This window comes from Castor canadensis, chromosome 2 (genome assembly GCF_047511655.1).
Source record: "Castor canadensis chromosome 2, mCasCan1.hap1v2, whole genome shotgun sequence".
In the NCBI taxonomy this organism is placed as follows: Eukaryota; Metazoa; Chordata; class Mammalia; order Rodentia; family Castoridae; genus Castor; species Castor canadensis.
Genome location: NC_133387.1, coordinates 135,716,412 through 135,860,590, shown reverse-complemented (window position 1 = coordinate 135,860,590; position 144,179 = coordinate 135,716,412). Strand labels below are relative to the sequence as shown.

At 40.2% G+C, this 144,179-nt stretch overlaps 2 protein-coding genes and 1 non-coding gene across 4 annotated transcripts; 1 reads left to right on the top strand and 2 right to left on the bottom strand.

Annotated features, from left to right (window-relative positions):
* Nucleotides 1-49,370: 49,370 nt before the first annotated feature.
* Sqor (sulfide quinone oxidoreductase) lies at nucleotides 49,371-109,010 on the bottom strand. 2 transcript variants are annotated; one of them, XM_020153050.2, is made up of 10 exons: nucleotides 108,905-109,010; nucleotides 72,502-72,752; nucleotides 71,083-71,253; nucleotides 65,559-65,612; nucleotides 61,353-61,547; nucleotides 59,907-60,116; nucleotides 53,794-53,977; nucleotides 51,666-51,733; nucleotides 50,957-51,135; nucleotides 49,371-49,664 (listed from the first exon to the last, which is right to left on the bottom strand). In XM_020153050.2, the coding sequence occupies exons 2-10, from the start codon at nucleotides 72,733-72,735 to the stop codon at nucleotides 49,607-49,609; spliced, it is 1,353 nt and encodes a 450-aa protein (XP_020008639.1). In that variant the 5' UTR covers nucleotides 72,736-72,752; nucleotides 108,905-109,010; the 3' UTR covers nucleotides 49,371-49,606. The 2 variants fall into 2 exon arrangements, with proteins under 2 accessions (XP_020008639.1, XP_073921974.1); XM_074065873.1 differs by lacking the exon at nucleotides 108,905-109,010 and adding an exon at nucleotides 98,840-98,998.
* A 13,301-nt stretch (nucleotides 109,011-122,311) lies between these two features.
* Nucleotides 122,312-133,060, bottom strand: Bloc1s6 (biogenesis of lysosomal organelles complex 1 subunit 6). Its single transcript, XM_020153066.2, has 6 exons — nucleotides 132,887-133,060; nucleotides 129,633-129,774; nucleotides 128,536-128,623; nucleotides 125,671-125,757; nucleotides 124,714-124,836; nucleotides 122,312-123,400 (listed from the first exon to the last, which is right to left on the bottom strand). The coding sequence occupies exons 1-5, from the start codon at nucleotides 132,966-132,968 to the stop codon at nucleotides 124,717-124,719; spliced, it is 519 nt and encodes a 172-aa protein (XP_020008655.2). The 5' UTR covers nucleotides 132,969-133,060; the 3' UTR covers nucleotides 122,312-123,400; nucleotides 124,714-124,716.
* On the top strand, nucleotides 127,801-127,904 carry LOC141420992 (U6 spliceosomal RNA). Its single transcript, XR_012445700.1, has one exon. It is a non-coding gene; the product is annotated as a U6 spliceosomal RNA (small nuclear RNA).
* Nucleotides 133,061-144,179: the final 11,119 nt, after the last annotated feature.

The following is a 144,179-nucleotide window of genomic DNA, read 5'->3' as shown; positions in this document are numbered from 1 at the left end:
ATATGACCACTGATCCACCACTACAAAAGATTCTTCAAGGAATTCTGCACACAGAAAGAGAAAGCAAACAAAACCATAAAAGGACAGACAGCACCAAACCACAGGAGAAGAAAAGGCAAGAAAGTAGAGTGACATTGATTCAGCTGCACACAATCAAACCCTTAAACAACAAAGACAACTAAATGACAGGAGTCTCCACATACCTATCAATACTAACACTGAATGTTAACTGACTTAATTGCCCCATCAAAAGACACCATTTGGCAAACTGGATTAAAAAGGAAGATCCAACCATCTGCTGCCTACAGGAGACCCATCTCATCAACAGAAACAAGCACTGGCTTAGGGTGAAAGGCTGAAAGAAGATTAACCAAGCCAATGGCCCCCCAAAACAGGCAGAAGTAGCAATACTTATCTTGGACAAAGCAGACTTCAAACTTACATTATCAAATGAGATAAAGAAGGACACTCCATACTAATAAAAGGGGAAATACACCAAAAGGAAATAGCAATTATCAACCTATATGCACCCAACATCAATGCACCCAATTTTATCAATCATACTCTGAAGGACCTAAAAACATATATAAACTCCAACACAGTGGTAGTGGGAAACTTTAATAACCCCCCAATGCCAACAGATGGATCATCCAAACAAAAAATCAATAAAGAAATTCTAGAACTAAATCACACCATAGATCAAATGGACCTAGCTGATGTCTAAAGAATATTTCATCCAACTTCTACACAATATACATTCTTCTCAGCAGCTCAAGGAACCTTCTCCAAAATTGATCATATCTTGGGGCACAAAGCAAGCCTCAGCAAATATAAGAAAATAGAAATAATCCTATGCATTCTATCTGATCACAATGCATTAAAACTAGAACTCAACAACAAAAACAACAGTAGAAAACATGCAAACAATTGGAAGCTGAACAGCACATTGCTCAATGATCAATGGGTCATTGATGAAATAAAAGAGGAAATTAAAGGGTTCCTGGAAGTTAATGAAAATGAAAACATGAGCTACCAGAACCCATGGGACACAGAAAGGCAATCCTAAGAGGAAAGTTTATAGCCATGAGTGCATATATTAAAAAGACAGAAAGATCTCAAATAATGACCTAAGACTATAAGACTACATCTCAAACTCCTAGAAAAACAAGAATAAGCAAATCCCAAAACAAGCAAAAGGAGAGAAACAATAAAAATAAGGGCTGAAATCAATGAAATAGAAACAAAAAAAAACCATACAAAGAATCAATGAAACAAAAAGCTGGTTCTTTGAAAAAATAAATAAGATTGACAGACCCCTGGCAAACATGACTAAAATGAGGAGAGAAAAAAAGCCAAATCAGTAAAATCAGAAATACAAAAGGAGAGATAACAATAAACACCATGGAAATCCAGGAAATTATCAGAGGCTACTTTGAGAAACTATATCCTAATAAATTTGAAAATCTTGAAGAAATGGACAGATTTCTAGATACTTATGACCATCCAAAACTGAACCAAGAGGATATTAATCATCTGAATAGATCTATAACACAAAATGAAATTGAAGCAGCAATAAAGAGTCTCCTAAAAAAGAAAAGTCCAGGACCTGATGGATTCTCTGCTGAATTCTATCAGACATTTAATGAATAATTAATACCAACCCTCAAACTGTTCCACAAAATAGAAATGGAAGGAACACTGTCTAACTCATTTTATGAAGCCAACATTACTCTCATCCCAAAACCAGACAAAGACTCCTCCAAAAAGGAAAACTATAGACCAACTTCCTTAATGAATATCAATGCAAAAATCCTCAAAAAAATAATGGCAAACCAAATCCAACAACACATCAGCTGACCAGGTCAGCTTCATCCCAGGGATGCAGGAGTGGTTCAACATACCCAAATCTATAAACGTAATACAGCACATTAATAGAAGCAAAGACAAAAACCAATTGATCATCTCAATAGATGCAGAAAAAGCCTTTGATAAGATCCAACACCATTTCATGATAAAAAGCTCTAAGAAAACTAGGAATAGAAGGAATGTACCTCAACTTTGTAAAGGCTATATATGACAAACTTACAGCAAACATCATACTTAATGGTGAAAAACTGAAACCATTTCCCCTAAAATCATGAATGAGACAAGGATGCCCACTATCTCCACTCCTATTCAACATAATACTGGAATTCCTAGCCAGGGCAATTTGGCAAGGAGAAGAAATAAAAGGAATACAAATAGGTAAAGAAACTGTCAAAATATCCCTACTTGCAGATGATATGATCCTATACCTTAAAGACCCAAAAAAATCTACCCAAAAACTCCTAGACACCATCAACAGCTTACAGCAAGGTGGCAGGATACAAAATCAACTTACAAAAATCATTAGCTTTTCTATACACCAATAACAAACAAACTGAGAAGGAATATGTGGAAACAATTCCATTTACAATAGCCTCAAAAAAAAAATCAAATACCTGGGAGTAAACTTAACAAAGGATGTGAATGATCTCTACAAGGAGAACTACAAACCCATGAAGAAAGAAATCAGGAAGACTACAGAAGGTGGAGAGATCTCCCATGCTCATGGATTGGTAAAATCAACATAGTAAAAATGGCTATACTACCAAAAGCAATCTACATGTTATGCAATTCCCATCAAAATTCCAATGACATTCATCACAGAGATTGAAAAATCTACCCTACAGGTCATTTGGAAACACAAGAGACCGTGAATAACTAAGGCAATACTCAGCAAAAAGAGCAAGCCTGGTGGTATCACAATACCCAACTTCAAACTATATTACAAAGCAATAGCAATAAAAACAGCATGATACTAGCACAAAAACAGACATGAAGACAGAATAGAGGACCCAGATATGAATCCACACAACTATACCCACCTTATTTTTTTCAAAGTTGCCAAAAATATATGATTGAGAAAAGACAGCTTCTTCAACAAACGTTGTTGGGAAAAGTGATTATCTGTCTGCAAGGAACAGAAACTAGATCCATGTTTATCACCCTGTACTAGTATCAACTCAAAATGGATCAAGGACCTTAACATCAGACCTGAAACTCTGAAGTTAGTACAGGAAGGAGCAGGAAACACTCTGGAAGTAATAGGTATAGGTAAGGACCTCAACAGAACCCAAGCAGCTCAGCAACTAAGAGAAAGAATGGACAAATGGGACTTCATAAAATTAAAAAGCTTCTGAACAACACAAGAAATGGTCTCTAAATGGAAGAGACCACCCATAGAGTAGGAGAAAATATTTGCCAGCTATATATCAGACAAAGGACTGATAACCAAAATATACAGGGAACTCAAAAAACTAACCTCTCCCAAAATCAATGAACCAATAAAGAAATGTGCAACTGAACTAAACAGAACTTTCTCAAAAGAAGAAATTCAAATGGCCAAAAAACACATGAAAAAATGCTCACCATCTCTAGCCATAAAGGAAATGCAAATCAAAACCACACTAAGATTCCACCTTACCCCTGTTAGAATAGCCATCAATAAAAACACCACTAACAACAGATGTTGGCAAGGATGTGGGGAAAAAGGAAACCTCATACACTGCTTGTGGGAATGCAAACTAGTGCAACCACTGGAAAAAAATATGGAGACTTCTTAAAAATCTAAACATAGTCCTGCCATATGATCCAGCAATCCCACTCCTTGGGATATACACAAAGGAATGCGACTCAGGTTACTCCAGAGGCACCTGCACACCCATGTTTTTTGCAGCATTATTCACAATAGCCAAGTTATGGAAACAATCAAGATGCCCCACTACTGATGAATGGATCAAGAAAATGTGGTACTTGTACACAATGGAATTTTACTCAGCCATGAAGTAAAATGAAATCGTATCATTTGCAGGTAAATGGATGGAACTGGAGAACATCATTCTGAGCAAGGTCATCCAGGCTCAGAAGACCAAGAATCATATGTTCTCTCTCATATGCGGACTTTAGATCTAGGGCAAATACAGCAATGGGGTGGGACTTAGGTTACATGACAAGGGGAGAGCACATACGGGAGGTATGGGGGTAGGTAGAAAACCCAAAACAAGAAAATGTTTGATGTCCCCACTGCAGAGGAGGTAATACAGAAACCTTAAAGCAACAGAGGTCAACATGAGAAGGGGATCAGGAACCAGTGTAAAGATCAGTTAGAGATGAATCAACTTGGGTTGTAACACATTTGTACATGAAAGCAATGCTAGGAATCTCTCTGTATAGCTATCCTTAACTCAACTAGCAAAAACACTTTGTCTTTTGTATTAATGCTTATGTCTTCTCTTCAACAAAATTAGAGATAAGGGCAAAATAGGTTTTGCCTGGAAGCGAGATGAGGGAAGAGAGTAGGGGCAGGGAGCAGAGTGGCAAAATGACCCAAACAATGTATGCACAAGTGAATAAATGAATTTTTAAAAAGAAAAGCAAATTAAACTATTCAAACGAATCAATAAAAACATGGGTTGGTGGGAAGGGCATTCTTTTTTTTTTTTCTTTTTTGGTGGTACTGGGAGTTGAACTCAGGGCCTTGTGCATGCCAGTGAAGGACATTCTTAAAAAAAAAAAAAAAGATCATCTTGGATCTCATGGATTAAGATGAACCCTAAATCTGAGGAGACTGTCCTAATTAGAACCAGAAAAAGGACACACAGAGATTGGAGTGATAATGCTGAGGATTCCCAGCTGCCTTGGGAAGCTAGGAGAGTGTCATGGGACTGTTTGTCCCTCCAAGAACAACACTGACAATTTTGAACCTCCTCAACCACAGGAGAACAAACTCATGGTATGAGTTGGGAATGGCCATTAGCAAACCCCTAACCCTCTACAAAGAATCAGACAGAACTGAAGGCTCGATCTTTCAGCTAAGGGAAGGTCGCAATTAAACAGCCATAACAGTGGTCATAAGATAATGCTGCTTCAGGGTGTACCCAGGTTTAGAGGAAAACATTTCCCCTTTTCCTTTATAATTTCTAGATTGCCAACCTAGAGTAGGAGGAGTCCTTCCCAAAGTGCATCGGACCAGGTGTCCAGAGGGAAATTCCACAGTCCTGATGTGATAGTTAGACTGCCAGAAGAATCCCAGTTGTTCTTTGTACCCTGCCACACCTGTAGACAGACAATTTTAGGAATGCTTAAAAGCAGGTCTTCAAGGGTATATAGCTATTCTCCCCACACACAACACCTTCTACAGCAGAAGACTAGGTAGCTACAAGATTTTCTGTTCCCTAATAACACAATCAATCTCACATGGAAAGAGTAAAATGAGATTTAGTCTACATGAGAAAACAGTGTAGAAGGTAGAAAGCAATGCACATTTTTTGAGTCTTTGTAGGGAAGTTTGCACATGAGCCAGCACAGTGTCTAGCATAGAGTAGGAAATTTTTAGCAAAAGAATCATTGTAAAGGAGACATACTGATAGACCAGGGATGGAGGGGAGGTTGGGAGGCAGAGGATGAGGAGCAGGAAGTCATGGGATTGTATGTGGAGGGAAAAAGATAGAATCACCACAATGAGACAATAGAACAGTAATGCAGGTGGTAAATGAAGATGATGGAGACAAAAGTCAGAAACCCAGAAGCCTATGTCTGCAATACTATAGGATGTCTGGTCCACATTCATTCAATGAGAACTTGAACGGTTAAATGTTCATCAATAACAAAAATCAAAATCTTCCACTCTTCTGAAAATAAAAGTCTGCCTCTTGATTTAATGATTTAAAGAGCAACTCCACAGGGAGCCAGTTTCCTGACACCCATCTGCACAGTCCACAGGGACAGGTGCCATTTATCTGGTGGAGCAAGGCACAGGGAATGACTGGCTCTGATTCATAGTGTGGGAGGCAAAGTCGAGTCCATGGGGGTTCACAGCCTTTTCCTGATGATTTCTTCTGTAAATCTCCTCTACCCAAAAGAACAGTATGTTTTGGCAGTATTTTTGATACCAAGCTACATTTGTTAGACGATTGGCTACTTGTTTCTCCAATTTTTCTATTAATCGTTGCTAAACATTGGAACTATACACAGCATGTGATCGTGCTAATAATTGTTCACACAACCGAGCAATATAACTTTTGACAAAGGCAAAAAAGAGAAATGTGTGTTCTTACTGGTCCATACAGTCCATTATGCATTTCCCTCTGAGCTTTATAGATTCAGAAAATTATTCATGAAGTCCCAAGACCATTTTCATTGAGCTCTAGTGTCAAAGCATCCAAGACTGGAAGCCATTGATTAGCTATGGCCTTGTCTGGGATGTGGTTGACCCAGTAAACTTGTGGGTGTCCTACCAACCCCTGGTGTCTACAGATTTTTCTGTTTTGTCATCTTCCCTCCAAACCTCCTCCTGCTATCTAATATCTTCCCCCACCATGTCAGAACTTTGATCAACTTATTTTTTTCCTTTTTCATAAAACTTTTATACAAATAATACTATCATATAAGAGATACTGAAATTTTTATTAGTATATATTGATATACAAAGAGATTTTATTATGAAAAAATACATGCATGTAATATACTTTGATCAAATTCACTCCCTTTATTACTCTTTCTTATCCATCTTTTTTAAAACAATTTTAGCAGGCTTCATTATTCTGTTTTCCGTGTGCATATGAAGTACTTCAATCACCTTCCCCTTTGGCCTTCCCACTGGTTTCCCCTTCAAAATAGTTCCCATTTTGTACTCATGTCAATCTTTTTTTTTTTAGGTTTAGATTCTGCATATGAAAGAGAACATACAATATTTGTCTTTCTGAGTCTGGGTTTTTTCACCTAACATGATATAAACTCCAATTACATCCATTTTCCTTCAAATGACATAATTTCATTCTTCTTTATGGCTGAACAGCACTCCATTGGAAACACTCAAATTCTTAAAATCTCTACTTAAATTTTTTCTATGTCATTATCATTTCTTAGCTGTAATAATTCTAGATAGTGCCTCAATCTTAAGAAGCAAGGAATGTCACATTTGTTTTTCTCAAGATTGATCCAAGCCCAGGGCTACTATCTAGGACCCCGTTCTCCTTGGATGGTTCAAGATCTCTAGGAACTTAGAAGGTAACACACACGCACAGGAAATCAATGTGAGTCAACTCCCTGTATAGCTATCCTTATCTCAACCAGCAAAAAACCTTGCTCCTTCCTATTATTGCTTATACTCTCTCTTCAACAAAATTAGAGATAAGGGCAAAATAGTTTCTGCTAGGTATTGAGGGGGTAGGGGGGAGAAGAAGGGGGTGGAGTGGGTGGTAAGGAAGGGGGTGGGAGCAGGAGGGAGAAATGACCCAAGCTTTGTATGCACATATGAATAATAAAACAATTAAAAAAAAGTAAAGAAAAAAAAAAAGATCTCTAGGAACTTACATTATACAGAAAGAAAGTCCGTTAGGCTTCATTTCTGGGCAGGGAGCAGCCCTGATGTCTGTTTGGCAGCCTTCATGCCCTGGCCTACTTCTGCCTCATAGTGATGCTGTAGCGCCTTCTTCAGGCATAGCTGGTCCTTGAAACTTTGCAGAATCCAGCTCCACTTGCTCCATGATAAGCTCTCTGGGTGCTAAACACCAACACAACCAATTCAGAGCCCTCTTCGTCATTCTCTAAGACCCTGCTGCCTAGGAGGCATTCTGCCAATGTGAGTCTGAACAACAATTTGGCCATCCTTGTGGAACTTGCAACTGTACCTCCTCTCCCAGTGGTATCTTCTTGCCATCCTACTCCAAAATCAAAGTGCCCCAATATCACCTTAACAAGAATGTAGTAACTGAGATATCTGTTTATGCCTGTGAAGATCCAGGGATGGAAAGAGAAAGAGGAGGGTGGTAGACAAGAAGAGAATTCCTTCTACCTCTATCTATGGAGGTATCGATAAACAGGAGAATTTTTTCTGCTACAGCAAGGAAAGCAAAATCAGAATTAAGTTTTTTGCAGGTGACATACACACAAAAGATGTGCTACTGCCCTAACCTTACAACATTTCAAGTGAAATTATTAATACAATTGCCAGTTGTAAAATATATATTCAGTGCAAGAATTTAGAATGCAGAGGAAATTTAAATAGCCTTTTATGACTCTATAGAACTAATCAGATAAGGAAATACACATTAGTATAAAGAAGATCAAACTGAGATTTTCCACTGAAGCCATGTTGAGAAGATTTCCACCTGGACAGCAGCAGAACTGTGGTTTATATATAGATTTGTAATCCCACATCCATAATTCCAACATCCAAAAATCTCTGAAAACTAGAAGTTCTCTATAATTCGTTTGGCATCAAAACCTGACCTGAACTAACATGTGGTGGCCTACGATTTTTATTTATCTCACTTAGGATGAGTATCCCTATCTTGCTACAGAAGTTTTGTTATATTGGATTATGAGGTGCAGCTCCAGGCTGTACTGGAGGTAAAATACACATTACATTTCCAAAACTCAAACAATTCTGAGTTCTGAAACTTGCCAGCCCCAAGAGTGGGGGATAGGAGATCATGAACCTATAATATCACTCCCAGTCTTTGAGGGACAACCTCTGCCAGGAAGACGTAAGGCTGAGAATACTCATTTCTTCAAGAACTTAAAGAGGATATTTTCTGTTAACCTAGGGATATTCCACAAGGCCTAAACTTAAGCCATTAAAACACAAGTCTTTTCATCACCAAGATTTGCACATTACAGACATTCTTATCTCATCTCTGAACTCCTCGTACCTCTGAGGAGCCTTGGGGAGAAAGTGGGATTCAGGGATAGGAGAATAATAGAAGATTGAAAGTCAGGGATAGAGTGAAGGTTAAGGGCATCACTTGACTTTTCTTTAAGTTCAATAGTTATTTTTATGGTCACAAAATATATATGAATATCGCTACAGCAACCAAATGACTACATCAAAATGTCATGAGCCCCAGGAGAGAAGAAGGGAATCTTTATAGCTACTAAAGGAGAAATTATAACTGTTCCTGGGAGGTCTAAGACCCCCTGAGAGAAAGATAAATGGCATCCAGGACTTCTGGCCAATGAAACACCTTAAGTCCATAGGTGAGAGCTGAAAACCCATGGGCTTGCTTTGTTTGAACAGCACTCACCCAAACTCACAAACTTTGTTGTGTTTTGTTTAATATGAATAGCTTGCCACCATTAAAACTTGGACATTTTCACATAAATACCTATTATCTGGCTTCTCTTGAGAAATTTAAAATCTGGGAACACTTGGCCACATTTATATATGGCAGTAAAATTGTCCAGAGCCAAGGACAAGCAGCTGCACAATTTCAACAGTGATGGCTTCCCCATTTTGGATAATTGCCACACCATCCATATTCTCCTGTGACTTCCATGGGGTCCTTACAGGCATTTGTTCATCCCAGGACCTCTGAGTTACATGCCATGGATTCTGGGATGTATTGGTGTTATCCATGATTATGAATAAGGTAGAGACAGGGCCCTTCTCTGCAGGGGGGTGGGAATTGACAGCCTTATTCCAAAGCACACATTTGAGTGGTAGTAATTAGAGAAATGGTCCAGAGAAAAGATAAAGGGAAACACAGAGCATTGCTGAGAAGTCAGTGAAGATTTTTGCAGCAGAAAAGTAGCAGGTTGGGAAGCAGTAGATGCAAGGACTCAGCTGAAAACAACCTTAGGGAACAACCAATATTATTATTTTCACTGAGAAATCCATTGCTTTTTTTCCCCACTAGATACAAACATCCTTAATATTTATGGTTTGTCTGCTAACTACAGGTGTTTTACATACTTCATTTACTCTTTACATCATCCCTGTGAGGCAGATAAGACTGTGTCCATTTTAGAAATAAAGAAACTGAAGTCAGGTGCAGTGGCTCACACATGTAGTCCTAGTTACTCAGAAGGCAGAGATCAGGAGGATCACGGGACATGTCAACCTAGGCAAAATGACAAGACCCCATCTCATCTAATTAAACCTGGGTGTGGTGGCATGTGCCTGTCGTCCCAGGTATGAGGGAAGTGTAAATAGGAGGATTGTGGTACAGGCTAGCGTGCGAATAAACACAAGACCCTATTCAAAAAATAACTAAAGTAAAAAGGGCTAGGGGTGGGGCTCAAGCAGTAGAGCACCTGTCCAGCAAGCATGAGGCCCTCAGTTCAATCCCCCAGTACGGAGGGTGGGGTGGGGCGGGGCGGGGCGAGGGAGGGAGCAGGAAGACCCTGAAGATTTTAAGGAATTTACTCAAGGACACCAGCTTTTAACTACCACATAACTGTTGTAACCAGGATACAAATCTAGGTTTTTATGACTCCCCACCTCAAAAAATTGATTCACTTTTCATCATACCACTAGAACCTTCGAAAACAAAGGTTAACTTTGCCTACCGAGAAAGTAAATACTCAACTAACCAAGGCATTCTAACTATATCCTTTCCCCTCTTAAAGAGAAAACTTTTCTTAAACTCTGACCCTGGCCAGTTGTACTTTAGCATGAATTTAAGTCATTTTGGAGCCTTAATAGAGACCTGTAGCATTTTGCACCCAAATGAAAAGACAGAAGTACTCTGGAGCAGAAGGGTTCTTCCTGTGTCCTAGCATGACAATGGCCTTCTTTAATCACACTCTGCTAAACTTCCCAACATGATCTGAGAGCATTGCTCAGGGGTCATATGCTCCAGATTTCTCTATTGAACCCTAACTGGTGTGGTCACAACCTCCTGTAAGGAGAAAATCTGGAGGAAGACAAAGCATTGATTTTTCAGGCAGTGCAAATATCTCTGGCATCCCAGTACCTACTGTATGATCTTGGAGAACTCAATTGTTATTATGAGTATATGAACATCATTTTGTTGTGATTAGATTTCACTTTAATTTAAATTTTGTCAAAGCCACAAGGGAGTGAAGAAGCAGTCTAGTGAAATAAATGAGTCAGTCTCAGTTTTATTTTTCATGTTTGCAAGCCAGGATTATCGGCAAATCTTATCAGTCAGGCGGCAAATTACTAAGAACTGCATTAAAAATGTGTATAGTCTTTTTCATTTTTGAAAGATTCAAGACTATAAATAATTAAATGCATTAGACATCTGTTATTTATGAGCTGAAATGACAGTTTTAATTTAGTTCTTCATTTTGCTGAGCCTGACGTATTGTGACTCTGAAGGAAAACACAGGAAATATCTAAAAATGACATCTTTTGGAGCCTGCAGTGACCATAGGTGCAAATCAAAGCCTGATTATTTTCATTTCCCTTCAAGGCCTGTCAAGACACAATCTTCATTTGTGACCTTGTGTTGTCCGGCCTTCTGGAATTCTGATTGGCTGACAGATCAGCCCTACATCTGCTAGTTTCACAGTGTAAATCAGGCAGCTTAGTAGGAGCTGTGAACACACTGCAAATTAATTATTCATGTGGAACTCAGTCACTAGATTGTATCTAAGGATCACTTCCGAGAAATGCCAAGGAATTCAAACCATCCTGCCTGCTCCTTTTTATTGGGTTTCTGAAAGATTTGCAAAAACTTCAAGGAAGATGCAAGAAACAGACTTGGAGTCCAAGGAGCAATATATGAATAAGATGTACTGCAGTCTCTAACTATCATCAAAAAGTAAAGGAATAATTTTCAAATCACACAGTCCCACAAAGCTTCATGCATCAGCTGTGTGCCCTGCGATGAGGAATCTTTGGGGTCCTGCCTCAGAGGAAGTACAATCTTCTGCAGCTTGGTGCATTCTGGAACCTTAGTGAATTCTCAAGTGACCTTAACTTTTTGGTGGTGGGGAAACACATGATCTTGACCTCTGCTAGAGTTTCTGGAGGTATGAAAGATAACATTGCCTATGCTTGGCCTACTGAGGAGATTGGCCTTGATTGAGCATGTCAAGGTTGGCCACAGACTATAGTTTGGAAATTACTGCAGTATTTAATCTTTGCCAACTGGTTCCAACATGCAAATTTGCTTATTTGCAATTGGCTGATTTTAAATTTTTTTCCTGAGCTTTTGTTTGTACTAGGAGTCCTAAGGAAACAAAGATCAGTGTACATTGAGATGAATCTGATTTCCTAGAATTGCTTCAAATGGATGTACGTTTCAGGATCATTTGCATCCACATTCTGTTTGGGAAAGGAGAGCTGATATGTTTTTCACACATACAAAGAATAAATCTAGGAGCAAATCCAGCAGAAATGGTACATATAAAGTGACTTTCACTCCTATGTCTTTCCAAACCCCCAGCTAGGGCCTGTTTATCCACTTTCATGGCCTGGAGCTAATCCATGGTCAGAGAATTCAAAGGGACACATCTTTTGGGTCTGGAGGTGCTCCTTCACCAACCTAGATCCCAGATCTACTGCCATGATTCCTTCCTGCCTTGTTTCTTACAACAAAAACTTGCTTTGTCTACCAGTCTCCATGTTGTCCCTTGTCTTCACGTCCTCTAGTCCTCTGGGAGCTAGAATCAACCTTGCTTTGCTTACTATTCGAGTTCCCCAGGAACATACACCCTAGCCTTTAAACTTACTGCCAATAATGAGATCAGACTCCGTGATGTGGCCAGCCTGGATGCCTGCCATGATGGTCCTGCGGCTTATCCCACCAACCAGGACAGCTACTGGTGGTCTCTGCTAAAACTCCACAGGGCTGTTTTCTGTCCTGCTCTTCCCTATTGCATTCCCTTCTCTCCTGACGTACCCTATTGCTGGACCTCCCAGCATCCAGAGCTGGCATCCCAGATCCAATAACTAGACATTTGGCTTTTCCCTCTGCTCCATCCAACAAGTCTGATTGACAGCTTTTCAGGGATTTCTGACTTCCCCAGCTGCTAATCCTGCTTCTCTCCCAGCTCTCTATTCCCCTGCTCTAATTAATGTACACAGGAGTTGATTCTGCTTCTAATGTGAGGTTAATTACAGAAGTGATAACAGTTCTAAATAAAAATAAGCTCCTCAATTTTCAAAATCTAAATTAAAATAAAACCAGGAAGAAATTATTCTTGGTTACAAACCACAGCTCTAGTTCCCAACTCTTGTCATCTCAACAGGACCAGCTTGGTGGATGTATAGCCAACTCAGTCACACAGGGCACTGTCCTCAAAAGACCCCTGCATTGGTTTGAAGCTCTGCTGTTCCTATCTAGAAATTTTTATTATGTCTTTGAACTCGTGTCTTGTGAGAGAAGTCTAATGTAGCTTCAAATGGGCAGAAGCAATATGCACACTATTCCCCATTCATACAGAGCATTCTCAATGCCCCATGACACAGAATTCTGGTGGGTCATGAAGCATCAGTGAGATTCCAAATGAGGACAAAATGAGCATGTATGTCTGCCATTGAGTATGCAAGGGGCTAACGTTCCCTTCAAAGAACTTGCTTTAAACACAGAAAAAAAAGATAACAGTGTTTTAAGAAACACAGATGATCAAGGAACCCTATCATATCCTTGTGGTATCTAATTATGTTACTGACAGTTACTTCCAACTACTTGAACTGAACGTGATGACGTTTCCATTCGTCCTTACACCAAGAAAGGCAAAAGTGGACAGCCTCCATAGAATGTGAACATATAAAGAAATGAGTTCCTGCCAGGTGCTGGAGGCTCATGCCTGTAATCCTAGCTACTCGGGATGCCAAGATCAGGAAGATCATGGTTCAAAGCCAGGCCAGGCAAATAGTTTGGGGAAACCCTGTCTCAAAAATACCAACACAAAACAAGGTTGGCATTATTCACAATAACTAAGCTATGGAAACAACCAAGATGCCCTACAACTGATGAATGGATTAAGAAAATGTGGTGTTTATACACAATGGAAATTTACTCAGCCACAAAGAAGAATGAAATTTTGTCATTTGCAGGTAAATGGATGGAACTAGAGAACATCATTTTAAGCAAAGTTAGTCAGGTTCAGAAAGCCAAAGGCTGCATGTTTTCTCTGATATGTGGAATATTGGCCCAATACAAATGCAAGTAATATTATGAAAAACAGCTCATGTTAAGGGGAGGTCACTAACAGGAGAGGGAGAGTAAAACAAGGAAGTTAAGAAGGTGAATATGGTTGATGTACTTTTTTACACAAGAATGAATGTAGAATTTTTAAACCTATTGAAATCACCATAAGAAGGGGGCTAAGATAGAAAGGAAAAAATGGAAGGGATGAACCAATTCGGGTTATAACACACATATACATGGAAATGTCACAATGAAACTCTTTATATAGCTATCTTATACAAACAAAAATGTCCTTTTCAAAAACAGAGAACAGGAAGATAAAACATGTCCTGTCTGGGTTGGCACCAGTGGGAGGGGAAAGGATGTAGGGAAAGCATATAGGAGGGTGAATATGGTAGAAATATTATGTATTCAAGTATAAAAATGGAAAAATGAGACCTGTTGAAACTGTTCCAGAAATGGGGGGGAGATAAAGGAGAATGATGGAGGGGTGAGTTGAGCTATGCTATATTGTAAGAACTTTGGTAAATGTCACAATGTACCCCCAGCACAACAATACAAAAAAATTTTTAAAAAATAGGGCTGGCAAAGTAACTCAGGTGATAGAGTACCTACCTAGCTAAGCCTAGCAAGTGTAAGGCTCTGAGTTTAAACCCCAGTAAAGAAAGAAATAAGTTCTTTTTTTGCAGTATTTCTACTGTTCTGGTAAGAACAGTATACATATGCATACATGAGCTATGAAATATGAGTTGTGTAATTTCAGTGATTCTGCATATGGGGTGAATGCTCTTCTATTTGCATTTAAAGCTGGCATTGCACAATATAAAGTTGAACAATAAAATTCATGATAGTTATTTAAAAGTTCAATTTTTCTTTACTTAGAAACAACAATAAATACCAAATAAAAATCACCATGACAATTTGTAAGAGAACTATGGAAGAAAGGAAAAAGCTTTATATTTTACTAACTTTGAACATCCTTTTTCCATGCTTTTTGAATAAGAGACCTGGTATTTTCATTTTGCTCTAAGCCCCACAAAATTCTATAGTTGAGAACAGGCCAGTTGGGCAAGCAGGGAGTAGACTCTTTGTGCAGCTCATACAGGCAGTGGCAGGCCAAGGGCAGCCTGCTATCTCAAGCTTGTGTCTGCATCTCCCTCTGGGACCCCAGTGTGCCGCCCCCCAGGCTCCCAACACTGACCTGATAGGTTATACTTGGGTCCTCACAAGGCTGACTCTTGTGTGGCACAATTTTAGTCACTGAGTCCTAACCCTCGAGTCTCTGATGCTCGACACCCATGCCATCTTCTCTAACTCTACTTCCCAGGTTATTTCTGCTCACCCCCTTAACTCTCTCTTCTTCCACACTTTATACCCTGCCAACCTCACTCTAGAATCATCCCCTCCCAACAGCTGTCTTATCACTAGGGTCCAAGCAGCAGAACCTGTTCTTAGCCACATGAAGCTCTCTATTGACTCAATTCCTGTCTTGAGTCCCTGCATCCAAGGATATGCCACTTGGTACTGCCTAGTTTCCTATCAAACTGCTAAGCCCTGTGGATGATTAAGGGTAGAAGACAGTACTGGTTGGGACCAGTCACCATGACTGAGAGATGTCATCCTGCCTCATGAAAACATCATCATACCACCCCCCCACCCCAACCATTACCTGGTTGTCTTTGATGGAACAAACCAAAGTTCAATCATTTCAGACAGCTTACATCAAGAGGTCTCCACCTCAGTTCACTGGAACACCGGGGGGGCTTTTAAATAAACTTGATTTTTGGGTCCTACCTCATAGTTCTGGTGGAATTGGCCTGGTCACAACATAAAGAGCTGGGTTGCAGCTGAGAAGCAGAACTAAGAATGGAAGACAGGACCTTCATGGCCATCCCAAGATCACCACCTGGCTTCTCCTCATCCATGGCTCTGGGTAAGTCACCAGGGTCACTGAGTCTCAGTGTAGATAATTATATTTAATTATAATTTAATAATTATATTTATATAATTATTATATACATAATATATTATAACATGTAATATATAATGATTATATTTAAGACTTATATTTAATTTTGCCATCTATGCTATAAAATAAGGGTAAAACAACAATACATCCCTCACTCTTGCCTAGTAATTTACAGTTCCTACCACTCTCTGACAGCTATGGGCCTGAAGATAATCAGGGTGCATTTGGGAGACATGGGTGGGGAGATGGGGACGAGCAAACTTAGATGGCCTGCCTAGTGTCCTGAGCACATCTGGCTGGTGGACTTGGCTCCATCTCTGAGATATTCTCCAGCAAGACAAATATTTTGATAAATGCATGTGTTACTAAAACACAAACCCAAATTTATTAGCAACACTCTCAATGATTCCTGTTTCCTATTTTAGGTATTCTTTTATTTGTTTGCAGAGAGATGCTTTTGACAAAGATAATAGCTTCTTTGCCAAGTGAACTGCCAATCTGGCTCTTTTTCAGTGAATATTAACTGCACAAAATAATGATTGTCATTACAACATTTTCATACCTGCATATAACACACTTTGAGCACAGTCACACACACACATTACCAATCTGGCTCGTTAATTTAAGTCACCGTGGTCAAGAACTATGAGGCTCGTTGTGAACATGTGTATCTTCTATCTTGTTACTGGGTCCTCGCTGTTTCTCTCTGTTTTCCTTTTCCTCTTCTTTCCTCCCTTTCTTTTCTTTCACTTCATCTTTTATCATCTCTCAGTGATACATATGGAAGGGATGTTTCTAAAGGTATCCAGTCCAATTCCTCAGCTCATTCCACTATCAAGCAACTAAAAGTGCTGAGTTGGCCATCTTGAGAGGCTATCACTCAGTCTCATCCTCAGTCTCATTCTAAGGAACCTCAAACTGTACAAAACAAAACTTCCCTGCAGTACTATTATTTCTGCTTCTCTTCAAAATAATTGGCTTCCAGCCTACTTACAATATCCCACTTGATATCTGGAGGAAGTTTCCCTGTTTCCTCTTGTCCCTTTTATTGCTGCCTAAACCTTGTGTCTTCACAAGATAGGCAATTTTCTTCAAGGTCCTCATATGTCATTTGCCTATGGCTGGCTGTCATAGCCCAAGAAAGGCCACCCCACATACATGGCTGAGAGTCTTGGCTTTCCTGGCCCTTACCCAGCATTTGTTGTCTGGAGCTGGCCTAATTTCTGATTAACTTTGAAGCTGGTGACAGGTGGAACTAGTTAGCCAGCCTGGAGATTGAAGACAAGGACAAGGAGTGGGCCTCTGGGGAGGCTTCCACCCACCTAGCAGCTTATGGGGTCAGGAAGAGTCCTTTGCCTTCAGAGGCAGTGAATCTGCAGTCAGCCCAGACCACCCTTAGGGCAGGAATCAAAGAGCAACTCATTCCCTTTATGCCTCCAGTTGAAAATGCAAAATGTCATTAGCCAGAAACAGCCACAAGAAGAGTAGATTTTTTTTCTTGCTATTCCTTTCCACAAATTCAAACACACACACACACTCACTATCTTTCTCTCTCTCGCTCTCTCCAACCCTAAACACTCTATATATCTAAAATTTCATCTTTTCAACTTCATCTCTTCCTTTTCCTTCCCATCTCCCTCCTTCCTTTAGAATGACTACTGATTTTTATAGAACTGAAGTATACACTCTTCATTTTTAAAGTGGTGAAATACCTTAAGATAATGAATTGTGGTCACTGAAAACAATAAAAACACCTCTAACAAGATACATTCCCTTTTTACCTGATTTTAATTTTACTTATTTTTAAAGCATTATTAATTTAATAGCAAAATTAAGTGGAAAGTTTAGAGATTTCCTATATACTATTTTTCCCCCTTCCCATGCATAGCCCCTGGCATCATCAACACCCCCCTACACACAGTGGTATGTTTGTTACAGTTGATGAACCTACACTGATACACCATAATCTTCCAATGTCCACAATTTGCATAGGGTTCACGACTGGTGTTGAACATTCTATAGGTTTGAACAAGTGTATAAACAATGATGTGTATTCATCATTATAGAATCATTCAGAGTAGTTTCGCTGCCCTAAATAACCACTGTGCTCCACCTATTCATCCCCTCCCCTCTCTCACTCCTGACAACCATACTAATCTTTTTGTCTCAGTCTCATTTTCTTCCAGAATTTCATACAGTTGAAATCATATAGTGTGTACCCTTTTCCAATTGGCTTTTTCACTCAGGAATATGCATTTAAGGTTCATCCATGTCTTCCATGGGCACAGGTTTACCTGTGGTGAGAGATTGCTCTGTCCAAGTACTAAGAGTTCTAGACATTTGACTTTTCCTAGGAAATGCTTTATGAATAAGCAAATATGGTCTCTGGAGCCACAGATGATCATAGCCCCCAGTTTTCACATCTATAAAATGGGGGAGGAGAAGAAGGAAGAATACAATAATAAATTTTTCATAGTTTGTTATAAAAGTTAAGTAAAATAAAGTAGGTAAAGTAACTAATATAACATGGTACTTAGAAAGTACTCAGAAAATGATGGTGAAGTTTCTCCCTAACATTAATTAGTTATTAATTATGAAGCAGTAAATAGTAATTTAGTGGGAAAACCTGGTAAACACCATCCTAACCAATTGATCAACATTAATATCATAACCAATAACAAGACACTCTCACATCAAGTACTTCCCCGTGTGATACACATTTATTCCAGCCAAAAATATCTGAATCTAGTTATAAAATATATATATATAAACCCAAAGTGAGGGACATTCTACAAAATACCTGGTCTGTACTCTCCAAAAATATCAGTCTCATAAAAGACAAAGAAAGGCTAAGCAATGTATTCCCCCTGTACAACTATCATATGTAAATTTTTAAAGTAAATAATAAAAAAGAACTGGAGACATGACAACTAAATACAATACAGGATCACAGATCAATCCTGGACACAGAAAATGGTAGCTATAAGAGACATTATTGGGACAACGGTTTAAATTTGAACATTGAGAGTATATTAGAAAATAGTATTATTGCAATCTAATTTTTCTGACTTTAATCATAACTATGTAAGAGAATATCCTTATTCTTAGGAAATCCATGTTTAAGTGTTTAGAGATAAAGGGGCATCATGTCTACAGCTTACTGTCAAATAGTTCAGAAAAAAAATTAGTAGTTTTGTATTTAAGAGAGCTAAAAAAAAAAAAAAGAAAAAGAAGAAAGAAAGAAAGAAAGAAAGCTAAAGCCAGTGGGACAAGATACAAACTGTGAATCTGGATGAAGCATATGTACAGGACTCTGTGCGATTGTTGAAACTTTCTATATGTTTCTATATGTTTGTAATATCATTCTCGCTATTCTCCTGTCGTCAGTCTTTTCTGTCTCCAAAGTATCAGTAAGATATAAATTCAATCACATCATTCACTTGCTTAAAGACCTTCCATGCTCCCCAAATGCTGAAGTCGCTTCTCCGTACTTTCCTCAAGCCGTTCCCATCACGCAACATCTGCATGTGGACAATTTCTCCTGGAAGAATGGGGAGGGCATTGTGTAGTATTGCAGCAAACCTTTTAAAATTAAAAGTTAGATGCTGCTGCTACTGTGCCCCATTCCTGCCACCAACCATTTTTTTTAATTGGCCTCTTTCTCCCTTTGTAATAATCAACTCTCACCTTATCCTATTCCTACCCAGAACCACCACCAGTTACCAAGAAAAAAATTATCATTTAGTTTCTCTTGAAGCAGAATAATTCTACTCTTTTTTCCTGATCTAGACCTAGTTGGAACACCCAAAAGGCAACCACTGTCTTCCATGCAGTGTTTGTCACCCCGGATTCAAAACTGAAATACTTAAGGGGCTGGAATCATACCCCAAACCAGAGTTGGCATCAGAATGTCCACAGATGGGACTGACATTGATCCTGGTATACATTAAGCTCCACCCAAGTGGTGCTAATGCTGCGCCTGCTAAAAGGGAGGGCTCAGAGCCACAGTACGGCTGGAGGCACACAGAGCTTTGATAAAGTGAAGAACTATCACTTCCAATCACCAGACAGGTCTCCATCTACCTTCCTGTGTCCCCTTGTCCAGCTACCACCTTCCACTTCCACACACCCAACTAGTTCCTATAAGTGCAAATAAATCAACAAAAATGTCCATCCTCCTCCAGAGTAAGCACCCAAGGGCCATGACAGTTTTATTTATTTCCCTTAGGGCCTATTAGCAGCTTGAGAACCAAGGTTCTGTGTTATCAGTCTTTGTCAGATACCATGCTAGACCTTAGAACATTCATAGCAGAATTTCAACATTAAGAATTACTCTTTTGGATGTGAAGGTGATCTGGATGCAACATTGTCACCCCATTGATCACCGCTCCCCGTGTGTCCCTCCTGAAGCTGCATGCTTGGTTCAAAAGGATGACCATCCCCAATAGAGGAGAACCATTCTTTTGTCAAGGTTGTAGGAGTAGCTGTGCTTCCCTGCTAGAACCTCCAAACAAGCCCTCAAGAATTACTCTTTTTAAAGTAGCACTCATAGATCAAGCATTTTATATATTTTACCTGATTACCCAAGTCATAGTCATCCTTTGAATTAGATATCACCTTGCATACATGATGAAATTGTCCACTGTGTGCGCACACACACACACACACACACACACAAAGGCTCAGGAAAGTAAGTGAAGTGCCCCAGGTCACATGCCAGCAAGTACTGATGTCAAAATTTGAACTCAGATTGATCTAACTACTAAAGGTTGGATTTTCCACTACCCCTTCCCATGTCTCATGTTCACTTAGCAGATTGACTCAAACAAGGTAACATCTTTGACAACTCATTTGTTACACACTTCTCAACACTTGTTGACAATTAACAAGTTCTGGTGGCAGCTTGTATATTCCCTTAGAACTCACATCAGAGACAAAACTTGAATGTGGTCACTAGTAGCATCACTTTAACCATCAAGACTGCGTGTCACAGGGCATCATTCTTGTCTAAGCCTGCTCTTCACATGACTAAGCAGAGGAAAGTCCGGGATAGATTGCTTCTGAATGCCTAAATGGATGATCTCAAATAAAAGGGGATGTTGAGTGTGCTAAAATACCCAGGGCATGTGAAAATTCATGAGCTATCGTACAGAACTCATGTGATCCAAGTCTTAACTATGAGTTGCAAAATAAACGAGCTATGCTTGATGGTAAAGGTAATCGATTAATGTCGGTAGCTTTTATGATAACATTCATAATTCTCAATGTGCTTCAGATGCTTGTCTTTAACATTTTATCACCTCAGAACTCAAGGGACACAAGCCCATGGTTGAGGCAATGAAGGTTGTTGGAGATCAGAATCTCACGAATACTAAATATAAAAGAGTAAAACTATCCAAAGATGATTTCACACCTGTGACAAAAATATCCTTACACTCGGTAATAGTTTATAGTACTAAAAACATTAACTTAGAGAGGAAGGCTGGAGCCTTCCACTCTGCTAAAGTCTTACACTAATTGATCTTCAGTGAAGATGCTATCTATTGCTGCATAACAAATGACCCAAAAGTTAGCAGTTTAAAAAAATACACATTTATCTTCTCACCATTACTGAGGGTCAGGAATCCAGGAGCAGCTTGGCTGGGTCTTCTGGCTCAGGGTCTCTCTCCAAGCCGCCATCATCTCAAAGCTCAGCAAAAGGAAGATCTACTTCCAAGCTCATTCATGTGTTTGTTGGCAGAATTCTGCTTCTTGAGGGTCGTTGGACTAATGGCTTCAGTTCCTCCCTAACTGCTGACCCAAGGCCTCCCTCAGTTATTTACTATGTGGGTCTCTGCATTAGGGCAGCTCACAACATGGCAGCTGTTTTCCCTTGGAGTAAAAGAGCAAGAAGGTAAGAAAGGGAAACCAAGACAGTGAGTCATGACACCTCATCACTCTTCCATATTTTATTAATTAGGAGCAAGTCACTCAAGAGGAAAGGATTACACAAAGGCATGAATGCCCCGGGTTGAAGCTGACTGGAGCCATCTTAGAAGTTGTCCACCATGTCAGAGGACTTCACACCACAGAACCATTCAGATCAGCAGCACTGGGTCTTAACGGTGACCCTTCCTTCCTCTCCCCATAAACAGCAGCTCCACGCTCAGGCCTGGGTGATGCATTGGTACACTCACGGGGCCTATTCCAGAAGAGGTAGGCTTTTGTTTCTGTGGGGTTCATTCCACTTTGAAATATTCCCTGATAAATTTCTGACTCATCCTAACAGAGTAATGCTACCAAAAAAAAATATGTTTTTACTCCACACACGGACATGCACACACATGTGGACTGAGCAGACACAAAGAGAAAATTTCCAGACCAAAAATTTTACAGACTAGATTATGTAATATCCTTGAAGAATGAACCTCACAAAAGCAGAAAGAAAGGGAAGAATACCACTTAAATATGAGACTTGAATGCTGGGCATGCAGGTAGTATATTCTGTAATTCCAGCATTTGGGAGGTGGAGGCAGGAGGATCTCAAGTTCAAACCAACCTGGACTATGTAGTGAAACCCTTTGTAAAAGAGGGGAAGGGAAGGGTTGAGTACAAGTGTTGCCTAAAACAGATACTAATTGTATGGCCTTTTTAAACATTTTTACTATCATGTACTAGTTGTACAGGGGTTCATTGTAACATTTCTATATATGCTTATAATGTACCTTTGATTAGGTTCATCCGCCATCATTCTCCCTTATCTCCCCCACACACACTACTTAAAACAATTTCAACAGGTTTCATCGTTCTATTTTCATACAAGAGTTTATAAAGTATATCCAATATATTCACCCTCCTTTACCCTCTCCATTCACCTCCTTCCATCCCACTAGTTACCAAGCTATGGAAACTGCCAAGATGCCCTACAACTATTGCATGAATTAAGAAAATATGGTATACATACACAATGGAGTATTGTTCAGCTATAAAGAAGAATGAAATTATGTTGCTGGTTGGATGGAACTGGAGATCATGTTAAGCAAAGGAAACCAAGTTCAGAAAGACAAAAATCACACGTGTTTCTCTCATATGTGAAAGACAGATCCAAAGGATAAATGTATATACAAACACAAACATGACCATATATACATACACCTATATAAATATGTACATAACATGTTTACAATAGTGGGACTATTTGAGGGGACTAGAGGGAGGAGAGAGAGGAAAAGAGAATGATAGTGAATAATATCGGAATACATTGCATCGGTGTAGAAAGAAGGCATAACGAAACACAATGAAAACTGTTGAATAATAGTACCAGGGAAAGAATAAAGGAAAATCATAGAAGGGGTTAATCTGACTAAATTACAATATATTCACTGATGAAATATCATGGTGAAACCCATTTGAACAATGAATATACACTTTTTAAAAATGAACAGGAATGTAAAACTAATTGTATGACCTTTAACATACTTAGTTTCTTTATCCACCAAAAAAAAAAAAAAAAAGAAGGTAAGAAGAGGCAATCTAACCCAACTATCTCTAAGGCCTCCTCCAGTTACTTCCCAAGGAAAAGGAGTTTTCAGACTTGGTCCTTTAAGAACCCAAGGTCAAAAGAGGTCATTTACCCTTTTTTTTTTTTTTTTTTTTTTTTTTTTTTGCACAACTCCAGAGCATCCAGGCACCTTGGCCAGTCAGTCATCTCTGTGATGCATTCATTTAAATTCCCATAGTAGCCAAAGGCTTTTTTGTTTGAGCCAGGACAATGCATTTACCAGGACATTTCAAGGCATTTAATTGGTATTCAAATTGATGGTCCAGATTCTTCCTCCCCCCCCCGCCCCCCCCCCCCCCCCCCCGATAGAAATGGATGCTGGATGATGCATAAGATGCTGAGCTATTCCTGTGGAGGTTATGCTTTGAAAAAGCTCTTGCAATCTCATCTCTCCCAGCAGCAACACACATAAAATGTTTGATAGCTGACAATTGAACACATCCAACCAGAAACAAATCATCATCGTTAAGCATCACTGATAGGCCATCCACTAAGCAGATGTGTAAGAATTGGTGTTATAATTACCTACAGAAGAGTTGCCAGCAGTTATTGCCCCAGAACATTTTTTCAGGCACCCAGGAGTATTTTATATCTATTGTCTAATATGCCAGGAGTCAAAGCTACCCAGACAGTAGTATTAACAATTCAACTCTCTGTAATAACCTTTTGGGTGTCCTGAGTCTCAAACCAATACTCTTTCTAATTACTCATAAGTCCTAAATATTCACCACTCATCTTTGGTTGCAAATGTATTTGTAAACATTGAGACTTGGGAGTGGGTATTAAATGGCCCACCTCCTGCCCTCTTCTGGTGGTATCCCTACACCCCAATACACCACAGTAAAAGTTCTTCCCTTTGATTTCTACTATATGCAGTGTGTGTAGAATTTTTTATGCCAATGTCAAAACCTTAGACTAGGATAAGTCACACTAAATTGTTCAATGGTGCTTCAGGAAAACCCAGTATATGAGAACTGGCCACCAAAAACGGCAGAAGATATCAAGAGACCAAGAGACCAAATAAAGGTGGATTGAGCAAAGTGCAATTTTTAGAGACTTATCAATAGAAGAATGTCTTGAGGTACAAGACAGGAGAATCTCTCCATCTCAAAGCAGGAAAAGGGGGATTCTGTGCTAAGCTATGTGACCCATAGCCAACTAGCATATACCTGAACTTTCTCAGAAAAAAATATTAAGAAGTCAAATGTTAGTTAAGAAACAGTCTGGGCATAGGGGCTAAGCAAGAAATGCGCTGCTGACTCTCTTAACAAGTCTGTTTATCCCATAGGGTTTAGAATGCATGCCATAGTCACCTGCAGGCAAGATGGCAGGTATGATCAAGGTATGATGATAAGCTGGATCCCTACAAATGGAGATCTAACAAATGCCTCTTGACACTCCCCACACTTCTATTCATCTTCCAATGCAATCAGGATCTGCCTTTTTGTCTCGGTGACCCACAATTACTATCCTAGATTCAAATAACTGCAGTCTTTTCAAATTCTTTCAGTTCTATTCCACTCTAGTCTTCCCTTCCCCAGGCTTAATCAAGCCTTCTCTTCTCTTCTACCATGCACATATCTGAAGAAATACTTTTTTGGTCCATTTTCCTCTCTTTCTCTACCTCCTCTCCCCTTCCACTTTATCTCCTTAACTAAAACCTACCCTCCTCCATCACCATGCTTCCCAAGAAAACCCACAGCCTGTGCTCTCTCAAATTCCAGGACCCAGGGGAAGGATCCATATATTCCTACTTCCTTAGTCTATCTAACCACCTCCATTCATAACCTATGAATCAATTTATTCTACCTTTTCTCCTTTCCCATCACTGCTGTTCACTAACCTGCAGAATGCTCTACTATCTTCTTCAAGGACTTTCCAACCTTGTCCCATCATACTCAAAGATGTAAATATCATCCTTGGAGCTTAAACACTCCACAAACCTTCTCATTCTTTTCAAATACCGTCATATGCTGTGTGAGCATGGATCTGTTTTACCTCCCAAACATTGCTCTGAAACTCCCATCTGACTACTATCGGAGTCAGACAGGCCCAGTCCCTTTCCTCAGAGCCTTCTCTCTGACCCTCATACAAACATTCAGTCCCATTCTTCATTCACCCAGACTTCTCTGATTTGGCTGGTCCCCAAGATCAATCATTTGAAATCCAGCACCACTTAACTCGGCCTCTACTAATTCTCCAGAATTCGTTCTGCTGATGACCATCTGCCCACTGAGACCCCATACTATTAGAGAATCAGCATTGAAGTGTGATGTTTCCTGCAGCATTTGACAAAAACAGGCAGCCCAGCTGCAGCTGGGTTGAAGTGTTGGGTTCAGGGCTTTTCCCCACCCCTCAGTTACACCCAATCATGTTCACTCTACTCATCCTTAGTCCTACCCTCTTGCTCTCTGAAGATGATCCCAGCCCCCATTTTACTGAAAAGAGCTACTTTTAATTCCTCCCTCCTGTACCCCATCTTTCTCCACCACTACCCCTGCCCAATCTCCCAGCCATCTTTCCATTCCATCTCTGGGGAACAAATTACTTTCCCAAGTGGCTCTGATCTGAGGAGTTTGCATAGTGTGGACTGGCTACTGCTTGTGCCCCAACTGGCTGAGTTATAGAGCAACTGCCATTTCACTACTGATAAAGAAAATTCTAGAAGCCAAGAGGGCAAGCTTCTAGGCAAAAAGTAAAGGACATTTCACAACATGTCCAGCCTTCTTTATTCTGCCATAAATATCCCTGCTGCTACCACAGGATGCTCCAGTGTGACAACTCAGACCCACAATTGGGGGTTTATAAATGTTGTTTTTGTGATTGTGGAGTATTGTTTACCCAGGAAATGTGAGCTTTCTGCATAGCTTTTTTATTTAGTTGCTGTTATTGTTAATGAGAATTCTGTTGTCTTGATTTGTGCTCATTTAAATTTTCCTTCCTGATATTTTTTATTATCTATTCCTCTAGATTGAAGCCTCTTTTATTTTCTTTTTAAAGTATTTTTCTCCTAATCCTCTTTGTCAAAGTATTAACACTCAAAAGAGCATTCATAATTCCTTAATCTTGTACTCCAGCTTCAAACCCATCTACTGCTATGTTTTTAACATTTTTTTCTCTGTGGGTTTAGTCTGTTATCCTCTTAATCTTTTATCTCTTTCACTTTGATGTATTTAACCTTTTACCTTGTTAGTTTATATTATTTTATCTTTTACCTTAAATCTTATCTATTTATTATATTATTATTACTTTTAATTCTGGATTTTTATTTTGCTTTTAAACTTTATTCATAGCTTCCTAGTTTCATTTTTTTTAACTTTAATCTGATTTTTTACTGTAGTTTTGCTACCCCTCCCACTTTCTTTTAGTAATTCCATTCTTCTGCTTCCTTTACCTTAAACCTCATTTATTTATCACTATGATTTTACACTTTGCTGTGTTGGGCTTTTACTTTCTTATTGTAATATTTATTCTGCTCGTTTTCTTTTAACTTTCTCTTACCACATCTCAATGTTTTGTTTTTAATATTCTTTTAAGGTTCTACTATGCTTTTGTAATTTTATTTAAGTTTCCTCTCCTTCCTTTTCTTATATTTTTTAAGACTTAGTTTAAAGATCACTACCAAGACAAGTAAGGAGAGAAAAGTTCCATTTTCCTTAGGCAGAGACAGGGAATCTTCTCAGAGTGTTCTCCCTATAGCCTCTCTGACCCCATCCCTCATAGGCTGGTGGGCTCCCTCCCCCCTTTTAAGGAGGCTAGCGAGATCTTCATGCCCAGGACTAACTTCCTCTTAGTGGTGCTGGTGGGGCACGTGCACAAAGGGTTTACTAAAGGGAATTGCTTCCCAATACACCATCTCACCCTGTGGGCAGATTTTTAAACTCACATTTAGGGAATTACTTTTGGATTTGGGGCTGCCCTAAGCCTCAGCCTATGTTGAAGCATACTAAAAGGAAAAGCCCAATGAAGCCAAACAATAAGGGTTGATAAAGATGGGGCTTGTCACATTTTTTTCAAGACCCATGAAAAGTGAGCTAGCCAGACTATGATTTTAGTATCACTACTGCATTTCTGCATCACTGTACATTGTTAGTATCTTCTACAGATCCTCTTTTAAAACGTAAGTTAAAGGGCTGAGGGTGTGGCTCAACTGGTAGAGTGCCTGCCTAGCTAGTGCAAGGCCCTGAGTTCAACCCCCGACTGCTGCAAAAAAAAAAGAAAAGAAAAAAAAGTTAATATATGAAGACCTACAATGACTCTTTCACTTTGGGCAAATTTATTTCCATGAGTCAGAGATTTTCCTTCATGTCACTTGGAAGATCAAGGAACTGAACTAAACTGGAGCTTATGACCCAAACCCATCAATACAGAGGTCTGGTGAATCAAACTGGACTTCATGCTCCAAGGCTTTCATATACTCATAAAATCTGTGTTTCTTTGACTACAGAAAGCTAGCGTGCCTTTTAAACTTTCTTTAGCAACAGAACTCTTCGTTTAAATTAAACTGTACACAAAACCCTACACATGTAAAAACAGAACTTAAAAGAGAGAAAATCTGGAGGCCCACCTTCCTTTGGCCTCCACCTCAAACATCTTAGCAGATCTTTGAGACCTGGGGAGCTCAGTTTGAGCACTAAAAGGAAACATCTTATATCCATGGGGGCCCAATGTAATTGCAGCAGTATAATGTCATCAATTAACCAACTCTTCACCTCCAGGATCCCAGCTATGCTGTGAGCCAATCCAATGTGTGTGTCCAAGTGTGAGGCCTCTATTGTCTACGGGAAGATTCATCCCATGGAACTGCAGAACCAAATGGTTAGATACTTAGCTTTTTTGCTTTCAAAAGGCAAGGTCCAGGTTGAATTAGTCTGCTTGATTAGGTTCAGACCATACTACAACAAAAAATTGAATAGGAAATATCAGCAGCTTGGCATAGGAAAAGTTATTTCAGAGCTGAGTGTGGTGCTGCATGTCTGTAATATCAGCTACGTGGGAGGCATAGGTAGGAAGATTGTAGTCCAAGTCCATCCCAAGAAAAAAAGCATAAGATCCTATCTGAAAAATAACTAATGGGCTGGAGGAGTGGCCCAAGTGGTAGGTGGCTTGCCTAGCAAGTGCCAGGCTCTGAATTCAAACTCTAGTACCACCAAAAAAAAATTCTCAGCTTGTATACCAGTCTACTAGGGCTATCAAATAAAATACTGAAGACTGAGTCACTCAAACAACAGAAATCTATTACAGTTCTGAAGGCTAGAAGTGCAACATCAAGCTATGGCCAGATTTGATTTCTCCTGAGGCTTCTTCTCCTTGGCTTGCAGAAGGCCTTACATCTTTAAAGGCCTTACATCTTTAAAGGCCTTGTCTCCAAATATAGTCATATTGGGGTTACGGCTTCAATTTGGCTGGGAGGAGCGCAATTCAGTCCATAACCACTAGAGTCAAGAAGAAAGGGAAGTGATGAGTGAAATTGACAAAGAGCTCTCATTTGAAGGGACCATGCAGAGAGAAGCACAGGAGGCAGCATCCAGAGCTATGCCCCACACCACACCTGCATTTGAGCATTAACCCCCAGCAAGTGGAAGCTGCATCAGCTGTGGAGTACCAGATTCCACCTCACTGGAGTAGGTACTCCACACCACCAGCAATGAGGAGCCACACTAGCCACTCTTCCCTCTGTTTTCTGGTAAGGATCTATTACCAACAATGGCCAGCTCACTCCCCGCTGATCATCCCAAAGCACTGATGCCCATGAAGGCCCCAAACTTAGTCATTATCCAATTACTGGGCAACCCACTCACATACACTCACATGCAACTTAAGGCTCTCAGTGACCCAGAGGTTGGAGGGTAGGAATAGTGAGGATGTAGGAGAAAAAGAACCTCCATTAGCCTTTCTTGTGAGACTAAATGCAACAGCTCAAGATTTTCTCACTAGCCAGGGCAAAAGTGAATTAACTTCATAAATTAAGAGACCAAAGTAACTTGTGTCAACTCAAGGAAAGGCACAGAGCCATCTACTGGTCATGAATGAGAAAAAAAGAGAGAGAAAAATATGAAGGGAGGGAGGGAGAGAACGAGAGCTCAAGATGAAGGGAGGGAGACAGATCACCTGAAAACAATAAACAGGAAAAAATGAATTCAACTTTAATAACTTCATTATTGAAATGTGGTTGAAGTATCATCTCATTCTCTTCAATGAAGGAAAATATAAGAGACTCAAAGTCAGGCATGCCTTCGGTAAATGTGTTTAGGGAATTTGAATTGTAATACACTGAAAGGTCATCTAGTCCACGGTTCTGAGGGGCTCTTCAATTCTCTCCATCTTACATGTTCAAATTCTGTACAAATAAAAGACGAATTCATTTTATGAAACCTGAAACTTGCAAGCTTAATTAAGGAATTTGAGATCCTGCAGCTTGGCTGACAAATGACAGACTCAGCACCCAATTTTCTGCTGTTAGAGGACCTGCTATACACAATCACAGAGCCTCTGTAACTGGTAAGTTCCATTTTCCTCAATGGTAGTAATGGTTTCTAACAAAGAAAGAGTTCCAACGACTTGGGGACAGTATGGGATGCAGCAAAGGCCTCATTCAAGTAGGCACCCACTTTAAAGGGCAATATTGGATTTGGAAATTAAGCTATATTAATCTAAAACACCAAGCAGCATGTAGCTGACAAGGAAGCTGAGTTACGTTCAACACAAATCCCACACCCTCCACGAGCGGGGAATGTGAACCTAATGTAGTTTCTGTTTTCAGGTACAAAACCCAGAAATGACTTCCAGGCAAAGGCTCAGAAGAAACACCTTGCGGTCATTTTCACCGCCTATGGGCATAATTCCAAAGCTCAGCCTGGGACATGATCCAGCCTACGGTGAAATGCTACATTTGAGCACGGAACGGCTGACCTTCCGTTTAGGGTCAGAAATCGGCTAATCTGTTTCTCAGACTTGCTCCACAGAAGCTGAGCACATAGATCAAGTTTAACTGAAAAGATGCCAGACTGCATCTCTTCTCCAAAGAGAAATGGTAAAAGACATGAGCGCCACTGTGCACCAAGTACACAGCGCCACCTACAGCACGGTAAGTGCAACTCATCGCAGCCCTCCTCAAAGGCTGCCCAGAATCCCAGAAACACAGAACTTTCTGCTACCTGGGCAGGGCAGAAAGCGTCTGACCTAGTAATTAAACTTGGCAGGTATCGTGTTTACTTGGGGGTAGGGAAAAAATCATAATAACAAGGAGGAGGCTTCACTGGTTGGTTATGTGCGTGCCAGTTTGGGGTTGGGGTGTTTTGTTTTGTTTTGTTTTGCGTTTTACCTGGCTTGTTTTAGGTTAACAGAACTGATTTCTAACACAGTGATATTTTTCCCGCAAGACCTGTTTCAAAAATTCACCAGAGTAAAATCAGTCAGAAAAAACGTGAAGGGCATTTGACACTGAAATCTGATGTGTAACAATCAGTCAATCATCTGCCATCTCTAAAATTTATCGAATTTAAGCCTCAAACTTCCAGAGGCAGGAGTTGGGTGTGATCCCAGCCAAGTGCTCTGGAAAGGTCTGGACAATCGCCTCACTAACTCTGCAAAGCTGCCCTCTTCCCCTCTCTCTCAAGCCCGACTTCATAGGCCTCTTTATTTTTTTTAGTCAAGTTGACAGAGTATCTATTATGAGATACAGAGAGAGAAGACTGAAAGAGAGAAAACATGGAATTAGCTCTGGCCCTTGAAGCCCTGTACCATTGATATGCTAAGCATTCTATTTTGTCACTTCAACATTATATGCTGTAATATATAGACCCAGTTTTCTATTGAGCTTTATCTGTTTGGAGAAGGAAAAGATTTGAGGAAAGGAAGATTTCATGAGAACAGGAAAATCATACTTCAAGTTCAAGCTCAAATGTCAATGGGAAACAGCATGGTAATAGAAGGAATGGTCTGCACAACGTCATAGAGGTAGAAAAATAATAATATGCCTTAGTACAACTGCACTCACCCATCCTCGCATACCCTAGGCAGACAGACAGACACATGGTCAATCACACACCATTCCACTCTACCCCTTTAATCTGTTTTGCTGTTTCTCATAACATTATTACCTGATTTATATGTATTTGTGTGCTTACTTTCTCTGTCCAGGACAAGAACTATGACAGCAGGCCCATCACTTCATTCACTGCTATGTTCTCAGTACCTGGTTCAGTGCCTGGCAAATTGTAATTTCTAGATAAATATGGAAGGAAGGAAGGAAGGGAAGAAGGAAGAGAGAGTAGGAGTAGGGAAAGTGCTCAGAAATCTACTGAGAAACACATGATAGTCTTATGAAATTAGAGGGCCAAGGAGAACAGGGAGGAAACTTGGGATTATTCTTGCTTCTTCAAAGCTGCCAGTTTGGTCAAAAAATAATGACAGTTGCTACCCCAACATTTTTAGAAGATTAATCTGGTGTAGTATGGAATGAATATGAGTTTCTGGCCAAACTTGGAAAATTTGAACTTTAAAGTAAATAATGATAGTGATGGTTTACAACTCATGAGACCTTTAAGATAAAAATAAATAAATAATAAGTAGGTGAGAAGGGAAAGCACTTCCTTCCAGTGAATACCAGTTATTAAATGTAGATGGAGTGATGGAAATAGGAAATCACCATTTGTCAGATGTCATAAAGGAAATCATCAGTAATTGTTAAAGTTGGTGAACAGCGTTTCAATGAGGAACTGGATATTGGTATAATGCCAGCATGACTCCCTACAAAATACTTTATTAATCACAATGGAAAAATCAGTTATTTTATAGTGGAAAATATGACAGAAACCACCTTGACAAAGTGTTGTGTGAATATCAAAGGAGGAGTTAGCATCAGGTGTTTCCCAGTTTGATGTGTGAAGAACACAGCATCATTTTGGTAGAATTCCTGCTAAAACATATGACTTGAGTCTGGCCATGGGACACCTCAGGCAGCCCATGTCAGCTTCAGAATGAAAGGCCAGTATTCTTTGAGTCTTTCTAGGACAGGGAAATGTTAAGGAAGTATTCCAGATTGAAAGAGGCTAAGGAGACATGACAACTAAATACAAGGTGTGATGTTGGGATGGATCCTAAACCAAGGAGGCAGACATGACATTTACTGTACAGTGGGTCTGTGCATTTGTAGATTGGCTGGCTGGCTAGATCCGTGTTTTCTTTAATTGAGGATTGTATGATAGTTATTTAGAAAAAGGGCCTTTTTCAGGAAATATCCACTGGTGTATTCAAGATTAAAGCCTCATATCTGCAGTTTTCTCTTAAATAGCTCATTAAAAAATAAGAATAATAATGATTACATACAATAGGTATTTAGTTTCAATTACATAAAGTGGCATATGTAAAGCATCTGGCACATGGTCAATCCTCATTTCCAGTCTGTTATCTCCCCCAAAAGAGAAGGGAGCAGTGTTAGGAATGTCTACCATTTTGTCCAGAATGAAGACTGACCTCACATAAACTCTCTTCAACATAAGAGTGTAAAGCCCACATGATGGCCAAGTCAGCTGACCATCCCCCAACATCTGGATAGCAGTGATAGTAGCAGATATTTGGCAATATGCCAGTATAATGATAGTTCTTTTTGGAATGCAAAACACTTTTGAGCTCATTATCTCATGTTATTCCCTTCGTACCCCAGTGTGATAGGCAATTATCATCATTGTTGCTGGTATTTTTGTATTATTGTTACAATTATTATGATGATGAAATGGCAGTCCTGAGACCTCAGAGTAAAGCTAAATAAATAATAATTAAAATAATGGCTTACCTTTTCAGGGAAAGAAGCAAGATTGTACTCATACAGAACCTACATCCTTATATTCTCTGGGCTCAAGAGACATCTCTCAGGTTCAAAGGAAAATGTGTACACAGCCTCAGTATGGAGCTGGACCAGTCTGACCTTCAAAATAGAGCCTCATTTGTCTGGTCTCTACCTCTACAGCTTTCCATGAGTCATTCCTCTTCTGGAACCCTCATTCTATATTTACTCCAGGATGTTAGTTCTTGAGGTTGGAAGACTGAGTCTACAGCAACCAAAGGGTCAAAAATAGAGGAATGAAGAAAATCAAGATAGTTTGAGCAACTCTTCTGTGAGTCACTAAAGTCTCTGAACCCAACACATCTTACTGTGGTTTGTCAGGAGGAAGGATTAAAGAGAAAAGACAAAGGAATTTGCAACTCTGTGAATAACCAGTATTTATGCATGGCTTCACTGATTTATTTACAGCCTGCCATCCTTAAACTAAAACTCGAGGAGAAAAGCACTGCTTTCATGGAGAATCACAGGGTATTCAGACAGGCTTGGATTTTAACTCCAGCTCCCATGCTTTACTGTGGGGCCTTACACAAGTCAGTTGCGTCTCCAAGCTCAGCTCCCTCCTTTATAACATGGATATAATGACAGCAACTTCAGGCTAAAATATAAAGAAGCCAACGCCATCTATTTTATAACCAGTAAATGTCATTGTTCACATATCATACATTTCATCATAGAAGTGTGCAGCTGGCTGTAAACTTAGATCGACATTGCTCTGCTTGGCTTTATTGGCTTGAATTTCTAATTGTGTTTCCACCTGCCCAGTTTTCCATTTGACCAGTTGTGTGGTTTACATGGAGCAACTGACAAAGATTTCCTGACATTTATGGCTTTGTTGACACTTCTGGCTTCTCTGACTTCCCCTCTGGTCACAGGCCAGGAAGTGAGCAAGAGCAGCCCTAGGCTCATCAGCCATCAGTACTCCTGTGATCAGAAGTGGCAGTCCTGCCCAATGGGACCCAAGCCATAAAACATAGCAGCCAAATGCACAACCACAACCATCACAAGGAAAGACCAGATGAATGTAACATGAGAAATGTCCTATTTTTTAAAACAAAAATACAGGGACAGCCAGGCATGGTAGCATACATCTGTACTCCCAGCACTTGGGAGGCTAAAGCAGGAGAATCATGAGTTTGAGGACAGCCTGGGTTACATAGTGAGAACTTATCTCAAAAAAAAATTTTAATAATAAATATATTGAAAATAGAAAAATAGAATGATCCTTCAAAAATGTAAATATTTGGCTGGGAGTATGACTCAAGTGGCAGATCACTTGCCTGGTAAGTGCAAGATCCTGATTTCAAACCCCAGTACCTCCAAGAAAAAAAAAGTCAATGTTATAAAATACAAAGAAACTTATATGCAGACATTAGATCAAGGATAAAGACAACAAGGGGACTGGATTCTGATCACACAGTAAAGTGAGAGTACACAAAGGAGATATGAGGATAGGTAAGACACCCAAAAAACTAGATAGCATTTGTTGGCCTCAACGCAGAGAAACTAAAGCAGATACTTTAAAGCAACTGAGGCCAATAGAAGGGGACCAGGAACTAGAGAAAAGGTGAGATCAAGAAGAATTAACTTAGAAGGTAACACACATGCACAGGAAAGCAATGTGAGTCAACTCCCTGTATAGCTATCCTTATCTCAACTAGCAAAAACCCTTGTTCCTTCCTATTATTGTTTATACTCTCTCTTCAACAAAATTAGAGATAAGGGCAAAATAGTTTCTGCCTGGTAGCGAGGGTGTGGGGGGGAGGGGAGGGACAGAGTGCATGGTAAGGGAGGGGGTGGGGGCAGGGGGGAGAAATGACCCAAGCATTGTATGCACATATGAACAATAAAAAAATAAAAATTTAAAAAAAAAGAATGCTAAAATCAAGGAAATTTACTCAAGGAAAACTATCACACTGTTAAAAAAAAAAAAAAAGAAGGTAACACACATGCACAGGAAATCAATGCGAGTCAGCTCCCTGTATCGCTATCCTTATCTCAACCAGCAAAAACCCTTGGTCCTTCCTATTATTTCTTATACTTTTCACAAAATTAGACATAAGGGCAAAATAGTTTCTGCCTGGAAGCAAGGGGATGGGGGAAGAGAGAGAGGGGGTGAGGTGGTTAAGGGAGGGGGGTGGGGGGAAGTGGGGAGAAAAGACCCAAACATTGTATGCACATATGAATAAAAGAAAAATAAATAAATAAAATAAAAAATACAAAGAAAGGCTGTGGACATTTTTCAACTGAAATGAAGAAAAAGACATAAGACAACTAAATTAACCTGACCATAGGCTGGACTCTGTACTGGGGACTGTCCTTAATCAACTGATCAAATTAGAATATGGACAGTAGCTCAGATAAATATTTCAGTATGACTTTATGACATTGACAACTACACTGTGCTTATGTAAGAGGCTGTCCCTATAGCAGCATTTAATACTTCTAGCATTATTGTTTAATGTTTAGAATAATCTAGTATTGAAGGTTAAAGGCTATGATGCATGTAACTTGCCCTTAAAATATTCTGGAAAACAATGTGTACCCATATAATATATGTATGTGTGCATATATATAAACATACTGTGTTTATATAACTATGTACACATATATGTAATAAATTCATAGAGAAATAGGAAGAAAGATGAACACAAACAATAAAGCAAATGGAAGGAAAATGTTCCAATAGGTAAATCTGAGTAAAGTCTATCTATATTATTTGGCTCTTTATATCATTTTATGTTTGCAACCTTTTTTATGATTTAAATTATTTCCAGGTAAAAAGTAGAAAGAGAGGGCTGCAGCATTGCTCAAGTGGTAGAGTGCCTAGCAAGTGTGAGGTCCTGAGTTCAAACCCCATTACCACCAAAAAAAAAGTAGAAAAGAAAAACAAAGAAATGGCAGTCCTGGCCCTACAGCTCGGTTCTGGGAGAATTCAAGTATGTCTTTGGACTTCTTCAGTTCCTTTTCTATGTCACAACCTTTGCTAATAATAACAATCATTTACATAAAAATAGATAGTCCAACAATTATGGAAATCAGTGTGGAGGTTCCACAAAACACTAAAAGTAGAACTACCCATATGCTCTTCCTATACCACTCCTGGGCATACACCCGAAGTCCAGGTACAGTACTTCATTCACTTTGGAGAGTAAATGAAGAAGATTAAGGTGAGGATATATGGACAATGGGCTTCATATACCTGTATGAAATAGAACAATGAAACCTCCTGCAATTGCTTCAAGTAGGGCAGGGAGGGGTTTGAGGGGGAGAGAGGGTTGGGTGACCTAACCAATGTATAATACAAGCCTAATTGTAATTGTCACTAAGAATCTGTGCCTATATAATGGATACATTCCAACAAAAATTTTTATAATAAAAAAGATTCAAAGTGAACATACATTGGAGATACCTGCAACACCCATCTTTATTACAGCACAATTCACAATAGTCAAGTTATGAAATCAGCCTAGGTGCCCATCAACAGATGAACAGATGAAGAAAAACATGGTAATATATATACAATAGAGTATTATTCAGCTATAAAGTATGAAATTATTTCATTAGCAGGAAATGGCTAGAACTAGAGAGCATCATGGTAAGCAAAATAAACCAGACTCAAAAAGACAAATATATGCAGACTCTAGATTTAAAAAAACACATAAACAAGCAAAAAGACATGGATGTAAAATAGGGACTATTTGGAGGGGACCGGCAGGAAGGGGAAGAGGACAAGAGTGATGAGGGTAAAAAATGATTGAAGTACATTGCATACCTATGTGAAAGTGTCATAATGAAACTCATTATTTTATACAATAAAAAATAACCAATGTTCTATAATGCTTTTGTGCAAATCGTGCATTATTTTATATACACTACATATATTAATTCATTCAATATTGGCTCACACATCGTTTTCCCATTTGATATCTGACCCCAGTTTTATAAATAGGAAAATAATATAAATGAGTAAGTGAGTAGCTCTGAGCCTCACCCCAGCCTGTTGAAGCAGAGAGGTTTCCTCAGACAGGCAGTAGTGCCAGGATTCACATCTGGCTCATCCTGCTCCATGTTGCATCCTCCTTCCACTCCCAGGTGGTTCCCAAGACTGGGAGAGCACCCAAGCTACCTCAAGGGCTGATCTACGTGCTTTGTGCACACTCCTGATGGCTCATCCACATGCATCTTCCTAGACTTCTGGCCTCAGATCCTCCATTTCAGCTCTTCCAGACCCCAGTCATTCATCCCTGCCCAGGATTCAAAGTGAACTACCTCAGGCCTTTTCTCCCTCCCTATGAAACTGGACAAACAAGTGTATGGCTCACAGCTCTACCCAGTGGGAAGATTTCCTCATCATCCTTTAACATGCCAAGTCAATGACAGGTCGTGTCAGGGCAATGGTGTGGCTGCAGTTCGTTTTCAGTCCCTAACAACAGACCCAAGCTTTTCCCCAAGTATCACAGGAAGCCCCTCCCCCATCCCATGAACCCACACTGTGAGTTGCAGTGCAACAGAGGTAAATGTGCCACAGGGCTAGGAGCCACCTACTCATGTCACACAGGTTCAACTTAAACTGAGGTTGACAGAATTCCCAAGTGAAGGTCTGGGAAGCTGCATTTTGAAAACAGCTGATCGATCTGAAGGCATGGGCTCAAGTGGTAGAGTGCTTGCCTAGCAAGTGTGAGGTCCTGAGTTCAAACTCCAGTACCACCGAATAATAAATAAATAAACAGCTGATTGGAATGTACCACAAGTTTGGAAACCACAGATAGGCAGTTATCAATATCAAGACTCAACACTGATACAGAGCTAGACTTCAGCACACAAAGTGTGCTGGTAGGGAGAAGAGATACTAAATTCCTTGGTGAAGCCACCATTTTTAATCGACTGATAATCAGAAACTAGAGTGGTTACTGAAAGATGGGATCATCAGAAAAATCCAATACTGCTCCTCTGGAGAAAAAAGTGAGAGTTTAGACATGAAGTAGTGATGGTGAAATTAACACCAAGAACAGGTACATGCATGGAGGTGAATGAGGCATCAGTACTAAGTAAAATCAGAGCCAGGGAGAATCCACGCAAGCCGGGAGAAGCTCTAGGTAAGTGTATGAGCCCTGTGTAAGTGATCACACACACACACACGCATGCACGCACGCACAACACAGGTCCAAACGAACACAGACACGCACACATACACGACATAGCTTGCCAGAGGCCTCTCATATCTTTAGTTTCATCCTGTACAGTATTGATTACAACATCACAGATCTCACAGGACTTCTAAATGCAAAACTTTTGCTCCCTTTTAGACTGTAAGTAGCATAATTTTCAGTTCCAGAAAAGGTCTCATCGTACCTACCGACCATATTCCCCAGTCCTGCACCATCCTCTGAAATAAACAAACAAGTAAGGAGAAGGAGAGGGAAAAAAGAAGGTATTTATTTGTGTGAGTTTTACACTTGTCGAAAGTGCCCCAGAGGAAAAGCCAGGCCCACAGAACACACAGAAAAGGGAGGAGCGCCCTCGTGTGGCTCTAGCCTGACCTTGTCACTTCCTACCCACATGACCTGAGCAAGTTACTTCCTTTCAGCCTCAGCCCTCTGTAAAACAGAGACAAAGTGCTCCTCCTATGGAGGTCTTAAGGGGTAAATGAGGAATTGGGTGCAAAGTTCCTAACCTGGTGTGCACCTCAAAATGCTCAATCAATTGTAGCTACGAATATTATTTTGATCACAATTGTATTTATGATTATGGCTGAGCAAACTTACCTAACAGGAAATGAGCCCCCAGCACTCACAGAATTTAACCAAAATGACTATATTTAACCTCAAGCTAGTTTTGTTCCCTACCATTGCCCTTATGTATATCAAATCTCACCTGCTGAAAATATAAACCCCATGTCTTATTTATTGACTTGCCCTCCCAAGGGTCGTGTGTTACACTAGAAGAGAAATTAGAAATCAGTGTTAATGAGCTTGTGACTACTTTGTCTGTAAATGCTTTATGATTATATATGAGGATTATATATATGATTATATATGAGGGAATAAAATAATAAAAATCCTGATTTTTTTACATCTGTGTGGTGGTAAGCACTACCCCTTACATTGTCTGTTTTATGCACTCCTTTATATGAGGAGTATTTATTGAGCATCTCCAGGGGTGGGATAGAAGCAAAGCATCTGTTCTCTGGGGCTGGGACCACATGCCATACCACAGCACAGCCCTGTGAGCTGGACTTTAAGGACAATGTCCTGAGGATGCAGAAGAGGACATCTTTTTTGCCTATGGTTAACACTTGCAAGGAATCTTAAAGAATGAATAGGAACTCACTGAAGGGAAAAGGAAGGGCATTCCAGCAGCAGGGAAACTATGTACAAAGGTGAAGGAAAGAGAGCACATGGCACATCTGGAACCTATGGGTCCTTGTGCACTGTGGAGTGTTAGGAAGATGAGCTCCCTGTGACAGAGAGTCTGGCTCTTTTACCTGGCAGCTCACCATGCTGCCAGTTAACTGGGCATAAGTGGTAAACATCCACAGTATGGCATGACTTCTAACTGGTTCAAGAATTTCTAGGCACAGTTTATAAAACAAGGTCTCATTCCTGTGGCAGACAGGTCCTCCAGTTTTCTGGCAGGGGACGTTCACTGCTAGGCCTCCAGCAATGAACCAGGGGCTCTCCCCTTTTCTGTTCCTTCTCTTTGAACCATTACTTCACTGGTTCTGTCACAGAGCCCTCGTGACCATAAAAGGGCTATTGTAAGCAGGTGCTGGCAGGAAGCCAGGTGTGTCAGCAGGCTCCCTGGAGGAGCTGCAATTCCCTGCCTGCACAGAAGGATTCTGCACAAGGTCCAAGGGGTCCCTCCCTGAGAAATCCATTTCCATCAAGGGTGGATCCCATCTTACTCACCTGAGAGAAAACCAGGCCCCCACACAATTCATAATTGTAAAATGAACAAGTAAATCAACACTATAATGGAACATAAAGGACGTATCCAGCTTCTTATCCTTGGAGTAAACCTGGGTTTTTAACCCCAGCATTTCTCTGGAGATCAGCCACTACCACCTCCATTTTTTGTCCAGGAGGCTCCCACAGAGTTGACACAATCCTCTCTCCCAAGGATGGTCCACAATTGGTGCAGGAAAGGTCACATATACCCTGGATCATCAAAGCTAAATAAACAGAAGGTGAGTGGCTATAGTTAAGATGAAATTTATTTTGTTTAGAATAGACTTATAAATCCAGAAAAGGATTGTCATTTATGACTAGGAATACTATGTTAATTGTGGAATCATCTCTCGAGACATTTTTTGCTGTAAAAGAAAACAGACACAGCTGAAAACCTGGTAAGTCTAAGCCTGCCAGGACTGATTTTGTCAATATGTGAAGTGAATTTACCTAAGAAAGCAACCAACACAAAGAGAGACCAAGCTGAATGGTCACAAAAGTAAGACACTGACCTTCTTGATCCAGTCATACTCTGCTCCACACTTCTTAGGTACTTAAGCCAACAAATTACTTATTTTGCTATGTTGCGTTGAGAGGATGTTACAGTTTGGATCTGCAATGTCCCTCAAAAGTGCATGTGTCAAAGGCTTGGTTCTTGCCCATGGCACTATTAGGAAGTGGTGGAACCTTTAAGAAGTAGGACCTAGTGGGAGGTCTTAGGTCTCTGGGGGGCATGCTTTCCAAGGGGATTATGCTACCATAGTCTCTTCCCTTGTCCCTCTTTCAGTTCCAGGACCTGAGGTTTCCACTATCACACCGTGATGTTCTGTACTACTACAGACTCAAAGCAATGAGGCCAGTCAGTTATGCACTGAAACTTCCAAAACTATGAGGCAAAAAAACCTTTCCTCTTTTTAAGTTTATTTGTCTTGGGTATTTTTTAAAGTAATAGGAAGCCAACAAACACAGAGGATTTGGACAAATACATTCCACCCCCACCCCGCCTTTTTTTTTTTTTTACACCTTAAGCAAAAACAGGGCAGTACAGAACTGAAAAAATACTTCCAAAGTGTTCCTGACATGAACAATTTTCCCAAGATACTCTGAGGTTCAAATCCCAGTTCTATTCCCATTTGCCGTGTCACCTTGAAAATGCTTCGGGCCTTTTAGTAATTAACATAGTGCTCCCAGCCATAAATGACAGTCCTTTTCTGGATTTATAAATTTATTCTAAAAACGTTTCATTTGAACCATAGCCATTCACCTTCTGTTTATTTAGCCCAGGACACCATAAAAAAATGCCATAGCCTGGCTCAGGACATAGCTCAAGTGTTAGAGCTATTGCCTATCGGGCACAAGGCCCTGAGGTCAAGCCCCAGTACTGCCAAAAGCCAGACTCAGTGGCTTAATGCTGTGGTTTGTAAGTGTCCCCTCCCACCCCCCCTGCAAAAGGTCCATGTGTTGAAGGCCTAGTCCCCAGACTATGGTACTCTTGGGAGGTGGTGGAAGCATCAGTAGGTGGGGCACAGTGGGAGGAAGATAGGTCACTGGAGGTGTACCCTTGAGAGGGATATTGGAACCCTGGCCCTTTCCTTTCTCTCACTTTGCCAGTAAGAGGTGAGCAGCTTATTCCACCATGTGCTCCTGCCATGATGTGCTGCCTTGCCATAGTCCCAAAGAAATGGGGCCAATTGATCATGGACTGAAGCCTCTGAAACTGTAAGCTAAAATAAATCTTTCCTTCCTAAAGGTTGATTGTCACAGGTATTGTGTCACAGTGGCAGAAAGCTGACTAATAAACAATAGAAACTTGTTTTCTCACAGTTCTGGAGGTTAAAAGTCCAAGATCAAGGCATCAGCATTACTGGATTCTAGTAAGGACCCTTTTTCTGCCTTGCAGACAGCCACCTTCTAACTGCATCCTCACATGGCATAGAGAGAAAAAGAAAAGTCTGGGATCTTTTGTAGTAAGGACACTAATCATTAGATCAGAGTCCTAACCTTACAACCTCACTTAACCTTAATTACTTCTGTAAAGTCCCTATCTCCAAAGGCACCCACATTGAAGTATACAAACTGAGTTGGGGGGGGATAGTACACAAACATTCAGCCCACAGCAATTACTATGCTGATTTTATAGTTATTAATGTTTAAGCACCTGAAATATTGTATTTGCACATAAAAACTACTAAAAGACATCCCTCACTTAGAAGACAACTACTTAGTAACTGAATGCAAGGTGTCATAGTAGTGTGTAAAGATGGATTGTGAGCTGATGTTACCAAATGGGGGAAATCAAGCTGACACATCATCTGTAGAGTGAAAAGTCATACAATTGAGGTCCTTGAGTTTCTTTTCAGATAGGTGTAAAGGGTGGGGGAGAATTTTCTGCCACAGTCTTGTCAAATTTCAGAGCATGGTACCCAGTCAAGAGTAAGGAACCTTCTCTAGGAGGGAAGGGGAGCCCTGACTGACAATAGCAAGGTGGGAATGGAGGCCTAGGGTATCAGTAGATATTGTCCCAATGCCCTTTCCCTACATCCTCCCATTGATCCCACATAGGGATTAAGTGACATGTCACCTTTTTATCAGGCCCATCCCCAGGGCACCCCTTTCTCTCTTCTCCACCCTCTGCTTCCACCACCTTCCCTCCAGTCTGCTCTTCTCACTTTGTTGCTTTGCCTCTGGCCTCTCTCTGCCATCCAAAAGACTGTGCCTGCCAACAGGGCCCCTGAGCCAGAGAGATTGCCAGTATTTTCCAATTCCTGGACGGTGTCCTTTAAACCTGCCGAAGGAAGATTTACAACTGCTTTAGCCTGCAAGCTGGATATTCATCATCCACAGCAAGAGCTGTTAATCCCAGGGCTTGGAATACCAATTTCTTTTTATGTCAAAAGTACTTTATGGTTTTACTCTATGAATAAATCTGAGTAAAACCCCATTGGGGCAGATGGCCATGACTCCACTCCAATGCTGGCAGGGGTTTGGGAATCTAACCTCCCGATAGCCTCCCCTGCAGTACAGAATCTTCTTTTCTTTTCCTCTTCCTTTCCAGAGGTGACACCACAATTTATCACAGCCATCCAAGTCTAGGAGTCATTCCAGCCTCAAAACCACTATCCTCACTAGTCTTCCCAAAGCTCTAGACTTCCCTATCCCTGCCTCTTTTACATTCAGCTCTGTATCAACAGAAATAGCTGGGCAAATATACGCAGTTTCATTTAGAATCAGCTAGTGAGGTGCATTGGTGCCAAACTGGAAAACAAAAGACTAAGATCAGCTCTTCAGTAACCTGCAGTCATCCACTTTAATGTAACCAACAGCCACAATCAGTGATTCCAGGACTTCTGCAGGTTCTGGGGTTTGAACTCAGGGCCTCATGCTTACTAGGCAGGCACTCTACCACTTGAGCCTTATCCCTAGCCCTTGGAAAATCAATAGTTTTTCATATTTCTTGTTCCTAGGGTTCTGGAAGCACATACTTCCCAATATTCCAGTAGTACACAAGCTTTTTCTGTAAAGAGTCAGATAATAAGTATTTCAGGCCTAGCAGACCACATATAGTCTCTCACAACTGCTCAACTCTGTCTTAACATCACATAAATAAATAGGCATGACTGTTCCAATAAAATTTCATTTATAAAAACAGCATTTTTTCATAGATCACAATTCTTCTACAAAAGCTAATTTCTTTCTGGTTAAGCTGTTTATACAGTGGTTTCTGTTTTCCCAACTGATAGTATACCCAAAACTTCTGTAAATTTCTCCCTTCTCTCAGTACCATTGCCTGAGCTCAAGCCCTTAATTACTCATCATCTTGAAGTTAGTTGGCCCTTGCCATACTTAATCCATACCTCACTTATGATCCTACAATCTTTTGTCAGTCCTCTGTACACTCCTTTAGTGATGCTAAATCACTTCTAGGTTGGCTTATGCCAATTGGGGTCCCAAGAAGAAGAAGATGACCAGTTAAATTAGAATAATTCCAAATGGGTTAATTCACCAATGTGGGGCCCAGGTTCATGGGAAACACAGGCAGAGAGCCATTGCTCAAGGTTCACAGCTATGGAACTATTTCCACCCCTAGCTCATCAAAATACAGGAAACTCTTACCAGAACCCAAAAGAATTGTGCGCAGCAGGGCTTCTCCAACAATCTCTACTGAAGGACCAGATCTGGATATTTGTTATTGTTTAGTTTGGATTTTTTTATGAGGCAGGGTCTCACTTTGAAGCTTGAGTTGGCCTGGCACTCACTTTGTAGTCCAGGCTGACCCTAAACTTGTGGTTCTCTTTCTTCAGCCTCCTGAGTGATGGGATTATGGGTTGTACCACCAGGCCCAGCTTTATTTGGATTTCTCAGACTAGTACTTTTTTTTTTTCATTGTTTGCTGGGGGGTACATTTGTAAAAGTTCTCTTTTGTAAAATATAATAAAAAATGATTAGAAAACATGCATATCATAAAAGCTCACATTTTTTATTAGATTCCACAGATTAAAAATCTCTATCAAATTGCTATCAAAGTTAATAAATTTATAGCCTAAAGTATTGTTCTTACCTCATCATGAAAACAAGACAGCCCTATGTGAGGAAGCCAGAGGAATAAGAGGCCAACTTTATTCTCCTCCCTCTCTCCCATCTCCTACCACCTACCCAGATTGGCTAAACCCAATTAAAAACCAGGCAACAAAAGAGACCATTGATTTGGAGCATATCCAGCAGTCTCCTGAGTAAGAGGGCATGCAATTGAGATCCAACAAGAAGCAGAGGACAGAGTGAGAACAGGTGTGGAGAGGGAGCTGAAGGAACCAAAGCAATAGAAAAGATCCAGCCCCAAGGCCTTCAGAAGTCCACTTCCCACCCTGTCTTCATGTAGTCCAGTATTCTATCTATACCTATTACCTGTGACCTCAGCATCTTCTCACCACCACCCTTTATACAAACTGGCCCTCATGTCTGGGAATCTGCCTTTCCTCTACCTGAATAAATCTTGCTATGGTTCCAAGACCACAGAGCTGATAATGCTTTGTGGCTGCTCAGGACATTTTCCCAGCAATCTCTTTTTAATTGCAAGCCCTGTTCCCCTAGATATGGAGTGAGTAATGACCAAAATTTAGCTTGCCAATAAATATTTTTAAGCACTTACTATATACCTTATAGTGTTGTATGTCCTAGCAATACAGTACTAAACAAAAGAAGACAAATACCAGCACTCATTCAGATATGGGAAATACATTTATTTATCAGATAATAAATTATAATCCTCCCTGGGAACTGGCTTATGGATATTTGGATTGCAAAGTTGCCTTTTTTCTCTAGAGAGGCCAATCTGGGAGAACATGTACATAGAACGCTTCCCTGAACACAATAATACCTATTTATAGTGGAAGAGTAGCTCAAATGGGAAAAAATGAGAAATGAAAAGAGAATATCTTGACTATATTATTTGACTCCTGGATTTAGCCAAGCCTGAAGTCTACCCTTGGATTACATGGGCCAATAAATCCCCCCTCTTTTTGCCTAAGCTTATTTGTGTTGGATTTCTATCATAAGAGCATATAGATGAGACATCTATCTTGGGAATTCACATTAGAGACACACAAAGAATCAAACAGAACTTGCTGAGGACAATGACGGATCTGTGACACCAGCAATTTTTCAAGTCTGATTTCCACATACCCTTTGGTTAGCACAAGAATGCTAGAGGGTTCCATACTGGTCCCTTGTCTGCCGGACAGGCAGGAATTTCTAGTCTCATGGGAAACAGTATTTTTGAGGGCTTAGTTAGGTGCCCAGAGTTTACCTCCCCCCCCAAAAAGTAGCTACTGATTGTTTGCCAACCTGCTAATCACTTTAACTCATTCAATCCTCTTTTCAACTCTGTGAAGATATTACGACCAGTCCTACAGATGAAGAAGTAGTGGTGATTAAGACACTTTGGTTGGACACCAACAGGCCCTAGTCAGTGGAAAGCCAGGATCTAAATCCAGTTCTATGGCTCTAAACCTGTTCTGTCAGCTGCCCTTCAAGAAGACCTGAATGCACTGTGCTCAGCACAGGAACAGAGTCCTTGCCTTTGTGCAGTCTCTGCTCCACTGCAGTCTGTGTGTCATCCCACCTTGCACTTGGTGGATGCAATCACAAGAGTTTTACAACATGAAATCTCAGAAAGTTATAACTTAATTTAGAGTTGTTCATAGCATAAAATACAGCAGGGAATTTAGTTTTTACAAATCATTATTGGGGCACAAAATTATCTCACCATCCGTCTTTTTCTCAACTACCTCTCAGGACTTTTCTACCTGTGTCTTGCAGTGTATTAACCTTGACTTCTTCCAGCACATAGACAACCAACTGCCTTAACTTCTTGGCAGTTAACTGAACCAGACAGACCTAGTTTCAGCCCCGAGTTTAAACCCCAATACTGCCAAAAAAACATAAAACAAAAAAAAACCACCATCACAAAAGAGCATGCACAATATGAACCTATGTTTTTTTCAGAAACATCATATATAAAATTATTAGTTTGAAAGAGAAAGAGACTCCAATATATTCTTAGTTGTTATTACCAGATAATAGGTTTGAGAGTAAAAGTTATTCGTTTTATTGCAGTTCTTTACATTTTCTACATGAGAAAAACATTTCAAATGTAAATACCAAAAAAAAAAAAAAAAAAAAAAAGCACTAAATCTCAAATCCTGTATTCCCACAACTGGCTTAAGTCTAGCTTCCTTCCCTATATCCCAGTAGCCTCTGGTATCAGTTCTATACTCTGAAGGCATCTATGTAAGGCTGGACCCCACCACAGGGCAAAATCTCCAATCTCACCACCATCCAGAGGCACCATCATCCAGAGTCACTGCCCTCGGAGCAACGCCCCCCCTCTTACCCTAAACCTGGTCTTACCTCCTCTTCTTGCTGCTTGCTCCTATTTGTAAAAGCAGCCCCAAGGAGAGGCTTCTCCCTTTGCCAACCATACATTTGTGGATAAGATGATATGGTTTCAAAGGCTACAGTTTTCTGGAATTGAGCACCATTTTTATCTTCTCCAGATCAGGGAAGTGAAACTGGGGACCATGGCACCAGCCAGTGCAGTCACTGCCCTCTCCAGCCTTGGCAATAAATTCTGCCCAAAATAACATGATCTCTGAAGAAACTCCCTGGTATTTGAAAGTTTTGTTCAGACTGCATTGTCATAAAAGGCCCAAAAGATGTGAGTTAGGGCTGGGGGGAATGACTGAAGCAGTAACAATGGCTGCCTAGCAAGCCTGAGGCTCTGAGTTCAAACTCCAGTGCAGCCAAAAAAAAAAATCTTAAACCAAGAAACATGAGTTAACTCTGCAAGTGATTTCAAAATCACTCCATCCAGAGTCTCAGCTGTTTCCAGGGATCAGAGCCCCATTCTCTGAAAATGAAGAAACCAGCCTTGCTAGTACTTCTGCCCACATCCAAGGAGAGAGTCCTAACAGAATTATTCCCTGGCCTTCCTGGACCCTGCAGAGGAGGATCACCTGGGTGAACTCACAACCCAGCAAGAGTAAACAGCCCACCAGGAGCAAGACTGCTGGAATCTCAGGAAGGAATTCCATAAAGGCACAAAGTTTCTTTGCTAGAGATTCAGATAACATGGCAAACTAATTCCATCCCTGCTTGGTTCAGGAATGGTGTGAAAGCAAAGGAAGTGGCCTGCCCTGTACAAGCACCATTAGTAGCACTACCTTCCTGTTCTGAGAATGTGCTGGGGGAGGGTCACCATCAGAATGGTTATAATCTATAATCCAAAGAGAGACATCTTAGAGCATAAAAAAAGACTTCCATCAATAGTTTGGCCAGGACAGCAGGTGGTAAGCAGGAATTTCACAGGCAAACCAAGATGTATGGCCACTCTGGAAAGCATCTTCCATCTTTATAACCAGGTAAGGGACCTGTTGCTAGGGTGGCACCCTACTCTTTCCCAGAATGGGTATCACTAAAGGAAGTCTCCTCCCCAAATCAAGCCAAGCCTCACTCAACAAGATCCCTGAAGAAACAGTCATAGGAGCCACAAAAATGTGAGCAGGGCCCTAATCTGCCGGATTCATCATTACATCCCCTGGGCCAAAAATAATACTTAGCAGGCAGTAAGTACTCAGTAAATATTTGTTGAATGAATGAGTAAATATCTGAATATCTAAAGTCATCAGGAGAACTCCAGGAGACTAGAGAGAGTTGGCAATCCTAGTACCACAGAAAAGAGTTTGAACTCTAAAGTGTTATAAAATCTAAGACATTATATACATTGGTATGCCTTTCCCCTTGGGATCATTTATAAATATGAAATGTGCCCAGCCTTAAAATGCCAGATTGACTGAAACTAAATGTCTACAATCAACTGATTGGGAGAAAGTTATTTTGAAGCTGCTGCTGAACTTCAAATAAACTACTTCCTGCAACACTTCCAATGCAAACTCATTCAAGATTTTGTTGGCCCAAATTGGGACTGAATTAAACAAATGCTTGCCACAAAATTTGGATTCCTCTAATCTGACATTATGGTGAGTATGTTCTCTGAGAAATAAGTGCCATGAAAGAATCTAATTTGCAAGAGATTTAGGAGGGGGAATGCCAATGAAGGATAAAGAAGAAGGAACAGAAGGTAGGGTGCCCAATCAGATCATGATGGAGGTTGAACTCCTGGTGAAAAGGAAAGGAAAGAAACACGAATGGGACAGGAAAAGCTCAGATTCAGCTATAAGAGAGTTTCAGCCAGGCTAATGGGGATTCCCGGAGCCAAAATTTCCCAGTACAGGAGTCCCATATCCCAAGGAATGGGTAGGCACTAGTACCCCATGGTGTCAGTCACTGGCCTTGACACAGAGTGGAGGAACCAGAAAGGCAGCTGGACTCTCTCAGTCCACCATGCTGTGATCTGCACAGGTGTTCTAAGCAGCAGTGTTCAGGGCTGCCACTGTGTCTGAAGCAATATTGTCCTTGGGATCATTCTTTTCTATGACTCAAATAGAATTTGTAAAATTACACCAGCTCTACATTGAACATTCATGGTAGATAACAAGTCAGCTATCCCATCAACACCATCTTTGTCTCCTAAGTACTATAACTTTTCATTCCTACTTTTGAAAATAGAATTTTCTCATAGAAATCAATCAATGACAAACTTTTATTTAGAAAACAGAAGTCTATTCTTTCACTTGATTATTTCCAAAGAATCAAGCCCATCCTAGGCTGCCCACATGGTGTCTGTTCAGAGGTATGAAAACGTTGCCATATCCAGCAAATTCCTTACAGGGTTAAGTTCAGATTCCTTCATGCCATTTTGGGAAAGTAGCTATGGTTTGAGCCTAGAAACCATCCAGGAAAGCAAGTGTTGAACCATCCTTAACTCATACCCAGATGAAACAACTTCCGCAAAAAGGCTGGTCCTCCCCAGTAGCCCCTGTAAGAAATAACAGAAAAGTTATTGTAGTCAAAAGAGATGGGGTGTCGTCAGCCAGCAGGATGTTGAAAGGGAAGCCAAGATGCTCATAGAGGACGCTTATCAGCACACAAAGACTTCTCTAGTGAGGTAGAAAGAGCCCATGACTAGGAGAAGACAACCTGCTTTGAGTCCTACCTTTGGCACTGACTTGTTGTGTGATCCCAGACTAGTCAGCAAACCTATATGAAGCCTCTACTACATGCAAGCTAGTTTCTTCTCAGCTTTTACTTGCTCATAAATCAAGTTGAGGTCAGGGGTTCTCAACCTCAGCTCTATTGATATTTTGAACCAGGTACTTCTTTCTTTATTATGAGGCTGTCTTGTGCACTGCAGGAAGTTTAGAAGTATCTCTGGCTTTCACTCACAAAATGCCAGTAGCATATTTCAAGATGTGACAATCAATAATGTCTCCATATATTACCAAGTGTCCCCCTAGGAGGGGGGAAATAATTCTTGGTTGAGAACCACTGGTATAGATATCCTGACTTACCAATTTCATATGAGTTTGGAAAAGTCCAAAGATATCATCGTTGTTTTGGAACAAAGAATTATTCATTTGTATTACTCTACTTAACAGCATGCCAACTATTACCTGTCTCTATATGTGTTATCTCATTAATCTCCTTCTTATCAGGTAGGCAATGTTACTCTCCTTGTGCAGATAGGAAATTAAACAGTTTAGCTTGCCCTAGGATACACATATAGTAAGTGGAATAAGCATGATTCAAACACTTAATTACTTTTATTTTTTCCCAAAACATCATAAATACAAAACTAATGGCAGAGTACCTACCTAGTAAGCATGAGTTCAAACCCCAGTACCACCAAAAAATAAATAAAAATAAGAAATAAGAACAAAACTAAGGTAGCAAATGAGAAAGGACTTGACATGTAAAATGATTATTACTACCACTATTATCGTGATAATTGTTATGATTATCTATCCATAGCAAAGGAGGGCCAGAGCATGAAAGACAGAAGTCTTGGTCACTGTTAACAATAAAGAGAAGAGGTTGTATCCCTGTGAATGGTATATTGTCACAAACCTTTCCTGAGTGTGGCTAAGACTTTAGAATCCTTCAAGGACTGCCATCACTAACCCAAGAGAAATGGCTCAGCAGCTTAGATCCCATTAGCAAGTCCTGCTTTAAGGGGACTCTGGAAGGAACCTTGCAACAATCACCCCTGTACAAATGGTGTAATACACTAACAGGTGCATCCTCTGCACCAGGACCAGGTGAGGTACTCACCTTAGCATCACATTCCAATACAGAAAAGGCATAAGGTCAGCCTTCATGAGGTACATCGAAAGTCGCTCTTTGGCCTGATTGAAGGGGAAGGTTTCCAGTGGTTGAGCTGTGTAGTCAAACTCCGCAAGAATCACACGGTTGTAGCCAGTCACCAGTGGACATGATGTGTACCCATCATACTAAAATGGTAAGTCAGACTGAGCTAGAAAGCAGATTTTGTCGTATTACCTAGACACTTTTAAATTTACTATTTCCTGTGAGTATTCACAATTTTTTTTCTTTTTTGTAATTCCAAATTTTTGTTGGGGAAAAAACATATTATGTAATGAAAAATAGTACTAAAGGCAAAAATCAAAGTGCTCATACTGGCTAAACTAATTAAGAAAGTGGCAAAATTATGGGAGAACACTATCTTCACATAGAATGGAAGGTGATAATTGAGTCCATGATTCCTATAAGGCATATAAACCTTTTTCTTAATTTTTAAATTTTTTTATTTATTTATTTTTTATTTCTCTTATTCATATGTGCATATAATGTTTGGGTCATTTCATTTCTCTCCCTTTCCCCCCCACCCCCTGCCTTTCCCCCCATCCCCTCCTTCTCCCCCCTTACCCCCTTGCTACCAGGCAGAAACTATTTTGCCCTTATCTCTAATTTTGTTGAAGAGAGAGTATAAGCAATAATAGGAAGGAACAAGGGTACAAACCTTTTTCACTGGTGTTTGATTTTTCATAATCAGAGAAATTGTTCTATCAAGTATTCCTGATTGGGCAGCTGTAAGAGAAATAGAAAAGTCAGAAAAATATAAGCATCTAGGTTTGCCACAAAATCTCATTTGCAAATGACTTTAAAATAAACAAGGCAGGAAGATGCCATCTCCCATGCCACCAGAGGGTGAGTAGAACATGACTTTTCTTACTATTTGCACTTCTGACTATCAGAGGGGGTCCTTCCGTTTACCAAAGGCCCACACAGATGCCACTATTGATTTACGATGGAAAAGCCAGCTCTCTCCAACAGGACTACAAGGATGGCAGTACCCCAATACCCCAATCCCCCACCCCTTCTTCTGAGGGTTGGTGACTCTCAATTTGGTCTGTGTGTCCAGTATCCCATGGCCACCTCGCACATCCCTGTATCCTTGTTCACAGTCAGTCTATCCTGGTAGCCCCGGGCATTATCCAATTAGGCAAAGCACAGGCTTCCCTCGCTGCAGTGCTGCCCCGGCTGAAGGTAGACCAGATGATGCAAATCTTCACATCCAGCTGTGTTTGTCTCTCTTTGTATACACACATACATGCAACCTCATTGGCGAGAGTGGGGAGACTGCCTTTTTAATATGGAAATGTTCAAATTCTGTCATTTTTGCTTAATCTATCCTACCACACATGCCACTTTTTCTGGAATATTTTTAGAGCACATCATATCAACTCACCCATAAATATTTCTGGGTGTATCTCTGACATAGGGGGAAACTTTTTTTTTTGAAAGTTTAAAAAGGTTTATGTGAATGTAGAATCATGATTACTAGAGGTTGAGGTGGGGGGCGGGCAGTATCTAGTGGGAGATTGACTAACGTGTATCAAGCACAGTTAAACAGAAGGAACAATATCTAGTGTTCCACAGGGGGGATCTTTTAACACAAGCACAGTAGCATTTTCACACCCCAAAACATGAGTAATTAAATTTCTTGGAAATGATAATGGTCCTATATCATGTTTTTGCTTTGCAACACGGGGGTTTGAACTCAGGACCTCACACTTGCTAGGCAGGTGATTTACTGCTTGAGCCACTCCGCCATCCCTACAGTAGATATGGAAGGAAATGTCCTTTCTCCTAGGAGACACAGGCTGAAGTATTTAAAGTGAAGTATTATGATGTATAAAATTACTTTCAAATGACTCAGCAAAAAAAAGTACACAGAGTAATGAAGCAAATGTTACCTAATTTTAACAATTGTCTTATACCTGAAGGGTATATGAGTATTTATTATACTTTAAAATTTTTTTTCATTGGTTTGAGATTTCTGAAATTAAAAAGTTGGGAGATAATTATCATTAGTAATGAAAAAGATATTCAGTGGGTGTCCTAAAAAGTCTTTATTAATGTTGAAATAGTCCATGAAAGAAACACAGCATGCTCTGCAGATGTCTAATTCACACAAAACACTACCATACCCATCAGCAGCGAGGTCCATGTTTTATAGCAGCCAGAGAAGACAGTTTCTGTCTGTAGAGGGTAGAATCTAAAAGGCAATTCTCCCCATCACTGCTAGTGCAGAACAAAAAGGTGAAGAATTTGGTTTTCCAGGCTGAGGCCTTAATCATGTACAAATCAGGGCATGTTCCACTGTATTTGTCTTAACAGAACAATTTTCTGGTCTGCAAACTTTCATCGACTTGCATGTTTTCTGGGGATACAAATGCTTCCCTAGTTTTTGGTCTTTCAGGCAGAAGAAAAAATAGTCAACCTGCCTAGCAGCAGGGATACCAGGGATATGAGAGTAGCAGTATGAGAAGTAACAGAATTCCAAGGAAATGTAAAAGTGGTGCTTTCTGTTGCTTTTTGGCCTGGAAACAACCCCTTTGATCTACAAAAGGCAGGTAAAATTATGCTATGTGGAGGACAAAGCACTCAAAAGTTACTTTCTTCTTCATATAACACAAGATTCATTGACAATTTGCTTCTGTTGCAGGCAGGTCAAAGTCATTTTTAGGTCACAAAATTTTTTTCCATTATTAATAGAATGTTGTTTGTGCCAAACTTTTATGTTATGATGGTGCCTTGGGGAAATGTCCATTTAAAAGAAGGAAAAACAGAGCTGGTCATCCTACCTACTGCAGCAGCAGTCTTTGACGTAGGAAGATTGGTGCAATCCCCAATCCCAAACACATTTGGGTATTTCTTGTGCTGCAGAGTTTCTTTATCCACATCTACCCAGCCACCAGCATCAGCCACAGGACTCGTCTTTAGGACATCTGGTGGACTCATTGGTGGCGTGACATGAAGCATTTCATACTACACAAAAGAAGAGCAGCCAAAGTCACATCTTTTTAATATTTCTATAGCCCAATAAGCTCTTCCCCCCACCATCTTTACTCCACACACACTGTACTATGGCTGTATGGAGCATTATGCAATTAGTGCTTATACCAATCAACACCCTCTCCAAGATCTTATACAGTCCCATGGAGGATGGTGATAAACTAAACAACTGTTCCCTCTGTTAATGTGATCTCCCCCAACTGAGCCCACATGGTCCCTCAAGCAGAGAACAGACACTGGAGCACCCAATACTTTGTGTTAGAACCCACTAACATTCTGAAGGAATCCACTGATGTTTTTATTATTACTAAAATTAAGGGGAGGGTATAATTTTAGTTCCTCTTTCCCTGCCCCTCAGCTGCCAACATATAATGTCTGGTACTTCTGTTTTCTTCTGGAAGGAAGTGTTGAGAGTCTGAAACCTCTAAATGCTCTGTTAAGAGCTGGTAAGCAAGCAGCATTCCCAACTATGGATCGACTCACAAACACATAAAGAAAATGTCAACTCACCCACTTAAGAAAAAGAAATGACAATAAGAAAATTATCTAGCACTTGGAGAAGTAGAGAGGGTTTGATTCAGTACCAATTTTACTGAGCAGAGGGTAGGAATAGATTTTTTTCCAAACCCCTATATTAAGGTTATCCTTAGTGATAGTACACTATACCACCCTGAAGGCTTTTGATAATTCAACATTTTTGTTTTTATTGGATTTTGGATTTGGCAGGGGGAGAAGGTTGGTGTTTAGTGACATGGTCTGGCTAAGTAGCCCAGTCTGGCCTTGAGCCTCTGAAGTTCTAGGATTTCAAACATGGCCCACCACACTCAGCTCATTTTGCTTTTTGTTTATGTAATATTCTTCCACTTTTTATAGTTCATGCTTTTTATCCCTTTAGTTTTTATGAACCCATCTAGCAACTTCAATCTGCTAGCAGGTTCACTTTAAGACATATTAATTCAAATGTTCACATAACATTTCATCAGGGAAAACCTTTATTATTTTAAGACAATCCCTACTGTGTGATGGTCAAAAACCTCTGGTCTCCATAGGGAAACCCATGCCCTTGTGGGGCTCAGTAATCACTGATGGAAATCAGGAAGCTGAATTATATTTATTCCAATTCTCTGTTAGTTATAAACTCAATTATCTTAAGGAAATAGTATTGAAAACAATTAGTACTCCTCTACTGGGTAACCTTGGGTAGTCTTTGGGTCCCTCAGGCCAGATCTGTTGATAAATGTGGAGAATGAGCACAAGACTGCTGGATAATGAATGAAATGGTCAACTACCATCACTCTCCAAATTATTAAGGCCATGTCTGCATTCCTGTAGTCAACTAGAATTTTTTTGAACTCTATCTGATGGAGTTAATGTGAGATTTAATTTCATAATTGCACATGAATTCCATATACCTTTTCTAGAAAGGAAGCTAAGTATTTTCTCAGAGTCATCATGAAGGCATGGAGTTTTACTTAAGCTAACCCCCTCCAGAAAAGAAATACTAGAGTCTGCTATGTGATTATGAAAAATTAACACTTTCACTTAATTATAGCTTATTCTTTATCCATTATTTATTGTCATAAATTATGCATGATAAATAGCTTGGTTCTCATTCATTAACATAAATAATCCATTCAAAATAGTTTTCAAAATTTAGGGTTTAGACAATGGAATTTTATGCAGCCATGAAGAAGAATGAAATGTTATCATTCGCAGGTAAATGGATGGAACTGGAGAACATTATTCTGAGTGAGGTTAGCCTGGCCCAAAAGACCAAAAATCCTATGTTCTCCCTCATATGCAGACATCAGATCAAGGGCAAATACAACAACGGGATTGGACTTTGATCACATGATAAAGTGAGAACACACAAGGAAGGTATGAGGATAGGTAAGACACCCAAAAAACTAGATAGCATTTGTTGCCCTCAACACAGAGAAACTAAAGCAGATACCTTAAAGTAACAGAGGCCAATAGGAGAAGGGGACCAGGAACTAGAGAAAAGGTTAGTTTGAGAAGAATTAATTTAGAAGGTAACACACATGTACAGGAAATCAATGAGAGTCAACTCCCTGTATAGCTATCCTTATCTCAACTAGCAAAAACCCTTGGTCCTTCCTATTATTGCTTATACTCTCTCTTCAACAAAATTAGAGATAAGGGCGAATAGTTTGTGTCTGGAAACGAGGGGGTGGGGAGGGAGAGGGAGGAGGTGAGGTGGCTAAGGGAGGGGTCGGGGGGAAGAGGGGAGAAAAGACCCAAACATTGTATGTACATATGAATAAAAAATTTTTTAGTGTTTAGAAGCAACATTTCAGAAAATGCAGGTTCCTAGACCCAAGATCTCAATTTAATAGGTCTGGGTAAAGCATAGAAATATGCACCTTAACAAAATCTTCTAGCTATTCTGACACATGAAACCTGTGGATCACAGTCTTAGAAGTTCTGGCTTGAAGAAACAGGTACATTTACAATGAAAAATAAAATGCTATAACTTGGACAAGTCATTTCTCCTGCCAGGTCTTTGATGTGTTTATCCACAGGAAATGCATCAGACTATATAACTCCAAAGTCCCTTCTAATTCTAGGACTCTGTCATAAAACAAGTTTTGGTTTCTTAAAACTTAGGAAATCTGAATCAGTTCAAAAGCTCTCCATTAATGATCCTAAAATTTTTTAAACTTCCCATCCTCAGTTGGCATTCCAGAACAATTCATCAAAATCTCTGTTGGGGAGACTCAAGTACCAACGTCTTAGGGTGATTCCAGCACAGCCAGGGCTAGGAGCCACTATTTTGAAATTCAGATTTTAAATGTGGGAATCAAAAAATATTTGACCTGAAATCCTATCATTCAAAAGAATATCTTCGTTCTTTACAAACTTTGTAGGAAAACAATAACCATTCATTTATCCAAGTCCCTAACTGCAATCTCAACTACCCAAGAGTACACTGAGAACCAAAGTAAAAAAGCCCAAATTACAAAGTTAAGTTCCTTCACTCAAGCTCACACACTTTGCTCACAAAAGTATGCTTTGGACCCCCCCATTCATAGCCCATTCACTTTACATAAAATTCAATAAGGTTGGCTCTCTCATTTTCAGCCAATGGGCGGCAATTTAAAAGAGCTGAAGGTCACAGCTAAAGGTGTCTTTAAAGTCACAACTTACTGACAGCCAGGAAAACTGGAAAATCACAAAAGGACACACAACAGAGACCCTTTGTAAAATGATAGCTAGACTTACATAACCCTGTGAGCATAGCTGCATGAGAGTTATTCAAAATGATGCGCCAGAGCTGGGGCAAGGAGAAGCAGATGAGCTGGGAACATCCTGTGACAGCAGAAAGTAAGAAAGTGTGGAAAAGCACAATAGGTACATGTCACAGGAACTCAGGAGTCAGCTGGAAAGAGCTCCTACTGACCAAATCTGAGACAGCTTGAGCACCAACGTAATTAAGGACATTAATGAATGATGGGAAAAAATTTAAAGTTCATGAGTTCATACCAGCAAGTAATTAACAGAAAAGGAAAGACTCTTACTGACTGACAAAATGTCAAGTACCTGCCAGTTAATGTGGACGGAAACACCATAGTGCAAACACCATAGTGAAAATGAGATTAGGTGAGCAACATCGACAGTTGCTAAATCCAGGAGAAGAGTTTAAAGAGTAGGGTGTTTGCATGATCTGAAAATCTCTCTCCATACAGGTGTCTCATGCCTATAATCCTAGCTACTCAGAAGGCAGAGATCAGGAGGATCACAGTTCAAAGCCAGCCCTGGAAAATAGTTCGCCAGACCCTATCTCAAAAAAACCCATCACACACACACACACAAAAATCTCTCTACAGTCTTTCTTATTAGCAAGGGAGGAGAAGAATAGTAATCATTCAGTGGAAAAATTGGACCAGTGAACATTGCATACTTGCAAATGTCATTCCCTAGAAGAACATGTTACGTACACTATGGTCCAGTCCAGAAACATAACCTAAAACTGATTACAACAAAACAGACAAACTCAAACGAGGAAGATTCTATTTTTTAAAAAAAAAAAAAAAGTGATGAGAGGAGGTTGTATTGTTCCAAAATGTCAGTATCATAGAAGACTAAGAAATGCTGTAGAACTGTCCCAGATTAAAAGACTAAGAAATGCTGTAGAACTGTCCCAGATTAAAAGACTAAGAAATGCTGTAGAACTGTCCCAGATTAAAAGACTAAGAAATGCTGTAGAACTGTCCCAGATTAAAAGAGGCTAAAAAGACATCACAGTTAAATGCAATATTTGGCTATAAACTAGGTCCTGAGGAGGGGAAAATACTGTAAATTGTATTGGGTCAATCAACAAAATTTGATACAAATAGATTAAAAATTATATATGTGCTAAGTGAACTGAGCTGCTATCTACTGTGGTTATATTAAAAAAGATTTCCCTATCTTAAGAAATTTACATGAAAATATTAAGAAGGGAAAAGGGAAAGAATGTTTGATGCATGTGACTTTTCTCTGGGAAACAGACAGCAGATACAGGCAAACAGACATATATAGAGATTAGATCAAAAGGTTAGATCAAAAAGAATTAACCTAGAAGGTAACACCCACGCACAGGAAATCAATGTGAGTCAATGCCCTGTATAGCTATCCTTATCTCAACCAGCAAAACCCCTTGTTCCTTCCTATTATTGCTTATACTCTCTCTACAACAAAATTAGAGATAAGGGCAAAATAGTTTCTGCTGGGTATTGAGGTGGGGGGAGCGGGAGGGGGTGGAGTGGGTGGTAAGGGAGGGGGTGGGGGCAGGGGGGAGAAATGAACAAAGCCTTGTATGCACATATGAATAATAAAAGAAAAAAAAATGATGAAACTAAAGCAAATGGTATAAAATTTGACATGTGAATCTAGGTGAAGGCTATATACAACTTTATTTGTACCATTTTTTATTTTTGCAACTTCTCTGAGATTATTTCCAAATAAAATTTTAAGCATATGGCTCTGAGTCATCAGTGACATTTTAATGATATGCACTGCATTCCATTTAAGAAAGGTACATATGCACAACAGATTTCAGAAAGAGCTTGAGCTAAAAGCTTAAAATTTGAAGTTTCAATGTTTAGATGACTAAACTTCAGCTCACTTCAAAATTCCTTTTTATAGAACCCTTCGTTCATTAACGCTGAGTGAATAAAACATAATTGAGTAATGCTTTCTCATTGCTGACAGCTTTTGCCAGAATGGTGTAAACAATATTCTTCTCCAGATCCCTTGCATCTAGTTCTAAATCCTCATATGCTTCTATAAAAATACTATTCCCACTTCATGGAAGAAGAAACTGAGACACATAAAGGACCAGCCCCTACAACGAAAGCTAGACCTTTCTAAGGAAGGTGACTGCTCTGCCAAATCCTTCAAAAATGACTTTTAAGTGCTGCCTTTTATGCACGGGTAAAAGATAGAGACAGCCTCTTCCACAGGTGAGAGAAATTTCTGTTTTTCTTGACCTACCCACAGTATTACTTCCTGCTAACAAGCAGGGCTGTTTTCCACATGCCACATTTGAGACAATCATCAGTTCTGGATTTTAAGGAAGCTCTCTCACAACTTCTCAACTGAAGTTGTGAAATATGTTTGACTGCTTCAAGTGACTCAGTACCGGGAAAAGGAGTGTCAAAGAAGGGGCCAAAAATGCACTTGGCACCAGTAAGTAAACTCCCACTCTCCTCCCACTGACATGGCCTCTGCCATCTTGCTCTTTCCCATCCCTCTTTGTTCTCCATCTCGCCCTATCACTGCCCTTGGATGCTCCTTGTAACCACCTTCCCCAGCATAAGGTGGTGATAACAATGTCACCTGCATCCAAAGCACTGTGCAGCAGACATTGCTTCACAGGCAGTTTAACCTCGACACTCACTGAAATCACTTGGGTCTCTCCAGGTTTGTCCAGGTTCTCAAAAACAGCCTCTTGTTTGTCAGCTCGAACTTCAATAAGGTTTTGCTTGTAGTTAACAGTGATCATCCTCTCACGGATGATCTCCTGCAGGGCATCTGCATACTTCTTAACCCCAAAAATTGCTCCAAGAGAAGTGTTGAAAATGATATTGGCCTTGGACCGCTTCCCAGTCTAGACAAAAAGGAAAGAAGAAAACAACCAACACCACAGCATTACTCCGGCCACTTTTTTTCCCTTCTTAACCCAGACAAGAATTAAAACCCTCAAAAGAGACTTCATCAACTTTTGCATCACTATACCCTGATGGGGTGATATGTGGATGGACCCAATGCCTCCTTATTTTCTGCCCATGACGTAACAATTTGGTGCACCCTTGAGTTTGGGGATTGAGGTGGGCACTGTTCAACTGAAGTAAAGAGAAACTAAAGCTGAACTGTTTATCACATATTCACGTATGCATTCACTCAGTCAATGAAGAGTTAGTAAAGGCCTAGAGTTGGCCAGGTACTGTTCTAGGACTGGGGGAACAAAAATCCTGAGAGAACCTCCCTCTTAGGCTGCCCAAGGCTTGGGAGAAAAAAAGTTATGCAAAGGAAATTTGTAGGATGAAAGAAACAGCAGCTCCTCAGGCTCCTCTTCCCCACCCTTCTCCCCACTGTCCCTTTGCAGATCCACAGGCTGCTTCAAGCCCTGCCAGTCTCCAGTCAAACCACACCTTGGTAAACCAAATGTCACATGTCAGACAAGGGGCGGAGAGGCCAAGAACAGCTCCCCTTCCAACCTCACGTGTGCTTGAGTTACAGACACAGCTCTTACACACAGGGTGTTTGGGAAGTGCTGAGCAAAACATGTCTGTCCAAAAAAAATTCTCTTTCCACAAAGTTTTGAGGCTCCATCTGAACATTTTTTAAAATTGGCATATTGCCTACTTTATTTGCAAAAATATATATCAAGACCCAGAAAATATTCATAACCTTGAATTTAATTGGGCACAATTGATGATAGTGTCATATGAAAGTGAATAATTTGCAATTACTTGCCCAACTACAGACATAAAAGTATTTTAACAATCTCTAATATATTTTCCCAGTAGATTTTTATACACGTATTAAAAAGTATGTCCCAAAGACTATTTAATAACATGTAATACATTTAAATTTGTATGTACAACATGACTGTAACCGTATTTTTGAAAAATCCTAGAAAGACATGTCAAATTGACAACAGCAGCTTTGTTAGAGCAAATGCATTCTAAGTGACCTCTTTCTTTTTCCTGTTTTCATTCTATGTGTACCTATTTCAAAAATTTAGAAACAAAAATGGTTCTAGACAAGGCTAAGAATAATCACTGCATAGTGCTATCTGACATGCTCACGTGCTTCTTTCTGTCCTGGAGAGGAAATGTACCTTCCGGAAGTATGCTTCTGATAAATACATGATCTTCTGGGGGGCTCCCGCACACTTCACCGGGGTATTAGGGAAGGTAAACACAGCATTTCCCTCCTCGAAGTCCTGCAGAGCTTTCCATGTCTTCTCTACAGTCTTAACTGAATAATTGGACCCTATTTTGGGGTGTTCAAAACCTTCAGGTAGACCTTTAATCTGCAACCAAGCACATGGAAAATTTCTTTTTAAACAACAGCACAAATGCCTTTTGTATCCTTTCTCTTTTCAAATATCCCAGTACTATTATTACCACCCACCTGTAGTCATACACATGGAGCGGGCAGGAGAGTTAGGGTTCTTAGAGCAGAGCTCTGGCACCTGATGTCACCTGTCAAATTGCAGAATGAGCCCAACACAAGGTAACCACCCACCTTCCTGTCCTTGAGACTGTGATTTGAACACAGCTCCTTCCACCTTCAGAGTAAGGGCAGCATTCAGCTATACTTCAATTGAGGAGAATCAGTTGTCCTATTGCGAAAAAGAAGGATAGGCCAACCCAAGAGCTATTCATTTATAGTCGGTAATGCCAAAGACAAATTACTCTCTACCAGGTTATACCAGATCAAACTCGCTAAGTACAGTAAGGTCAGCTGATTAAAAGCATGGACTTTAGAATCCCACAGACCTGGTTTGAGTCCTAGCTTTTCTACATGATAGTAAAGTGACTCTAAAGAAATTACCTATTATTTCTAAGACAGTGGGTCTCAAAGTGTGTCCCCAGACCAACAGCACCAGTACCACCTAGAAACTGGATAAGACAATTTTCAGACCCTATCCTGGACCTACTGAATCAGAAATTCTTGGGGGGGAGGGGTGGCAGAAATTGCCCTCCAGGTGACTCTGATGCACATCAATATCCAATCAGTTATGTTTCAACACCTGTAAAATGGGGCTAAAACTCTGTATCATAGGGTTGTTGGCAGGAGTAAATGAGATTATGCATGTAAAGTGCTTAGGAAAATGACAATGCACACAGTAAGCGCCCCATGTTAGTTCATTACTGCCAGTAAGATTAATGGGATAGTTATCTTAAATGTTAGGTTTGCAGAGTGCAATGGAGATGTCACAGATTGAGCTGTAGAGATTTAAGCACCAGTTCTCAGCAAGAGCAGGTTCAGTTTCAACTATCAACAAACAGTCATCAAAGGCTGGAATGCAGCTCAGTGGTAGAGCTTTGGCTAGCCTGAACAAAGCCCTGGGTTCCATCTCCAGCAAGAAGAAGAGAGGGAGAGAGGGACAGAAGGAAGGAAGGAAGGAGGGAAGGAGGGAAGGAGGGAAGGAGGGAAGGAGGGAAGGAGGGAAGGAAGGAAGGAAGGAAGGAAGGAAGGAAGGAAGGAAGGAAGGAAGGAAGGAAGGAAGGAAGGAAGGAAGGAAGGAAGGAAGGAAGGAGGGAGGGAGGGAAACAAAGAAAGGAGAAAGGGAAAAGGAGAGAGAGAGAGAAACAACAGTCAGCATGATGGGCTTGTGCTTTAGGGCCCCTTCAAGTTATTCTCCAGGCTACTCTTAGAGTCACTCAGCACACCTGCCCCTCAGTCTAAAGGAAACAAAGTCCCTCGTCTGTGGTCTGGATTCATTATTTCATTCATTATTTATCTTTTGTTTTGTTTTGTCTTTTGTTTTGTTTTTTGGTGGAACTGGGGTTTGAACTCAGGGCTTCATGCTTGCACAGCAGATGCTCTACTGCTTGAACCACATCTCCAGTCCATTTTTCTCTGGTTATTTTGGAGATGGGGTCTTAAAAACTATTTGCCTGGGCTGGCCTTGAACTGAGACCCTCCCAATCTCAGACAACGAAACAGCTAGGTTCACAAGTACAGGCCACTCACGCCCAGCTTATATTACATATTTGTCCACATTCAGTGCTCATATTCAAGAGCAGCTATTCCTTTGTTAGTGATCATTCCTGTTACAGTTCAAAAAATAATAATATTAGCAGGCTCAATAATTAGTATGATTATGAAACCACCTTGTGTTTTAATGTTTTCAAAGTTTCATATGTTAACACTGACTATTTTATACACCTCTAGGGGTGGTAGGGAAATTTTATTAGCCCATAAAACAGATGATAAAACTGAAGCACAGCAAGGTTGAGTAACCTACCCAGAATCTTACAGAGCTAAACACCAAATCCTCTGACCACCCACCTAGGGGTTTTCGCACTGAACTACCATACTTTGCAGTTCCCAAAGCAAAACTCACTATCCAAGAGATAAACATACAGCCAATGTCTTATCACCTTATCTTTCTCTAGTCTGAAGAAGTTGTTATTAAGGGAAAATGTGCCATAAAGTTCTAGCAAAGTTCCTTTCAGGAAAACTTATGTCATGAAGAGTGATTTGTGACCCCTCATCCAGTCTAGTTGTTTCCTGGAAACTCTGAAGCAGAAAGAGGCAGAGAGAAGGGGAAGGGGACCAGCGAACATCAGGAAAGAGATGAGATTGTTGTCCTTTGGCTTCACAGTAATAGACTGTGCACAGAGGCACTGAGGATTGTCCTGTCTCATGGGACACAGCAGTGAGCAGGACACCATGCTGCAGAGACCCTGCAATTGGCATGAGAAAGACACAGTGACAGATGGCAGAGACAGGCTGCCTGGGTCCAACAATGGCCAGATTAGAGAGATCCAGCCCTGCCAGAGGCCCATCACATTCCTGCCCTAGAGTTCCACAGACATCTTTGTATTTTCAACAAGTGATGCCCCTCCCCCCTTTTTTGATTCCATTAATCTAAACAATTTCCTCAAACCTGCAATTAAAAAGTTCCAAGTAGCACTCTAGCCATGGTTAAGTTACTTAATTCTCTTAGACTCATTTTCTCGGTCTATTAAGTGAAGATAAAAATACCTTCCTCACAATAAGAATCAATATCCAATTCCCAGCATAGTTCTTGGTACATAGAAAAGATTCCATAATAATAGGTACCTTTAAATATTGTTGTTTCTTGGTTTACAGCAAGAAGGTGCCAAAAACTTTCAGCACAGGCCTCTTTGGTATTCCTCACAGAGACATTGGGTGGAGACAGTGCCATGGAGACAGGCTACCTTTGCTAAGTCAGCAGTACATGGTCTTTTGAAGGAGGCATGGACCTCCCAAAAGTACTTGTAATTGGCACCTTTCTGTATGGCTTGTAGCCATAATGGTCACATTGTGAGACTCATGACCCATGGCACCATGACTCAAAACCATCCTAAAACACTCACACCAATTCATGGCTTCTCTGAACCTTCCCATAACACATCCCAAGATATTTCCACTACCCTTACCCTGGACATGTCACAATTCAAGTTTTTTATGCATAAACATACTCCAAAGACCCTTCCTAGGCCACCTTGGATGAGGCCCTTGCTGGAATCACATTGCTATAGCATGTGACCTGGCTGGCACTATGTTTTACATGCTCCAACTAGTTCCATAGTCCCCAACAAGCTCCTGGAAATCCTAACAATTGCTTAGTCCATTGTGTTTAGAAAAATCAACTTGCAACTCACAGCTGTCAGCATGTGGCTTTCCCAGCTTACTGAAAACAGATCTAAGAAACTTCTAGGGTGGCATTTATATTGTGTTTGGTTACTTCATACCAAAAATTTCAGCATCTACACAACAAAACCCAGATGTCCTGCCAGTGTCTAATGAACTAACTGCTAGTGTAGTCTGCTTAGGAACTCATAATCTGAATCTGACTTATAAAGGAAAACTTAATCTTTAATACAACCAACTCAGTGCCACACAGAAAGAGGTTTCCTGTAAGTGTGGAAACAGTTATTTTGCAAGAATTCCTATTAGACTATGAAAGTGCTGGACTCTGATTAAAGTTTAAAGCTGAAGCACATTGTTACCATTGGCAGGCTGTTAGAGAAGTCTTTCTTTTTTTTTCACATCACAATTTTTTAATTCATTTATTCATATGTGCATACATTGTTGGGGCCATTTCTCCCCCTTGTCCCCCCGCCCCTTCCCTCACCCCCGACCCCCCTCACTTCCAGGCAGAACCTGTTCTGCCCTTTTAAAGAAGTCTTTCTTATGCCACAAAAGGACTGCTGAGAAATAAAACTAGGAGAGAAATTCTTAGAACCTCTTTCTTATCAAAATGAACATAAAGCAACCAAACACAGGGCTTGATCTTGGCATAAACAGACCAATGTAACATAAGAACAACTTAAGACAATACCTTCTCATAGTCCAGTTGGATTCCAAGAGCAATAATAAGATATTTGTAGGAGATCTGCAATACAAAAAGACGTTGTTTTAGACAAGGACTCAAAAAGCAACATCCCAAGGACTAACTCTGGTCCCAGATTGTGATCACCGCCATGTTCGTATTTTTCAATGTGACTGTCTTGGGGTGCTGAGTGCTGGGCGGGGCAGACAGAGAGGGATGAACACTCCAGCTGGCCATCCTGCCCCATTCTCTATGATCTCACATCTCACTACTTCACCTGCCTGACCCCTGAAAGCTTGAGACAGCTATGTTTTTACACTATTGAGAAAAACAAAGAGGTTAAAATTCTTTGTGCAGTACATTTTTTAATACTGAATGGTAGGAGTGACTTCCTAATCTTAAAAGACAGTCAACTAAACAGGTTGTGGTGGCATATGCTATAATTCCAGCACTTTGGGGTGCTGAGGAAGGCGGATCAAGAGCTTGACACCAGACTGGGTTACATAGTGAGAACTGTCTCAAAAAAAAGAATAAAAAGAGTAAAAGACTGTCAACTATTTTACTTAGACCCCTAGATCTTATGTCAGGGTGGTATGTGAATCTAACCTGTCATATGGAGTTCATGTCATAATGGAAACTTTTCTTTATAGGGTCATTGAAAAGGATGTGATTTTGAGTTTAACTATTTATTATTAATTATTAATTATTATTATTATTAATAGTTTAACTATTTATTATTAAATAGTTCTTATTTAATAATCTATATGGAATGAAAAAGTACCCTCTTCAAATATAAGCGTTGTGATTATTCATTATAAAGATAATAAGGAAATGCAGGTTTAGAGTCAGAAGGAAGAGGAAGTCTGATTGAGGCCAGACAGTGTAAGAAAGATTTAGAGATGGGGTGTGGGTCAGGGTCAGAGCACTTGCCTAGCATTCGTGAGGCCCTAGGTTCAATCCTCAGCACCATGGGCGGGAAAGGATATAAAGTACAAGAACACGCCTTAAAAGCTAAAGACTGAGGATGGTTACAGTGCAACTCATGAGCCCAGCAAGAAGAAAATGATCTTATACTAAATGGAGAAGCAGAACCAGCAAGTTGAGCAAATCCCTGTTGAAGAGAGAGGGCTCCAAGACCTGAGAATGTTCCACTCCATCTGAGGAGTGAGGGGAGCAAGTAACGGAGGAGGTCCTGCCTAGAAGCTAGGATACTCAGTGCTATGGTCACCAAAGCTTTTTCCTAGGACTCACTCTCACCACAGGTCCCTCTGAGAGCTGCCTTAGCACAGTGTGCATGGTACTTCATAGCACTTGTATCTTACGTAGGAGGCACGACCTCACCACTACATGGAACATTCCTGGGGAATAAAGGCTTATTCCTTACATTCCTAGACTCTGTCACCATTTTTAGATTAAAGTGAGTTCTTTAATGTTTATTTGAATGAATGGATTGATGGATGGTGACTTTAGCTGCTTATAAAAATACAATTTATCAAAAAGGACAGATAATAAAAGCATCTTTATCTGTACACTTTGCCTATCCATACAGAATTGGTGCCTTGAAATTCTCAGTTCTGTAGGGACCCATGTAGAATTGTTGGGTCATGGGAGGTGAGTCAGCCTGGAGTCTGGGGGTGGTGATCTACAAGTGAAATAGAGAAGCACCATCGATGAAAAAGCTTTAAGTTTGTGCATATCTTGGTGGTTTTACTAGAGTGTAATGTTGATTATTTATAAGGCCTCAGAATGGACAGGCTTAATAATCCAGCAGGAAAAATCATTAAGGGAGAATAAACCCTAGGTAGCAAGAGAACAAAAACAAAGCCTCAAGCATTTTGGATGAGTTCAAGTTTCTAGGCCAGATGACCTAAACTCTAAGGAATTGCAAAAGCTTATAAGACAAGACTTTTGATCAGTTACAGGCAACAGTGCAAACCTGGCCAGAAGGCTGAATATGGGCAAGTACTCTCATGTTACACTGGAGGTAGGGGAAGTAAATCCTGACACTGAGAGCCCAGTAAGTAAGCTGCTAATCCCTTGAGAAATTCTAGGCTCACCATCAAATAAATGTCACATAGTAATTTAGAAAAAGAAAAACAACAACAAGAGAGCAGAGACAATAAGCCTGTTTTCAGTCAGTGATCAAGAACTGTGCTGGCACATGGCACACACTCAATAAATGTTTCCTTGTCTTTTTATGTATTTGAAAAAAATAGTAACATTTCTTGAGCATCCACCTGTGCAAGGCACTAAGTGTGTTATATTTAATGCTCAAAATAAACCAGAGGGCTATGTATTATTATTCCCATTCTATTAAAAAAAAAGAAACTGAGACACAGTTTGCGCTCAAATATTTACAGAGCACCTTCTATGTGCCAGAGATTGTTCTAGGTCTTGAGCATGCCATGATGAACAAGACAGGCACAGTTCCTGCCCTCTAGGATCCCAGTTTAGCAGGGAAGATTTTTAGATAATCACACAGATATTTATAAATCACTGAATGTGGTGATAGCATGACAAGGGGAAACCTGATCAAGTCTGGTAGGTTGAAGAGGGCTTACTTGAAGGAGTCAGTTCTAAATTAAAGATGAGTAGGTGTTACTAGGGGTAGAGGTTGGGACTGGCATGTGCAAATGTCCTGGGGTAAGAAGGAACCAGAAGCATTTGAGGAAATGGAAAGTTCCTGTGGGAGGAGCAGAAAAAAGGGAAAAATGGAACCAGATTAAGTTCAGACACGGAGCAAGGGCCAGTCTATACAAGGTCTATGGGGTGGAACATGTTCCAGACAAACAGACCCTGAGTCGTGGAAGTCAGAGACACTCAGTCCAGGTCTGAGCAGTGTTTTAGCTCCATCTTTCACTTAGTGAATAAGGTAAGAAAGTATGAACTAAAAATGGAATGATTTGGTAAATTAAATAATATTTACTAAAGAATGTTGATTAATTTACGCACTCTAAAAAAACCTATCTAGGAACAAGTTATAGAATTAAAACCTTGAACTTAAGTGAAGCCATCTGCAGATAACAGCTAGGAAAAAATGCTAAGTGGGTGACAAGAATCATAAATCTAAAAGACTCAGACAGGTTGGGAAGATGATCTAAAACCAACAAGATGAAATCTCGCACAAGATGTCATGTGCTGATTTCTGCCATTGCTTAATAAAATCTTGACAGAAGGTCTCACCAGATGGTACCAACTTCTTCCCCAACCTTAAAACAAGATCCTACAACTTTCCTAAGTGTCTGAGCCTTAAGAGTGATAGGTAAGACACAGCAGGGAAACCATCTACTAGTGTCTTCTCAAGAGATGAGACAAGTTTGTGATCCCTAAAACAAGTAAACCCAACCAGGAAGGGTGCTAAGAAACAAGGGGTGAGAGAGTCCTCCTGGCCTGAACAGGAGACTGGCAATGTAAACAAGCCACCAAGCTCAGACGTGTGACCTGAGAATAATCTTGTGCAATTCAGTCTTGTCTCCTAGAAATGCTGCAGGAAATAAGAAAGTTCTGAACCATTAATAGGCAAAAGGCAATGAAATAATTTAATTTAATTTAAATATATAATACTTCTATGTTTATGTACTCCTTCCTACCTTTAGGTAAAATGAGTAACAACTACACCCTCCCAAGATGGGAGGAAAACCTAACTTCATAGTGGGCTATGTAGAAAGGACCCAAAGGTGTGAATTGCCCTTGTGCTCAGCATGAGTCGGCACTGTGGTGATTGTCACTGAAAGCATCCAGTTGTGGGAAACAACAGTCCTGTTCCATCTGGCTGTTCTGTAAAGTTGCCTTCTCTTCTAGGCCCCTCATTCATGGGGCATTAACAAGCCTAATAATGTCCCACGCAAGTTAAAAGGAGATTGGCAATCATGAAAGGCAGGGAGGAGTTGAAGGCCACAGGGACAACAGACAACTCTGAAGAGAAAACTTACACAGAACATAAAGAGCCCTTCAAAGAGCTGAGGAGTTCCTCCACAGAAAAGAGAGAAGATATTTTTATATACACTATAGGCAGAACAAGGAATAAGAAACGTATTAAGGATATTAGGGACAATAATACACTGGGAGCCCAAGAAAGAACAAAAAATGGCTACAGGAAGGTGGAGTCTTACTCAGCAAAGGCAGAACTTTCCTGGAACCTGCCTGTCTAAAAAGAAATGAAGAGGGTTAACTTGTTTTCAGATAACCCTTTGGCTGGGGACTATGTAAACCCATTTTAGGTTAAAGGCCCATAGACTCCAGTCTCCATTACTCAACTCTATTTTTTAAATTAACACACATTACATTCTAACATACTATATAATTGACTTACTTTATCTAATTTATCATATGCCCACCCCCACCCCCACCCCGCTAGAGTATAAAATCCAGGAAACGAAGGATTTTGTCTGTTTCTGTTTACTTGTGTATCCCTAATGCCTAAAACTGTACTCACTTGTAGTGGGTACTTAATATTTGTGGAATGAATGGAGACCAGAGAGCCAAGGATCATGACTACTGTAAGGCAAGTACCCAGGGAATTTCTGAACTTGTTGAAATTGAATGCATAATTTAGTATATGTGTGTTTTTTTCTAGAGATGATTTTTATCAGGTGCTCGAAAGATCTATGGCCCAAGGAAAAGCTTAAGAGTGCCTGTAGCAAAGGCTACTCCAACTAAGCAAGTAGCCTTGCTCAGAGTCAGGGGTTGGACTCACAAAACCTTTCAGATCCCCAACATCTCTCAGTTCTACAATTCTGTGAATCCCCTATCTGAGGGAAAAAGGGGAAGAGAGAGTATGATGGTTTATAATACCTGGGGGGAAGGGGGGAAAGTCCTCAGGATCCTGGAACAAGGCAAGAGCACAGTGGCTGACTGGCTGCCACTATTCTGAGCTTAGCCACAGATGAGGGGACATAAAACTGCAGTTAGATCCTGAGCTTTTGGTTTCACCATCCTGCTCTGCCCCTCAGTCAAATTTGGGGGCAGCAGTTGCTGAAAACCTTTGGCCCCTGTGTGAGCAGTAGGAGAAGACTTCTAGATGGAGCTAAGCAGTTGTGAGCCTCAAGCTCGGACAATAAGAATTCTCCTTAGTCCTGCAGCAAACCTCAGTGACAGAATTCCCCTTCAGCTTTGGCAGAAATCCCCTTAGCGTGATTGAGATGGCTATTTCCCAGCACCCCATTCTTCTGGGAAGCCAGGTGTCAGGTAGAAAAGCTGGCTGCTTGAAAAGAAAAAGAGTGTTCACCATTCAAACATGGAACAATAGCATTTGTTCAATAAATGTTCAGGTGCATGATCCTATACTAATCAATAAGATACACAGCAAATGTTCAACAAATCTTTGCTTTAATTGTTCATTTATTAATTCAACATCACTCAGGCCTTCCTTATTCTTTATTCTTGCTATCTTCTGCCATAGTCAACACATACATACATGCACACACAGGCACGTACGCCTTTCACTATGAAGCTATCCAGTTTGAGCATGGCTATACATTAATACAAGCCCTAAGATTTAAAAAAAAAGAATCCAAAGATCCCTGATGGTTACCTGCTTGCCATTGTCAGTGTGGATGCAATTCCTCTCTGGGTTCAGCTCAACCACACTGGCTTTGATCCACTCTACACCAGATGGAATCACACTTGCTGTGGGACGACCAGATGAGGACAACTGTTTGGCACCAGCTCCCACCAGTGTCCAGATTGGCTGATAGAAATGTCTCTGAGAAACAAAGTATTTGGGAATTTATTTCAATTTGGGCCACATAAAAGGATCCCAGTTAAAGGTATGTGACATAGAGTCTCTCAATGATTCCCTCATGACCCTTACAGCACACACAGAAAAGTCTTCAAAAGATAGGTTCGCCCTGTTGGTGCCTCCTAGTATGTTAAATTCTGAAGAGCAATCACAGAACCCTATATATGGTTCCTCAGAAGTATGTGGGGACAATGGTAAGTGTGGGAAGTTTACTTCTGGGGATCCTCAAAGCTTCACTAGCTTCAAACTGTGTTCCCCAAGTCCTTGGAGAACTGCAGACACTTCTTATTAGCCTCTCTTCCCCTTTTTCAGACCAATAGGTGCCAGATCCTACCCTACAATGCAATGCATGTCCCAACCTTCACTACTTCTGGAATTCACTTACTTCAGATGTCCACTTTTGATCTAAGTTAGTTGTGAAAGTTCTAAGCTCAGGAGCAAAGGGAAGATTGGTTTAGTGGATTCTGAGGATTCACTCATGGGATTCATTCAAGAGCTCTCAATATTACCAAACTGGCTGGCCAGAGTAGCCAAAACTCACAGGGAAGTGAAGAAGGCAGAACAATGATTTGAGTCTCCCTATAACCAATAATGGATCTGATCAGGGAAGGAAGCCAGAGGTCTCCAGCTACAAGAGCTCATGAATTTCAAGTTCATCTTCAACAGGAAGAGTAACAAAAACACAAAAATTAGCTCCAGCAATCACCAAACCAGACACAGCAGGGAAGGTGCCAAAAACCTGAGCACAGGCAGCTTTTTTAAGAGTCCTATCATGTCATTGAAGACATAGAGACACAGACAGCATCATGTAAAGGCAGAGGCAGAGACTGGAGTGATATCACTTCAATGGCCAAGGAGTACCAAGAATTGCCACCAATCACTAGAATTTAGGAGGAAAGTATGGGATGAAGTCCCCCAGCCCACCTTCCCCATCCAGCCTTCAGAGGAAGCATGGGCCTGTGGATAGTTTGGTTTGGGACTCCAACCCTCCAGAACTGCAGCAGAATACATGTTTGCTGCTTTAAAACATTTGTTACAGCAGCCTTAAGAAAGTAAAACAAAAATGCAAAAATCCAAGAGATCTATCCTTACTTTCCCTCACTCCACTTTCTCTCAGGCCCTTCAAATGGGCTATTTCTTAAACACTAACCTATTTCTTAACACTAGCCCCCTACCCTCTAAAACTGTATTCAGTCAAAAGGGCACACTTACCTCACTGGGTTCAACAATAGCCACATTCTCTGCACCCACTTTCCTCTTCATGCGGGTGGCCATGGTGATCCCACCGCTGCCCCCACCCAGCACCAGCACCTCATAGTGGTTTTTGGCTGCGCAGCTGGCCCCTGTGTGCAGCTGGAGAGGTCCAGCCTGCTGAGTGCCTAGCCTGAGGAGGCAGGCAAAGAGCCGAGCACGGGGACTGGACACCACGGCAACCAGTGGGGCCATCGTCAGTCTTGATCAGGCTAGAAAGGAAGAGATGTGGCTATGAGTGTCAAGGAAAGACCACTCTGGAACCAGAAGAAGGAAAGGCTGGTGTCTGACCAACTTCAGCTAGTACCTACCATCTCCTCTCAAGACCACATTCCCATCTAACTGGGGTCCCAACTTCTCCTGAGAGCACTTGACTGATGGCTGGCTAATGGCTAAGCTTTCTATTTCTCCCCTTCTTTCTACTTTCAGGCCATCCAGGACTGGGTTTGAATGAGATCTCCCTCACCCTTTGTGATCTTCCTTATAACTTGTCTCTACCCATCCTGTCGACTATAAAATTTAGAATACCATTTGGTTGTGTTCAGCTGTCTCCCATTCTCCTCTCAGGCATACCCAGCTATTTCTTTGGCTTTGGGGCCATTAAAATGGATGTATATTCCACAAATGAGCCCTGTAATGATCCTTGCCGTAAAGGGCACCTGTGATCTTGCTGAAAGAGCAATAGTCCAGCAAGAGACCTTTCTGAGCATGGTAATCAGGGCTTTGCCCCACATACACATAGAGGTCCCCTGACTCTACTGGTCCAGGGACAAGCAATTTAATCAAATTACTGCGACAGACAGACACACAAGCAAAGGCCTTCCACACCTTGAGCAATTTCAACCAGATGATTAAAGCAAAGCCATAAAAGGAGCCCTACCTGATATCATAAAGTTATATTTTATGTAAAGAATCTGCACATGCTGCTGACCAGCCCTTTATTAATCCAATACAGTAAACAGTTTCTCTGTAATAGTTCCTCCGAGAGGCACACTTTACCTTTAGGAAAAGGTGTTTCTACTCTGAGCAATTGGTGCTTCAGCAGAGAGGAAATTGAGGTTTCTCAGAGGCTGGCCTTTGCTTCCCCATCCATAACCCTGGCCTTATATCGAGGACACTACAGAGGTGTGTGACTTGAGGGCTCATACTCAACACCTCACTCTCTGTGGGCACCATACTGCCTCAAATATTCCTGTCATGTTCAGTTCTGTGGGTTCACACTGCTCCTAGAACCCTTTATTAAAATGCAAATACCCCATCAGGGAGTAATGTTTCTAGCTGCTAAGGTCACTAACTTCTTAACAGACATGACTTAATTATATCATCTTCCCTCCTGGTGGCGATCAGAGAACGCTGAGAAGGAAGGGAGCTATGAAAGGAAGAAAGGCCCTGGAGACAGGAAAAACGATGCTGTGTGAGAAAGAGGAACAAAGAGTGCCAGTTTTAATTAGGATTAACTCTACTCAGAGTTTTGGTGCCCCTGATGTCATGTATTTCAGATCTGAGAAGTGACCCAGAGCTGGAGCAGGGGAGTGAAAAGAGGGGGAGCATTTGGAGGCCGATAGAAAGTGGGGCAGCTCATACATTATACTGCAAAACTAAAATCAATCCGACCCTTCTAGATATATTCAAGTATGATATGACAAAACTGAGGCAGATAACATTTCAGTGACTCTGAAGGTCAAAGTGACCTAAATGTCATAAGTGACAGACTGTGATCTGAACCCAGGCTCTCTGGTATCAAAGCCCCTTCTTTAAACCACTGCACTACACTATTTCTGTGAACTTCAGAGCAATTATGTATCAACAATGTTATCATTTGGATTTTATTTGGATCTCCAGTGGCCCATGTGCTGAATGCTTGGTCCCCAGCCTATGATGATATTAGGAGGTGGTGAAGGCTTTAGGAAGGAAGGCCTTGCTGGAGGAAATTAAGTCACTGAGAATAGATCCTTGAAGGGGATATTAGTACCTGGCCCCTCTGTCTTTGCTTCCCACACACCATGAGGTGAACAGGCCTCCCTTGCCAAGCTCTCCTGCCATGAGGTTCTGCCTCACCACAGGCCCAAAGTGACAGGGCCAAGCAACTTTGGACTGAAACCTCTGATACTGTGAGCCAAAGTAATCCCTTCCTCCTTTAAATTGATTATCTCAGGTATTTTGTCACTGTGATGGAATGCTTGCATGATAATGATAAATGGGAAAGAAAAACTAGAGTATTTTCTACAACTTCTCAGAAAACAAAAACTATTTTTCATGATACTAAATATTAGCAATAGTTGTGAAATAACTATGAATGATTTTCTTCATCTTTGTATTTTATATATACTTTTGTCAAGTGTTCTTTAAATTTTAAAAATTATTCAAATAGATTTTTTTGAAGTGAAGAGAGGAGGGAATCACCAAGAAGCATATTGCTTCATGGTGAATACATCACATCCTGGCTTTCCTTCTCCATGTGCACAGAATGACCGAATCACAGAAAAACTCCTCACTTTACAGAAAGGTGAAACTGTTTTTCAATGGTCCTTTTAGCCCCACGGAAAGAGTTCTGTTTTGTTTGAAACAAAGGCAACCTAGGAGGAGGCCTGGTTTAGTTTCTGGTTTGCAGTCACTCTAGCTACAAATGGAGGTTATTTGACCTCATTCTTTGGAAACTTGCGCAAATATTTCCCTCACTCAGCCAAGAAGACTAGCTCTGTCTTATTTCAGTGGTCACTAGTAGACTGTTTCTGGACTAGTCTTCGTAAACACAAAGTCTTCTGAGCCAGTTTTATCAGCTTTATTTCAACTATAAAGCAGATATCCCAGCCTTCGCAGTCATTTTCACTTTTGAACTATAAACAACTATTTCAAAACCACAAATGCATTAGAGGAAACATCCCAAGTTTCAAAACACCCCAAAATCTCAATAACTCTCCCATTCTAACAGCATAATATCACCTGAAACCAGATCAGAAAACCAAGGACCATAATCTAACATTGTTTGTGGAGAAGGTAGGGCATGAGACAATGGTGAAGATAAGGAGCTGCACAGGGCAATAATGCATAATCACAATTTTTAAACCCCGTATTATAACTACAATATAACAAAACTGCACCTGGTCTTTATTCCCCATTCCTAACACAGAACTCCCTTAAAATTTTCTGGCCTAATGCTATTAAGGTGACTCAGAGTGGGACCCCTGGGGTCAGGATGGGGCTGGTCACCAGAAAAGACAAACCCATGATTGTGAGCAGATGGGGTTGGAACTTTGAACCCCAGCCATGAAGGAAGGGAGCTCTAGACTGAAGTCTATTAAAATTCTGGAATGATGAATGAGTTTTGAAGAGTTGCCAGGTTGGTGAACACACAGAGGTGCTGGACGGTTATCATGTGCAGAGAAAGCAGGGAAGCTCTGTGCCCCCCATACCTTCCATGTGGCCATTTCTGAGTTGTAGCCTTTACAATAAATCATTAAACAGCTGAGCATGCCTGCAGTCCCAGCACTAAGGAGGCTCAGGCAGGAGAATCAGGAGTTTGACACCAATCTGGGCTACATAGTGATACCCTGCCTCAAAACAAAACAAAACAAAAATAAATAAACCGGTAAACACAAGTAAAGTGTTTTTCTGAGTTCTGTGAGTAGTTCTAGATAACTGTCAAACCTGAGGAGGGATCATTGAAAACTGAATTTGTGTGGGCAGAACACAAGTGTGGGTCACCTGGAACACAGCTGTAAGTTGCCTGGGCCTCAGCTGTAAGTTGCCTGGGCCTCATATGTGATAGGCATCTGAAGTGGAGGCAGTCCTATGAGGCAGTCCTTGGACCTGTGAGGTCTCTGCTAACTTATGGTATTAATATCAAAATTGAATTGAATCATCAGGCATCCAGTTTGTATCAAAGAACTGATGATATGGCAGGAAAAAAAAACCAGAAATTCAGTGTTAGAAGTGGTATCAGAAAACATCAACTCAGAACCAACAGGAATATCTGACATTGGCCTAAACTAAGTCTATAGCAACAACCAGAAAACCAGACAACTTATGGAAGCGACAGCCAGGCAATCAAAAGTAGAAGGCAGAAAAGAAAAGAAAAGAAAGGAAGGCAAACTTAATCCTGAAGTCAGCAGAGAAATGGAAACCCTCTGTCAACAAAATAAGGAAGGAGCTTGAATCTAATATAACTTCTTAGTCTCCCCAGAAGACAACCTGAAATGTGTCCACTTGTTAGTTTAAGAAATAAGAATTAAATACCAATGCTACAGAAGTATGCAGCCACTTAATCTCTACACTCTTATAATGTGAAGCACACACTTTAAAAAAAATCAATAAATAAGACAAATTTAACTTTCATTTAACAAGTGGCACATGTAATATATTTTATAATTAAATGATGTCATATTTTTAAATTAGATAAAAAAATCCCTCAGTTAATCCTAAATCAATTGAGTGCCTTCTTCAAAGGATCAGAATGCAAGTGTTTTGCTAAATCCTAGCCTAACTAGAGAAGCAAAATTCCAGCTGGCAGTTGCCTCAGCATCTCTGATTCACATCACTCACTGGCTGGCCCCAGGCCCTGGTCTAGACAAGTCTTAGGGACTCCACACCTTTCCATAGCTGGCCTTTCCTAGATAAGCAGAACAGATTGCCTGTGTCAAAAGCCCCCTAATCTTATGTCATGTGACATGCTACTCTCAGGGTTGTGAGCAGCTAGGACACCTGGCCAAGTTCAAGCAGAGCTGGTGTCTAAGGCTTATCCTCAGCATTAATGAAAGATCCACCAAGCCAGCAAACATCTGGTCAAACCCTTCCGCTACTTTCAGGGGAAAGTTGGGGGCTCATTGTATGGTTCATGGTTGGTTTTTCTCAGCCTACCAGTCTGGGTCCACTTTGCTTTAGGCTTCAATAATTACAAGGTCGACTTTTAGCAGATCATCTTTGTAGAACATGTCCAAAATCAAAGAGGAAAATAGACAACAAACAGCCTCCAGCTCTTGCCACCCACCCTGTCATGTCACAAGATCTAGGCCAAGCTTACTCTGAGCTGTTATGTTCCCACAGTCTGAATCCCTGTGGGTTGCAGTCTCTAAGGCATGAGGAAACCTTGTGTACATAGCACCAGTCATGCTCTCTCACCTAGTATCCATGTGGTGAGACTCTGGAAAACTTCTGAACTAGATGCTCCCACTTGGACCTTCTGGCTTATTTAATTAAACCAGCCCTAAGGCTACCAGTAGTTATTTATACCTATCAACCAAGAATTTAATGTAGAGAGAGTGGAGAGAATCTATAATAAGAATAATAGCTAACATTTGTTGCGTGTTTACTAGTTGAACTTACACTATCTCAGACATTCCTCACAACTTTGGAAGTCATATCCCCATTTTGCAGATGAGAAATCTGAGGCTTGGAGTAGGGTGAGAGAATTTGCTGAAAGTCACTGCCATGGTATAAATGTATCCCTCAAAATTTGACTGTTGGAAGCTTCATCCCAACACAACAGTGTTGAGAGATAGAACCTTTAACTGGTGCTTGGGTCCGCACTGGATCGATGTCATTATCATGGGAGGGGTTTGTTATAGAAGTGACTTTGGCCCTCTCTTGCTCTGTCTCACCATGTGATATCTTCAGCCACGTTATGATGTGGCAAGAAGGTTCAGGACCCTGGGCCTTAGACTTCCCAGCCTCCAGAACGTTAATAAATCTCTGTTCTTTATTTATTACCCAGTCTCAGGCATTCTGTTATAGAAGCACAAAATTGACTAAGATAATCACATTAAGCCACAGGGTTGAATTAAAAGTGATTCTTCAATAGTTCATTATTTTCTTTTCATTCAAATTTAAAATAGCCTGATTGTATCCCAAGGCATGAGGTAAGAGGAACATATGGCATGAAATTTTAGCTAATTAAGTATATTTAAAAGAAGAAAATGCAAATTTTTAGAGGATGAGGGAATTGTAATAACAGTATTAATATTTTAGGAATCCTTATCTTTTAGATTTTTGTAGTACTTGGGATAGAACTCAGAGCTTTGTACTTTCTAGGCAAGCACTCTACCACTGTAGTATCCCCATTTCACAGATAAGGACTCAGTCCTAGAGTCCTTATCTTTTAGAAATATATTCTTAAGGCAGGTGTGGTGGCACACACATGTAACCCCAGTTACTCAGGAGGTAGAATGAGGAGGATCAAGTTATGGAAACTCTAGCTCAGAAACAAAATACAAAAACAAAAAGACTGGGCTGGGGGGTGACTCAAGAAGTAGAGTGCATGAGTGCAAGACCCCGGGCTCAATCCCCAGCACCAGGAAAGAGAGGGAGAAAGGGTGGGGGCAGGGAGGGAAAAGAAATTCGCTTGAAAATATTACAGTGAGTGGAAACTGGTTGGGATATAGATGAAACAAGATGGAGCATGGTTAATAATTTGAAGCCAACTGGTGTGTGTGCATGCATGTGTGTGTGTGTGTGTGTGTGTCTTGTGGGAGCTATTTTTACCCATATTTGAAAATTTCCACAATAAAAAGTTAAAATGAATGAATGAATGGAAAGCAAAAAGCAATAAAAAATAGTACATCACGGTGGACATTGGCTTTGTTCTTTAGTCACTGAAATGCTAATTTTGGGGTATATTTCAAGAAATTGCAATAGCAACACAAGTAATAGCAACACACCTTATAATCATCCATTCTTTCCATGTGAATACAGATTTACAATTAATTCACAGGCTTCAGATCTCAGGAGAGCCTCTCTGCTGGGCTGGGCTGGGCACAAGAGTCTGTGACTCCAAGTTACCCCATACACCTTCTCCCAGAGAGGCAGGTTGCTAGGCAAGGGCAGAGCCAAGTTTTATGGGAATTAAAACCTATACAACTTGAGGGCCTGAAATTAAAATATAAAATTGGATATAATACTTAATATGTATCTTAAATGAGAAAATAAATTGGGGGTGGGGGGGAAAGCCTGGATCTCTAGCAATTCAGGACCCTTTCTCTAGAGAGATTGCTTTGAGGCAGTTTATCAGAAATACATACATAGAAATGCTTCCTGGTTAGAACCTAACTACCCTTCCCCTCCTGGAACCCTGAAGCATATACTTTATTTACTTCTCAGTAAATCTACCTCTAGCACCTCCAGCAGTCATCTAAGACATTCTACCTACTCACGGCTATGGGACTCACTAAGTGAGCTGGTCTTCCTCACACCAGTCTTTGCCAATCCCCTTCCTATCCCTTTCTAGATAACATAGCTACTCTGAATAATCTGATACTTGATCATGAGCCAAACGTAAAACTGGCTTATAACTGCTCTAGACAAGACTCCTTGTGCCAAGCACCATGTTAAGTTTTCAAGTGGGCATCATCCCAATTCTACACCTGGAGAGAGTAAGACAGAAGGAAACCAGTTTGTCCACAAGATCCTCCAGCCAAAAACAGGACAAACCAAGATTCAACTGGAAGAGGTAGAAAGGAATAAGGGAAGGAACCAAAACAAACATCATAACTTTCTCTATTATATAGAGAGCACTTCTGAGAATTGGCTGATATCATTATGGAAACTTATAAATCCCAAGATGTCAGCAAGCTAGAAACAGGAGTCTGTGATGAAGTTCCAGTCCAAAGGCCAGCTCAGGACACAGGAAAAGCCAATGTTTCAGATGAGTCCTAAGGCAGAAAAAGAACAATATTCCAGCTCAAGACATTCTGGTAGCAAGGATTCTCTTATTTGTGGGAGGATCAGCCTTTTTGTTGTACTCAGACCTTCAACTGATTGGGTAAGGTCCACTTACACTGGGGAAGGACATCTGCTCTACTCAGTCTACCAATTAAAATGTTAATAAACACTCTCACAAACATACTCAGAATACCATTTGACCAAATGTCTGAGCACCCCATAACTCACCAACTTGATGTATAAAAATAACCATCACACCCTTTGACTCAAACTATAAAAGGGAAGAGGCCTAAATCTGGAAAAATCTCAGGAAGAAAATTATTACTGTCACTGAGTTAGCCCTACCCGAGTGCCAAGACATGTCAAACACTACCCCATGAATGCTTCACCTTAACCTAAAGTACACGCAGGTAATATATGCAGTAACATTCATGGCACTGCATTAGAGACTTTGTGAAACCAGGAAGACAACTGGCTGTTTCCTCTTCCTGGAAATATTTTGAGTCCTACTGTATTAATCAGATTTATTTTTTCTGTATATCTGATGGTTTGACATTTTGGACCCTTGCTAATCCCAAAGAAATTCTCTTCCAGACCTACATAACTTCCAGAGATGGTAAAGGACTGGCCTATGAGCACACCTTTGATACATAGCTAGTCCAGAGCCCATACTCTGAACTGCCTTCTCTATCTCAATTTTACCCTCTAGGAAGCAACAATTTCCTCTGCCTATTGCCAAGCATCAGACACCAGGGGCAGCCTCTGCACCAAGAACCCAACTAGGCAATCGCAAACCTGCTCAGCCTGCAAAATCCCAAAGCCCCTGCCTACAAAAGCTCCAACACAGGATGTTGCCCACACTTTCCCTTCATTTTTCTGCCCCCTTCCCTGCCTGTGTATAAATAAAAATTTCTTCCTTCATGGCAGTTATCTCTTGATCTGTTGGCCTTTCGGTACTTGATTAAAACGAATCCTGGGTGCATTTTAATACACCTACATTAAAATGCATGTGCCAGCTGTTCAGTCAGATGGAAGATTTTACATGTTTAACAAATTTTTGCTCTGCTCCTTCTCCTTACATATCTGCTGAACTGTCAGGTGGCATTTAAAAAGCAATTTGATTACATACTACTCAAGAACATTGTAATTATGTAGGTGGTTGAGCCAAGTTTTTACAACTAAATAACACTGCCACAGTTTGACTTTTTAATGTAATAATTACTCTAGAAGAATATAGTACCTGGCCTTTCTTTCCTTTGTCACATTCTACTCTGTTGAAACTTAAGATATCTTCCCAACCAAGGAAAATTTCCACATCTCTTTTATCCATTTAACCTTGATATAGAAGTGGCATCACCAGAAATGCTCAGAACAGTGTTTAAAGAATGAATTTTTTGCAAGATCTAAGTTTATGAGCAAATTCAGCTTTATAACGATACTGAAATTGTCTCAATCATGCAGTAGCTAAATTTTCAGAACTGAAAATCAGGAAACATAACCTAAACAATATTTTTACTTACAGAATTTATTTCCTGCACAAAAATATACATATTCAATAATAATAAGCTATGCTAATTGTAAATGTGTGAGAGCATCTTTATGAAAAAAACAGAATTACATGAAATAGGCATGGTCACAATTATGTTGCTTTTTAAGGATGTTCCCAAAGTGTTCATTGAGCATCTACCTAATGACCCATACTGATAGAAATTTACTCACCCCACATCTAACACTAGGTCTATTAGCTTTAAGTGCTAAGGGAAGAACAGCAGAGCTTGCTAGCTGCTCATAACATAGACCAAGAATAAAGTGAGCCAAATATCAGTCAAAAAGTTTTCTTTTTTTAATGTTAGGAGGTCTAATTTAAATTTCTGCATATTAAAAATAAGCCATAAAAATGCTACAAGAAAATTTAAGTGGACTTTTTTGTCATCTCTAAGTAAGATAAAAACTTTCTTAGCATAAATCAGAAAGGAAAAGATCAATGACCTGAACACTTTGATTTTTTTTCTAGTAATTCTCCATATTTCCCTTCTTCCTACATCCATCTTATCCCTTCTTATGCTCAATCCCTGAGAATCTAACTGCATCACTTAGACATCCTTGCTCTCTGGCTTCTGGTTGGATGCAGTTGGTGGAAGGTATTAATAGGAGCTTAGAGGAAGTGGAAAGTGGAGTGGGAGTATCCCATTTAATCTTTGCTTTGAGTCATAATTTGGAATTGGACAGTGGTCAGAGGTTGGAAAAATATTGAGAAGCACATAGAAAAGACATAGGCTGTCTTGAATACACTATATGTGCATAAATGTCAATGATTATGTTAATGAAGATTCAGAAAGAAAAAAACATAGTTCACATTAGAGAATACCTAAATCATCATGAACAGACTATTAGTAGACATATGGATGACACTGCTGATGAAGTCTCAGAATGAGACACTGGAGAAAGGAACAGAATTACAATTACATGAAATTGAACATTTAGGTGAGGAGATTCCCAAGCAAAGTGCTGAGGATGCAACCTGATTTCTTCTTGATGCTTTTTAGTAAAATGTAAAAGGAAAGAGATAAACTGAGGGAATAACTAAACCGAAATGAACTATAAATACTCTTCTGCAAATGCATGTTGCATATTTCATGAAAAAGGACTGATGTCCTAGATGGCATAGCTTAGAACCATAGAGAATTATTTCCAGGTCTTGAATCCTATTAGAACTGGATTTTGAAATTTCTTGGGACTGGTAACTTCTTTTTTCCTCTCATTTTTCTCTTTTTCTAATTAGAATGTCTATAACTTTTAGCCTACACCTATCCTACTTTTGTATTCTGTACACAGATAACTTGTTCCTTTAATTTTATAAGTCCATAGATAACAGGAATTGTGTCCCACGATAGATCATACCCTGAACCTTATCCATACATGATTTCGGTTATTTATATGATGAAATTTGAGACTTTCAGGCTAATGAGACTTAGATTAGAATTTGGACATGAGCTGATGCTATAACAAGGTGTGTCTTTGGGAGAAATTTTGACTGGAATAAATATATTTTGCCTGAATCTTTGGGAAATGGTCTCTAAACTGAAGAGAACACCCACAGAGTGGGAGAAAATATTTGCCAACTATACATCAGACAAAGGACTGATAACCAGAATATACAGGGAACTTAAAAAACTAAATTCTCCCAAAACTAATGAACCAATAAAGAAATGGGCATGTGAACTAAACAGAACTTTCTCAAAAGAAGAAATTCAAATGGCCAGAAAACACATGAAAAAATGCTCACCATCTCTAGCAATAAAGGAAATGCAAATTAAAACCACACTAAGATTCCACCTCACCCCTGTTAGAATAGCCATCATCAGCAACACCACCACCAACAGGTGTTGGCGAGGATGCGGGGAAAAAGGAACCCTCTTACACTGTTGGTGGGAATGTAGACTAGTACAACCACTCTGGAAAAAAATTTGGAGGCTACTTAAAAAGCTGGACATCGATCTACCATTTGATCCAGCAATACCACTCTTGGGGATATACCCAAAAGACTGTGACACAGGTTACTCCAGAGGCACCTGCACACCCATGTTTATTGCAGCACTATTCACAATAGCCACGTTATGGAAACAGCCAAGATGCCCCAGCACTGATGAATGGATTAAGAAAATGTGGTATCTATACACAATGGAATTTTATGCAGCCATGAAGAAGAATGAAATGTTATCATTCGCTGGTAATTGGATGGAATTGGAGAACATCATTCTGAGTGAGGTTAGCCTGGCTCAAAAAACCAAAAATCGTATGTTCTCCCTCATATGTGGACATTAGATCAAGGGCAAACACAACAATGGGATTGGACTTTGAGCACATAATAAAAGCGAGAGCACACAAGGGAGGGGTGAGGATAGGTAAGACACCTAAAAAACTAGCTAGCATTTGTTGCCCTTAACACAGAGAAACTAAAGCAGATACCTTAAAGCAACTGAGGCCAATAGGAAAAGGGGAACAGGTACTAGAGAAAAGGTTAGATCAAAAAGAATTAACCTAGAAGGTAACACCCATGCACAGGAAATCAATGTGAGTCAATGCCCTGTATAGCTATCCTTATCTCAACCATCAAAAACCTTTGTTCCTTCCTATTATTGCTTATACTCTCTCTACAACAAAATTAGAAATAAGGGCAAAATAGTTTCTGCTGGGTATTGGAGGGGGGAGAGGGAGAGGGTGGAGTGGGTGGTAAGGGAGGGGGTGGGGGCAGGGGGGAGAAATGAACCAAGCCTTTTATGCACATATGAATAATAAAAGAAAAATGAAAAAAAAAAAAGGTATAGATTGTGTTAGGTGGAATAACCACCCTCTCAAAGATGTCCTAATTCCCCAGACTTATACATTGTTTTGGTTAAGTTAAGGACCTTAAGATGAAGAGAGTAGCCTGAGTCATCCAGGTTAGCCTAATCGATCACCTGGATCCTTAAAAATGGAGAACCTTCCACAGCTATAGTCAGAGGGAGATATAAACCATGGGAAAATGGTCAGAAAGATGAAATGCTTCTAGCTTTGAAATGGAAGATGAGGACAATGAACCAAAAATGTGGACAGATTCTAGAAAGTCAAGAAAATAAATTCTGCTTTAGAACTTCTAGAAGATACATGGCCCTACCAACACCTTAATTTTAACCTAATGAGTCTTGTGCTGGTCTTCTGAACTATGATACTATAAGATAACACATTTGTATTATGGTAGAATGCTTGTCTAGCATTTACAGGGCCTTGGGTTCAATCCCCAGCACTGCAAAAAAATTGTGATAATTTTTTATACTTGCAATAGGAAATTTATAGATATATATAGATATATATATAGATATAGATATAGATATATCATCTTATTTAATCTTCAAGATAATCCCATGAGGTAGGTACTGTCATGTCCATTTGCAGATACTGATGCTGAGTCTCAAGAAAGTTAAGGGCATCTTAGTTCAAACCCCAGTACCTCCAAAAAAACAGAAGTCCAATGCATTTGCTACAGAAGTCTAATAGAGGATTATCATGTGGGAAATAGTAACTCATGCTTGTAATCCTACCTACTCAGGAGGCAGAGATCAGGAGTGATCATGGTTCAAAGTCAGCTCAGACAAATAGTTTTCAAGACCCTATCTTGAAAAACCCACCACAAAAATGGGCCAGTGTAGTGACTCAAAATGTAAGCCCTTAGTTTAAGCCCCAGTACTGCAAAAAAAAAAGAAAGAAAAGGAAAACAAAGGTAAGGACATGCTGGTTAAATCTAAAAGCTGGATTATAAACATAAATCTTTGGAAGTCAAGCCCAATACTCTTTCCACTAATTTAAAGATGATGTCAGTGTTGGAAAATAAAGGTCCCTCATTTTTTGGCAACTATACCTGAAGAAATAACCCCAAAAGCTCACTGTTATACTGATGGTAGACTGCAAAGGTTTTCTTCCCATACCCCAACTATCTAGATCTCACCAGGAAATGACAAGAAGGGCACAGATATTGCACGATGCCAGTGGTGAGAGAAGACACTGAAGTCAAGAACCAGAATCTGAAACCACAAAGAAGTTTCAGTTCTCTGGGAAAGTAGATGCAACAAAATGTCAACAAAAAACTATGTGACCACAAGAAAGTTCCAAGAAGAACAAAGTAGGTAATAAAACTTGTAAAATGAATATGAGCTGGAAGAGCTAGAGAATGTGGGACTAGGCTGGACTTTGGGCCATAGCTAAGATGAGGAAACAGCAAAGGGCATTTCAAGAGGGCATAATCATTGCAGGATTATTATCAACATAACTTCCATTCCACTACACTGAAAGAGCCTGATGTGACATAGTCACAGCTTTATTTCCAATAACTAGCACAGCACCTGTTTCAATGAAGGATCTCAGAAATATTTGCTAAAAATAATAAATTAACTAATGGATTATTTAATATGTTTATATGCCAGACATATACAAAATGATGAAAGTGGAACTTCATTCAAAAAAATTTATTGAGTTCAGAGGAAAATACAAAGAGCTAGGACACATTCCCACTTAAGCTAGAAGGATGTGCATACATCTAAATACCATTAGCTCCACAAGCAGAGAAGCAAAGTGCCATGTGATCAATATAAACTAAATGCCTTAGTGTCTTAATGAGAGAAGGACTAAAAAGTTTACAGAAAAGGACGAACCTAAGCAGAAGACAAAAGACTAGAAGAAATGCTATATAGGAGGGTGCACCAAGAGAAGGGAGTGAATTAATCAAAGAGATGGTGCTTGCTGTCTCTCCACTCTTCTCCACCCTTCTCCACCCTTCTAAGGGAGCCCTGAGAGCAGACCTGTACTGTGAGCATGAACTGGTCACTGTGTCTTTTGGCTTCCAGTTGGATTCATCCGATGGAAAGCACAAGTAGAAGATTAGAGGATGGAAAGAGAGTGAGATCAAATATTTATTTTCCAGTCTTCTCCCTAATAAGCCTCAGCTAAGCAATGGCTATACTCCTCAGCTGAAGGCTTTGGCTCCTGTGAGGCTATAGCTCTGCTCTAACCACTTCCTCTACTTGCAACTTCACATCCAAACCAATACAATTGCTTCACCATTCTTGGGTGGTTTCTCTTAAGCCTGCCCACACCTTTGCAAATAGCTATTTCATTAAGCCCTCCTTCATAATTGTTTGAGTGCACCATTTCCCAGGGACCCTGACTATTACAATGGGAAGGCCCAAAATGTGTTTGGGCAATGGCAGACCAACCAGATTTGGCTGACATTGAGATGGCTGACAAGAAAGAAGTATCTTAGCGACACCAGGAATCAAGATGGCAGATGGCTGTTGGACCCTGGAACCTCGCCCTGCACTATTTCAAACAATTACTCCAGATTTTTGTGACAGCAAGCATCACATAATACTGCTTTTTCTGCCAGCCAGGATCCCACCAACACAGAGGGGGCACATAATATTTTTTACTACCCTTAAACTAACTTTCTAAAGTGCATAACATCCTGACGCAGGGATAGGCAGCTGCTGCCAGCCCATCTATCTGATCACCAGATGGGAACAGCTGGCAGCCAGGTCAGATAGCCCCTACTGACACGCTGCTTTTTTCTTTCTTTTTTTTTTTTTTTCTCTCTTTCTCTTAATTCCCTCACACCTGGGTCTGAAAAGCTAAAACACAACACAAAGAACAGAGAATGGCAGAGACCTGCAAGCATCTGGGAGTACCTGGACCTGCCATAATACGTGCAGACCCAGAATCTCTGACTGCCACATGCCTGCACAGATCTCTCTCCACCTTAGTGTGTCTGCAACCTCACCAACAATAATGCAACACAGAGAACAGCAGAAAGAGAGCTGCTGCAATCATCTGGGAAGATTGGGACCCACCAAACACAAGCAGACACAAAACCTCTGTCTGTCACCTGCCTGTGCTACCCTGTAGCTGATCCGTGTTCAACCAAGCAAATCTGTTAACCTGCCAAGTGAGTGCAACACACTGTTTGGGAGGGAATCTCAAATCCTAGCATAACTGGAGAATTGATTGCACCTCCTCTGGACAAAACCAGTGGCCAAATACACAGGGGCAGGGGAGGGGGGAACATAGAGCTGAAAAACACCATGTGGGGATAGAGCAACTCAGCAGCCCCTGTGAGGAAAGTCAGGCACTGCACTGCCTTGAGAAACTGGGAGCAAGCTGAAACTGAGTCTCACCAAGAGAAAAGCTCAATTTTAACTTACAGGCTGAACTGCTCATTTACCAACCACTCATGGGACCACTTCTGAGAGACCTCACCCTACTAAGGAAGCCCAGGATAAAACACCCAGAGCTGAACACTCCACCCCAAAGCTGTCTGATAGGGAAGAGCAATACCTATCGTCATGCAACACAACATACCAACCTTAAGAAGGGACAGTCTTGGCCAAAGCCCCTATGTAAAAATAAAAGCATCACCACCTCAACCTGAAATCAGGGGAAAAAGTCCAGAACACTCATTGAACTGTTAATACATATATTTGTATACGTATATCCTTTTTATTTTTATTTTACTTTACTTTTATTCTATTTTAATTTTTTTGTATATTTTTTAATTTTTAATTTTAACTTTTATTTTCTTCATTTTTTTCTTCCATCTTACTGTTACCTAACTCCCTTCTCCATTCTGTCCTGATACCAACTCATTCAGCCCTCTATTGCCCCACTATCTTTTCTGTACCCCAATTTTTTCTTTCTCATCTCTTTCCATCTTCTCCCCCTTCCTTTTCCCCTCCTCATCTTCCTCTCCTTCCCTTCCTTTTCCCCTCCTCATCTTCCTCTCCTTCCCTACCTCTCCCCCAACTACCTCAACCTCCTCAAAGCACATCACCCACTGAATAGTCTATTATACCAACTTTACACATTACCCCATCCTTCTTATCCCTCAGCAATACTGACAATAACATCCTCTTCCACAATGACTGAACTACACCTCAACACACACTAGACACTTAGAACCCTAGAATCCCCACACCTCACACCCTTCCCCCTCTCACCATCTCCCCTTCCTGCCCCTTCCTCCAGTGCCAGCTCTTTTAATACCTGAATATCCACCTCTACCCAAATAACCATTATCCCTCCAATCTCCATGGCTTATAAATAGCATCACCAATGGGCTCACTACATATTGTGTAAGTAACTGGTCTGGCATTGAACCTGTGAATTTGTTGTTGCTAATTTATACCACCTAGGCAGGGAAAAGAAATAGCACATCAACCTAGCTAATGACAAAGCCAATCATAGCACAGTAATTGAGTCAAGGGTATGATAACAGTTGATTAAAATCCCCAATTTGTCACTTAACAACATAGAAGCACAACACATAATAGAAGCATGGGGAGAAGAAAGAGGCCAGGAAATGTTACTCCCAAAAGACAAACAATTCAATAGAGGATTTAGTGGTAAATAAGAAAATGAATACCCAGTTCCTGACCCCAACAAAACAATGATGAATGTCACCAGTGAGCTCAGAGATGCCCACAAAAAATCTCTCAAAGAAGAAATTATGGAAGAGATCACTGAGAAACTCATGGAGAAGCTACAAGACACAGTTAACCAGAAAGTACAAGATGCACACAAGAAATATCAAGACACTACAAATAAAAAACTTGAAAAGACACAGAAACAGCTAAATGAACTCAGAGAAAACTTCAACAAACTCCAAAGTGAAACAAAGGAGACTATATAAAAAAGAGACAGAGAGAGAGAGAGAGACATATGAAATAAAGAAGATCACAAAGGATGTGAAAGAGGAATTTAACACAGATATGGAAAACCTCAGAAAAAATAAACAAACAGAAACCCTGGAAATAAAAGCTTCCTTAACTCAAGTAAAAAATACAGGGGAAAGCCACTCCAGCAGACTAAAACAAGCAGAAGACAGAATCTCAGGACTTGTAGGCAAAATAGATACTGAAGAAAAAACAGAAGAACTCTTAGACAAGAGACTCAAAAGCTGAGAAAGGAATATGCAAGAATTCAGCAACTCCATCAAAAGATCAAACCTGAGAACCATGGGCATCAAAGAAGAAAGTGCAAGCCAAAGGATACATAATATATTCAATAAAATATAGCAGAAAATTCCCCAAATCTCAAGAAAGAGTTGCCCATTCAGGTACAGGAAGCCTCCAGGACACCAAACACACTTGACCAAAATAGAACCTCTCCACACTATATTATCATTAAAACAACTAGCACAGAGAGCAGAGAAAGAATATTGAAGTCTGTAAGAAAAAACAAATAACATATAAGGTAAACCCATCAAAATAACAACAGATTTCTCAACTGAAACTTTAAAAGGAAGAAGGGCATGGAATAATAAATTTTGAGCACTGAATGAAAAAATTTTGGTCCTAGGATTCTCTACCCAGCAAAACTATCATTCAAAATTGATGGAGGAATAAAAGTCTTCCATAATAAACAGAAACTAAAACAATATATGACCACCAAGCCACCACTACAGACAATTCTGAAAGGAATCCTACACAGAAGATGAAAACAAACATAACCACGAAAGGATGGGAAGTAGTAAATCTCATGAGAAGAACAGACAAGCACTAAGAGAATAGCAATGAATCGGCTACACACACTCAAATCTTTAAACAACAAAAACAACTAAATGACAGGAATCACTACATAACTCTCTATACTAACAATGCTAATGAACTCAACTCCCCCATCAAAAGACATCATTCGGCAAACTGGATTAAAAAGGAAGACCCAACAATCTGTTGTTTACAAGAGACCCATCTTATTGGCAGAAACAAACACTGGTTTAGGGTAAAGGCTGGAAGACAATTTACCAAGCTCATGGCCCCCCAAAACAGGCAGGAATAGTAATAGTTATATCAGATAAAGTGGACTGCAAATTTAAATTACCCAAAAGAGATAAAGAAGGTCACTTCATACTAATAAAAGGAGCAATACATCAAGATGAAATAATAACTATCAACTTATGTGCACCCAATGTCAGTGCACCCAACTTGATTAAACATACATTAAAGGACTTAAAACCACATGTAGACCCCAACACAGTGGTAATGGGAGATTTTAATACTCCTCTGTCAACAATAGATAGGGCATCCAGACAAAAAAATCAACAAAGAAATCCTAGAAAAAATGACAACATAGATCTAATGGAACTGACAGATGTCTACAGAGTATTCCATCCTGCAACAGCACAATATACATTCTTCTCAGCAGCCCATGGAACTTTCTCCAAAATAGATCATATCTTAGAATACAAAGCAAGTCTGAACAAACATAAACAAATTGAATTAAATCTTTGCATACTATCTGATCACAATGCAATAAAACTAGAACTCAACAACAAAAGCAGCAGCAAAAAGTACTCAAACAATTGGGGGCTGATCAACACATTGCTCAATGATCAGTGGGTCATAGAAAAAATAAGGGAGGAAATCAAAAACTACCTAGGATTTAATGAAAATGAAAACACGACCTATCAGAATCTATGGGATACAGCAAAGGCAGTCCTAAGAGAACACTTTATAGCCATGAGTGCATATACTAAAACCACAGAAAGATCTCAAATAAAAAACCTAATGCTACATCTCAAACTCCTAGAACACAAGAACAAGCTAAACTCAAAATGAGTAGAAGGAGAGAAATAATGAAAACACGGGCTTAATTTAGTGAAATAGAGACTAAAAAAAAAATAGAAGGAATCAACAAAACAAAAAAGCTGGTTCTTTGAAAGAATATACAAGATTGACAAACCCCTGGCAAATCTGACTAAAGTGAGGATGGTAAAGACACAAATTAGCTAAATCAGAAAAGAAAAAGGGGAGATAACAACTAACACCAAGGAAATCCAAGGAATCACCAGGGACTACTTTGAGGACCTATATGCCAATAAATTGAAAAATCTAGAAGAAATGGACAAATTTATAGATACATATGACCATCCAAAACTGAACCAAGAGGATATAAATCACCTAAACAGATCTATAACACAAAATTAAATTGAAGTAGCAATAGTCTACTTCTACCAGACCTTTAAAGAATTAATACCAACACTCCTTAAACTTCTTCATGAAATAAAAAGGGATCGAACAATGCCTAATTCATTCTATGAAGCCAGTATTGCATTCATCCCAAAACCAGACAAGGACACATCCAAAAAAAAGAACTACAGGCCAATCTCCTTAATGAATATTGATGCCTAAAATTCTCAATAAAATAATGGCAAACTGAATCCAACAACATATCAGAAAGATCATTCACCATGACCAAGTTGGTTTCATCCCAGGGATGTAGGAATGGTTCAACATACACAAATCATTAAATATAATACATCATATTAACAGAAGCAAACACAAAAGAACTGATTATCTCAATAGATGCAGAAAAAGCCTTTGATAAAATTCAACACCATTTTAAGATAAAAGCTCTGATGAAACTAGGAATAGAAAGAATGTACCTCAACATAATAAAGGCTATATATGACAAACCTATAGCCAACATCATACTTAACAGGGAAAAACTGAAACCATTTTCCCTAAAGTCAGGAACTAGGCAAGGGTGCCCACTCTGTACACTTCTATTCGGCATAATCTTAGAATTCCTAGCTAGAGCAATGAGGCAGGAAGAAGAAATAAAAGGAATACAAATAGGTAAAGAAGAAGTCATACTATCCCTTTTCACAAGTGATATGATGTTATACCTAAAAGATCCAAAAACTCCTAAACACCATAAACAGCTTCAGCAAAGTAGCAGTATACAAAATCAACTTACAAAAAATCAGTAGCCTCTCTATACACCAACAATGAACAAGGTGAGAAAGAATATAGGAAGACAATTCTATTTGCAAAAACCTCAAAAAAAAACCCAAATACTTAGGAATAAACTTAACAAAGGATGTGAATGACTTCTATAAGGAAAACTATAAAACATTGAAGAAAGAAATCAAAGATTACAGAAGATGGAAAAATCTTCCATGCTCATGGATTGGCAGAATCAACATAATAAAAATGGCTATCCTACCAAAAGCGATTTACATTTCAATGCAATTCCCATCAAAATCCCAATGATATTCATCACAGAGATTGAAAAATCAACCCTAAAGTTCATATGGAAACACAAAAGATAGCAAATAGCCAAGGCAATACTGAGCAAAAAGAACAACGCTGGAGCTATCACAATACCCGACTTCAAACTAAACTACAGAGCCATAGCAATAAAAACAGAATGCTGTGAGCACGAAAACAGATGTGGAGACCAGTGGAACAGAATAGAGGACCCAGATGTGAATCCATACAGCTACACGCACCTAATTTTTGACAAGGTGACAAAAACATACGATGGAGAAAAGAGAGCCTCTTCAACAAATGTTGCTGGGGAAACTGGATATATGCCTGCAGAAAACTGAAATTAGATCCATGTTTGTTACCCTGCACAAGTATTGTAAGAAAAATGATCTTTTCTATCAAAGTATTTGTTACCCTCTTAGATTACTTAAAAATTCCTCAGGTCATCATCTTAGGTGACTTGCATGTTTAAAGGGTCCTTGCTTCTTCTTCCAGATTCCTGTATGACTCTATTGCCCACTAACTGTATGCCCTAACCCATCTCCTAAGCCTTTTAGCCAATCAAGGGAGACTGTAAACCTTTGACCTGGACAAATCCCAGGTGAGGGGCAGGTACGACTGCATCAGGGATATAAGGAGGAGCCACTGTCAGCCATTTTGTGCTTGTGTGTTTGCTTAATAGGAGTGAGCACATGCTTGCATCCTCTTGATCAAGAGAAAATTGGCTTGTCAAGATTTTCTGTCTCTTGAGTGTCTGTTTTCAGCACTGAAGTGTTATTAATTCCAACAATTTGGGGTTTAATCCGGGATATTACATTTCCATCCAGGAAGGGGGTCCCCCAGCCCTCCCAGGGGAGACACATCCTGCTGCCTGATTGCAGAAGCCCTGAGGTTTGGCTGAGGGTGACGACTTTCTGGATCTGCGAATGAACTTGGACTCCAGAATTTCTTTACAGTGCAGGTAAAAGAGCTCTGAAGACAGGAACCACAGCAACCATGTGAGTTTTGTGCACAAACCAAGACAAGAAACATCATGGGGGGTGACCAAGTAATGTCTTCGTGGTCAGGATATTGGGGCTCTGCTATGTGTGAATGAAACGTGTTGGGTGACACATGACAAAATTGGAGTCCTGATCCATAGTTCTGAGGCGACCTCATACTATTGAAGCAGATTATATTTTTAAATCTAATCCAGGTCAGGAGTTTATACTGACCCGCAGGGTACCAAAAGGTGCCTTAAGCTCCCACAAAGGATGTGAGCAGAGACAGACAAAGTGAAAAAGAATCAGAGTGCAAGAAACCTCCAAGGCAACGGTGGGGGGAAAGGGGAAGGGTGGTGTTGCTCCTGATAGACAGAGCACAGTTGACCAGAAGGTAGAAATGGGAAATAAAGGCAGCAAAGGCCCAGGATAAAATACCCTCTGGGAGCCCCCTAAGGAAGATGTTAAAATATTGGGATGACAGCTCCTGTACTATAGAGAAAAAGAAACAAAGAATGTTTAAATACTGTTGTTTCATCTGGACCCAAGAGCCGATCTTAAAACCTCTGGTTTTTTGGCCAAAATTTGTATCTGACGAGGACTGGGTCTGTCAACTATTAATTGAGCATGTTAATGACAAGAGCTCAGACACTCAAGAAGAGATGGAATATGCCCTCTGTTGGAGACAGAGTCCTGTAGTCCTGTTTCCACTTAAAAGAAAAAAAGACAAAAAGAAAAAAAAACCCAAACCCCTTCTAACTGGGACTTACTCTCCTCCCTTCTCCCCCCAAACCCTCCTGTTCCTCCAGTTCAGGTGCCAGAGTCGGCCCCCACACCACCACCCCAGGCTTCCACCTCTCCACCTCCTCCCCCGCCTCTCCACCTCCACCCCCCTCCAACTCCCTGCCCCCCCACTCCTTACCCAAAACCAGGCCATACTGCAACTCCAAAAGGAGCTAGAGCAATGTCGTCAGGACATTGAGAATCTACCTTTTCCTCAGTCAAAGGGAAAGACCTTACTCCCTCTTTCCTCTCAGAGAAGTCCCCTTTGGAGGGGGTGAAACTGGGTTTGTAAATGCCCCTCTTACCAGCTCTGAGGTCCGAAACTTTAAAAAGGAGTTGCAACCCCTTCTCAAGGATCCCTTCGGGGTTTCAGAACAGGTCAATCAATTTTTGGGACCACACATATATACTTGGGCTGAGCTAATGTCTATTTTGGGAATTCTCTTCTTGGGGGAGGAAACAACCATGATCCATAGAGCAGCAATGGTTATCTGGGAACGTGAACATCCTCCAGGACAGAATGTCCCAGCGACTGATGTTAAGTTTCCTAACCAAGATCCCCAGTGGGATAACAACACCCCAGGACACGGAGAAAATATGAGGGTCTTGAGAGATTTAATAATAAGGGGAATCCAGTAATCAGTGCCAAGGTCACAAAACCTCTCTAAAGCCCTCAATGTCCAACAAGGGAAGGATGAGGAACCTCATCCTTCATGAGCCATCTCAAGGATCAGATGAGAAAGCATGCTGGGCTAGACTTAGAGAACCCTTTAGGACAGGGAATGTTGAAATTTCACTTTGTTACAATCAGCTGGACAGATAGAGCAAGAAAATTACAAAAACTAGAAAACTTGAAAAATAGATCCATAGAGGAATTATTAGGAGAGGCACAAAAGGTATATGTGAGGATAAAGGAAGAAAAACAAAAGGCAAAGATTATGTTACTCATGATCAAGCAGGTTAATAGGGGAAGGTCAAATCAGTACCCTGTTAGACAGCAGGTCAATAGGGAAAGGCCAAACCAATATCCTATTGGACCTCAACTAGCCCAGTCTCCCTCAATGGGATATAAGAGACCAGAAAGTCAGAAGATGAAACAAAGAAGGGAAAATAAGTGCTTTAAGTGTGGGGAAACTGGACACTTTAAGAGAGAATGTCCAGAATGGGAAGGAGAGTATAGGGAAACTGTTCCCTTAATGACCTTTGATGAAGAATAGGGGAGTCAGGGCTCTTTTACTTTGAAGGGTCCCACTCAGAGCCCTTGATAAATTTAGAAGTGGGACCACAATGTGAAGTTGTCACCTTCCTGATTGACTCAGGTGCTTCCAGATCCTCCCTCTGTCTTCTGCCCAGGGGCTTAATCTATTCCCCAGAGAGGGTACTAATTTCTGGGGTAAAGGGAGAAAGCTTTTCAGTTAAAATATTATAAGAAACAGATGTTAATTTCCAAGAAAGGACCACTAAGATACACTTTCTCCTAGTCCCTGAGGCAGGTACCAACCTATTTGGAAGAAACCTAATGACCCAATAAGGAATCAGTTTACATGTAAAAAGGGATAAAATACAAGCATCCCTAAATCTGCTTACTCCATGGGCCGAGAAACAAATTAAGCTAATAGTCTGGGCTAGAGACAGGAACCAGGGTGGACTCCAGGTTACACCTATCAAAGTTCAATTAAAGAATATTGAGGAGGTTTTTAGGAGAAAACAATACCTTATTCCTATGGAGGGGAGGATAGATTTGAAGCCAGTTATTGAGGTACTGATATGAGATGGGCTCCTTGAACCTTGTACATCTCCTTCAATACCCCAATCCTCCCAGGCAAAAAGACAGATGGTTCCTATCAGTTATTCCAAGACCTTAGAGCCATCAATCAAATAGTCCAAGCTAAACACCCAGTAGTCCTGAACCCCTACACTGTTCTCAGCAAAATTCCATATAACCATGAGTGGCTTAGTGTAATAGACTTAAAAGATGCATTCTGGGCCTGCCCATTAGATGCGAGCATTTGGGACATATTTGTCTTTGAATGAGAAGACTCCCACTCAGGACACAAGAAACAGTACAGGTAGACTGTCCTTCCCCAGGGATAAGTCTTAGAAAAGTTCATATTATATCCCCACATGTGCCTCCTCCAATATGTGGACAATTTACTTTTGTCAGGGGATAATCACGAAGAAGTGATCAACATCACCATTAGCTTTATAAATTTCCTGGGAAGCCAGGGACTTTGTATTTCAAAGTATAAGTTACAGTTTGCTGAGACTGAAGTAAAATACCTGGGACATTTAATCAGTAAGGGCCAACAAAGGATTGGTCCAGAAAGAATCGAAGGAATTACTGGTCTCCCTCTCCCAGGAACAAAACAAGAATTGAGAAAGTTCCTTGGCCTAGTGGGATACTGCCGTTTGTGGATAGACTCGTATGCCCTTAAAACTAAATCTCTATATCTCAAATTGACCCAAGAGGGACCACACCCCCTCCTTTGGACCCCAGAGGAGATAGAACAAGTAGATGAGCTAAAACAAGCCCTTATCTCAGCTCTGGTGATAGCCTTGCCCTCTCTAGAACAGCCTTTTCACCTCTTTGTGAATGTAAATAAGGGAGTTGCCCTTGGGGTGTTAACCCAAAAACATGGGGGCCAACAACAACCTGGGGCCTTCTTATCTAGGTTCCTGGATCCTGTCACCTGAGGTTGGCCTGATTGCATTCAGGCAGAAGCAGCTATAGTCCTTCCAACCAAAGAACATAGAAAAATCACCTTTGGGGAAAACCTAATTATTATCGCCCACATCAAGTTAGGACAATCTTAAACTGGAAGGTGGGTAGATGGCTGATGGATTCCAGGATCCTAACGTATGAGGCTATCTTGCTAGAAAAGGATGACCTAATTTTAACTACTGATGTGGCCCTAAATCCAGCCACTTTCTTGGCAGGAAAGCAGGAGGGAGGAGCCCCTGAACATAAATGTTTAGATATTATTGAATATCAAACAAAGGTGAGGCCAGAGCTCAGGAAAACTCCTTTCCAGACTGGGTTCCATTTCTTTGTGGATGGATCCTCTCAGGTAATTGAGGGAAAAAGGCATAATGGATATTTTATAGTAGATGGGGTGGCCATGACTATAATAGAATCAGGCCGACTCCCTAACAATTGGTCAGCACAGATGTGTGAATTGTTTGCCCTAAATCAGGCCTTAAAACATTTAAAGGACAAAGAAGGGACCATATACACTGATTCAAAATATGCATTTGGTGTGTTTCACACCTTTGGAAAAATCTGGATGGAACGGGGCTTAATCAATAGCAAGAGCCAAGACTTGGTACATGGGGAATTAATTCAACAAATATTAGCCTAAAAATATCTGAAGAAATAGCCATAGCCCATGTGCCAAAAGATCACCAAAAGGGGGTAAACTCTGAAGCTCAGGGAAATTCTTTTGCAGATGAGACAGCAAAACAGGCTGCTCTCACCTCTGAGGCCCCAGTCTTTTGTCTCATTCTGTACCTCCCTGCTCCTCACATCACCACTATCTTTACCCCCTCTGAGGAAGAACAACGAAAAAAAACTTAGTGCAGTCAGGACTGAACAGGGAAAATGGGTTCTCCCCGATGGGAGAGAAATGACCTCAAAGCCCCTAATGAGAAAATTCCTTATGTATCTCCATCAGGGGAGCCACTGGGGACCCCAAGACATGTGTGATACAGTTTTGCAAGCCTGTGGGTGTGTAGGGATCTATACACTAGCCAAACACGTATCAGAAAGATGTCTTACTTGTTGAAAGATTAACAAGCAAGCTCTGAGACACAGACCAGCTGGGGGTAGAAACCCTGGGTTGTGACCTTTCCAAAGCATTCAAATAGATGTCACCAAGATGCCCAAACTAGGTCATCTTAAATACCTCTTGGTTATTATAGACCATCTCACTCACTGGGTTGAGGCCATCCCTCTCCCAGGGGCTACTGCTACAAATGTAATTAGGGTATTACTAGAAAACATAGTCCCAAGGTTTGGGGTTATAGAAAAAACAGACTCAGACAATGGGAGTCACTTCACCACCAACATCCTTAAGGGACTTATGAAAGGCCCTAGATGTCAAATGGAAATATCATACTCCCTGGCCTCCACCTTCCTCAGGGAGAGTTGAAAGAATGAATCAGACTCTTAAAAACCAACTCACTAAATTAGTCTTAGAGACCAGATTACCTTGAACTAAATGTCTTCCCATAGCGGTACTCAGAATTAGGACAGCCCCTCAGAAGGACTTTGGCCTCTCCCCCTATGAAATGCTTTATGGGCCTCCTTACCTTAGCTCCGTTACTGATGTACCTTCCTTTGAAACCAAAGACTTTCTTCAAAATTATATATTTAGATTGTCCTCTACCTTACTTTGTCTTAGGTAAAAAGGATTGTTAGCACAGGCTTCTCCACTTGACTTTCCTGTTCACCCACACCAGCCTGGCAATTATGTGCTGGTCAAGACCTGGAAAGAAAATAAGCTTAAGCCAGCTTGGGAAGGACCCTTCCTGGTCCTGCTGACCATGGAAACAGCCATGTGGACCGCAGAGCAGAGATGGGCTCATCACACACGGGTAAAGAAGGCGCCCCAACCCAACCAGAAGGAACAATGGGCTGTGCTTTCACATCCAGGCAACACCAAGTGACTTTAAAAAGACTGTAGTGAAAATATTCTTTCTCTATCATTTGGGAAATGGTATGCTTATTATTAATGCAACTCAGAGTAACTTTCCTTTAATTGTTGAATTCGATGCATGTCAGGTCCTTTCTTGTGGAGACCTTACATCCCAACTTCAACTCCAGGTATACTCCTTGCATGTGTCCCATCCCAGGACCAACAGGGAAGCCTGGTATCTGTCCAGAGTGGATGGATGTGGGGTGGAACACTGGATATAAAGGACACACTTCCCCTTTTTGTGAAAATCCTAAAGGCTGGACTAGACCCCAGAGCACTGAAAAGACTCTGATTTCCACCATATAAAATAATGGACAGTCTTTTAACAGACTGCAGTCAAAATTACAGCTGTTTTGGACACACCTCTCTCCTACTTGTAAAGATAAACAATGTAACCCACTTAGAAAACCCCTGGAGTATGACACGAGAACCATCAATATTTCGTACATATGAGTTGGAGACAGATGTCTCAGGAACAGACCCATTAGGTGCCTTTGAGTTCCATCTAACTCCCAACCCCTCCCAGGTGACACTCAGTTCTACCTCCACTCCAACATTACCTCCATGTTTGTACAACAATCGAACTCAGGTAACCATAGTAGAAGTCAAGGACCTAAGATAAACAGTGGCTATTGAAATCGGGTACAGGGATACAATTGCTTGGATGAAATGGATAAAATATTCTGTCTGCATATTAAATAAGAGTGCTTACTACTGGGAGACCAGAGTCTTAGGTGGTCCCATTTTCATTAGGATGGTCCTAAGATCCTGATGGAATGTATTGTATGTTGGCTGTGTTTCAGGATGCCAAAGCTTAAGGCAATGAATCCTGATGGATGCTATCACTACTGTTCCTGGAGGTCAGAGGTCCTGCAGATCAGCCCCCGAGGACTATTAGGCCACACACCCTATATGTCAATTATATCCCATGTCTCATCAGACGGGGGAACAACTGACAAAGGTGGGAAGCCTGACAGGAATGCAGTGAAAGCCAGTCCTTCAACAGCCTCACAAACCAGTCCACACTCTCAATGGGCAGAGCCAATGTCTGGTAGTACTGCGGAGGACCTTTACTTGAGACTCTCCCAGGTGACTGGACAGGCACCTGTGCTCAGGTGCAGTTGGCAATCCCTTTCACCCTAGCATTTGGATCCCCAGCCCATGCCACAACACCTAGAAAAAGCAGAGACATAGACATGATGTTGACCAAAAAGGGAGGTGTTTGCGTAATGACTGGACTTTTGTGTTGCATTCATATACCGAATAACACAGCCCCTGATGAAACTGTTACTAAGACCCTACAGGGATTAGCTACCCTATCTAATGAGCTAGCTGAAAATTCAGGTATAAATGATCCCTTCACTGACTTAATTGAAAAATGGTTTGGAAGATGGAAGGGCTGGATGACCTCAATCTTAACCTCCTTGGTCGTAGTGTCTGGAGTTTTAATTTTAGTAGGATGCTGCATAATTCCTTGTGTCTGAGGACTAATACATCAGTTAATTGAGACAGCCATCACCAATCACCTCGCCCTACCAAAATAATTTGTTTCTATTAGAAATGCAAGAACATTCTCATGTTTAGGAGCCAATGACTCCTAAATGAGTTTGAAGAAAAGAATTTAAATTAAGAGGGGGGAAATTGTAAGAAAAATGATCTTTTCTATCAAAGCATTTGTTACCCTCTTAGATTACTTAAAAATTCCTCAGGTCATCATCTTAGGTGACTTGCATGTTTAAAGGGTCCTTGCTTCTTCTTCCAGATTCCTGTATAACTCCATTGCCCACCAACTGTATGCCCTAACTCATCCCCCAAGGCTTTTAGCCAATCGAGGGAGACTGTGAACCTTTGACCTGGACAAATCCCAGGTGAGGGGCAGGTACGACTGCATCAGGGATATAAGGAGGAGCCACTGTCAGCCATTTTGTGCTTGCGTGTTTACTTAGCTGGAGTGGGCACATGCTTGCATCCTCTTGATCAAGAGAAAATTGTCTTGTCAAGATTTCCTGTCTCCTGTTTGTCTGTATTCAGCACTGGAGGGTTATTAATTCCAACAGTATCAACCCAAAGCGAATTAAGGGCCTTCATATCAGACCTGAAACTTTGAAGCTAGTACAAGAAAAAGCAAGGAATACACTGGAAGCAATAGTCATAGGCAAGGATTTTCTCAGTAAAACTCAAATGACTCAGCAACTAAGAGAAAGGAATGACAAATGAGACTACATAAAATTAAATAGCTCTGTACAACAAAAGAAGGTCTCTAAATTGAAAAGGCCACCCACAGAATGGGAGAAAATCTTCACTAGCTATACATCAGACAAGGGACTGATAACCAGAGTATGCAGGGGGCTCAAAAAACTAAATTCCCCCAAAATCAAATGACCCAATAAAGACGTGGGCAACTGAACTGAACAGAACTTTTTCAAAGGAAGAAGTACAAATGGCTAAAAAACACATGAAAAAATGCTCACGATCCCTGGCCATAAGGGAAATGCAAATCAAAACCACACTAAGATTCTACCTCACTCCTGTTAGAATGGCTACAAATGTTGGTGAGGATGCAGGAAAAAAGGAACCCTCATACATTGCTGGTTGGAATGTAAGCTAGTACAACCACTAGGGAAAACAGTATGGAGGCTCCTTTAAAAACTAGAAATAGATCTGCCATACGATCCAGCAAAACCACTCCTAGGGACATACCTGAAGGAATGTGAGACAGGTTACAACATAGGCACCTGCATGCCCATGTTTACTGCAGCACTATTCACAATAGCTAAGCCATGGAAACAGCCAAGATGCCCCACTACTGATGAATGGATTAAGAAAATGTGGTATTTATACACAATGGAATTTTACTCAGCCACAAAGAATGAAATTTTGTCATTTGCAGGTAAATGGATGAAATTAAAGAATATCTCCTTAAGTGAAGTTAGCCAGGCTCAGAAGGCCAAAAGCTGCATGTTCTCCCTCATATGTGGATTGTACACCTAACACAAATGTGGCAATATAATGGGACACGGGTCACACTAAGAGGAGGCTGTGCAAGACAGGGATAGGGCAAGGGAAGGAAACGAAAAACGTGAATGAGGTTGATGTGCTCACTGTACAGGAATGAATACAGAAATTTAAACTGGCCAGGGCCACCGTGGGAAGGGGACTAGGGAAGAGTGAAGAGGACTGGAAGAGGTGAATCAACTGGAGCTGTAATATACATGTGCATGGGAACAACACAAGGACATTCACTCCCTGTGTAGTTATCTTCACCTCAAACTAGTAAAATATCATGTTTCTCATTTTATCTTTTATGTTTTTTCTTCTACAAAATTGGAGAAGGGGGAGTTTGGCACTGGTGGGAAGGGGAGAGGGAGGGAAAAGAAATACGAATATGACAAGGTGCAAGCAGTGTGTACACATGCATGTAAATGCAAAAATGAGACCTGTTGAAACTGTTCCAGGAATCAGGGGAGGGGGGATGGGGGAGAGAAGTGGAGGGGGAGGGAATTCAAGTATGATATATTTGATACATTGTAAGAACCTTTGTAAATGCTATGATGTACTCACACCCAGAACAATTTTTAAAAATACAACATACATAAAAGTTAGTTACACTTTCACTTTGAAAAAAAAAAAAGAAAGAAAGAAAGAAGTATCTTAGCCAGATTATAAAGGACCATGCTACTTTACACGGAAAAACAAAATTCTGGGAAGTATTAGAACAAAGGGGGCAGCTTAGAGAAGAAGGTGAATTGGTATAAGCAAATTAATCAGAAGTTAACTAGCTCATAAATTGTATGGTATGTGTGACAAGGGTCTCAATTAGGTACCAATAATAGAAATGCAAATAAAGGTAAAATAGAGTCTGGGAAAAAAGAATGAGTAGGTGGAAAGAACTCCTGGGAGGAAACCAGGCAGATAAAGAAAAAGGAATTACAAGTAAGCAGAAACAAGATGTTAAGGGAAGGGCCTGCTGGGGCTTGTTTGGATGGATGGGTTTGAAGTTTGGGAAACAGAATCACGTAAAATGAGAATCACCTAACTGTGGACAAAAAAGAGGGTAGCCTAGGGCAGGTGTGCACTGGGAAGATGGGAAATAAAACTGGGTAGGCTGGAGTTTAGGTTTGAGAGCTTAATCCTAGACAATTTTAATCCCATCCAGGACTCACAAAGCAGGAACCAGAAGCCCAAACTGCAGACCATACTATGTTTTGTTTGAACTAACATGTTTTCTTAAGTTTCAAATTAGTTGTCAATATTAAAATGTTTGGAGATATCAGCTCCAAATCTCCCTAACATCGGCCTCTCTGAAAATAGCAAGCCCATATTTTCACATGGAAACACTTGGTTGGAGCTGAGATTCCAAACTCATCCCTACCTCATCCAATCTATGTAACTCACATAAGTTATCACCTCAGTTCTTCAGCCCTGGTGTGTGTTTGAGCTTGCAGTCCTTGCCTATGGCAGTGAGACTCCTTAGAAGTTTTTTGTTCTTGGGTTTTTTTGGCAGTACGGGAGCTTTAAACTCAGGGCTTTCCTCTTGTTAGGCAGGTGTTCTATTACTTCAACCATGCCCCTAGCTCTAAAGCTTTATTGTTCCAATAGGGTCTTGTGTTTATAACCTGGCCATCCTGGACTATGATCCCCTTGTTTATGCTTCCCATAGCTGGGTGACAAGTGCAGTAACACTATGTTTACCCAGCTTTTTATTAGTTGAGATGGGGTCTCTGGAACTTCTCATCAACGCTGGCCCCAAACCTCAATCCTCCCAATGTCTGCCTCCATAGTAGCTAGGATTACAGGCTTGAGCCACCAGGTCTGGCTAGAAGTTCTTAATGAAACTAATTTAGGAAGACAACCCCCCCCCTCACCCCAGGAGGGTGGAAGCTGAGAGAATGAACTGGAGCAATTTGATAGGGTTCACTATCTCTTTTGTTTATATAGTACTGGGATTTAAACTCAGGGCTTCACACTTGCAAAGCTGGAAGTCTACCACTTGAGCCATGCCTCCAGTCAAAGTTCACTATTTTTGAATGCTTACTATATGTCAGGTGTTGTACTAGGCATGAGGGAGGCATTGATGAATAGGAAGTGTCTACTTTCACAGGAAAGACCAGGACTATAAAGATCTGTTAAGTGGATTTTTCATAAATGCAGGCACCCACAAGGGTTGGGTCTAGACAACAGGAACAGAAATGAAGGTGAATGTTAAACACATGTTGAAGAAATTTTTGCAGCAATTAGTTATATGAGATAAAAAGAAGGAAAATGTGAACTTTGACATTATAGGCACTCATTCAAGTGGATGTAATGAAGAGAGGGTGTAAGTAACAGCACTGACTTATTCAAAGTGTAGTAAAGGTCCAAAGTATGGTGAGAGAGAAGGAAGCTACACCCCTTGAAAAGTGAGGGGATTATGCAAGCTGCACCCTTCCTCTTGGTTCACCTCCTCTTGAGTAATGGCAGTGCTATTCCTTGCCTGCTCATGTGTTCAGAAACTGGATTGCTGTATTGTTAACAAATAAAGTAAATCAATCAATCTTCACTTAGCCCTGCAAGCCATGATGGAATGCTCCCTCTGGATCTGTTATCTATTCAAACATCTGCTTAAATGTTAAGCTGTTAAGCAAGAGTTTTAGTAGTGGACCAGGACTAAGTCATCCAGAAAATGGGAAAAATTGTGTACCACACTGATAATTCAATGCTTGGAGCCTGACATTAGGGTCTTCAGCTCCCTAACTCTTAAGGGGTAATCCGTAAGAATTCTCTTTAAAGAGTTACTGATTAAGAATTACTAACGAGGACTTTGAAATGAAACAGTTACTCCATTTACTGCTAAGAAATTTCCTACAAGTTTCTCTAGCCTATTGTTGTGGTATTTTATGATCAGAGAAAGCATTATAGTGGAATTATAATTTCACTGAACCATTACAACCACTGAACAGAAAACAAAAGTTAGATTTACATAAGGAAAAGTCTTGCATTCAAGCTTCAAACAAAGGAAAAAATAAATCAGTTCATTGGATTATATGCATTGAAATTCAAGGGTTTCAACCCAATTATATAGAGAAAAACAAGCCTTATTTCCTGCTTACTATTGGAACTTGACTTTCAATGTTGTAGTGCATGCATAATTGAGCTAAGCTCAACTTAGCTCCCCTTCAACTCCATCATGCACAGCTGGCCTCTAGTCAGTGTTGCAGGTTTTCTTCCAACATCTGCATATGCCTATGTGTGCCCATTCACAGACTCATTGGAGAGGAAGCAGTCACACAGCAGGTATCAACTCAGGCCTTGGTTTCCTGAATCTGTTAAATTATCACAGTAAAATTACTCATCAGTCAAAGAAGCATTGGAATTCCTACTCAGAGTCTCACAGGCAAGGAGGCTGTAAAGTGTGGAGTATCTTTGTAAACAGGGACTGGTCAATTACTCATATCATTCCCTGGAATCCACTGTGTGAGGTCTTAATAAGAAAAGACTCTTTAATTACAAAGTGTACATCTGGTGTTTGAACATGGTTAGAGAGACGCTAAATTCAAGCCTTTAATGATTAGGACAGAACGTACACAAGGTAACAGGTGTCTCAGGTCTCCTAACAGCTCACATCTTTCCTTTGTCCAACTAGATGACACAACTACCTGTTCTTAGTGAAACTTTGACTGAGAGTGGATCAGGTGTCAGGAGACCCAGGTTCACATTCCAAGTGGTGCCAGGTAGGACTCATCTTTAACCATGCTTTCTTCATCAATGGGATAAAGAATTGGGCTGGGTGTCATCAAAGGTCACCTTCTCTAAAACTCTGTCCATCTCTCAATGAAAATAAAAAGTATGTGGAGATTCAGAAGCAGATATTCAAATGGGGTATTTGTTCTAACTCCTCACATTGATCATAGCTGTGAATTTTTGTAGCAATGGATGACAAGAGTTGATAATCAGGCCTGCAACATAATCAGAATGGAAACTGTACCTCCCAGTCTCTTTGCCCAAGTCCCACACCTACACCATTATTCCCTATGATTCATTCATGGGGTAGCTTTTATCGGTAGGTCCACAATTCCAGGCATAATAAAAGCATCAGGAATTAAATCATTTGTGAAAGGGTTGCTATGTGCCAGGCACTATATTATGCACTTTACATAATTTCTCATGATAACCAGAGAAATGGGAATTGTTATCCCCATTTCATAAGTAAGAATACAAAGATTATGGGACCATGAGCAAGATAACCATATTTCTCTGAATATAAAACAAGTGGATGTATCCACTTGACTTTAAAGACTCTCTTTACTCTATAATACAAAACATGCTTAGATCTGATCACCTAGACCTTCAAAGTTTCATGATTATCATCCAAACTCAAATAGCCAGAGAATAGTATGACTTCTCACACATCTCACCCATCTCATGTAGGCTCACAGAAGTACAAAACCACTTTTATAAGACCCAGCACTCTCTTGGGGAGGTCCCACAATCTATACTCTAAACCTTGTTTAGATGGCTTCAGGCCTTATCTGGGTGGCTTTTAGCAAACTACTCACCCAGCTCCTATTTACCAGAGAGGAGGTTTGTGGTGGGTAAGGGGCAAGGAAATAGTGAAAAGAGAAGAGGAAGGAGGAATGTACATCTGGGCTCAGAAATGCCTCATCATGAGTCTGTCTCCACTCCTCATAAGACATTTCCTGTGTTACAACACACCAGATTAACAAGCCTGGACACAGGCAAGAAGGGAGAAAAACTTCTTCAAAGAAATCCTGCTTTCCTATCAGCCAGCACTCAATTTTATTCTCTCTGGCAGAGCACCAGCCATACAGACCCACACACAGACTCATGGGCCCTCAATGACATTTCAATCACACCAGTTCCAGGTGTGTTTATGTACTTGTTTAACCAGATTAAGAAAAGAAGAAGCAGCTTAAAATTTAGTCATTTTTCAAACCACCAGCTGTCTCCTTGATGAATTTTGTTTTCAGATGTAGTTGCAAGCATCCTTCTCCAATTCACTTATTCCATAAAGATTCACTGAGTACCTTCCTTGTGCCAGGTATTTCTTGGAGGGGAGACAGGCAACTTCTAATAAATGGTATTCGTTTCACCCCCACTATATCAGGGACAGGGCTGGGTGCCTTAAATACATGGGAAGGTATTTAATACAATAAAGAAGTTGAGGCTGGCTTAAAGAAATTCAAAACTAAGGTCACTATGTTAGCCAATGGAAGGGTCAAGCCCAGAAGTCAAGTTTACCTAACTTCCTGGGAAATGCCCTTTCTTCTGTCAAGGGATCTTAACCTGGGGCCCACAAGCTTGGATGGAAAAAATTTGTATTTTTATTTTCACTATAATTGAAATTTAACATTTTCTCCAATCACATATATTGGCAGCAAGACATAACAGTATTAACAATATATACGACTTTGTCACCATTAGGAATCAGGTATTTTCTTATATTACAGATGTTGCCTGTATCTTGAAACACTGTTTATGTTCTTTGCTATTTCAAAATTATGATTTCTATGAGATGCACTTCTAGATATTATTTAATAATGCATTAGTTTTCTAAGTTTTTAAATCATAGATTCTTTTAATATTTTCACAAGTGTGTTGCAACTAATCAACTGATTTCTTTTCTAATACTCTGCCTTTTATTTTATGCCTTTAAAAGTATTTTGAGGCTGGGTGCAATGACTCCTAGGTTTCAAGAGGCAGAGATGGGGAGGATCTCAGAGAGGGACAAACTGACACTTGTCCCACTAATCCCCCAAATCAACAGAATAGCTGAGCGTGGTAACGCAGGTGGTCATCCCAGCTGCGTGGGAAGTGTAAATAGGAGGATCCCGGGTCCAGGCCTGCTCCAGGCAAGACTCTGTCCAAAAAGGGCTAGGGGGGGCGGGTGGCCGAGCAGTAGAGCACCTGCCTGGCAAGTGCAAGGCCCTGAGTTCATCCCCCAATACCGCTCAAAAAAAGAAAAAAAAAAAAGTCTGAGAAAGTTTCCTCAGCTTTCCCAGACCTGTCAAACGGATACTTGCCACAAAAATGGGTCAGAACTCTGCATTCCAGCAATGGGCAGCCCAGGCAAATCCTGCCTTGGCTTACTGTGTCTTTGAACAAGAAGCTAGATTGAGATTTTGATAAATTTTAAAAGAGACCAAAAGGAGCCCCAGTTCCACCAGGGGAGCCTTTCTCTCCTTCCCCTCCCCCTTTCTGATTTGCCCTAAATACTACACTCTGCGGTGTCCCGTGCACAGTGTTGGTGGGTAACTGTGACAATCCTGTGGTCAGACTGACTGACGTCAATCCCGGCCCTCCCGGGGCTGAGCCCCAGAACAGTGCTTCTTCCCACACACCAAGACCACGAATCTTTCGTGGGTTTTTTGTTTTGTTTTTTCTGTTTCAGCTAAGAATGACTTCTCGGCTTTAAGCCGCCCTTCGCACGTCAGCCTCTCCACGTCCCCAAATTCTGACTCTCCTAGAAAAACCCCAAGAGCCTGGGTCTGGACAAGGGCAGCAAAAGCTTGGGTGTCCAGGGGATGGAGCTGTAGTTGGAACTGCAAAGCAGAGTCTAGAACTCAGGCAAGGAGGCAGAGTTGAGCGGACCACCAGATTCAGGGGTGATCTCCGTCCCCACCCAGTCTCCCTGCCCTGGCGAGGGCCCCACATCGAGATCTGGTCCCCAGAAGCCTCTTACCCAAGGGTTCGTGAAGCCTGGGCCACAGCGTTGGCGCAGCACAAACTGCCGCTCCCTGCCGGGGCACAGCGCTCGACTAGGGCCCCGCCCGCCCGCCCTGCCCTCGGGGAGGAGGCTGGAGGCGGGGAGAGCGAGGCTCCCCCCAGAAAGGAGAGGTCAGGAAAGGTCTCGCCACTACCCAGCCTGGCGCCACAGCCCCGGCATCAGGACAAAGTGCTGATGGACCCAGGTTTTGAGTATGCGCTGGGGTCAGGATCACCTGCTCTGGGGACAGAACCACCCAAGAGGGTACAGTTGGCCCCAGGCGCTGCTAGTGGTGCAGACTCGCCCCAGCCCTGCGCCACTGAGTGCTTCCGGGGCTGGGCACCTGGCCACCTGACGCAACTGCCTCCGGGTGCCAACAGCGTTGCGCAATCCGAACTGGCAAAGGTGGAGGCAGGCGGAGCTCTGGACAGAGACCAGGACAGTTTGCGTTGGGTCCTCCGGTGTGCCCTGCGCGATTCATCACGTTCCCACGGCAGCCAGAACGTTCACCGTGCTCATTTTACAGATACGGCCACCCAGGCTCAGAAGCCCAGTGGTTTCTATTCCAGCGTGCAGGCAGGGGCCAGCTGGCCTTACGCCGCTGGCCACCACACCGAGTTCCGTCCCATGGGCTATTCTTTCTAGACGAGTACAAAGAGTAGGCTGCATAGTATTACTACACAATAGCGTAGTAAGTACAGACTGTCCCAGACTCTTACTGCAATTTTGAAGTACAAGTGCCACAAGCTCTCAAAAGAAAAAAGAAAAAGAGAAAAAAAAAAAAAACTCTTTGGAAGCGTAACTATGTTGCTTTGACATTTGTCTGGTTTTCTGAATTTTAAGTAACTTTTAAATTTTTTGTTTCTGTCAACATTTTCTATCTTCAGTCAGAAGGACTGATTGCAACTCTGGTAAAATCACAGTGAACAACATAGCTACAAAAGCAGATTATAGACTGCAATTCAATTGCACCTGCAGCATTGTTCTGGGTTTTTTGTTTTGGTTTTGGTGATACTAGGGTGACCTCAAGGTATTGTGCTTGTTAGGCAGATGCTTTACCACTAACGCCACGCCCCCAGCCCTACTTCTGTGACATGTTTTTTGCAAGGGTGAATAACTTCTTAAGAAGCTCTAAACAAAATAAAGTATAATCTTCTCCTGAGTGTACTAACAGATCCATTCCTGGAAATTTCAGTACCATACAAAAATGCTTAGTGTTTGTAATTATCTAAACTAAAACTGAATTTATTTCCCCCCCCCCCAAAAAAAGCTTGCATACTTGAATGTTGGGGTCAGGAGTAGGGCATCAGAAAAACTGTGCAGGACTCAAAACAGTTAATTATTGTATGGCACTACCACATAGCACAGGAGGTTGGCATCCCAGCTTGCCACCCTCTAAATGCCAATAAATTATATTCCCAAATTTTGCCAAATAAAAGTGTCACCCCCTATATTTCCAAAATGACTCATCCCATGTCCAGTTCTTTTCCCCATCCATATCCCAGTTAAGAAACAGACAGGAAGATGGATGGATGCAGACAGGAAGAAATCAGGAAACATCTCCTTTCAAGGCTGTTGAAGTTGGTGGTTGTGGAACCATGTTAAGAAACATGTTCTGAGTAGATACCACATGCTGAAGGCTTCACATGTATTCATCTTATCATCTTGCCTGCAAAAGGGAATACTTCAAAGGATAGCAGGGGCTGCCCATCAGACATGGAGGAGAGGGACTGAGAATTTTCTCACTCCGTGGTCATTCTTTCATCTGATGGATGTTCTGAGTCCTTGCCTGCTATGTGTCAAGTAAGCCTTATGCCTACTGTCTGAGCAAACACATGAAAAAAAATCAGACTAATTCCTACCCATATGAAGTTTATAGAGTAGTGAAAGTGCACTTAGGGAGATGGGAAACTAGGAGAAGTGTCGTTACCAGGTGGCAAGAGTACATGATAAGAGGGGATGGCACTAAAAGGAACACATTCCAATTCAAGAACATCCAGGAGAAGGATGTTCTAGATCCCAAAAGGGCTCTAGAAAGATGTGTGAGCTCATGGGAGGAAGGGCTGGCAGCAGAAATGGGTAAGAATAAAGAATGGAACAGGGAAAGAAACTTCTGTATCAAAGAAAAAAACAGTATGGGGAGAAAGACACAGGCAAAGAGGCTGATTCTGCATAGACTGATTCCACCAATTTATCACTTTAAATAGCACCTTCTTTCTGCTCCTTCACCAAGCCCTATCCACATTGCTTCCCTGCTGCAGGTGAGTGGAATATCTAGAGAAGCAGCATATATTCTGGCCCCAGAAAACCCTTCCTGGCTGGTACAGAAGCCCAGACAGAGTGACATCACTCTTGACTAGCTGCATGAGACTTGTGGGGGAGCTGGGGAGGAGTTCCTGCTGCACCAGGACCAAGCAGCACACACTGTTCATCCTACCAGACCACAAGGAAATTTTGGAACTGGGAGAGGGTGGGTAGATGTACAGAGAATAATGACTGTGTTTTATGCCTGGCTTTTAAAAGATAGTCCCAACACCTCCCAAATTGCTGTTTTCCTCATAGTCAAACTGCTTATCAAATAACTAAAATTACTATCAGGCTACAGGGTATTTAGAGTTTCTTCATCCGTATCATAAAAGATCAAGTTGTTTTTCAGACCAGAACCACTTAGGTGTTTCACAGATACAATGTGTTCTATCTAAATCAGCATTCTTTGTTGCAAGTAAGAAACCAGCTATGAATACATTAAGTAAAAAAGGGACAATTAAAATGCTCTCAGGGACTCATAGAACCATCAAAGTGATGGAGTAATGGCAGCAAGAAAAGTGGACAGGAATCAGGACAGCTCTAGAGAACCAAAAAGCAGAAAGCACAATACCATCTTTTAGCAGGAATAGCTTAGCTGCTCTCAGGATACTCCTACTGTCATCACAAATGACTCTAAAGGGAGTGAGAATTGAAGCCCTCAGTGGAAGTGTCCACTTAACCAAATGTATGTTGAAGGCCAGCATTATAGCTGTCAGATCAGGGAGAAACCACTTATAGCTATAAATGCTTACATTAAAAGACAGGAGTAGTCAGGCCAGCTGATCCCAGGGAGCCATCAAATCAACTTGGGCCACTTGCCTCAGTGGCCACCATCATGGCCCATCCATTTCAGGGGACCTGAAGCTGTTGCAGACTGAGGAGCAGGACATCAAGAAGGTGTCCAAGGCTGCAAGAAAAAGAACACAGGTTGAAGCAGTCCAAAGGAGTCCCCTAGCAGGATTCTTGTAACAGTACTACCTGCAGAGACAGAAAGAGTGCACGGCCAAGGAAGGGGCAGCACTGGGATTCCATGGCAGTTGCAACACTGAGACTCTGGAGATGATCACCCCTGAGATCTCCCAGCAGAACAAGGATGGACTCAGTCTTAGATAACCTCTCCACCTTTGTCTGTAACATCTCGCCAGAAATCCATGAAAACTACCACAGACATGAATAAGAGAAAAAGCAAGCACCTACCCCATGGAATGGCATTTTAGATGCCCTCATGGAATATGAAGCTTTAGCAAAGCTTTAGTTACATTCTGATGAAAAGGCCATTAAATTATTTGTGTTATACAGTAGTTCCCTTCACCTTTTGGAGAGTAGAAATCTAGGTTCTTTATACAGACTTAGAACTTATCCAAGGATTTCATCTTTTTATTTCATATTTCTTAGGAATTTAATGAGTATATGTTGTCATTTCCTCTGCCACTTAATTCAAGCAACATGTGTATCAACATTGACTTTTTCTTTCTTAGATCTAGCAGGAAAAATATTTTTGAAGAAAGAAATGAATTAAATAAATTTCTTCCCCTTACATTTTCTTGAAGGTCCAGGACTTTCTCTATGAAAATGTAGTTGTTTGTAATGTGTGTGAAGCAGCAGCCATCAATAAAGTAGTCTATTCTGGCAAAGAGTCAGAGTAATAAATGTTGGTATACTTGTTTGGACTTCTTTTTGTTTCTCTTAATCAAAATTACTATGTGATATGATTCAAGAATTTGTTACATGTTTTTACTTGCTATGCTGGTAATCATTTAAAAGTAGTAAAGATTCTGTCATGAAAAAAATCCAGTTCTCAAATCAACAAGTCAACTTTACAACCTAAGGAACTTAGAAAAAATAACAAACTAAACCCAAGATTAGCAGAAGGAAAGAAATAATAAATTTTACAGTAAAGGTAAACAGAATTTTAAGAGAAATAGAATCAATTAAATCAAAAGTTGGTTCCTTGAAAGAATCGACCAAATTGGCAAACCTTTAGCTAGACAGATATAGAAAAGAGAGAGAGAGCCACAGTGGTATACATTTGTCATCCCAGTTACATGGGAGGCTGAGGCAGAAGAACTCAATGGACCAGCCTGAGCCACTCTGTCTGTCTCAGACAGAGTGGGGAGGGGATGCAAATTACTAAAATAAAAATGAAAGTGGGGCCACTACTACCAATTTTAAAAAAATGCAAAGGATTATAAGAAAATACCATGAACAATTATATGTCAACACATCTGAAAACCTAGATAGAATGGACAAATTCCTACAAACAAAACTTAACAAGACTAAATAAGAAATAAAGAGGTTAAATCAGTAATAAAATCTCCCAGCAAAGAAAATCTCTGGACCTGATGGCGTCCTAGATGATTTCTACCAAACATTTAAATAATTGACTCCAACTTTTCTCAAACTTTACCCAAAAACTAAACAGGAAGGACCACTACTTAACTCATTCCAAGAGGCCAACATTACCCTAACAACAAAGCAAGAAAACTACAAACTAATATCCTTGATGAAAATGCACACAAAATTTCTCAACAAAATACTAGAAAACCTAACTTGGCAGCATATTAAAAGGATTTTATACAAAGTGAGATTTATTCAGGATGCAAGGGTGGTTTAACACACAAAAACTGATCAAAGTAATACACTACATTGACAGAATGAAGAGGGCAGACCACCTGATCACCTCAATTATTCATAAAGATCACTTGACAAAATTCAGCACTTTTAGTGATGAAACCATTCATCAAACTAAATATAGAAGGAAACTACCTCAAAGTAACAAAAATTATTCATGAAAACCCCACAATAAACATCATACTTGATAGTAAAAAACTAAAAGATTTTTCTCTAAGATCAAGAACTAGGCAAAGATGCCTATTTTCACCATTTTTATTCAACATGGTACTGGAAATTATAGTCAAAGTAATTAAGGAAAAAAGGCATCCAAAGTGGAAAGAAAGAAGTAAAATTGTCTTTGTTTGTAGATGATATGATCAAAATGTAGAATATCTCACACAAAAAAATGTTGCAATTAATGAAAAGATTTAGAAATCTAGCAGGATACATAGTCAACACACAAAAATCAGTTGCATTTTTATATACTAAAAACAAATAATCTGAAAATGAAATCACAAAACAGTTCCATTTATAATATCAATGAAAAGAATAAAATACAACTTTCCTTCCATATCCCTGAGTTGTGCTTTTTCATATTAAGCCAACTACAGATAAAAAAATATTTGGGAAAAAGTTGCTTCTGTACTGAACATATACAGAGTTTTTCCTTATTGTTATTTCCTAGGTATTAGGAATTATAAGTACTAGGTATTATAAGTAAACTAGACTATTTAGAGTACACAGGAGGTTGCATATAGATTATTTGCAAATACTGCAGCATTTTATGTAAGGGATTGATCATCCATAGATTCTGGTATCCACAGGAATCTTAGAACCAGTCCCTTGCAGATACTATGAGACAACTGTACTTAGGAATTAAGTAAGGAGATAAAAGACCTGCAAAATGAAAACTATAAAGCATTAGTGAAAGAAACTAAAGAAGACATAAACAAATGCAAAGATATCCCATGTTCATGGATTGGGAGACTTAATAGTATTAAAATACCAATACAATCCAATATAATCTACCAGTTCAATTCTTTGGGGATGATGGTAAGTAGTGAGACCATCCCAGCTTCTCCCACATGGTTTCCAAACATTTGTGTCCTTCCTACCAAGACATAGCACCATATTTGTGTCACTAATTTAATATATGCAGCATGTCCTAAAAGATGGTGCTCCATCCTTTCAGATCCTTTCTCAAAAGTGGCATTTCAACTGTGACTGTAGACGTTCATTCTAATAATCTATAATGGCTAGTTATATCTGGGTGGTGGTACAGTTCATGACAACCTGAGGTTCCCAGGGTCATGATCTGCTCCCACACCTCCTTCATGTGAAGGAGATCCCCTGGATGGATTCTCTACTGTATGGGATTCTGTACCTGTGAATCAGGTGTTCCCTAAGCTCCCAGATAAAAGTACTGGTTGAGGTTGTATGGGCAGGAATAATAGACAAAAATACTTATTGTTTACCTTAGAGTTATGTTAACTCTTCCACCTTCTATAAAATTATAGTATTGGATACTAGGATCTCTTAGACATCCAAAGACACTGATCCTTTACACTGAGGTGACAGCAAGTTGATTGGACAGGACAAGCCAGCGGGGGCTAATATGCTGGATGCCTTGATAGACTGTATGCATTTCAAAGGGTAGGAGATAGACCCTATAAGAGTCCAGAACAGGCCATTTCAGTGATATTTATAGGGTGTCACAATTATAAGGGTGGTTGAGAATATTCTGTAATATCCCCTCCTAAAGTAAAGGCAAATTGCTTTATCTTCTAACCCTGTCATAAAGAAGAAAGATAGTGCCTGGTAGTCCCCTTTGTCTTCTGGAAATAACCCATTCCACCCCTGGGATACTTTTATGGCCTGTATGACAAGTGACACAGAAGGATGCCAGCTTGAACAGGGCTAGAACAAGTGGACAATTAGCGAAGTTCCATTCTCCAGCACCAGGGCATTACTGCTGCACTTAACCGTTTACTAGGGGCAGCCTATAGGAGGCGCCCTTGGCGTTCAAATGGTCTCAAAGCACAGCGTTGGCACCCCGGGACAGTTAGAGTTCCCCTAACAGAGGTTATATGAACCATATTCTCATGGCCACCATGGGACACCAGAACGAAAATAGGGTAGGTGTGGCACAGCCTGCTTTAAATGCTACTCTGCCTTTAACAAGAGTACAAGCTGCTGCTCAGGATGACATGACACCTCGCTGGGGAGGGAAGAGTGAGTCAGTAGAATGAGGACTTCCAGGAGGACTGCAGAGATCAAAATGTCTCATATCTCCCTCGCCTCTTCCCACCTTGCTATCATACTGTCAACTCAAACAGGAAATGAGTATTAGTCTTCGGTCAGAAGCAGTCTTTCCCTGCTCCTCCATTCTGAGAGAGTGATCTCATGGTCCTCAGGATGCATCATCACAGGCCCAGGCTACAAAGTAGTGAAAGGTCAGAAATGACCTCTCTGATGTGAATATGCTGCTACTGCACCACCATTAGGACGGATTGGTGGTCTTATTAAGTAAAGACAGCCCTTCTGCCCGTCTCCTTGAGATCTATAAGCTGTCTCAGGATGGGAATACCTCAAAGAGCCTTAGGGAGCACCTCCTGTTTGCACTTTTACTTCTGATGAAAACTAACTTGCTCCAGTGAGAATACCTGCTGTCTAGTCCGAGCCATGCTCTTCCCCCAGAGTTAAAAGGTGCAACAGAGATGGGGCTGAGTGGTGATCTACAGACCCAGAAATGCAGACTCAGGAAGATAACACTGAAGACAGTGTTCTCCAGGTGGTGGTGGTGAAATGTCTCAAAACACAGGCAGTGATGGAAATCTCCTGGCTGTTCTGGAATTGCTCATTTCCCCTTCCCTCTATTTGCTCTGATATCATTATTGAAAGCAAGGGGAAACCTGAATAAACAACCTAATCTTAGTTTCTGAATAAGACATCTGGAAAACCTGTTTCACCTTTTAGTTCTTGATAAAAACCCTCTAGAGTTCACCTGCTCTTATTTGCTTTTCTAGACTCAACCTGCTTCACCTGCTTTAAGTTGCTTGCTTTTAGATGAATATAGGTAACACCTCTGACACGTGGGTGATGATGGTATTAACTGCTCTTAGTTCCTGAATAAACCCTCTAGACTTAACCCATTTTACCTGCTGTTAGTAAAAACCTCCAATCACATTTCCCCATTCCTCATCCCATAAATAGTCTCAAACCATATCCTCAGGAAGGTGGATTTGAGACTTGCTCTCCTGTCTTCACATGTGGTCATCTCATCAACAATCTCTTTTACAAAACTTGTGGTTTCAGTGATTGGCATGCCACGGGGCAGATAGAACTGGCCAGGTTCATCACATTGTTTCAAGGGAAGGCTCTTGAGCCACATCTCACCCAGTGCCAGTTTCACTGTCACATTTTTTTTTCCTGAGAACTTTGGGGAACTGTCTGGAGTTAAAGAAGCCTTAGAAGAAAATAAAAAAGAATTCTGTGCATCCTTAGCACTCAAAACCCATGCCCCCTTCACTCTGTTCTTCAATATTATCAATTCATGAGACCCTACCTCCAAAATAATGACAGCAAAATGGACTGGAGTTGTGGCTCAAGAGGTAGAGTGCCTGCTTTGCAAGCATGAAGACTTGAGTTCAAAACCAAAAAATAAATCCAGCCAGAGATGAGAATACTTAAAGAAATTAGACAAAACAAGGGAAATGCCCAACAAACAATAAAAACAGTTATATCACTGACAGCAGAATTAAATCTGACTACTGATTATTGGTATTTTCTTCCTTGAATTACTAAATTAACAGGCATGGAAATACACAAGCCACTAGGAAGCATCCTTGTTATTAATTAAGCAATGAATAGTAAAACATTTTATGAAAATATAACATGCTAGAGCAACCTAAAAGACAAAGAAATGTGATGGTAATAGTTGCAATAAATAAAGATTTGTTACAATTATTTCATCAATGGGAGAAGCATGGGACAGGAGACAGTATCATAAAAATATTTGGGTAAAACAGGAAACTTAGTCCAGTAATCAGTCCCACAGAATCATAAGGAAAGTCTAGCACCCAGGTCTCAAAAAACCCTACCCAAGATCCAAGGCATTTCAAGAGGTTGATTACTGTGTCTCCTAAGTCGAAGTTCACAGATTTAGATGCCCCCCTCCCCCACTTAGCTCTCACTTCTGTGGGTATACTCACTTCTCCAATAACTTAAGCACTGAGTGAGTGTTCTAGCGGATAGTCCCAAGACAGTAATTGATTGAGCCAATGAGATCCACTATAGGGCCCAGCTAGGCTAGGTTTCTCCTGCCAGGCCAATTCATCCCAGCCAGCATATTGGGTTGGCTACCCTCAGGCCAGGTGCTCACCCCAGATCTAATTGGGTAAAGTAAGTTAAAAAAAAACATGAAATTCCAAGAACCTTTGCACCTTTGCCCAAAGCAAGATCTTTGTATGCTTTTCTTAGGGGATTCTGAACACGGCTGATGATAGGTAGCAAATGATAGATTACTTGACCATGACTGAAGAGAAGGGAGGAAAAAAAAAACAAAACCTCTCAAGGCAATATCACATTAGAAGACTCAAAAAGTTACAAAAATATAGTTTTAAATTCTCTCACATAAATCACTTTCAAACAAAGTTCATCTGAAAAACTAGTTGAAAAGGCTTAGCCAAAACTTATCAAACCAATTGAAGCAATATAGTAATAAAGGTGTAGAAACAGGGTCAAGCAGTACCACAAGATGGCAGCATTGTCCCATCCATGCCTTACCCAGATTAAAAATCTGACTCATCTGTTGACTCTCCGATTTTCAAGAGACCTGAGCAGCCCTGACTAAATGGAGAAAATATAAGTCTAAACAGTATATGTAGCATCTATTTTTTTCTTTCCTCTATTCCCCTTGTTTGTCTCTGAGCTCATTTGATTCCCAAGACCTGTTACCATTATTTTTTAGTCTAATACATAATTAGGCATAGAAGTAATGGCTCATACTGTCCAAGGACTACGAGCTCCCTAGCCGTGTCTGAATTGCAGGAGTTTATTTTTTTATTGTAATACTCCTTAAATTTGATATTTATGTGATCCAGTTTTTATTATAGCCATCTTTAATGTATGAATCCCTCTCCTACTAGTTTAATTCAATCACCAAACATATACAGAAAACCAACTGTGATGGTTAATTTTACATGTCAACTTGGCTAGGCCATGGTACCCAGATAGTTGGTCAAAAACTAGTCTAGATAGTGGAGGGGATGAACCAAACTGGTGTACAATATATATATACATGGAAATGTCATAAGACCCCTCCTGTAAAACTATAATATACTAATAAAAATGTTTTTTAAAACCAGTCTAGATGGTACTGTGAAGATATTTTTAAATGATATTTATCTTTGAAAGTACACCTTTTAAGGTATGTAACTATTAACAGAAAAGGCCTATAAATTTCTCTCTTCTTGGACACACCCACAATACAGACCAGCACCCACTGGTCTTGGTTTTCTGGCCTGGGATACAATGGCTCCAGAAGGCATGGAACTCTCCATGGGCCCTAATCTTTACTCACTCATTCACAGGGCTTGTTGTACCGATCCTTGGCCAGAACCTGGCTGTACTTTCCATTCCCCCTTCTGCCTATTCAAGAGCCAATCTGAGGAGCTGGGAGTGAAATTCAGTAGTGAACTTGCCTAGTATGCATGAGGCCCTAGGTTTGTTCCCTAACACCATATTTATATGTGTTATAATATATATACTGTATTATCAATAATAATATATACATTATTATCGGCATGACAGTAATCACACATTCAACCTCATCACTTAATCATTTCTCCTGTCTGCTTGGTGAGGTCAAGGTCTATTTTCTTCAACACCACCTGAATCTATCTTTGCCCCACACCCTTAATGGTGAGGTTAGCAAAAGGCTACTTTCTGCCATCCATTGATGCTTGTGTTGAATAAACCCTGAATGAGCTAGAACTTCTCAGAGATCAGTAGAGACCTCCCTGCTCTGGTTCAGAGGTCACCAGATCCTGTAAATCAGCGTCAGTACGCTTTGAGTGAAGCAGATTATCCTCCTTGACGCAGGTGTGGGCATGCAGGTGCTTAGTGAACTAGTAGAAGGTCTTCTTCTCTCGAAAAAGATTCGGGTCCCCGAAAAAGAGGGAACCATGCCTGCATTTGGACCAGGCTGCAACACCAACTCTTCTCTGGGTCTCCAGCCTGCCCTACAAATTTTAGACTTGCTAGCCCCCACAATCCATAATCCTTCAATTCTCTCTCCCTCACTTCTCCACCCCCCACACACACATATGTATGCATGTATCTCTTTCTATATATAAATATGTAAGCATATCCTACTGGTTCTGTTTCTCTGGAGAACCCTAATATATCAACAATAGGCTAGGAAAAAAGAAAACGATCAAGAAATGTCTTTGAACACATAGCCAGTGGTGTAGACACTGAGGCAAATGTCCTACAAAGTACTCAAGAAAAATTCTTTGGGAAGTAGTAAGACAAGCCATAAGGAGGTGACATCTGGGTTACAAAGAGAATAGGGGTCTCAACAGGCAGCCATTATAGGATGAAGGATTCTAGGCAGTGGAAACCCCACAGCACAGTTAATATGTGCAACACGGAACCTCTCACCCCCCACTATGGTGTATATGTAACTTCAAGGTACTAAGATACAACATTCAACATTTTAAATCTTACTTTTTTATTAAGTTTTTATATAACTACTATGAAACTTCACAACCTTATAAAGTTAGAAACTCTTGATTATTCCAACTTTAGTTTCAGAAACTGAGGTACAGTTTAAGCAATTTACCCATGCCCCAAATTAAGCAAGAATATAAACCAAGTTTGACTTTAGAGTCCAAAATACTAACCATCATATTACCAAGGCCCTATATGCTATAAATTTTTTACTTTTTAATTTTATCATCAAGGCAGAGGCCAGGAATCTTCAGGTCTACACACATTTTTGTTTTTTAGTATTCCCTTGCACATTTTAACCATCTTTTCCAGTGGACTAGTAGAAACATGCCTGAAAATAAGAGCTCAGCACTCACACATTCTCAGAGTAATATTTCAGCCCCATACTTATCTGAATTTGAGCACTGCAGACTTTCTAGGGCACATTAGAAATATATTCATAGTCTAAACCACATTGCTAACTTTTCTTTAGTTTACAATGTAGTGACAGTAGGGGGCAACCTTTTGCTACTTTTATCCTAAAATAGGTGAATTCTAATTTAATCTTTTTTCATGCATATAAGCCTTATTTGGGGATCATTTGTGAAAGATAAGATTACCTTGACCTTCCACTGTGGTCTTGGCCTTCCCATTTCTCTTGGATTACCACCACCCCCACCATACCCCAAATTTTACCCATGTTCTCTTTGATTGTCCTTCCTTTACATTGTGTTTTTATGGGGTTTTTGCTTTAAATGTTTTTTTAAATTAATCATTAGAAATGTTTCCCTTGTCTACAAGTAAGAATGCTTCGCTCTCTTACTGGCTTTGAAAATAAACTTAAGTCTCCCCACATGCTAACCTCAAGACTCTACAACATCTGCCTTATACATGCACACTGGGCTAACCAGTATGAAGAAACAGAAATCTTAAATATCTGGTTAATCTGAACAAGCATACATAGGAACTACCTTCACCTAAAAGAAAAATGTGGAAACTAAGAACCTCTTTAGGTATGAGCAGAACACGAAATCTAGAGCCACGCCTGGGAAATGCACATGCACACAATTCTGAGACAAAGTTATAAGAGCTCACAGCCTCTCCAGGGCCGTCCACATTAGTCCTTCCTCCAGCAGGAAGGACTCCCAGGTTAAAGAAATTTAAAACCTGAGCGAAAATAGCCCATTAGTTGGAAATGTTCATTATTTAATGCTATACCTGGGACTAGGGTTGTAGTTCAAGTGGTGGAGCACTTGTCTGGCAAGCATATGGCCCAGAGTTCAATCCCCAGTAAGAAAATAATCAAATGCTGTACAAGCCACAATCCTTCCAAAGCACTTTCTTCCAAACTATATATATATGTATATATATATATATATTTTTTTTTTTTGAGACAGGGTCTCACTATGTACTCCACGCTAGCCTCAAACTCACAACCCTCATACCTCAACCTTCCAAGGATTACAGGCATGTGCCACCATGTGCAGTTTATAGCTCTTATATTTATTCTCAAAGAATAGCAAAGAACTTTATGAAGTTTGGTTATTTCAACAAGTCTTTTCATAGCACTTCCTCTTATCCTTCTGGAAGGGATCTCATAAATGGACTGATAATTCCATCACACAATACATGGAGGACATTAAGAGGAAGAAAGAAGGAAAGGACAGCAAAATAGAATCTTTGAAGTAATGTACATAGGGAATTATGCCGTGCTATGTGTAGGATGGTGCTTGATAAATGACATTGGATAACTCAGAGAGACTTTTTTATTAAATGCATAAAAAGTAGCCCTCATTTTACAAGACCAAAATCAGACAAAGGTATTAGGGTATATAATTGGTATATTTATAAACTGCACCCACTCAAAAAATTACTGTGGACACAATCTATATCACATTCAACTTCTGCATGTTTACATGATACTTACTGCAAAGTAAACAAAATGAACCACCATTTCAGTTCAGCACATATTTCATAGTTTCAAAGCAAAGGCAATTTTTTTCAAACCAATTCTCTACTTTGTGAAAATATAGCAAGACTAACCGTAAAGGTTTCACAATTAGTTAATATGTTTCAATGTTACTGAAATACAACTAAGTTTTAGATTTTAATTACAAAGAGTATTTAGGATTTACCAGTGACCTTAAATAGAGAATGCTAATATATACTTGCTTTGACATTTGTACAAGTATTTAAAACTTAAGCAACATAATACTAAAAGTGTATGTGCCTTGCTATTCATTCAATAAACATGATTCATTTTAATACAGGTCAAGAATTCTGTATTTCCTGCCTGCTAGGGTTTAGTCTTAAATCTGACTGTATATCAAAAGCAGCAATTTAGAATTTATTTCTTATCAGCAAAAGTTACTGGGTGCTTTTAAACTATTTCACTGCTTACAAATATAAATCACTAGATAGTCTACACCACTATTTCCTTGCATCAGAATTATCTGGGGAGCATTGTAAAAAAATATATGGACTCCACATCATAACTAATGAGTAAGAATTCAGAATGTCTGTGCTTTTCTAAAGTTCCCAAGTGAAAATTACATGCAGCATAGTGTGGGAAACCTTGCCCTTGGCAACTAGACCTGTGATTCTCATCTTTATAAGATGCATTGTAGCCACAAAGGAAACTTTAAAAATTAAAATAAAGCAAAACAAACAAAAATAGATTTACTTCAATAGACTGAGAAGTGGTGTCCAGGAACCAGCATTGTAAACAAGGCGGTTGGTCCTCAGTCTCTGAGAACCAATGCACTTCTGTGTCGGGCATCATATTACAGGTAAGCACACTCAGCAGTTTAGGTGACATTGTCCTGCAAGTCCTCATGAATCCTGCCGGAGGAAGTTTTAGCAAGTGACAGAGGGTAACTCTTAGCTTTTTCAAATAAAATAAGTCAATATTATAAAACACATGTCAAAGTCAAGTGAATTGTGAGACCATAATTCATGCATTAAAGGAGGAAAAGGGCTTTTCAAACAAATTATTTAAACCCTTAAACAGACTATTCTTAGCATTCAACTTTAATACTTTCTCTATCATTAGCCTGATAGGTGATCAGAGGTAGTGATTCCAGCTAACCAAAACTGTAACGTGGATTATAAGAAGCACATTCAAATCATATACTTTTACAGGTTCTATGCAGTCCATATATAATGGAAATTAGAGACCAGCTGGATATTAAATAATACTAAGATAAGAGAATAACATATTCTTGATTTGAAATGATGAAACTTCGTATTATTTCCCTCACATAATAAGTTCCTACATATGGTATCAGGAAAAAATTCTAGAAAACACTAAAGGTATCATGCTGCCTCTTTTGTGAAGCTATTAACTAGTTTTCCACCAATCACATCATTATCTATAAAGTGGATAGTTGTAACATTTCATTCTACTTAAAGAGGTTTTTAAAAGCACAGAAACTAAATCTTGGTGTGTGATGATTGTTACTAATTATAAACAAGCACATTTGAGTGACAGTTCTACTATCCCTGCCAAACTTCAGGAATGGATGCAACCTACTTTGAACACAAACAAAATCTACAGAGAATATATGGTTAGAAGAATTCATCTGGCATCCACTCACACAGCCTATGTCTAAGGTGCTGTTATTTCCTGCATATACATTTTTCCATTAGGTTCTTCACAAAGGCTTATCCTTTCTCTTTTCCAAGAGCACGTGTGATTAAATAATTGGCATTCCTTCTTAACTAAGCATTAAAAAGGCAATTACCAAAAATTTGTGTTGCACTGTGGAAAAGGCAGGTCATATCATAAAAGAAACTGAATCTTTTAAAATCTACACTCAAGAAGCTGAAACACTCATATTAATTTTGAACTACCTGGAATCTAGACTATTAAAACAATCAAAGCATTTTCCAGTTTACAAATTATTCAAGGCCAAATAATAAATGTTAAAGCCAAAGTTGAAAAAGTGCATTTACAAAGCAAGTGACACTGTCTACTACTTAGAAAGAAAGGTTCTTGAATGGAAAAAATGAAGATATGGAGCATAGAAATCACAGAATTAGGATTTCAAAACATACAAAATGGTATAAGGCACTACCTGAATCTCACCCTACACTTAAGTAGTCTTAAACCCAAAGAAGATGGGATAGGGGAAGAAAACACACACGAACACAACTTTTCACGTCCTTTTAGCCGGTTTGGCTGTTAACTGCTTTTCTCTTTCAAATTCCTTCTCTCGCTGCTGCTCCCTTTCCAACTCTTCTTTTTGCCTCTTCTGCTGCAGTTTAAGTGCTCTTTTCTGTGTAAAAATAAATAAATAAAAACCAAAAGAACAATCAAGGGTTACAGTTTATAATCTAATTTAAAAATTATAATGCTTTGACTTGAACTAACTAATACATACTAATACATTTCATATTTAATTTATAAATCTGATCTGGATAATTTAAGGTCTTAATTTCAAAAGGAAAATGTAGCTGGCAGAGTGGCTCAAGTCATAAAGCACCTACCTAGCAAGTGCAACGCCCTGAGTTCAAGCCCCAGTACTGCCAAATAAAAACAATGTTATTCCAAGCTCTTATTAAATGAGAACCACAACTTCATATGCAGAGACTATGAGCCTATCAGTCAAGATATTAATAAAATAGCTGAGAGAGGTTCAAAAAAATAATTTTGGGGCCCAGCACCAATGGCCCATGGCTTGTAATTCTAACTACTCAAGAGGCAGAGATAAGGGTGATCCCCTTGGTAAAAAGTTTTCAAGACCCCATCTCAACCAATAGATTGGTGTGCTGGTGCATGCCTGCCACCCCAACTACATGAGGCTGAGAACGGGAGGATCAGGTTCCAAGCTAGTCTAGGTAAAAGGTTCTCAAGACTCTACCTCAACAGGAAAAGCTGGATGTGGTGGCACACACCTGTCCCAACTATTGTGGAAAGCATAAACAGGAGGACTGCAGTGCAGGATGGCCCAAGCAAAAAGCGAGATCTTATCTCAAAAATACCCAACACAAAACAAAAAAAGACAATTTTTAGAAAGGAAAATAATGACTTAAGGTATGAAAGTATAAACTCAAAAAAGAAGGAAAGTAAACTTCCACTTTAATAGAGAATATGAAAGGTTTCAACTCACTTTTAATTTTGATGTCTTTTCGTGAAGCATTAGCATCTCTTTTCTTATATTCACCAACTTGGCATGATAGTGTTTTGCTTCAGTGAACTTAAACATGAAAAAGTAAATGGAAAGTCAAGTTAAAACAGACTGAATTATCAAAACGGATAAGCATGTCAATGCCTAAATTATATTTAATCCTCCCTAAAATCAGTTGATAATGTCTTTAATAATGTCCTCTTAAATTCCAGAATGTGAACTTCATTTAAACCATTAGCAGGATTTTGAAACGTTTGATTCCACTCAGACTGACAAAAGAGTTACTAAACGAAAACAGACATTTATATTAAATTCAGTATAAACAACATTTTGCTTTAAAAAAATATGCACTATAATCCTAAAATTTAAGTAGAAATATCTGTAATGCTACCCATTTAATTTAAGAAATGTAAAAGAGGGAAGGGGCAGGGTGGGTGGTAAGGGATGGGGTGAGGGGAGGAGGGAGAAATGACCCAAACATTGTATGCACATATGAATAAAAAAAAAAAAAAGATCACTGGCCACCACCAGCCATCTCGGAACTATGAATGGACTCACCCTGTGTTTAAAATCTTTTGAGCATCTACCCTCAACATGTATATACTTATTTGTAAACTATGCCACTGTACTATTATAAATATTATAAAGCCTATATAAAATATGAATACAAAATGAGTGAAAAAAAGAAATGTAAAACTGTCTACTGTCTTTATTAGGGGAGACCAAGCTAGGGTGCACAGGACAGTTTAAGTGACATGTCTGCTAATCAGGAAACCCCAAGCTGTGGCCAGAGATCCCTGGCCAAGGTTCGTCAAGTTCCTTGGATTTAAGGGATCAGACCAAGCAGAACAGCCTCCATGAGTATACTTAAATACACACTTTGAGCCAGCCGCTAGTGGCTCACGCCTATAATCCTAGCTACTCAAGAGGCAGAGATCAGGAGGATCATCATTCAAAGCCAGTCTGAACAAATATTTCTCAAGACCCTAACTTGAAAATACCCATCACATAAACAGACTGATGGAGTGACTTAAGGTATAGACCCCAAGTTCAAACCCCAGCACTGGAAACACACACACACACACACTTTGCATCTCAGTCAGCCTGCATAGTCAAAAAGGAAGCCAGGAAAAGATGGGAGGAGGATGAAGGCCTAGGTAGGGGAAAAGGGAAACAACACCTTATTCTCAGGCCAGGTAACAGAAAGAGAAGAAGTGTCAGTAGAGTGCTTCACAACAGTAATGTAGCTGCAAGCACAGTTATAGTCTAACGATCTCTGGATTAACAGACCATCTCTGTTATCGCTCAGCTCCTTGCAGTTTTCAATTTCTAAATGATGATTAAAACCACACTGAGGCTGGGTGTGGTGGTTCACTGCTGTAATCAAAGCTACTCAGGAGGCAAAGATCAGGAGGATCACAGCTCAAAGCCAGCATAGGCAAATAGTTCGTGAGACACTATCTCAAAAACCCTTCACAAAGAAGGGCTGGTAGAGTGGCTCCAGGTGAAGGCTCTGAATTCAAACTCCAGCACCACAAAAAAAAAAAAAAACCCACTCTGAGGCTAAGAGGAGAAAAAAAGAAGACTCAGTTTTTCACCTTCAGACTGAAGCAACACAATTGTATCTGCTTGGTTCATTCATTTGATATTCAATCATTCAGAAAATAGTGTACTACTGAAATACGAACTCAGAAGAGGTCAGTGGAGACTTTTTCATTTCCTTCACAAGAAGTCAGGAACTATGAGCAGAAGACTGTATTTACTAAAATGGGCCTCTGTGCAAAGCTAGAGAACACGGACTTTACTTTTTTACATTTACTCAGTGAAAAGTACATTTTCAAGGTATTTATGAGTCCTTAAAAATCATGCAAACCAAGCTATTTCTAATGTTCAAGGGGAAAAAAAAGGTGGCAACAAGTTTTTTATTTTCACTAATTCCCTTTTCTCAAAGAGTATCAATTCCTCTCCATCAAAAAGTAACAGAGCTTCTGGTCAAACATGGTGGCCCAATGCCTCTACTCCCAGCTACCCAGAAGGCATAGCTAGGATTATGGTTCAAGGCCTACCCCAGGCAAAAAGCACAAGACCTCATCTAACAAACAACTAAAAAGAGTGCTCGCTTCGGCAGCACGTACACTAAAACTGGAACGATACAGAGATTAGCATGGCCCCTGCGCAAGGATGACACGCAAATTCGTGAAGCGTTCCATATTTTAAAAAATATAAAAATAAAAATAAATAAATAATAACTAAAAAGAAAAAAAGGAGATGTGGCTCAAGTGGTAGAGCACCTGTCTAGCAGGCATGAGGCTCTGAGTTCAACACAAGTACCATCAAAAAAAAAAAAAAAAAAGGTATATAGAACTTCTGATGAAATCCAACTATTTATATTGAAAGATATAATCTATCATTCTCAATGTGTTCATTTCAGCTCAAGGAATTAATTTAGTATGGCATTACAAATATTCCAAATAAGTAAATGAAATGCTAATTTAAGAAACCATATTAATTGACAGCTAAGAGAGATGGCACTTTCCTTAATGGTACAAATAGTGCCCAAAGTTCCTTACTTTCAGTTCTCTTTTCTAAGTCTTCAATTATGAACAAATCTATTCCACACTCACAAATAAGTGCAATTTCCTGTTACAAGTTCAACGTGTGAAAGACAACAATTCAAGACTATGAAAGTTCTAGTAAAGTAAGTCAAGGTTTTCTTTTAAAATACAAATTCCAAACATTAAAAATTAGAGGGTAAAATCCTAAGCATACATAAACACATAGCTGGCAGGGTTAATCTAGCTATTTCTAAAAGATGTCATTATGTTACATCAACAAAATCATACTTACCAAAGCATTAATATCCAACATGGAATGGCATTCTTTAAATTTTGAAATCTCTTGTTCCAGTGTATCTAATAATACAACTTGGTTCTGTCTGGAACAAAAGCGCACAGACAAAATAAACTTTATACTGTAACTTCTGATCATTGAAAGGAATCAAAGGGCTAATGCTGAAAGTTGGAAACTAAATTGAAAATTCATTGCCTCTCCAAGGCTTATTTGGTTTAGCACAATCTTTTTCAAGAAAATATTCCAAATCTTTTATTCTTGTCTTTGTAAATGTGTCTTTTATTCTTATCTCAAGTTCAGCTCTAGTAACTAAAATAATCAAATAGTTTTAAAGTACTTTGTTATTGTTAGTAACTATATTATCCCCCCAAAAAAGTTTCTATAATATTTTGCCTAAGAGATTCTGGTTTTATTTATTTTTTTTTTTTAAATTTTGTGGTACTGGGGTTTGAATTCAGGGCTCCAGCTTGCTAGGCAGGTGCTGTATCACTTGAGCCATACTCCCAGCCCTTTTTTGCTTTAGTTATTCAGACAGGATTCCACATTTTTGCCCAGGGCCAGCTTCCGAACTCAATCCTCCTACCTACCTTCCCCACAGTCTGTTGGCTGGGATAACAGACATGCACCACCATGCCCAGCTTATTTTGTTGAGATGGGGTTTCACTAACTTTTTGCCAAGACTGGCCTCAAACAGTCTTCCTGATCTCCACTTCCAGAGTAGGTGAGATTATACCACCACATATGGTTTTCAATGTTTTATACATCTCAAAATTGCAATATTCCCCAAAAGTAAATGAAGAACAATGACTTCTCTGATTACAGTTGGGAAAGATGTAGTATCAAGGGATAATAAATAACATAATGATAAAACACTGAGTTAATAAGAGTCTAGATTTAGAAAATCAGATACTCTAAGAGTATTCATTTCACTTTACATTTAGAGTACTATGTAACTTTTACTCCCATTTGAAAGATATAGATACTCAATGATGATTAAACAGCAAATATTATACCTCAATACCATATGTGATTACAGAATAAGTTATGAGGATAGCAGAGAGGAAATGAGTGAAGGTCTGGCTTTGTTGGCTTACGTGAGTTCCTGGAGGGCTTGTTTTGATCTCTGAAGATCTGGCAGGTAGTGGGAGAGCAGTCCTTCTGCCAGCTGCTCCACAGCTTTGTCTTCTACAGTCAAGTCCTCTATCAGCCCTTCATCTGGAGAAGTGTCACCTAAACCTGTCCCCAGGCAAAACTCAAATTTATGAAATTCTTAAATTGCCACAGCACTAAAAGGAGGTTGGGGGAATCATAGGTAGGAAGGAGGGAAAGAGGCCCACAGTGGAGTTGAGAGTACACATCCACTCTCCCAATTATAAGTATTCTTTTCTTTTAAACCTCTATCTTCTGAACTGTTTCTAAAAAATGAGTTATGAGTGCTCAAAAAATGTTTTGATTCAGTTCTTTTTATGTTTGGTTTGGTTGAGTTTTTTTGAGACAGGGTCTCACTATGTAGCTCAGGCTGGTCTGGAGCTCACAATCCTCCTGCCTCAGCCTCCCCAGTGCTGGGGTCATAAGAGTGTACCACCATCTCCAGGAAAGTGAATTTAAATTACTAGTATAAGACAAAGTTTAGAGTAAAGGAACATTAACATATTCAAAATTCTGTGTGTTTATGTATTTTTCAGGTCAGAGGATTCATAATTTTCAATAGATTATTAACACATTTTAACTTCTGGGCCTCCTTTCCCCACCCCAATCTCCTGCCTAATTACTGGGTGCGTCTCAGTTATTCATGTTTTTATACATATTTAGCTACTAAGTTCCAGGTACTTTATGTGGAAGATTAAAGAACAAGAAAGGGTCCCTACCCTATTCAAACAAGAAATATTGTTGAATGGCTACACCATGTGCTAATTTCTGAGGTTACAACAATAAAAAGTAAATCCTCTTCCCCAGAAGGTCACAATTCAGGGGAATCAGAGTATGACAAATGCCATTACAAAAACAAACAATCTGGGGACGAGTCCTAAAGGAAGTGTAGGTATGTGAGCAAAGAATTAAAGAATGGATGTACTCATTTTTTTCTGGTGGGGGGATTAGGGCTAGGGTTTGAACTCAGGGCTTTGTGCTTGCAAAGCAGGCCCTCAACCACTTGAGCCACATCATACCTCCAATCCATTTTGCTCTGGTTCTTTTGGAGATGGGATCTTATGAATTATTTGCCCCATATCAGTCTTCCAAGTAGCTAGGATTAAAGGCATGAGCCATCAGCATCTGGCTCCTTCTTTGGCAGTACTGAAATTTGAACTCAGGTACTCTACAACTTGAGCCACTCCGCCAGCCCTTTTATGTGTTGGATATTTTTGAGAAGGAATCTAGTGAACTATTTGCCCAAACTAGGATAATAGGCATGAGCCACTGGTGCCCAGCCTTCTTCCTTTTTGTGTTACTTATTGTAAAAACTTAAAATACTGTGGAGAAGGGCACAAGATGAAAAGTAAAAACATTCCTTTTTATCCCCTAACTCCAATGGAGTTATTCTGGAATTCTTACATGGCTATCGTTGCATATCAATGCATATAATCTTTCTATCATAAATGAAATACAACTCTTCTGCAACTTTTCTCTTTGATTTTGTTTGTTTTTGAGACAGGGGCTTGCTATGTAGGCCAGACTGGCCTCGAACTCATGATCCTCCTGCCTCACCCTCCCAAAGTGGTGGGTTTCAGGTGTGCACCACCTGAAAAAGATGCCCAGCAAGTTTTCTCTTAAATATACATCTTAGACATCTTTCTATAGTAACATATATGGATCTACTACATTCTTTTTACAGAATAAAATTCTACCATCATTTGTTTATCCAGCACCCTATGGATGGGTTATTTAGGTTATTTTCACCTTTTGCAACTCAAATAATGAACAATAATTTTCCTAGCTAATATACATATATTCATGTCACAGTTTCTGTTAGAAGTAAATAGACAGATGGAACAAAAGGTTGACACTTTCTTCAGATATTGCAAAACTGTGCCCTCCTAAGAGATGGCACAAATTTACACTGCCACCAAATCTACTGGCAGACTATTTCCAAATGGATAAGAATTCTATGGCAGGAGTGGAAAAGATGCAATATGGGTAAATGAAGCAATATGAGGTGGGGAATATAAGGTTGCTCTGGAACAGAGCGGTAGTATGAGGTGTCAGGAGACAGGGTATACACATAATACCATGTGGCCAGCCTGTTGGGCCCTTGAGTACCAAGTTGGTGGATCTGGACCTTTATTTATTAACTAGTGAGGAGCCACTTAAGGATGCTGAGCAAGGAAATTATATGACTGGAACTTTATCTTGGGGCAGTGATGTAACAGCAATGGGACAGACATTCTGGAACAGTAGGGAGGTGAAACAGCCTTATGGCTGCTAAGTTAAAGGAGAAAATAAAAAAGGGAGATGAAAACTGTATAGTAGAATCCCCTACACTACACAAAGGGGGTAAGCAAGAGAAAGAGTTGAGAGCAATTTCAAAGTTGTATGTGAGAGCAACGATGCCATTAACAGATCGGACATCTGCTTTTATTTATGTGCATGCTATATGTGAGATTAAGGAAAAACAACCATGTCAAAGTCTGCAGAAAAAAACAGTAGAGAAGCAAATGAAAAGAATGGGTTCTACAAGGAAATCATGTTTAGAGAAGTGACTTATGACAGTGTGAAGAGAGAATCATTAAAGAATGACCATGAACAGTTGATGTAATGATTTTGAGATAACCTGTATATTTCTGGAACAAGAGATTATTTTTAAAGAATTGATCGAAACCACCGCAGCCTTTCTCATTTCCAGAGAACAGAGAAAATGCTTTGAGTGACTACGTTCTTCCCAGACTGATGGCACATAAACAGTAGCAATCTAGGTATATACATAGCAAGTTGATTCATTCCACTCAATGGATGTTTCAGGCGATGAAAGCGTAAATCTCTCCTGGAACTCGGGATGAGAAAGACTGCTGAAGAAAAGCGGATGAGGTAATGTCACCTGCAAGTCACAGCACATCGTGAGTGGCCAATATTGGATACTTCTCTGAATTAAGGCCGATCGTTTTTCCGACAAACCCATCCCCAACCGCTACCCATTTATGACAAATAACAAGAATGATTTCAGCATCAACCGCCACCAACTGCACCTCCCCTCGGGACTTGGGGTGCCGTGGGTTCTGCCAGGCAGCAGAGCCATGAGGGCCCCACTTCCGCGCGGGGGAGCACGGGCCACTGCGGACTCCGCGGCTCCGGCGTCCCACCCGCTCGGATCCCGGCCGCTCGCACCCCGCCCGGGCCGCCCCACGGCACGTACCCAGCGAAGGCTCGCCGGCCTCCAGGCTGACGGGTGGCCCTGTCAGGTCCCCGTCCGGGGGCGGTGGCCCGGGGACACTCATGTCCCTCCCGCTGGGCTCTGGGAAAAGGCAGTCGTGTGCACCGTCAGATGCAAGAAATAGGAACCCAATGCCGCTAGCGTCCAGCCGGACCGAAGACGGAGGAGCACCCGGAAATCACGGAGGCGGAAGACTGCGAAAGCGGGGGCACGTGACCGCAGGTCGAGGAGGCCCCGCCCACACAGCGGCATAGTCTCCGCCATACCATGGACGCGGGGTCTGCAGTCGCGTGCTTGTGGTTCTCCTGTCCCTGCTACATTGAGGGGACGTGGTGACGATTTGAGGTCCTCCGCGGTGGGTCGCGAAGACTAGAATGGTGGTGTGTGCGTTAGACGCGGGGGAGCAGTCAGGCTTTGTTCACCGAGGTTAGGTAGAGGACGGGACTTAGCCCTAAAGGGAAAGCGTTTTACAATTTGTGGCACGGTTGAGGAGAAACCTGAAGAAAAGGGACAGCGTGCCTTCCCTGCGATTTGGATCACTAAACGATTCGGTTCCTAGTTATCTGTGAGTTTGAGCTTTGCTGATTGGGGGTTTGCCACCATTGGACTATCTTCCCGTTTATTGCAGATGACGGAAGGCGTCCATTGAAGCATCTGCTCAACAAGTTGTCGACCGTTTTCTGAGATCCTGTGGAATGACGTCATAAATTATGGAAAACACTTAAAAAGCCAGCCCCTGGCAAACAGTTCTCATGACACTATCTGGAAAAAAACCCATCACAAAAAAGAGCTGGTGGAGTGGTTCAAGGTGTAGGCCCTGAGTTCAAAACCCAGCACTGAAGGGGGAAAAAAAAAAAAAAAACACTTAGAAATGGATAGAGGCTGCCCCAGACCAAATGAAACATTCATTTGTACACACATGTATACTGTTGGTATCTCTTAATGCTACTCTCCAATTTTGCTTGTTCAAAGTTGTCTTCAAAAAAGAAGTATATCAAGCCTCAGAAACGCACTGGCTTCCCCATTGTCCCTTTCAATATATTCACAGCACTTTCTCTTTTATTCACTTACCTACCCCAGATTATGTCGTCCTTACTATTCATGGGGAGTAACTAATGACCCCCTCAAAGATGTTCACAGCATAAATCCCTGAAACCTACTAATATGGTAGTTCACATAGCAAAGGGGAATTGAGGTTGCCAATGACCTTAAAATAGGAAAATTATTCTGTATTATTTCGTGGACCCAAAGTAATCACAAGGGTTTTATTGCTGTTTTGCAGGACTGGAGTTTGAACTCAAGGCTTTGTTCTTGCAAAGTAGGCACACCTCCATTCCATTTTGCTCTGGTTATTTTAGAGATGGGAGTCTTCCCAAGAGTTTGTCTGGGCTGGCATCGAACCATTATACTCTCAATCTCAGCCTCTCAAGTAGGTATGATTACAGGCATAAGCCACCCACTGCCCAGCCACAGGGTCTTTAAAATGGAGGGGGAGGGGGACTGGAGGTGTGGCTCAAGTGATAGAGTGCCTGTCTAGCAAGCTTAAGGCCCTGAGTTCAAAACCAGTACTATGCACAAACTGGAGGAGAGAGGCAAAAGACAGTCAAAAGGGAGATAGAATTATAAAGAATGGCTACACATGAAACATTGCTGACTTTGACGGCAGAAAGGAAGCCTCCACCCAGAATTGTGGGCGACCTCCAGAAGGTGGATATGGTGAGGAAACTCATTCCTCCTGGAAGTGTCTATAAAGGAATTCGGTCCTTGGATACCAAGACTTTAATGCCAGTGAGATCTGTGTTTAATGCCAGTGAGGTTTTTACAATAATGGATTTGTGTTGTTTTAAATTTATGGTAATCTGTTCTTACAGCAAGAAAGTAACACACTTCCCTTCAAACATCCTTTATTCCATCTCAGTTCTAAAACTGCCCTTTCATGTGTGCAATGTTCTTGCTTATGCTTTGTCTTAGGATATTCTGTACTTCTCAAATTCCCATTCATCTTTCAAGGTGCTCTTAATTAATATCTTTAAAATCACTCATAATCACACTTCTTTCATTTAGAATCTACAGTAATAATATTTCTTAATTACAAAGCATCCCCCTGTTATTTAGCACTTACTCAATTCTTGTATTAGTTGTTTTCTCTGTCTTCTTTTATTACATTGCAAACTCCAAACAGAAACTCTTACAGTGAACCAAATATTTCTCAATAAACACTTGGTGAATGAGTGACGGATTGATTCTCTAGCACCCAACTGCAAATATCTATAATCTCCAAAATCTAAATCATTCAATATAGCACTAAATAAACTGCTTGGTAACCTCAGTTGAGTGTTAGTCTTATTTCCCAACTAGGTAGTAAGTCCCTTTAGGAGAGACCCATGTTGAGTTGTCTGTAACCTCGTTCTCGCTTAGCTTAATATTATATGGATTTTAAAATACTGGGTCTTTGAATTTAATCAATTAAACAATTAAATCAAATTGTTCCATCCACCTACTTTTATTATCTATTTTGCTTTAAGGGAAATTCATGTTGGGCATTTTCTAGCATTTGAGCTTAATGTGACAAAAATCAGCTACATAGACAGAGGTTTTTGTACTAGACCCATTTTGCTTCTCTCTCCTTTTTCTTTATCTCTATATTCAACTCAATGAATCAAGTGTTTGTTGAGTACCTTTGTTCATCTCTATTACGCATGTACTGTGCACCTACAACTGCATGTGACACAGAGTTCAAAAGCAAAAATGTTAGAATTTGATTACAAGGAATCAAAAGTCCTTCATTTTCTCATTTTCTTTTATGCATCAAAGTCATAATTCGCTCCAAATATCTGAATACCTCCAAAGACTGAAATAGACACCATAGAAAGTTTTTAAAAACTAAGTAAAACTCTGGTTCCTGTCCACCAGAAATTTATAGTCTACCATTTATTCATAATAAAGTGAACATGACATTGAAGTGCTAATTTATGTTTAACAAACCTAGAGAATTGTAAATGCCATGTGATGTTATGGTAGTTTTCCATGGCTGCTATAATAAATTACCACAGACTTGCTAGATTAAAATAAAAGTTTGCTAGCTTACTGTTCTGGAGCAACCCAATCTAAGTACATGAGAATTGGCTCCATGGCGCCAAGAGACGCCTTACTAGGCCCTACTTTTTAAAGGGCCACTTTTTTCTACCACCTCCCAGTAGCCTCAAACTGGAGACCAAGCCTTTAACACATGGGCCTTTGAGGGACATTTCAGATCCAAACTATAGCAAAATTGGACATCTGAGTGGGGGATTATTCAACCTATATCATAGATGTGTATTTATGGAGTGCATAATTGGGAAATAATGAGAGAAAATGTTTAAGTTAATAGAGGAAATGGAATTTAAGTCATATCTTAAAGAACAAGTAAAATGTAATCTATAGAGAAAAACTAGTAAAATCTTCCAGGCAGGAAAAAAACACCAACTGTAGCAAAAGTATATTTTAGACTCACAGGCCTCAAGGCACTAACTGTCTTTGGAGAAGATAAAAGTAACGCAAATTAATGGTTAGAAGAAGAACCTAAGGGAAAAGTGTATTGCATAGCTTGTTAGCTGACAAGAATTTAAGAAGTCAAAAGATAACACTAAATATAGTCATCTAGCCCTGAATAAATTAGTTCAAAGAAGCAGTATCCATAAAGAGTTAAACACCATATATATTCATAGAAAAAATAAAGCCACTAGATTTTAAGAACTTTAAAATCCAAGTGATTTTAAGAACAAATGTTCTTCCTTACTCACCTTTTAGTTTTGCTGTTTTTCTATTCTTTATTTTTACTAATGTAAAAGAAGAAAGTAGGCAGGAGATTCATGTAAAGAAAGAAATAATCTATTTAGAGTGTTTTAGCATTTGATAAAATCTATGCCCAGTTTGACCTGCTTCCCTCGCAGGCATTCAATTCTACTCTCCCATTTATCTTTCTCTCTCCATTCTTTCCCCCAAACAGAAGAAAGAATAGAGGGGTGCAAAAGATTTGAATAAGAAATGTAAAAGAGAGAGGAAAGGGAAAGATCCACAGGCAAATGATGTCACAACCCATGACCTGATGCTTCTAGTTGTTTGTAGTGTAGAAAATATGAATACATTCATGTAGGATGACATCCTTGCAAAACAATGAAAAAGAAGGAGGGAAATTATAGGTAGAAAATCAAGGAAAAATAGCTTACCATTTTGCCTATGGTTAACCACTCTGAAAAGATAATACTTTCTCAAGCAATTTAACTACTTTTGTATTTACATGAGAAATATTCTTCATATTAGCAGTGTGCTAAAATACTTTTACCCACTGCAACTGTACTACAGCCTCCATCATTCCTTCCTTGTAACATGTAATATTTTTATATTTTTTCCACCAAAGACTTTGTAAAATATATGCAAAAGTCAAAAGCAGTGGCTTTTGAAAATTTTAGAAAGTGAACACTATTACTAGAAACATTTTTACATATGGAAACAAGCCAAGTTTTGTTCAAAGTTCTATTTTCAAATAAACAATGTAGTTTATTATGATGAAAGATTGGAAATCAAATTCTCTTATCTCTCTTGTGGAAGTTATTCAAGGGTCACTAGAGGAGGTACCATATCAGATGCCATATTGATGAGGACAGACTAGATCAGATTCCAGTAACAACTCTCACACCTCAGGGCCTTAAAGCATTCACAACATGCCCATTTTCTGAACGTCTCTGCTTCACAAAGTCGTCACCCGGAAACCCATCTGATGGCCTCCACATTTAAGAACATCTTTAGTCATTGCTGTGGGAAGAGGAAAAACAGCAAATTGCACACTAATTCTTAAAGACTTCAACCCAGGAGCGACAGTTGTCACATTTCATTGCTGATACTCGCTCACATGACCATATTCAAAATCAAGGGAGTGGGAAAGTGCCATCCTAGCATATACTCAGGAAGTGGGGAGAACCAGAGTGTGAGTAGTGTTGATGACTATCACAAGTGCCAGCGATCACAGCCTTTCTTCTTGAGCAACCTGAAAAATAGCAGGTGATATAATTTTTAGTAGGCTTTACTTTTAGAGCAGTTTCTGGTTCACTGTAAATTGAGTAGAAAGTACAAAGTTCCCATATGTCTCCTGCCCACACTATCAACATCCTTCACCAGAGTGATATGTTACAATTAATGAACCTACATTGATTGATCATTACCAACCAAAGTCCATAGTCTACATGAGGGTTCATTCTTGATGTTGTGCATTGTATGGGTTTTGGCAAATGTACAATTGCATGTATTCATCACTATAGTATCATACAGAATAGTTTCACTGCCCTAAAAATCCTCTGTGTTGCTCTTTTTCATTCCTTTCCTAATTCCTGATGTGATTGAGAAGTGCCGAGAAGATTAGTAAGACACACCTCTGGGAGTATCTGTTGAGGGTGTTTCCAGAGAGGATTAACCATGAATGTGGTGGCACCATCCAATAGGCTGGGGGACCTGGGTAGAATAAAAGGGAATAAATGGGGCTGGAGCTATAGCTCAGTGGTTGAGTGTTTGCCTAGTATGCACAAGGCTCTGGGTTTGATCCCCAGTACTACCAAAAAAAAAAAAAAAAAAAGATGTGGGGGGAGCAAGCCTATGAGCACAGACATTCTCTCATTCTCTATCTCTGCTTCCTGGCCACCATGATGTGAGCTGCTCTGCTCTGTTACACCCTCCCCACCTAATGGACTGAAACTGTGAGCCAAAATAAATTATTCCTCCTTTAAATTGTTTATCTCGGGTATTTAGTCACAGCCATGAAAAGCTAACGTACCTGGAAACCACTGATCTTTTTTTTTGTCTCCATAGTTTTCCAGATGTCATGTAGTTGGAATCATGTACTATATACTTTTCAGCCTGACTTCTTCCAGATAGTATATGTGTTTAGGTTTCCCTCATGTCTTTTCATGACTTGATAACACATGACTTTTTAATGTTGATTTATATTCCATTGTATGAATGTTCCAAAATGTATACATTTACGTACTGAAGAACATCCTGTGTTGCTGCCAGGTTTTAACCAATGTAAATAAAGCTATAAACACACGTGCAAGTTTTTTTTATGTGGACACAAGTTTTCAAATTAGCAGGGTAAATCCAAAGGAGTGAAATTTCCGGTCAGTAGGATAAGAGAATGTATAGTTTTGTAAGAAATTGTCAAACTATCTTCCAATGCAATTTTGAATTCCCACAAGCAATGTTGCTTTCTATCCTCTTGTTCTATATCCTCCCAAGAATTTGGTGGTGTTGCTTTTGAATTTTGTTCATTGTAATGGATATACAGTGGTATTGCATTGTTTTAATTTGCAATTCCCTGATGATATATGATGTTGAACGTCTTTTCAGATGCTCATTTTCTATCTTCTTTGGTGAAGTGTTAGTTTAGATCTTTTGCCTACTTTTAATCTGGTTTTTATTGCTGAGTTTTAAGAGTGTTTTTTTTGTATTGAATAATACAAAAAAAAAAAGATATGTCCTTTCCCGGACATATCTTTTGCAAATACTCTCTCCTAGAGGCTTTTCTCTCTCTCTCTCTCTCTCTCTCTCTCTCTCTCTCTCTCTCTCTCTCTCTCTCTCTCTCTCTCTCTCTCTCCTTCTCCCTCCCTCTCTCTGTACTGGGGTTTAAGGCAGGGCCACAAATTTGCTAGGCGAGGGTTCTACCCCTTGTGCCATTCCTCCAGCACCTTTTTTATTTAGTTTATTTTTTTTAGATAGAGTCTCAAGCTTTTTCCCATGGCTTTAATCCTCCTACCTCCACCTTCCTTGTAGATGAGATTACATGCGTGAACAACTATGCCCAGCATCTTCCCATTTCTTGAAAAAAAAATTTTTAATGAAAATTTGAAAGGAACCTAGGATTCTGCCTTCATGACAGCAGAGAAAACTCTCAAATCTCCATAAAGGAACCTGATCAGTTTTGACATTATAGTGAGGAGCACCTTTTTGAAATATGCAGCAGTGGAAATAGCAAAGGATTCAATGTAAAAGGTCTGTTTCAAACCCAGTTAAGATAATCACTAGCTTTATTAATTAGGATTTTTTGGTTGCAAATAGAGAGGTTCAAATCTTACCAAGAAAAACAGGGAATTTATTGATTCACTATACCTGAAAGTCCAAGAGTTCATATGGCTTCAGAGCCTGTTCTATATATTTCCTCAAATGTAATTAGTAATCTCTTTCTATCTCTCCATTTGTTTCTCCACTCTGTTTTCCTTAGGCTGCACTCCAGCAGCTCTCTCAGTGTGGTAGGAAAGTAGCCCCAGGTTTTCATGGTCCTTACCACACCCAAGTGAGGCCAAATCATTCACAGCATTCAATTCTTTTTTTTAAAAAATTAAAATTCAAGTTACTTGGATCTCATTCTTGCCTGTACACCAGTCTCTGCATCCAGAGGAATACAAAGGGCACCGATGGACCAGTGTGAGTCACAGAATAACAGAAAGCAGCAGAACCCCTTAAAGGTAGGGAGGGGGGTTGTTTATTCCTTAAAAGACAAATCTGACCTCTGCTACCTAAAGGAAGGAGGAAATTGGCCCAACCAAAACCACAAGTGTCTGCTATATCAGTTATGGAATTTTAGTCAAGTCACTTACTCTCTCTGAGCCTGTATTTTGGATCAGTAAAAGAAGTATGGTAATGCTAATTCCAGATCCATTACTTAACATAGCTTTATGAGAATCAAGTGCCCAGTGAGACATATGAAAAACATCTGTAAAATGTGGAGCACCCTTGCAAATAATAGCCCCTAACTGAGCACTTACTGGATGCCATAAAAATGTGATTTCTATTAGTGCTTTGCTTATATATATTCAACATTATTATTTCTTAAATAGACTCTAGATTTCCTAAGTAACCTCTCAGTCTTCATTTGCTTTTTTAAGTGAACATCTCTGTTGGGATAAGAGAAATATCAGAGGACTTGGCAATTCTGTTTTTCTACATATTCACTTCTTTAGTATAAATCAATTTCACACAATAAGCTAATTTCCACCAGCAAAGCTAGCAACTGAGGTTCAGACCTACAGAGTTAGAAAATCTAGTCATGCCAGTCACCAGTGACTCACACCTATAATCACAGCTATTCAGAAGAGATCATGAGGATCGTGGTTCAAAGCTGTCCCTGGGCAAATAGCTCATGAGATCCTATCCTGAAAACACCCAGCATAAAAAAAAGAGAGAGACTGGCAGAGTGGCTCAAGTGGTAGAGCACCTGCTTAGGAAGTGTGAGGCCAAACCCCAGTACAACCAAAAAAAGAAAAGAAGGAAAATCAAATCATGAAGGATGAAGACCTCTGACACCAAGGCTTTCTCGCCTTCAGTCCCACTCCCACTGTGCAACTTCTATTGCGGAGACAGGGTATCTTAGTTGCTTTTTTCGTTTTTTTTCTTTTCTTTTTTTGCAGACTGGGGTTTGAACTCAGGGCCTACACCTTGAGCCACTGTGCCAGCCCTTTTCTGGGAAAGGTTTTTTTGAGATAGGGTCTCTCGAACCATTTCCCCAGACAGGCCTCAAACCACGATCTTCCTGGTCTCTGCCTCCTCAGTAGATTATAGGTGGGAGTCACTGTCACCCAGCTCTTCTTTTTTGTTTAGTATTATGATATCTACAGTGAATTGATGTTCTAAGTGATAATCGATAGTAACATTCAGTGTTTAATAATACTGAGAGCTAATCTTTTGAAATATCATTCATGTTTTGGGACTGTTAGTAAAACCAATGGCAAATGTTTATTCACTCACAGAACTTTTCATATATTTATATTGCTCAAAAGATGGTGATTCACAAAATTCATTTGTTAATCTTATGCCGACAACAAACTAGCCACCCATTCTTATTGCCTTCTTCTCTGTTATGCAGAAAATATTATTTCATTGCCTATAAGTATCACACATTATTTCAGTACTCATCTTTCCTTTTAGGATACATTTATTTAAGTTAGCTAGTATATATTAAATCATGCTACACTTTAAGTTGCTAGATGTGGTATTTGCATTAACTTTGCAAAATAGCCCTTGTTTCCTACTTGAAATGCTCTCTTCAAAGTGTCTCAGTTGTTAAACAGAAATAATTTCTGGACCAGAGAATGAGATTATAACTGTGAAAAGTCCAGTTCCAAAGGCTGGGTGCAGTGGTTCACAGCTGTTATCCCAGCTACTTGGGAGATGGAGATAGGAGGATCATAGTTGGAGGCCAGCCCAGGTAAAAAAAAATTATCGAGACCTATCTTAAAGAACAAGCCAGACGTGGTGGTTAGTGCCTTGTAATCCCAGCTACACTGGAGGCATAGGTAGGAGGAGCTTGGCCTAAGGCTGGTCCTGGCCAAGAGTGCAAGACACTATCTGGATAACAATTTAAAAAAAAAAAAAAAAGTGGTAGAGCACTTGCCCAGCAAGTGCAAGGCCCTAAATTCAAACCCCAGCATCGCCAAAAAAGAAAAGCCCAACTCAAATATGGTCTGATGAAGACAAGACTCCAAGTCAAGCAGAGGGGAGAGAAGAAAGAGCTTTATCAGCTAAAGCTGATAGGCAGAAAATAGAGTCCTATCATCCAAATACCATCTTGTCAGGGGTCCCGGGGCTTGAAAGTTTATATGGGGTTTCTAATTTTAGCCATAGCCAGGAAGGCACTGGAATGGTCATTAATTCTTATAATTATCATTCTGTTGACATGGTTTGGACATTGTGCACAGGTCACCATGCATTCCAGGCATTCCTAGTCCCTGTAAACCTCAAAAAAGATTTCAGATTAGGAGGTCATACAACTGGTGTTCTTTGATATTTTGTCTTATTCTTTTCAGGCAAGGCTGGGTGTATGGATTAATTATTTGGGGAATGGAGAATGAGGCAAAACAGAAACAGTGAAAAACAGATTCGTTAGTGCTAGGAGTGAGTTGCTCCATTCATAAGCTTTAATTAACAGACTTGCCAATGCTAGAAGCCTGTTAACCATTCATCAGTTTCACTTCCTCACTGTCATCCTGTTGCAGGTGAGGGAGGAGGGGCACCAACTCAATCTAGCTACTTCCTGCTGGGATAGGTACCTGGTATGAATGACAGTGTATGAAACACAGAGAACTGCCAATCAAAAAAAATTATTTAGCACTCCTTTTTGGTTCCTGATTAGGTGACAAAACTTCTTACTCTTTTAGTGTCTCATGACATTGGCCTCTGATATAATCCTTTGTATAATTTTGCCCTGTAGATTGGACATCCGAGCATCAGTCCTATGCAAATGATTCCTGCTGGGCCCTTTAGGAGTTTTTGCCTCCCAAGAGCTTTCCCCAAACCATGATGTAAACCATTCACTTAGATTAAAAGCAGAGTCTTCAGTCATGGCCTTAATTTGTTGTGCAAGTCCTTCTGGGCTAACGTGACATTTCCTGAATTGTCTGGAATATACACACAACATTCAGCTTTTAGAACTGGGTATGTCCTCCCCTGAGCTGCAGTTAAAATATTTAATGCCATTTGATTTCTAAGCACAGCTTTTCTCATTAGGGTTATTTCTGTATTGAGTAAAGAGATCCCTCTAGAGCTGTCATTTAGGGATCTCTGAGTGAAATGATAGCTTCCATATGCCACCTTACATCTTCCAGACAAATCCAAAAGACAAATATTGATGGTAGATGATCATACCAGTGATAAAGTTCACCTATTTAGGAAGTGAGAAGATTTGTGGGTTGATCTATTTTCTTTACCCATCTCCCTTACATCCAAGGGTATCCCATGGTGAATCTCCCCCGACCAATCTGGGGGAAGCCAGGACCACCACTTTATCCCACATGGCCATTGAGTGTCATTGGGCCTTAATCATCTAATTCCTGGGTTTTCCCAAATCAGTCATGAGCCTATAAAATCACAACATGATGGCAATTATAATCAGGAATCTATCCAACTCCCAAGTGCAGTTGGGCCATTTTTCAAAAGAATGGTTACATTATTCCCAGTAGATTGGGGCCTTCTGATTTCGATGTCCAAAAGTAGGTTGTAAGCCAGATAAATTCATCTCAGATTTAGAGATATCCTTTTTTATATGTGTGGTTAGATATATATGATGTGAATTTATCTAATTAGTGTTTAGCAGCAGACCAAGTCTGAGAGTTGCTCTGTTCTATGGAGAAAATATTTCCATGACCAAGTTGTTTTTGAGTCTCATTTACAGTCCATCAAGTAATGTCACCATGAGAGGAGTCTTGTAACAAATGCTTACCCCCTTTTTGGTCTTGGATTAGTGACTATAATT

What these genes read in the sequence shown, in the direction of transcription:
- Sqor (XM_020153050.2), bottom strand. Translation starts at nt 72,735, where the DNA reads ATGGCCCCACTGGTTGCCGTGGTGTCCAGTCCCCGTGCTCGGCTCTTT. An exon ending in ACACTGACAATGGCAAGCAG is followed by an intron (nt 65,613 to 71,082) that starts GTAACCATCAGG and finishes TTTGTATTGCAG; the next exon opens with ATCTCCTACAAATATCTTAT. An exon ending in GAGAGACCCAAGTGATTTCA is followed by an intron (nt 53,978 to 59,906) that starts GTGAGTGTCGAG and finishes TCTTTTGTGTAG; the next exon opens with TATGAAATGCTTCATGTCAC.
- Bloc1s6 (XM_020153066.2), bottom strand. Translation starts at nt 132,968, where the DNA reads ATGAGTGTCCCCGGGCCACCGCCCCCGGACGGGGACCTGACAGGGCCA. An exon ending in CAAGCCCTCCAGGAACTCAC is followed by an intron (nt 128,624 to 129,632) that starts GTAAGCCAACAA and finishes CTTTTGTTCCAG; the next exon opens with ACAGAACCAAGTTGTATTAT. An exon ending in AAAAGACATCAAAATTAAAA is followed by an intron (nt 124,837 to 125,670) that starts GTGAGTTGAAAC and finishes ATTTTTACACAG; the next exon opens with AAAAGAGCACTTAAACTGCA.